At 40.5% G+C, this 110,879-nt stretch overlaps 4 protein-coding genes across 7 annotated transcripts; 2 read left to right on the plus strand and 2 right to left on the minus strand.

Moving 5' to 3' along the window:
- The first annotated feature begins 8,011 nt into the window (after positions 1 to 8,011).
- Positions 8,012 to 33,598, plus strand: ANXA11 (annexin A11). The gene is made up of 16 exons (XM_065670735.1): positions 8,012 to 8,343; positions 12,358 to 12,417; positions 19,357 to 19,417; positions 20,615 to 20,727; positions 22,091 to 22,423; positions 22,972 to 23,059; positions 23,449 to 23,543; positions 23,989 to 24,102; positions 25,590 to 25,680; positions 25,802 to 25,881; positions 26,014 to 26,070; positions 26,983 to 27,076; positions 27,831 to 27,926; positions 30,507 to 30,565; positions 30,753 to 30,875; positions 32,852 to 33,598. Exons 3-16 carry the CDS (start codon positions 19,366 to 19,368, stop codon positions 32,909 to 32,911), a joined length of 1,455 nt encoding a protein of 484 aa, XP_065526807.1. The 5' UTR covers positions 8,012 to 8,343; positions 12,358 to 12,417; positions 19,357 to 19,365; the 3' UTR covers positions 32,912 to 33,598.
- A 760-nt stretch (positions 33,599 to 34,358) lies between these two features.
- PLAC9 (placenta associated 9) lies at positions 34,359 to 48,945 on the minus strand. Its single transcript, XM_065670736.1, has 4 exons — positions 48,784 to 48,945; positions 37,275 to 37,375; positions 36,734 to 36,851; positions 34,359 to 34,523 (listed from the first exon to the last, which is right to left on the minus strand). The coding sequence occupies exons 1-4, from the start codon at positions 48,839 to 48,841 to the stop codon at positions 34,513 to 34,515; spliced, it is 288 nt and encodes a 95-aa protein (XP_065526808.1). The 5' UTR covers positions 48,842 to 48,945; the 3' UTR covers positions 34,359 to 34,512.
- Positions 48,946 to 59,917: 10,972 nt separating this feature from the next.
- On the plus strand, positions 59,918 to 89,512 carry LOC136011139 (L-threonine ammonia-lyase-like). Of its 4 annotated transcripts, none has more exons than XM_065672805.1 (12): positions 59,918 to 60,128; positions 64,519 to 64,545; positions 67,776 to 68,118; positions 73,130 to 73,246; positions 74,499 to 74,740; positions 78,359 to 78,524; positions 79,003 to 79,099; positions 79,979 to 80,054; positions 80,771 to 80,896; positions 81,900 to 82,067; positions 82,377 to 82,434; positions 88,803 to 89,512. In XM_065672805.1, exons 1-12 carry the CDS (start codon positions 60,028 to 60,030, stop codon positions 88,899 to 88,901), a joined length of 1,620 nt encoding a protein of 539 aa, XP_065528877.1. In that variant the 5' UTR covers positions 59,918 to 60,027; the 3' UTR covers positions 88,902 to 89,512. The 4 variants fall into 4 exon arrangements, with proteins under 4 accessions (XP_065528877.1, XP_065528879.1, XP_065528875.1 ...); XM_065672803.1 differs by having other exon boundaries at positions 60,057 to 60,322; XM_065672807.1 differs by lacking the exon at positions 64,519 to 64,545.
- A 6,868-nt stretch (positions 89,513 to 96,380) lies between these two features.
- Positions 96,381 to 103,629, minus strand: TMEM254 (transmembrane protein 254). Its single transcript, XM_065670737.1, has 4 exons — positions 103,448 to 103,629; positions 101,355 to 101,458; positions 100,101 to 100,160; positions 96,381 to 97,936 (listed from the first exon to the last, which is right to left on the minus strand). The coding sequence occupies exons 1-4, from the start codon at positions 103,553 to 103,555 to the stop codon at positions 97,816 to 97,818; spliced, it is 393 nt and encodes a 130-aa protein (XP_065526809.1). The 5' UTR covers positions 103,556 to 103,629; the 3' UTR covers positions 96,381 to 97,815.
- Positions 103,630 to 110,879: the final 7,250 nt, after the last annotated feature.

Consider the following 110,879-nt stretch of genomic DNA (forward strand, 5'->3'; position numbering starts at 1 on the left):
TTTTAATAGACAGTAAAAGGACTCCATCTGTTGGCAAATCTATGTGTAACTACAGGATAAAATAAGAATTATTGTGTGCAGATATGTTTCTGGGATACTGAAAGTTTGTGAAATCTTAGCAATTTGATCAACACAGTTGAGATTAAATGAACAAACAAGCAAGAACAACTAGCCACAATCTGCAGCTGAACTGTAAACTCGGACACCTCTGTAATTCAGGTCTATTTAGATCTGAGCATCACATATAATATTTTCTCTTAACACATTTTTCATTCACTACTGCAGAATTAAATCAAAACTGAAGGATGCGGGAATGTCAGTGGCTTGTATTTGTGGGTGTTAAGTATTTGTGGAGGTGAAACAGCAAAATTATTAAAAAAAAAAGACAAAACGTCTTTCCCTGTTCCCAGAAGAGGGCTCTGATTCACCATGTAATGTATTTTAATACACCCAAGGCCTGAATCTTACATGTTTGCATTGAGCTGTTATTCTCTGTGCTTTGAGCCACATCAGACAATAGGTTTTGCTGATGGCAACTGCTTTGTAAACATAAATTATTTTTTTTTTCATATTGCTCCAAAATATGAAAGTGCAAGTCTAGTTCTGGATGCACCGAGGCTGTATCCGTTACAACTTCAACCAGAGGTTTGCAGGGCTTAAAGTAAGGGTGAGGGGTGCAAAACAAAACAACAATGTAAGTGTCTGAAACAAACTGTAACCGTCTAGAACAGGTTGAGCTGGAGAGAAAAGGGAGAATTCCTTGGCGAGGGTGAATTTCCATCACACTTGACCCTGTGTTCCCCTGTTCCACATGTTCCCCTGGCTCCATGTGCAGAGCTGTGGTGAAAGGACACTGTTGGGATCCTGTGCGAAACCATAGAACAGACCCGTGCGGTGCGATACAACCATCCAATGTTTTACGGCTGGGCTGCTCGCTCGCCACCAGGAGACTCTCACTCCCTGCAATTTAAAGGGAAAGAAAGAAGTATGTACTGGCTCAAAATATCAGCTAAGTAGGAAATGTTTGTTGAGAAAACTCTCTAACTTTAGATCTGAATTTGCCTTCTTCCTTCTCTCACTCACTGCAATTTAAATGCAAAGAAGGAAGTATGTACTGACTCAAAATATCAGCTAAGTAGGAAATGTTTGTTGGGAAAACTCTCTAACTTTAGATCTGAATTTGCCTTCTTCCTTTTATAGAAATAGTGCCTCATTGTTGTCAGTATGAAGAACATAAAACTGATTTTATTCAGTTTGACTTAAATGTTTCATCATCCAGCTCTCTCAAGATCTGATCCCTCGTCTGTGGTTAGGAGGCTTAACTAGGAGTCTGGGACAGCTATGAAAGGCAGTCTTTCAGTGCTTGCTTTACTTAACACTTGCAGAATATTTTGAGAAATCTTGGGTAAAAGATCATCTGTGCTAAAGATGGCTTGAATGATATGGTTTTCCCTGATTGTAGGAAAGGCTCCTGAGTGAGTCAGGGCTGAGTCACAGGAAGAATATGCTACTTCCATGTATGAGACTTAGTTTATTGTTTTCCAAGAGTTATGCCCCAAAAAGTGTTTTGCTGCATCAGGATGCTGCTGCAGCTGAAGGGATTCATTACTGAGGTGGAGGAGCCCCTCAGAGCTTGCTGTGCACAGATGACCCCCGCACGCATTAGAGTCAACGATCAGAAGGTCTGGCAAGTTACACTTCTAACTATAGTTCGAACTGTGTTTGGTTAATTTTTTTATTAAGCTTTACAATTTGGACTAATAATTAGAAATAAGAGTTGTAGATGTAGGATACTTATGTAGTCCTCTACATACTAGCAGACATACTAAGCCTATAGTGAGATAAAATTACCCAAATCTTGATGTTCAGTGAGTAGCCATATCTTCAGCTCCACGACTGTTTTGACATACTTAATACATGAAAAAGCTATAGACACTCCTTTCCCCATTACCACACAAATAAGAAAGAGGGACATATAGTAGATGAGGGAGTAGAAGGATAGTTCAATATGGTGTACCCTAACATAAGATTTAAAGGTGAGTAGAGCAGAAGATATGAGAGGAGGTTCAGGTCTAATAAATAGCACAGTAAAGGTGAAAAGCTGTGGATGCATGGCCAGACAGGAGGAGCTGTAAGGTATCAGAGCCAGAATCAAGGCTAAACAGAGCTTTGTGAGTGGGTGACTCCAAATCCCATCTTATTTTTCTATTAGAAGTGCTGTCATGAGAAAGTAAGGAGGTAATTATTCTGTAAACATTGCTGTAAGACAAGAGTATGAAATAGCTGCATAGGAGTCAAAAGGATATATGAATTAAGATATCTGCTTTCCAAAATTGCTTCCCAAACTGTATTGTGTGATGGGTTCACCTGAGGTAACGATATTTTGGTGTGGGCAGCACTGACAAATAAGCCAGCCCTGCTGAGCAAACCTTGAGAAATTGTGCTAAGCCGTATCTTCTCAGGAATCTGAAGAATCTATCTGGAGTTAACAGGACCAGCCCAAGCTGAGACCAAACTAAAGCTGGTACATCTGCAAACCCGCACACATGCCAAAGGAGAGTTTGACAAGTTGATCTCTGTTCTACAAGTACCTGTAGCCCTCACAGCCCTATGAGCTCTCCTGCACAGCAGCAGGCTTCATGGCAGTGATCTCCCTTTGAGTACGGACACCTTTCAGGGTTAGTCCTTGAAGTTAAGAGATCCCCTACCTGGCATCTAATATCTACAGCAAGATAAGCAACATTTGATATTAGATCTAAAACATACAAGCCAGTTTAATCATTAGAAGTGTACTAAGTAGTAGAGTGTTTGCCATTTAATTATCATTTAATAATTGTTTAATCATCATTCAGTCATCATTTAATCATTGTTTACTAAAACCTTTTGGTTAGCTCCACAATGATGACTTCTCTTAATAATCCACCTATGACATATGGAAATCAATCCTCAGTTAAGAGGACAAAATGTCACTTGTGTGACTTCACAAAACATTGATGCTTTTCCTTTTGTTAATAATTTCTTAATATTTGTGGGATAATAAACTTTTTTCTTCTAAACCTCTAGAAATATGGAGTATGGTGTCTAAACACAGGGATTGTTAGGTCTCTGATATCGTAGGTGTAGGTACTCATAATAGCTCACACTTTTTCAGTTTACATACAAGTTATAATGAAAGCCTTTCTTTAATATTTTAATCTGCAATTGCAGTATGGAAAATCCCAAAGAAACTGGGAGTGCTTGAGTAATAGGAAAAGCAGTGCAATATTTTGCTATAGAAAATATCTGGAAGACATGAACCTAATACCACTTATAGGGAATCATAGCTGTTACAATCATTGGAACTACCTGCTGCCAGCTTAGTACAAACCCCCTTGCCCTGTGCAGACTATAATGGAGTACAGGAAGTGTTAGAAAAATTGGTTTCACTTTTATTTGGTTTATATTTTCTCAGAAATTCTGTGGCAGGCCAACTATCCTTCAACTGAAAAAGCGAAGGTAATATTTTGAAACATGCTGTTGAAATACAGTATATGGTTGGGTAAGCCTCTTCATCTTCCTGTGAATTTCTCAGGGAACCTTGCATTTCTTTGTTCCAAGAGGAAGAAATCCTGTGCTCAACTATTGACTATTGTTTGAAAATGCTCTGTGATACTGCTGAGTGTTGGGTTGCCTGAATTGCTTCATTCTCTATTTCCTGGAGATGGGATTAAAAACAAAATAAAAAGGTAGGCATCTGTGTTTATGTCATATTAAGCTGTACCCAGAAACTTTGTGGGGCTGGGAAGTCATTTATTATGATGAAACAAACAGTTTAAAATGGCATTGCAAACTGCCACAGTTCACACACAGGGATAAATAGGCATTCTAGAACCCATTCAGATGGGTTTTCCAGTCACCCAATTGAATTGCATTCAGAAGTAGTTAAAATACTAGCAAATATTTATCTGTTTTTCCATACTGGGAGCTTAAACTGTGCAGGTGTAGGTGGAGTGTGTCTGCAAGAGCCAGCTCTGTCTCTTCCCGTTATCTAACTCTATTACTTGGAAGGAAATGTTCATTGGCGTTCAGAGTTTGATTTTACACAACGTACAATCCAAAGCAGGAGATCTAAACAAACTGTAGAAAATCTGACCTGCAAAGGGCTGAACTAGCGACTTCTGTGAGTGTGTGTTGCAAGGTGTCAGCCCACCGAAACAAGCTGCCAAGCAGTAAAACACTGAGCTATCCAGTTGTAACACTTTAAGAGTTTAATGACAAGTTTATGTTAATACAAAATGGAAACTAAAGCACTTCCATCTGTTACTTCTTGATGAAAGTGTTTATTTCAAGACTATACTCTGCTGCATGTGAAGGGCAATGACTTACATACAAATGCATGCTCAACACTCCATAGCTTGTATGGCCTGGAGCATAAAATTAGCTCTTATTTTAATTTTAATGTATTTAGTAACACTGGAAGCTGTTCCGGTTGACAGCCCCACAGATCAAAGCTCATAGTACGACTCTTCTGGGAAAAATGTAAAATGTCCACAAAAATTGTTTCAGTAAAAATCCTGTGTACTAAAGACCTATACAGGTCTAAGGCCCTTTGATAACACAGTCTGTACAGTCCATCACAAATTCTAGTTTGGTTCATGAAATGGCAGTATTGTTGCATTCCTTAGGATACATCAAGTCAAGCCATAGGCTGTATCACCTATATGACAGACTAGAGGCAATGCAGAGTCGTTAAACATTGCTGTCTTCCTGCCTCCCAATTGCAACATGAATGTACTAGGAAAATGAAGCTGGGCTGCAGAAAGTTCAGTTAAGCTTGCTTCCAGGCAATGGATTTTTGGCAGTAAAATTTTCTCAGGAGTGTAACAGAGATTGAGGGTATGCTATCTCTTAAGTATCATCATGATATGCTAGGATCCTGCAGAGGAACAAGCAGGGAGACGAATACAAGTACATTATATTGTCTTGCAGGAATCTGGTTTTACTGAAGGCTCAGTTATGAAGGAAAACGGGTGCATAAAAGGGTTGCAAACTGCATGATTTGGAAACCACGTGCAAAAAATGTAAACAAAAACCCAAACAAACGTTCAGGAGTAGTAATAAAATTGAGGAAGGAAGATTAATGCCTTTTGTTGGCTAAAACAGTGAAAGCATTTGGGAGGCTGTCTTTCTAAAACCTGCCATCAACCAACAGGACAACTGCGAGAGAACTCCACTTCTCATAAGCACTAGTTGAAAAATTATGCGTACCAGCTCCTCAGCAGTCAAAATCAATATAGGCGGTATGTACATGTACCTTCAGAGGATCTGAACCTGATCAATTTCATACAAGAAGCCTGTGGGGTAACCTGGACTTTCCAGGTGCCAGGCTAGCACTCCTAAAAATGTACCACAGGCTGGCTGGTACGTTAGGTTCCTAGGCTGCCTGAAAGACAGTGTTTTAATATTTTCAGAAATCTTTTACTGTAGTTTTTGCTTGCCTTTAGTGTATAAATTCTCAGGCATTTTATCTAGGTTCTCTGCTCTACGCTAAAAAGAAAAAAAAGGGCCTTGCTTGTCACCTGTTTTCTTCTTCCAAGAATGGAGACATGTGCCTTCTTCCACAAGTGGAAACATGGGTGTCCCTCTCTCCAACAGCATCAGGAACCCTGTTACCCTGTAGAGGTGTGCAAGAAACAGAGCAGGAACCCCAACTGCCAGAGAATGTGGCGCTGAATGAACAGCGAAGCTTTATAATCACAACATTCCTACTGCTAACAAAACTTCCCCCAGTGCCTATTTTTTACCTCAGAGGCAGTTTGGGAATTCAGACTCCATCAAGATGTGTATGGAAGTTAAAGCTGTGGTTTTGGGCTGCCTATGCTTCCAAGTAGGCTGCACTATATTGCTTACACTTGGATCACTTTTCACAGATTTTCATAATTTTGATGAATTTTTCCTGATAAAACACACTGCCAAAGCTCCTGCACTGTGATATCTTTTTCTTTTGCTGACAAGAGCATTTGCTGCCCATAACAGCTTTTGCAGGAAGAGGGATTTGCTCCAGCCAAAGCTTCTAAGGAGTGTGGGGTGTGGGCTCGAAGGTTATCATTCCTGCGGAAAAATTTCCAGAAACAAAGTATGTTATGCAAATTCCTTACTCCTTAACTGTCTGAAAATGGCAGCTAGTTTGGTTTTCATACAATGATTTCCTTGTCAGAAAAGTATTCCATATGCTGCTGTAGCTAGCAAAGTTTTCTGTCTATTAATGCAGTGTTAGAGGTGTGGGACTTCCAGTCACTCAGGCTGGGTAAATAGAGGGATTCATACAAGTGAGCCAAACAGGGACCTCAGTTAAATATGTGGAATACTGCAATTGACTCCAAACCAAGCACAACCAGGTCTGGAATAAATAATGGGCTGATTGCAGCAGTACAAGCTTCCTCATGCACCCCTTTCCAGCCCAGGCATGATACTCAAAAGGGCTTTTCTACATCAGAAAATAACATCACTTAAATTGCAGAAATATGTTGGTTTTTCTTTTTTCCAAATCCTGCTGGAAGAAGTAGTAACCCTTTGTAGAGGTCATAGTGTCCTCATGGGACGGGAGCAGCAGTTCCTCTGAACGGCTCCAAATCTGTTTTAGCCAAAATTACTCTGGTTAGAAAACCTCTCCCGTTACAGCTAACATGGCCCTTTTTGCCTGGCACAAGTGAGATATGTTTACTCCCAAGAGGAGCTCTACCAGCATACTGAGAACACAATGATCCCCACCCTCCTTTCCATGTGAGCTACTCTGTAGGCACATCTTAATTTTTCCATCTGCCTGCATAGTAAACATCAGACTATACCCTGCATCTAAACCCATGTTAATGTTCAGCTTTGCCTACTAATCATAAACACCTTTCTCAGGGAGACAGGATCAGCTGGGGATAAATTAATAATTTATGCTAAACCACAATAAGCCATTCTTCAATTGAAAAATACATGTTCACCTGCTTTGGACTACTTCAAGTTTAGCTTTCTACAGTCAGTGCAGCCTTGGCCTCCGTGCTGCCAGTTAAAATTTTGACTGGAGGTAGGGGGTGAAGGGATTTCTTTTCTTTAGTATTTCAGTGACTGGCCATGATATCTGGAAGCTGTATGGAAGAGAAAACAGCCCTTCCACTGAGAGGAGCTGGTGGGCAAACAGGACGTATGAACGCAGCCATCAAAACCAGTTCAGTTCTAAATGAAATCACCTGATACAGAACACACATGAGGGAAGCAACCACCGGAAAGGTTCTGAGACCCTGTCTGCAAAAATCCCAACTGCAAAGGCGAGTTTATTCCCTGCCCAAGTTGTATAATGCTATGATTCAGTCAGCAGTGTTATTGTGATGAGTGTCTGGCAAAAGAAATTTAACTGGAAAATGGTAGCCCTTTTTATTTTTCGTTTTTATTATTTTGTTTTGTATCTCTAAATGCTTCCATGTGAGCAACTTCACTCATCTTTAAAGAATGCATGTAGGAAAAAAAGATGTTTACTGGAGCATTTAGCTAGTACGGATTGTATTAGAAAAGGTCAATGTGAAAAATCTTCCTCTAAAACTTTTCTGGGATTCTACTGAAGGAAATGTATCTTACACAAAACAAAATGGGGTTTTCTGTCCCACCTTGCCTTGAAATCATGTCTTATGAATCTCTCATGAACTCCTGGTGAAAGCAGTCAGGACTGGGGGTTTAAACCTCGCGATACGCTGAGTGCTTATACCTGTGACTTCGGCCGTAGCTTCCTTGGCCTGGTTTTGGGGGGTCTGCATCACCCACCCCTCAGGGGAGGACGTACCCACAGAGACAGCCCAGGCTGCCCGTGGGATGGGTGGAGTTACTTTATTTTCCTGCTTGTTCTGCTTTTTATGAAACGAACCTCTCGCTGGAATTCGCCCTTTTGACAGACCTGTTTTGTGCAACTCGCCCCTTGTTTCCAGGCTGCCGAGGGCCTCCCCAGCGGAGGCCGGGCCAAGGCGGGTGGCCGAAGAACTCCACCTCCCTCAAGGACACAGCGCCGGGCCTCGGGCAGAGCAGCGCTTCCCCGCCGCACGGTACAGCTGCCGCAGCGGGCGTGCTGGCGGCCGCCCGAGGCCAGCCGCATCCGTCACCTTTTCCGTTCTCTGTCACCCTTTCCACTACCCGCCCTTGCCCGCTGCTCTCCCGGCCGTCCCTCGCAACGAGGCCAGCGCTGGGAAAGGCGGAAGAAGCTGCGGCCGCAGCGGCTCCTCCTCCTGCCGCGCCGGCCGCCCCCCGCCACGCCTCGCAACGCTACCGGGGTCTGAGGGCGGCGGCGACGGCGGAGGAGGAGGCCACAGCTGCGCCCAGGGACCCGCGGTAGGAGCCACCCCCGGGACGGGACGGGACGGGACGGGACGGGACGGGGAGAGGGGCGAGCGGCACCCTATGCCTGGGCCGGTGTCCCCGGGGTGCCGGGGAACTTGTGTCCGCCTGGACGAGGCGGCGGGACCCGTGGCGCCCTCGGGGTGACGGATACCGGCCCTAGGCGACAGCGGCCCGGGGGCTGGTATAGGGGCAGGGCAGGCGCTGGGCTCCTCCGTTCGTAGAAAGCTGTTCTTGTTTCTTAGGCAGGTGAGGTGGTTTCAGAAGAGAGTACGTGTTTTGCTCCTGTAGTGGCAGTTCCGTACTTTGCCTCTGTCCTTAGTTTGTCTTGGACTTTAATTTTGATGTTTACGGTAATGAGGAGTAAGCCGAAGACGGTAGTCTTGTCATAGCCATTACACAATGTTTGGGTTTTTTTACCAAATATCCCTTTCGACAAACTGCGTGTAATGTACATTTTACTTATGCTATGTCTATTTAAAGTGTCTTAAAACCAAAACTTGAAGCTCTTGTTATGCCTTAGCCATTCATATGACAGAAAATAGCATAAACATCTCAGTATTCAGAAAAGCAGATTTTCTCCCTGTCCACATCCTGTTTCTGGAGAGACTCGGCAGTGGGGAGAATTTTGTATGGCTATTTTTCTCTCGCGTATCAGATTAACGGTAGTTCCTGGTAGCCTTTTCCTGGTAAGGAGGAGCAGCTGAGGGAGTGGCAGAGGCGTGCAGAGCAGCTCAACTGAAAATGGGGACAGATGCATTGAGGCAGAAAGACCTGAGGTGGAGGAGTGGAAAGAAAACAAGACTGATGGGTAAAAAGTGCTGGCGCAGTGTGTTTTGGTGAAGGAGCCGAGTAGTAGGTTTTGATGTGTCTGACAGCCTTGCTGCTGTAGGAGCTGGGGGGGTTCGTTCCCTCACAGTCCCCCAGCAGACACTGTGTTCTGCAGTCAGTTCTTTTCTGGAGCACACTTGGTAATATCAGAAATGGTACAAAACCGATGTGAGTGGATGGCTGACGTAAAGCCTGAGCGCGTGAATGCTTTCCCCACAGCTTGGCTGTTTCTATAATTTCCTGGGTTTTGAGCTGCTGTAAGAGTCATGCGGAGTGCTCTCCACCCACTGATGCAGCAGATAACATGCACTGGGCATTGCTTCCAGACCTCTGGCCTGGTCACCGCTGTATTGCTGCTAAAGTTTTTCTTCCTGAAAGGGCCTCTGTGGCTAGTCTTGTGAATTCTTCCCGTCCGCCCCCGAAGTACCATATGTAGTATAGTGTAACATAGCTAATAAAGATTCAGCAAGATTTTAAAGGGCCTAGTGAATTTATATCAGCAAGAACATTTGTCTATCTTTCTTTTGCCTGAGCTCAGTATGAGGTTAGGAGCCAAAACATACTTGTGAATCTGGATGTCGGTTTCTGGAGTAATCATGGCACTCATTCATATGCTATGTCACTTCTTTAGCTTGTTCTCTATAGTCACAAGAAGTGTTGAATCATTAGACTGAAAATTCTGTGAAATCATAGAATCATAGAATAGTTAGGGTTGGAAAGGACCTCAAGGTCATCTAGTTCCAACCCCCCTGCTGTGGGCAGGGACACCTCACACTAAACCATCCCACACAAGGCTTCATCCAACCTGGCCTTGAACACTGCCGGGGATGGAGCATTCACAATCTCCCTGGGCAACCAATTCAGTGCCTCACCACCCTAACAGGAAAGAATTTCCTCCTTACATCCAATCTAAACTTCCCCTGTTTAAGTTTTAACCCGTTACCCCTTGTCCTGTCACTACAGTCCCTGACAAAGAGTCCCACCTCACCATCCCTATAGACCCCCTTCAAAAGTCACTTAGAGATATAATGATGCACAGTGGAATGGAGATACTTCATGGAGATACTTATGTAGTCAATACAGTATACTAAGGAAATAACATTGCAGTTAGTTAACAACTTAAAATCCATCATCTGATCTGCTACAAAAAAATCCAGCCAAAAAGTCTGTCTGGTTTGAAGGTTACAGGAGATGCTATTTCCTTGACCTCTAGCAAATTTCACAAGATGGACCATCTAGAGGGTCTGGTAAATAACATTGCATTATTCATAGCTGAGATAGAGCTGATCTTAGATCTTTGATAATGTTCTAAGGGTAAAGGAAGGATGCTATAGTTAAAATAGTGTTGTAATCAAAAAGAGCAGGTGGTTTAATGGTGGCTACAGAATTTGTAGCCACCAGGGTGGAACCATTGTTGTATTTGAACAAATCAAAAGTTTCATTTGTTTTTAGCAAGGCGCTGTGTAATCATCCACAGACTTTTCTGTCAGCTTCAAACGGCAGTTAGAGGCTTCCCTTGAATTAAGCGTACAACCTAGTGACAGCACTAATGTAATTTCTCTTGTTGGCTGTATGTAGTGACTTTTGGTTTAGGTTGTTTTTGAAGAAGGTAGCAAAAGCCTTAAAAAAATAAATAAAAGGCTGCATGTTTGTGCCTCTGTGGGCAACTTTAAGCCATCTGAAACTTGTCATGCACTGAAGTGAGGTGATCCCTTTGCTTCTGCCTTTGGCAGTTGATCTGAAAGCAAGTGTTTGATGTAAATGCTGAACATCCTTCAGGCAGCTTCCCAAAATTCGTAGGCAAGTAAGCCAGAGAGCAGCAGGAAGTATATAGAGTGTATACTTTCCTTGTTGTTCCATGTTCCAGATTTTATCAGAGCTTACTACAAAATCTTGGTAAGAGGTTAGATCCTGTCTGCAGCAAGCCTGGAGTCAGTTACAGGTCAGACCAGGGACTTGCACAACCTCACACAGTCCTGCTACCTGACTGTCCTTCTCAGATATTACTTCCTCTTTTTTTTCCTTTTATGTTGCCTGTTTGAGAGAGAACATACTGTTTGGTAATAGGGAAGGTTAAAAGCACCTCTTTTTTATATATATACTTTTAACTACAAAGCATGGTGCGATTTTGTTTGGGGTTTTTTTGGCGGGGGGGTTGAGGGCATTGGGAAAGCATCACCAATAAGTTGCTCTGTTCTAGCTTTAGCTCAGCTGTTGTCTTGGGGAAGCACTGGACTTCACAGTTTCCTTCCTTCTTTGGAGCTTTTAGTTGGCATTCATTTAATCATTAGGAGAGGTGGGCCTCTGATTCAGGCTTTTGAATCCCAGTTTCTGTCAGGGTTTAGACCTGTCAACTGAGTTAATTCCATATTAAATATCCGCATGAGTTTTAAATCTTCACAATGCCTCTGTGCTAAACTTTACTATAGCCGTTCAGTCAACATGCATGTGAAATGATACTCACTGTAAATTTATGCATCTCATTCACGTTCCCAAAGACATCTGGCTTGGGTAAAAAAGCATGTTAGACTTCTAACTTTGGTCTAGCAAGTTACTCTAAATTAAGTTCTTAAGTTGCCTAAAGCAGACAATGTGAATAACCGTTTTATTGTTGCTAGAGAGAGCAATGCCAAGTTTGGAAAATTGCCCTCGTTATGTAAACACTGCACCTATCTATAGTCCAAATAACTGGTTACTGGCTGCACTTGACAATGTTTTGAAAATACTCAGTTTTCCATTAGTTAGGAGAATAAATGTATCTCACAAATGTTAGGATTTAAGGGGGAAAATCCACTTATTTTTCAGTAATCAGCTTTACCAGCTAAAGCTTGCTGGTTCCTTGCATGAACTGGATTTGTACACCATAGTCTTGGTTTCTCTTAACTTTGCTTGTTTATGATTGTTGTGAAATATCCAGCTTTCTAGTTTACTACACTAAATTGGTCCGTCCTTGAATAAGTCAGTTCCTGGAAAGAACTAATCCATCAGCTGCGAATCAGTATTTCTATATAGACAGGGGTGAATGAAATGTGTCCACTTGCTCACTGATGAGTAATAATCTTCTAGCATTGCTGGACAGCTGCATGTGTAAGCCCTTCATTGTGTAGAAAGCATGAAATCTGTCAACTTTAAGAAAAAGTTAATGTATTTACACACCTGTATTTACCTTTTTTTCAGCTGGGAGGTCCAAGGCTGTCAGCCTGGTGCAGAGCATAGAGGTTTTGTGAGGAACATAAGGTAAGTCCAAAGAGTTTTTTAACCTAGGGTCCTGTGCAGGTCCTGTAAGAGTGCCTTTCTTTGTGCAGTTGTCACTTGAACAGCTTGGTGTTATTCACCTTTTTCTGCAGCCCGAGCAATGTAAATGTAGGAAGTACTGGCACAGAGCCTAATGGAAAACTTTCATTGTCCTTTTGCTCTTCCATAGGTCTGGGGAATGCTGGAGCTCTCCACTTTTGCAGCGGAGCCACTGCCTGGCTCCATACTTCAGGCTTGGGCATAGCAGCTAGTTAAAAATTGATGGCATGAAATGAACAATTGGGTATTTTTCTAGTAACTGTTTTAGAGTACTGAACGTTACACTATTGCTTTAGTTCTGTAGGATTTCCCAGACAGAGTGTACTTTGTGAAATGGGGTAATTGGTGTTTACCTATTCTGACTTGCACTGATGATGTAGAAGTTTGTTCTTGCGTGGTAGAACTTAAAATAGATGAGTATAAATACCTGAGCCATTAGTCAGTTGAGAGCATGATTCAGACTATTTATAGGACGACTGGTTTTTGCAGCAAATTATTTTCTGTGTCAAGTTATGAGTAGAAAAACATCATTCTATTATTTTCTTCTAATATAAACCTATTTCAGTATTATTTCTTGCTTCTTGTGTTGCTAGGAAACTGTCCTTATCTGTGTTTTCATTTATGTTTTGACTGTCTGTATTGTAAATATTCCAAAGAGAACATTGCAAGAGTGTGCTACAACAGGAAACATTTGAGTCGAAGCAGAGCAGGAATCCAAAGTTAAGTTAACCTTCTGGAATTAACTCATGTTTTTGCTGCATGTGGATCTTCAGAGTCCATGTAACTCAATAAAGTTCCCTGGGATTTGTTCTATGCGGGGTATAGATATATATAGGACCTATTACATAAACCCAAAAAGGTCTGTGATATTCCTAGAAAAGTTACAGATGCTGAATGAAACTGTATGCCTGGGGAATAAATGTTTAGCTACGCAAGCAGGATCTTAACAATGATGAAGTGCTGCCACTGAGTGGTAACACTGTACTACCTTTTTCCATCTCCCCTGCTGTCTGCTTGGTTTGGACCACTAATACAAAGGTCAAAACCAAGCCCAGAAATATGCTTCCTTCTGTTCAGCTGTTTGCCATCTCTGTGGTTCAGTGCTGATGAATGGTGTTACATTGCCATCTCCAGCAGACCAAGGTCTAGCAACTAGAATATGAGGTTGGCCTACTTTCCCTTTCAAATTTTGACCCTCTGTGAAGGATGTGGGTCTTGAGTTGTTGAGGAGAGTACACTCGAGCTGGCATGAGTGTGTCTCATGAGGGAGACAAGAAGGCTGGTTATTGGAGCTTTTGGTGCCTATTTGCTCCTCTGGCATGGCAGATGCTGGTTATTGTTACTAGGTATTTAAAGAATTTGGTCATGAAGTGGCTTAGTTGCCTGTTACATCAGAATTATCCTTTGTAGGCTTCTGAGGTCTTAGTTGAATGAGGTGTAATTTTTGTTTTGTTTTCTTACTAGCCAATGAAAGGTATTAGTTGTAGGTCAGAGTGAGTCATCTGGTAAATTCCATGTGGACTAGATGATCTCAGAGGAGGAAGGGAAACCCAGTCTACTAAATTAGTTTTTTCGTAGTCAGAGGAAGGCAAGGCAGGGGGTCACATACGTAAAAAACTCAATGGAAAACCAAATTGCAGGACTTTTTGTCTGTCACGATGGAAAATATTACATCTGGTGCAGGAGAGAACAACTTCTATGCTGCAGTGCGTAAGTCAAAGGTGTATATTGCTCAGGCTGGTACAATATTGGTTAGCTAGCATGATGCTGACTGTGGCTTGTCCTTGTCTTGTAAAAGCACAGTGGTGGATGACTCAGTTCACCTCTGATAAAAATCCACAGCATATTGTAACGTGACAAATTCTCTTCTGCTGGTTTCACAATCAGGGATCAGTCTTGGAGCAGGTTCTGTAATTTATAGCTTTAGGCAACCTTTTGTAGTACATCCTGGTAATTAACCTGGAGGGAGGAGTAAAGGCCAAAGGTTAACTTTACTCAGTGTTCCCTGGGAAACAGGCATAATTAAACAGATTATTTTGAACAAATGTAGGTCATTGTCTTTTCATCTTTTTTTTACCCTCAAATTATTGGACCTTGACATAGCCGGACATAGCTGGAGCCTGAACAGCAGCCACTAAAATAATTTCAGGGATGGGTGTGAATATAGCTGCTGAGCTTATTTCTATTGCACCTTGAAGCAGAATTTTTCTGTCAGTCTTAGGATTTTATTCTTTACTTTTGCCATGTTAGTGTAATGTGTATTTTTATTATAAGTATCTCCAGTTGTCATTTTCTGCTGTGCTGTGACTAAGAGGAGCTTATTTTAAGATTCCCATTAAAAGTATATTGCATATTTAATCTCTTATGAACAGGTCTGTTCTCTCTTAGCTGCCAAAGCAACAGGAAAATGCTGCCTGAGCAGTTCACGGCTTGCAATGTAAATTGAGATAGCAATGTCCATTACAGGAGTAAAAACCTCGGATCTGTATTTAGGGTTTTGAAGTGGACCTCCAGGGTGGGAATGAGGAGAGGACTTTAGCAGTCTTTGTTTTGTGTTTCCTTCAGGGCACTCCCTCTTTCTGTGTGTGGTTTGGTGATTTGGATTTTTTTTCTTCTCTTATGCGCAACTTTCTTTCATGGCTGGGCAAACACAGATCTTGCTGTTCCTGTATCCTTCCACACAGTATTTATATAGCAGGGTGGACTTGCGCATGTTCTGTTCCTGGTCTGTGTTACCACTTTGTTGTCAGCAGGCAAGTGCTGCTCATCACCAACAATTTTAATAAAATGCTGTGGATGTAGCAGAAGAAATTTGGGAAGATAGGCTTAGAAGATGAAATAGAGACAAGGTTATAGGAATGATTGGGAAAGTTAACTTAGAGGAGTAAATATTTGCGAAGTTAGAGAAATGGCCAACAGAGCCTGGATGAGGTAGAGAAGAGGTAGTGATAAGAGAAGTTTTTGAATATAAGAAGTCAGTGTGGTTTTGGATCACACCAGTGTGGGAAAATTTCCCCTTGGAAAAGTCCTGGGTAAATACTGCATTTGAAAGAAGCAAGTGGAATATTTCTGTGTATATATAGTAACATTTTTTTCAGGTTGCCAATGAAGTTAGCCATTATATCTCAACTTCAGCTTTAATTGCCAAAATGCTCTTTCACTTTTTTCCTTTCCCAATTTGAAAGGAACGTTCTACATAGGATTAAAAGCAAACATACCAACCCTGCTCAGAAAAATGCCTATTCCATTGCTCCCCACTCTCTACCAAAGGAAAAACCAACCAAACAAAACCAAAACCCCACACCTTTCTGCCTTAAATTTGTACATAGCTTACTGAAAAGGCATTTTATCATTTTTGGGGCAGTATCCTGTCATCATTGTATTTACACAAGCTAAAAAGAAACAACTATGGTTGCATATGATAAAAAAATAATAATTTAAATGCTGTAATAATTTGTTGACTTTATCGATGTTAAGAATGTAGGTTTTCTTGTTTGTTTTTGAACATCTAGAGTAATAATCTTTTTTATTCTTTATTTTAGTACCATGCCTGGATTTATTACATAAATCAAATTACCAATGTAGTGAGGCTCTGAAGCACCTGGCTGCCTTCTCTGGCTTTTTTTTTTTTTGACTTTTTGTTTTGGTGATGATGGGGTTGTTTAGTGTTTGGTGGTGGTTTTTTGTTGGTTTTTTTCCTGGGCTCTCCCACTTCCATGCACACGTACATTTCCAGGGGCAGTGGGGGAGCGGAGCTGGCAGCATGGGCGTTGCAGGCATCAGGCTGAGCCACTTCTCTGCTGTGTGCCTATGACATCCCAACATGTGGCTGGGGCCTGGTGGCTCCCTCCTGCAGTCAAGCACACAAACTGTTAAGAGCATGAAGCACCAGGAGGGTGGAAGCTGATTTCTCTTTTTCTATCAGAGGGGGAGAATATGTGTTTTGCTTTCAGCTCTAACCAGAAATGTTGGGTTTGATTTCTGGCCTCAAAAGCTTGGAAGCTTAACAGTCCTTGCGTGGGTAACAGCGGGCACTGCCTCCAGCAATTAGGATTCCCTTGGGACAGCAGTATCTTGCAAGTGCTGTTTGTATGGGTTTTACAACCTGAGTTTGTATCTATTTTAATAAAATGTTTAGCTTTACCATGTTCATGTTTGAGTTGCAGTTCCTTTTTGAAGATGTTCAGGCTGGGACATTGTCTCTCTTAGAGGGTTGAAGAAGATCCAAGGTAGCTACTACTATACCTTCATGCTATTGATGTTAGTGAATATTCAAAAGTAAAAATTCATTGTTTCGCTCAACAGTGGATGGCAGGGATGAACCAGCAGAGACTGTTCCCCAATATTTAGCTTTAGCATTATTAAGTGGACACAGATAGGAACAATATCTTACTGTAGGATATGCACTGGGGAATAACGCACCTGGAAAAATAAGTTTGCTCTCCCTGGTGACTGCTGTGTACGCAGTTTGCCCTCCCTTATGTATATTGCACAAGTAATTGTATGCTGGGTTTGGTGCTACAGGTTTTAGCACTGTGTTTGAATTGAAAAATTAAAAAAATTCCACAGAGCTTAGTCTTGTAGAGAAGTGCTTGTATAATCAAAAGCTTGTCTCTTCCTCTATAGCAGCTGATCTGATGCTGCTTCTTACAGCAGACTCTTCTCTCTCAAGTGGAAGAATGACAGTTTTGTGGGTAGTGGTGTTATTTTGAACTTTCAAGAATCCACTCTGGAACATTTAGGTTTTTCTTAATGTGGCCCTGTGTGGAGGTGGTAGAATAAGTGCTAGCAACAGCCTTGATATTTAAGTTATTCTAAAACTCCTAGGTAGACTGCAGCGAAAGATCTCATTGAAAACCAAAGCTGAAGAGAATGTGGGAAAAACATTTACTGTGTTGTGGAGAACATCTTTTAACCATCTGTTACAATATAAAAATTTCTGTGAGCTAGATATAACCTGGTTATGAATGGTGTCATGTGAGCTAAGCTGTAGTCTGTTCTTTCACTTGAATGTGCAGAGTTGGGCCAAGATGGTTTTGAGTGGCTTTGAATTCCCAGGACCTTTTTTGAGGTTTAAATGTGGCTCTTTGTGATTGACAGTTTACTGATTTAATGCCCAATTCTGTAAAATGTAAGCAAGTTTCCCAGCTGTGTGTCCTGCTTGGTGGCCTCACATGTGGAGCTGGGTGAATTGTTAACTCTGTTAACACCCATCAGAAGAGGGGGGTAATGGTTATACCTGTGCCTGACTCCACCCTGCTCTTCACTTTGTAGGATGAATGAGTATGAACAAATGGCATAAATGGAAGGGCAATGTGTAAATTTGCATGCACAGAAATAATTATTTTCCTGTTAAGGGCATCCTTTATTTATTGATAAAGCAGTTTTTATGCTGAGAAACTGCTCATTTACATTAGACGCTTTAAATACTGGAGTAGAGGTAAGGTGGGATTTTTACTTATTAGTCTGCTCTGTTCATTGCAGTTTTTGTTCATTCATTTCTTTCTCTTTAAATCTAAATGAGTACATGCAGCATGTACTCCAAAGAGTTTTTAAATAAATGGAAGATTTCCTTTAAGAAAATTGAAAGATTTGCCTTTAAGAAAAAGAAAAAAAAAATATTTTCCAATTCATCTGTTGCTATGCAAAAGAGCCGTGCTAACCAGAAAGGCAAGTTAGCATGATATTGCAAAATTATAACAGTCCCACAAAAACAGCATCCCTCACAACCCAAACCAAACCCAAACCAAAACTTCACAGCTGAAATCCAAAACACAGCAAAATGAGCCAAGTGCATAAGGTAGTGCTTTAGGGGAAAGAAAGGAAAGGGATTCTCTTTGCACGGCATTTTAAAAATAGACTGAGGACTGTCACTAAAGATAGCTTTGAAAAAATTAAGACTGATTATCCTTCATCTGGAACAATCTCCCTTTAGTTACTTTTACCATTCTTCCTGATAATTATTAGGTTTAAAAATGAGGCTTAATGCGTTCTGGAAATTAAGTTTTGTTTTGTCCTTCTTCTTGCTTTCCTTTTTGACATTCTCTTCTGTTTTGGAACTAATGACTTTGTGCACTTCAGTGCTGACAAAGGCACTATCCACCAATTTATTCTGGTCCTTTCAGTAAACCTTTCAGTAAACCTTTTGTACTTTATGGCAGTGCTGTAAGCATGAGGTGTAGCCCTTCTCCTTACTCTGACCTTGCACTTTTGCAGACGTTTGCGTTTAAATGCCTTCTAACAGTTCTCATAAAATTACTCAATTGAAGATGTGGCTTGTTTGTCAGATGATTTTCTTCTCTTGATCAAGAAGACTGTTCTGTATAGGTTATAAACTTCTGGAGACTATAATAGCATTTTAGATTGGATATAAAGAGGAAATTCTTTCCTGTTAGGGTGGTGAGACACTGGAATCGGCTGCCCAGGGAGGTTGTGAGTGCTCCATCCCTGGCGGTGTTCAAGGCCAGGTTGGATGAAGCCTTGTGTGGGATGGTTTAGTGTGAGGTGTCCCTGCCCACGGCAGGGGGGTTGGAACTAGATGATCTTGAGGTCCTTTCCAGCCCTAACTATTCTATGATTCTATGACGAAGTAAGCATTTTCAAGTAATACATTTTTAAGAATGTAATAGATGGAGTAGTAAGTGAAACAAATAAAAGAAATAGTCTGAAGAGTGACTCTACAACTACTGAGATATCTGAATGTGTTTATTGATCCGGCAGAAGGTAATAGGAGGAGATTTCCCAGGGAAAAGCCTGTGCCACTTGGGCAAAATATGTATAAATTTTGGGAAGTGGCTACTGCAAACATGTTGCCTGTTAATTTTGTGTGGTGTTATTAGGGAGACATTACAGAAGGTAACTGTATCACACATAACTTTTCAGATCTTTGCGATGAGTTACCCTGGCTATCCCCCAGCGAGTGGATATCCATCAGCAGCCCCAGGTAAGTTGTTTAGATAAAGTAAATGTTAAACAGCTGTGGTGGTCCTATCTGTAGTGGAAAGATGGCATGGATGAAGAAGGAGACTGTGGAGGCTTTTCATGGGTTACCACAACTTTCTGTGCTCTCATGTTAAATCCTATTTTATCTTGGGTGGGGATTCTGGTTTATATAGTATGGGTGCTCTACCATGTGCTCATATGAAGTCCATTTTCATTCATCTCAAATGAAGCACACAGCACTAGGACATGGTCATAATTTGGCCAAAATCAATAAATGTCAGTCTTGTCAGTACTGATTCTTGAAAACAGCTGTTCAGAAAAATGAGTTCGGAAAGAAAGCGGTCACACAATTTAAGAACATATTCAACAAAAAAGTAGGGCTTTAATTATGATGTTATTCCTAATTCACTGTTCTTAGGCAGATGGTTGTATATGGAAGGGAGAGGGCTAGTGAAATGTGTATCAATTATAGTAATATAAAGCTGATGAATTATGCCTGGTATCAGGGTGAACTTCACAACTGTCAGTAATGAACTTCACAGTTGTTGGTATTATTGGCAGAAAGAAAGGACTGGAGTCATGTGGGTGTAGTGAAATGCGGAGTTAGGCAAGTGAACTCAGGAAGAGGAAGCAGTGTACTGTGAGAAGCCAGACTAGCCTGGGAGGATAAATCCAGTTTCTCTGCAGGATTTATCCTCCCAGAACATCCCTCTGAATGTTCTGGCTTAGACTGCTGTGCAGAGAAGACTGTATTGCTGTGTGCAGCCAAGTTTTGTAGTGTAGGTGTCTGTGAATGTATTGTATCATGCTCTGTAGGCATCTCATACTAGTAGCCTAAAGATAATTAATATAATCTTCCTATTGGAATACCCAGACAAATTTGTAGATTAAGAGAAACTACTCTCTAATCAAAACATGGTGTTTACAGTATTAACTCTTGAGTGTTAACCTTGAAATATGCTTAAAGTTGTTTTAAATGAGAACTTTATAGATTCAGCAGTAACTAATGTGGTTAGAAATATCAAGTGAGGTTTCTTTTTTATATCATTATTGCACTGCTGCCCTTCACCTCTTCAGTTGAGTTTCCTTCTCCCAAATTGCTAGTGTTGAACAGACTTTATATTAGAAATGTAAGTAGTGAAGAATGAGTTTAAAAAGGTTTAGTTTCTTGTTTCATCACAGCTGTGTTTGATTTCAGGTGGCAGTCCTTGGGGTGGTGCTGCCTGTCCACCTTTAAATCCGCCTCCAATTGGTCTAGAAAATGTGGCTGGCTATGCCACTCAGTTCAATCCCAACTACATGGCTGGAATGGTGAGTTTGCTTTCATTTAGCGTACTTTACTGTGACTTCCTCAAGTGCAAGATGTGCTTCTGGCATTGTCACTGAGAGGTTTATCACTTGAGTTCTGTGCTTTTATGTCTAGTCTGTTTAGGTGTTGACCATTCAATATCATCTATTGAAGAAAATTATTACCGCAAGCTATTCCTTTACTTTAGGAAATGAGACCGCAAGTTAAATGTTGATTTAAGAGCCTAACTTCAAAAGTCATGGGTATAAAAGTAATATAACTTGGCTTTTGCTGTGTACAGGAATAGGAGAACAGACTATTTACACTGAGTGTCCATTGTCAATATATTCACGTTGACAAACACAGTCCGGATTTTGCCTATTACCTGGGTTTTGGCCAGTCTTTGTAAGGAGCAAGGCTGTGCAATTTGAGGTATCAGTGACTCATCCCTGAAAAGAATGTGGGATCAGCTGTCTCCTACAAGCACTGATGTGTAACAGATGGCAGCAAAAAACTTCTGCATTGATTGAAGAAAATGCAGACATTTCCAGCGTGACTTTTTTCATAGAGTAGAAGCGAGTGACACTTCTGACAACTTAGTCTTCAGAAAGCTGTTATGCTGCATAACAAATGCACAGTTTGTAGGAGTACGTTTGCGTTACAGATGCCTTTCTGATGCAGATTACATTAAGTGGTTTGGCAGCCAGCAGTCAAACTGAGCAACAAATTACCTAGGGTGCGCAGTGCAATATCTGCAGCAACTAGCTTCTGTGGTCACTGTGATCATCAAATGTCAATCTGTCTGGTTCCCCGATAGAAGAGGGTCTGCGTGTGTCGTGGAAGATGGTATTGCATGTGGAGTGGAGTATCTTTGTGGCAGTTTCTGCAGATGTCTTTCCAAATGTAGTCCAGGAACTTGCTCGTTGTAAACTAACTACTAATGCATCTAGTGCAGCCAGAGACTGCTCGTAGTAAATCCCTGCACTCAGATGATGCTGTGGTCATATAAGGCAGCCATGGACAGAGAAGGGATAAGCAGTTTTGTGTTGCTGGGATTAATCGGTGTAAGTTCCTAGAATAAGAGGTGGTGGCTATTGGTGCTGTTCCATGTGAGTGGTATGTCATGCTGGATGCAGTGGCAGGTATGTGACTGTTGGTTCTTCTTCTTCATGTATGGAAGGCGATGATTACAGTAAAGTGAGAGTCAGTGGAACGTGGGGTTTTTTCACATCTTGTATGCTAGTAAGACATAAATGCAAAGTTTTCTGTGGATTTAGAGCTACCTATCTGCGTTGGAGGGGGTAGGTTGTATTGTATTAAGCCCATTAGTGAATCTCTACTGTTTGTATACCTTCCTACCTCTTGCTTTATTGGCTGTCATTGCAGGCATCCAATCTGGCAGGGACCTTTGGTGGAACATATGTACCACAAGGCGGATATCCTTCAACACCTGGAGGTTATCCCCCAGTCCCTCCAGGTGGCTTTGGGCAACCTCCATCAGAACAACAGCCCGCTTATGGAGGGTATCCTCCACCTGGAGGAAATCCACCATCAGGAATGCCATCTTATCCAGGATACCCAGGTGGCCCTGTGCCAGGCCAGCCCACACCACCACCTATGAACTATCCAGGACAATCACCAGCAACTTACCCAGGGCAGCAGCCCATGCCAAGTTATCCACCAGGCCCAGCTGTGAATCCATCTATTCCCTCTTATGAAGTAAGTACAGTGCCTACAATCTCTCCTGTAACATCAGTGCTGCTGTTTTGAGATGTGATCATGTATGTGTTTCTCCACGTTTTCTTTGTGTATATGAATATAAACTGGCTCTAAAATTGAAAGAAAAAAAAAACACCAAAAATCCCATGAAAAGCAGTTTGACTAAAGAGATAGGTACTTTCCAAATGCAAGCAATATAGGCTCAGGATTTGAAATAAATGCTGGTTTACCATATTGTCCAGGAAGAAAGGTTTGATGTGAATTCAAATGTAATGAAATTTGCCTTCCCTAACTTAAGAAAGTATTGCCAGTCGTATTTACAGTTTTATCAAAACTTAAATTCATTGGAGAGCGTTTTTGTATCAGTGAATGTTCATCATCTTGCATTTTCTCATTATTTGGAAATAGGAATTCCAAGTTGTTTCAGGTAGGGTTTTTTGAGTTTTCTCTGTTACTTCTCTAACATGAAGAAAATTGGTTCTACTATGTAGTAAAACAGTCTTTAATTGATTAGCATTAATATGCAACTCAACTTGGTCTTATTTTAGCATGGAAATCGAGGCACAATCACTGAGGCACCGGGATTTGACCCTCTGAAGGATGCAGAAGTCTTAAGGAAGGCCATGAAAGGATTAGGTGAGCAGTCTAGTCTTTTTTTCAAATAAAAGAAGGGTTGCAGCTTTGATTCAGCACTGAGCTTTCTCCATTGTTATGTATGTACTGAGTGGGTTAGTTTACATATGGTTGTCCTTGGTAATCAGCAGAATTATTCATTTAGGCATAAACAACATCATGAGTGTGGTATTTGGCCTTGGGCTTGGTTTCTTTTTGTATTTGTACTGTGTTTGTGAGTGGGAGTAGAGCTTGGTGTTCTGTTGTCATACACAAGAATAGATACTGTGGATGAATTAAAAGCACACATGTCCTTCAGATGGGTTTAGACAAGATAGGATCAAATGAAAACAGAAAGTTGAGTCCTGACATGACATGCATGCTCATTCTGTGGTGTCTCTGTGTGTGCATAGGAACTGATGAGCAGGCGATTATAGATTGTCTTGGAAGTCGTTCAAACAAGCAACGGCAACAGATCATCCTGTCCTTCAAAACAGCTTATGGAAAGGTAAATACATCATGAGAACAGAAGGAAGAAGAAATAAGAGCCTTCATTTCTTCACTGGAAGTTAGAAGACTTAGTGTTTGGAAAAAAAGATTGAAGGTTGCTTAAGGGAAAGAAGGTTCACAAATCATAGCCTGTTTAGGGTTCTGCTTTTACTTACTCTTGACTTTTTCATGCAGTGTTTCAAATGAAATACATAAAGCAATTTCTTTGCTAAATGGTTCCTTTGACTCTTTGGTCTGTTCAGTCAATTTAATTGGACCTTAGTTACCTAGATGTACATGTTACCTTATGCTGGGTTTTATGTTGTTAAGTGGAATAGCTTTATTTGGAGATACATTATTGATGCTTATGCATAAAGAATTCTAATTAAAAAGCACAGTTTCGGTCCTTACTATGTCAGCTTTGGTCTTTATGCAATTTTTTCCTTGTTTTCACTTCTTACTAGGACTTGATCAAGGATCTCAAGTCTGAGCTATCAGGTAACTTTGAGAAGACAATCTTAGCAATGATGAAGACACCTGTCATGTTTGATGCTTATGAAATCAAGGAAGCTATAAAGGTTTGTGTAGGAGATATAAGTTTAGAAGATAGAGGAAATAGTTGAGCTGATAAAATTTATGGTAGTCATTTAAAAGCTTGGATTTACATCCCCTCCTCTCTATCCAGATATTGAACCTGCTGTTTGTCTGACCTGTACTCCATTTCTTGGAGTTACATGATGGTAAAATTGAGAAATATTATTCCCATAGGTTAAAGATAAAAGACTATTTGATAGGTTTGTGTTGTAATGAAAATATATTAGTAGATACACACAAAAAAAAGAGGCAGAAATTGAGTTCTAACTGCCTTTGCAGTTCATTTATTACATAGTCTTGAGTAAGCCCCTGAGGCAGCCATCTTCTAAGCCAGCCACTGCATCTTTATTTCTGGGGTTTTCTTTGAACTGTGATGGAACTGATTATGACAATGCTTAACTTACAGTTGACAGCAACTTTACACTCAGTGCTCAAGAATAGTTCAGTAAACTAAGCTTATAAAGATTTCGGGAAGGGTGTATATTTTTGTACTTCCTTTTATCTTTTCCCTCAGCTCAAAAGCATATTTTCCTAGCCCATGCTGAACCTCTTCTAAAATACTATGGAAGTATCTGAAGGGGGCTTATAAGGATGCTGGGGAGGGACTATTCTTTAGGGATTGTAGTGATAGGACAAGGGGTAATGGGTTAAAACTTAAACAGGGGAAGTTTAGATTGGATATAAGGAAGAAGTTCTTTACTGTGAGGGTGGTGAGACACTGGAATGGGTTGCCCAGGGAAGTTGTGAATGCTCCATCCCTGGCAGTGTTCAAGGCCAGTTTGGACAGAGCCTTGAGTAGCATGGTTTAGTGTGAAGTGTCCCTGCCCATGGCAGGGAGGTTGGAACTAGGTGATTTTATGGTCCTTTCCAACCCTAACTATTCTATGATTCTGTGATTGTATACTTCCTCTTTAAAACAGTGAAACTATTCTATATACATTTAGGGGTTTATAAACATTTAGGATTTTAAAATAAAGATAATGAAATATTTGTATTTCAAGGCGATGTTTAAATGAAGGTGAAATAAATATTTAAATTTCTGAGTCAATACATATATTTACATGTTCTTTGGCCACAATTTTCAAGTAGCTAAGAGGATGAAATATTAACTTTGTTGTAATTGCAACTGCTATTTATTAGTGAATGAAATTTACTTACTAAAACTAAAATCACTGATAATGGGAGAAAAAAATGATTCTTAAAATGCCTGAAATCTGGGGTGAAGGATGACATTTTAGAATGAAGTTTTGTTTTCATAATGATTTTAATTATTCAATTTGTGTCTTTAATACATCTCTGTCTTGGAAATATGTTATAAGTAGCATTTAAACTACTTGCTTTGACTTCCCCTGTAAAAGGATTATATTTTGAGTTGTATTTTGTTGTTTAATTTTATTCCATTTCTTTCATACTAGATTGCGTAATTAAGACGAGAATCTGAAGTGTGTTTTTTCCTTATGCTTTCTTTCAGGGCATTGGCACAGATGAAAATTGTCTCATTGAAATCTTAGCTTCTCGCAGTAATGAGCACATTCAGGAACTCAACAGGGTCTACAAAGCAGGTTAGGTTTGTTATAGTTCCATTACAGATTTCTTCCTTTTCTTCTCAATCACTGACTGAAAACATAAAGTTAGAAAATGAGCAGGGTTGTATGATTATTCGTGACTCTGTGTCTTTTTCAGAATTTAAGAAAACTCTGGAGGAAGCAATAAAAAGTGATACTTCTGGACACTTTCAGAGGCTTTTGATTTCGCTTTCTCAGGTATTTGCATGCTGGTATTTTGGAGTTTGGGTTTTGTGTGTGTGTTTGCAGATGGCTGTTCTTTTAATAAAAGAAAACTGAAAATAAAAAAGCACCCACCAGTAACACTTTCGTATCTTCAAATTCTTTCAGGGAAACAGAGATGAAAGTACAAGTGTTGACATGGCTCTTGTCCAAAAAGATGTGCAGGTCAGTAGAAGTTTCTCATCATTTTTAAGTATAGCCAACTCAATACACTGAAATTTGACTGTGCGGTTTCTGCTTATTCCTAATTTTGGTCACCTTGTGGCTTCTGTTGTAGTGCTTATGTTTCAGTGGGTGGATGTGATACGAAAGGCCCTGACACAGCAGTAGGGCCATGTAGCTCCGTTACAGAGATATGAAGTTCTTGGAAATAGAGTCCATAGGGTTTTTTTAAATCTCTCATTCTGTCAGCTATCTGACTTTTCTGTGTATTGGGTGGCTCCATTGTACTGCTTTTTAAGGGAATGGATCAAAGAGTTTTGAGGATTAAAAGAGTTTTGATCAAATTTTAATGTATTCAACACCTGCATTAGCCTTTGCCTGCTATTTAAGGAACTCTGGATTTCTGCAGCAAAAAAAGCAATTGGACTCAGTAACCCAGTTAATTTTTTTGCATGCTCCATTTCACTGCATAGCAAAGAGGAAAACCCTGGATTGTTTCAGCACAGTACTGCAACATAAACAGTAATGTGATGAGCTTTCTACATATTATGCCTTAGCAAGAGATGAGAATGTCCCAGAACATACCTAGAGGAGTAGGGATAAAGGTAGATATAAGCCCTCTTAGAAAGAACAATTTTCAGATACCTTTTAAACAATTTTCCCTTCTTCAGTAGTCTGGAGCTCTTGTGTTTGAACACTTACATATCAGTAAGCTAGAAAGACTGCAAGCATAGCATATATTAGGAAGGTTAGAACTAGCTGCTACTTACTACTTGCTTCTGTTTTCCAGCAGTACATAGACTAAGAACTAAATATAAAAGAAGGAGAAGCTGTAAGGAAGCAGATCTGTAACTCAGCTTTTCAAGCGTTACTGCTTTTCTGAGTAATGAAGTGTGAATTCCCTTCTGTATTTAGGAGCTATATGCAGCTGGAGAGAACCGTCTAGGAACTGATGAATCCAAATTCAATGCCATTTTGTGTGCAAGAAGCAGGGCCCACCTCAGAGCAGGTAATGGTGTCCCCTACATAAATAGTAACTTGATTCTGGTATATGTGACAATACAAATGTACAACAGTGCCTGTGCTTGAATTTTCCCTCATCTGTAAAATGAATGTAATGATACCTCAATGAAAAGCAGGGTAAATTCTGCTGAGGGAAAAAAATACACAAGAGCTGGATGTTATAATAGTCTTTCTTAAATATCAGAGCAGGTAGAGGTCATGCTTGTTCAAACGTTTCTCTGATAAAAGAATTGGAAAAACTAAGATTGTTTCAGTTTTGCATGCTTGTGTGTGCACAAGACACTTGAAATCATTCCCTTCCCCTCTACTGACTAGGTGTTATATCGGTCTATATAGTAATGTTGGAGATGTTTTAGTAACTATGTAAAAATGTGCTACATACTGAAGCAGTTATGTAGAGAGGAAAGGGATGGGGTGTGTGTGAGAACCTGGATGTTTTCTTCTTAATTTTATTGACACCCAGAGCTTTCCTAGAACAGTTTTCACTATTTGCCTTACAGTGATTTATTGGTGTAGCCCTTTAAAAATGAGGACAGCACCAGACAAGCTAGGAGCACAGCAACATGTAAATGGAACAGTATGGGTGATAAAATAGTATTAGTCTTTGACATGTTAAAACTTGAGTGAGTATGCTGTAGTATCTAGTTGAGAAGTGTGATTGAAATGAAGCCATCCAGCGTACACCAGTGCCACCTCTTTTTGAGAGGCTGACTCCTGAAATTTTTCTGTGCCATTAACAGTCTTCAGTGAGTACCAGAGGATGTGTAACCGGGACATTGAGAAAAGCATATGCCGTGAAATGTCTGGAGACCTGGAAAAGGGCATGCTGGCAGTAGGTATGTGTTGTCTTAACAAGTTCATTCCTGGTATTCCGCTACAACTGGCTTAGATGGTGGCATCTGTGACTCCAGCTAAGGATGTTCTTCTTAGTAATAATTCCAGTTTTCTGCATTTTATTTTGAGCTTTCTGTGAAGTCACCTGGGGGTAGTAAAGCAGGGCACTTAATTCACCTCATAATGACAGATGAAACTTTTTCTTCAGGCAGCTGCAGAATTTAAATTTCATATGTTAAAATAGGGAAAGGATTATTAACTGTACTTGGCATTGTTTTCAGAAGTGATGAGAGCTTGTACCAACTGCTGAGTCAGTGAGAATGGAATATTTGGGACAGCTTTGGAAATCAAGCAGAATACAGACATCAACCCTCTAATTAGTTACCTCTACCTCTTTTTACTAGAAAGAAAACCTAAATTTGATTGTAAAGGGGTAATTTTTTCCACATTTCTTTTTTGTGGTTAGGGCTTTGTTAAGTGCTTCCAGTACTTTTGAAAAGTAAAGACTCTTACCTCAAGTTTACTATTGTCCTTGGGAAGATAGTCATTAGTGTCCATGAGGTTGGGACAAGGTCTCATATTGTGCAGTACTTCTATTTGGAGTGTTTTATTCTACGTATAATTGTGGACCTCTTTCTCTCTTGTGTCTCATGTTTCTTAGACAAGACTGCTTCTTTACATCTCCATTTATTTTTCTGTTTATTACTGTGAATTTACTGTGGTATCTATTGCTGCTGTTTTAAAAGTGGTGTTCTTTGTTTTTGAATATCGTAGTGACTAGAAAAGTGATGTAACAAGAACATCAACAAAACAAAACAAAAAAAGAATCAAAAACTCCCCCCAAAAATCCCAAAACATACTTGTGTCATGTGGAGACCAGATGGGAGAGGACATTTGGCTCAACCACAACAGATATTTTTCATGGAGTTTTGTAACAAAATCTTGCAAAATGGGAATGAATTCTTAAAGTCACATTTTTTTCAGTCCTGTCTTGTGCATATGTGAACTATGTAACTATTTTTCTTACTCTGCTTAGCCAGGCTGTCACTATAGTAGCCCTTTAATTAACTAAACTGAGTCCAGCTCTGTTGGTGTGATACATTCGCAGATCTTTTCCAGCCTTCAGAACTTGTCACCTCAGAAAGTATTGTTAGAAAACAAATCTTAGGAAGAGTGAATATTTCCCAGTGTTTGTAGGAAAAGGTCACCCCAGCAAAGAGAATGTGTTGTCACTTTGACTTCATGGAGCTCTGCAGTCATTTTTCAGGTCCCATGTAGATACAGATTCGGAATTGGGAATGTAGCATACAAAAGTAATCTTTTGAGTTATTCCCTGAACAACTCTTTTATTGGGTAGATTTTGGTTTTGTGGTTTTATTTATATATGTATATATATATGTGTATGTATATATGTATACACACACATATTTATGTATCAGTTGATGGTAGCATCATTTGTTCTATGAACCTTATTTTCAGAAAAGAAAAAAAGGTTTTCTAATTGAAAATATTTAATTCTGCTTTCTTTAAAGCTTTCTGGATTGTGCAACTGGTAACTTAAAATAACATCTTCAAACATCTTAAAGTGCAAGTGTATTGTTTTAGCTAAATGCAGTGATAGAGAAACATGCATTTCATTTGTCATTCGTTTTTGAATTGTATTATACATACCATTGAGAATTGTGTGTGGTGAACTGCTACCTCTCATCTACATTTTCCTACTCAGAGAAGTACTTTTTCCTATATAAAATGTGTGTTGCTGTGAAATATATATTTAGGTTTACCTGTTTTGTTTTGTACTGATTTTATGTAATAGCTTTTTGTGCTGTAAAATATAGGAAAGGTGTGGTTTGTTTTCTGTGTAGTTTGCCACATATTGCATGATTGTGTGCTTGTAACCAGCATAGGATCAATTTATCGATTTTAAATCTGATGAGTGATTGAGGATTCTTTCGTTATCCTGATTAACATGACAGTAATTTGATTTAGATTTTGCTCTTTCAGATTTCTAATGAACTGTTCTAAGTAAGTATAAAATCCAGTCATCACTAAATAAACAGGTTAAGAATTTTTCAGGAGTTCTGGTGAACTTGGTGGCTAAAAAAAATAATTGTGATTAGCTTTAAAACAAGGTCAGGTTTCTGTTGTAGGTGGCTTCCCAACTTGTATTAGGGCAGGACTTAATTTTGTCATACGTTGCAGATGCATGGGCTAAAAATTCTTAAATTAGGAAAAAGCCTGGGACACTACTGTTTGTTCCTTCAAGCCGTCTGCCCCCTCCCATCCCGTCTTTTCCCTTGATAAGCAAGAATCTGGTCATTATGGCTGGTTCACACTAGATGGTTTCTAGTGATGGGAAAGTTTCCTTTGGGCTATGTCGTAGGTTCTTTAACTTTATTGCAGCTACTCTTTGAATTAAAAATTATTTTGGTGACTAACTGAAGGATTGGAGGCTGCATTGTATGAAGTGTGTGTTTATTTAAAATTAAAGCATGTAACTATCTAAGATAACGACTGAGTTCTGATTGAGGGGGAATACCTGACTTCTATAATGTTGTGGTTATTTTTTTTTTTTTTTGTAGTTAAGTGCCTCAAGAACACACCAGCTTTTTTTGCAGAGAGATTGCAGAAGGCTATGAAGGTAGGTCCCTGTGACAGAGTACATAAACTTATAGTGTGGTGAGGTTTTGGTTTGGGGTTTTTTGGGGATTTTATTTGTTAGTTTGTTTGGGTTTTTTACTACTTGTACGGCTTATTGGAATTAATTGTTCAGCTGAAGCATTTCCACACATTATTAATACATTATATTGTTGTTCTGTTTGTTTCAGGGAGCAGGAACAAAAGACAGAACTCTGATTCGAATCATGGTATCACGCAGCGAGGTTGACCTGCTAGACATACGTGCAGAATACAAGCGGATGTATGGCAGATCCCTCTATGCAGACATCACTGTAAGTCTTGGAGATTTTATTTTCTCTCAAGTGACATCCTTTCTGCTAGCAGAACATGCATACTTATGCTGAATAGCTATTAACAGCACTGAGTGTAGCTGGCTATGTTTGGTTTGCTGCATTTGTCAGGGGAATGGAAGATGAAGTGCCAGAGAACAGACAGCACTTGCTTTTGTGTGGGGGCTAGATGAGCTAGAGATGGGAAGGAAGCCAACTGACAAGGAAGGAAACAAAAATTGGTCCAGAGGGGTTTCAGAGACCTGGTTTTAAGCTTGGTTTCTGTCCCAGTCTCTCTATATGATCTTGTAGAAACCACTAAGTCCTCCTGATAACAGTGGTGCTCTACCTCATGTATGTGTTGAAAGACTGTAAGGCTCCTAATATGCTTTTAAAAGATTGCAAGATTTTGGAAATAGCCTAAACTTCACATTCTTTAGCAATTAGCCAATCAACCCTATTACTGCTATTGACAGCTGTAGTAAGAGTCAAGAGGATGCCTGGCCAATGGGGAGGGTAATAAAAGCTGCAGGAGAGTAAGTAGTGTACCTTCATTGACCTTGTAACGAAGGTGACAAATCTGTTAAGTCTCTATTTATTCCTTCTGCTGATGGCACTGGGGCTGCACCAAAAAGTCTTGGTGTGAGTTTTCTGCCAGCAGCTATATGGTCTTTCTGACAATGTGCCACAGCGGGTTGTCTAGCAGAAGCTTTTTCTAAGTGTATACATCTGGAGTGAAGATGTGCTTCTACTACAGTAGTTGTGCTCTGGAACCACCAGTGTGAGAGTAAAACACAGGCATTAGTGGAAAAGCTGTAGTCTTTCCCCTCTCCCCGTTTTTTCCTTTATTCCTTTATCCTCTTGCCCCCTTTTTTATTATCTTTTGAGCTGGCATTAAAATAATTCTACCATTCAGGAGCAGGCCATACCCATTTAACGGGCTGATCATCCTCAAAACTTGGTTTCAGTAAATATGGGCATGCATGTTCAGTTATGTCAATGTATGTAAATTATAGTTCTTATTTTTGTTTTGTTTTATTTTTCCAACATCCTTGGAAAGAAAGTTTGTTCTTTCATGTGTGTGTGTGTAGGTGGACTGCAGTTCTTTCCTTACAGTCCATATATAAACAGGAATGTTTCACATTTTGCAGGTTGTGCTTTACACACGCGCAGGATTTATCCTGATCTTTGAAGTGTCTCGTAGTTCCTATTGTAATAATTTTGCGTTGGACAGTTTTCAGTTATACCTGAGAATGAAGGATGAGATAAATGCAAGAGCAGAAACTGTTCTGTGAAAAGGATTGGCAAGCCTCATCGGCTGAAACTAGTAAATGAGTAGCTCCCAGGAACACTTTTTACTTTTTACAAGAGCATCAGGCAAAAAATTACCTTTCGCGGTAATTGCATGTTTGTGTGTGCATCCATGTTGATTTTCACTGCCCACAGCATGAAAGAGTTGTTCTCTAATTGTGGAAAAACACCAACTCTTACATCTTTTGATATCAGGGCATTGTTTTTGAATATAGTACAGAGGAAACTTTCAGTTGCTGCCAGTGGAAAAATATCCACATTAATGGCAAGGAAAAGAACTTGTGTATTAACTTTTCTGTATTTTCATACTTTTTTTTTTTTTTCCTGGAACACAGCTTTTCAGTGAGGTGTTTTTTTGTTTTGTTTTTTTAAACTGAACTATTCCCAAGTAGTTGAACCTGTATACTGAATTCAGCTTGCTGAAGAAATGTATTTCTATGTACACATTCAGTTCCAGTTGTGAAAGGAGCAGATTTTACTGTGTACTTATATTAGAGTGGTTTCCAATTAGTAGGCTTTTTAATTACTTTTTTTAGGAGGATAATAATTGCTTTCTTTCAGGCCTGGCTTCATCTCTCTTGATTGTTGATGTTATGTTTAGGATGCTAATTTTTCCTCTACTTCAAAAAACAAGCCTTCAACTTTTCTTCTTCTGGGTTCCTTTTCAGGGTGATACTTCAGGAGACTACCGGAAAATCCTACTCAAGTTGTGTGGTGGAAATGACTAAATGGAGCTTTGAGCTTTTCTTTGAAAAAAGCTGCTATTTTCATGGCTGTACTTTAAAACATCTTTTTTTCTCCAGAAGTAAATATGTCATGACCTGTTTCTCCTACAGCAATTACATCATTAAAGATAATATTGCCTATATTTTCAGTTCAAAAATAGTAGGTAATAAATGCCAAGCAAAAATACATATCAAGCTTATGTGCCATCTGCCTAGGATTCTGTATAGTACTCTCAGCAGTCCTTGAATGACAGGTTGTCATTTTTTTCCTGCTTATATTATGCTGAAATAGTATATTTGTTTTATGAAAAAAAAAAAGTCACAGTTTTATGATTTAAGCTTTATTTTGTATGAACAGTCATGTCATTTTAATGCACATTTTATATATATATTGTATGGAGAGTTGAATTCATGCTAGCCAACTCCCTGATATATGGAGAGAACAGCCTTAGGTTTTGTGTCTAGTTAAGACTGTTTTAAAGAAGTTTTGTCAACTCCTTTTTTCTTTTCTGGATTGTTTTTAAGGAAGGTGTGTTTCACATTTCATTCTCACAAGGGCAACTCTCACAAAGCAGTAGTAATGTTCACAGTAGCAGAGATTCTATGATTAATGTTTTCAGGTTTTGGATTGTGCCTTAAATATATGTATGTAAGAAGACATTATGAAATTAAAGCTATCTTCTAACTTTTTGCAGACTATGCTTTTTAGTGTTGATGCTGATTTATCTGTGAATGATGACTGAGTGTGACACAAAAGTTTTCTGCTTGAATCCACGGAATTACTCAGATAGTTGTGTTGACAAGAGCCTGGGACTTGTGTACTGTGGATGAGCAATTGTCTGTACGTGATATAGGTAATCGGTAGTTTTTTGCTCAGTATTTTCATTTTGCATGTTGTAATTTCTCTGACTCTTGTAACTCTGAATTTTTATTCTCTGCTAGTATGGATGACGTCTCTTCAACTTCTTGTTCCTGAAATAGAAACATGTAAAGAAAAAAAAGGACAAGGAGGGGGAAGAGGTTTGGAGCTAGGTCAGTGAAAATGTATATGAGGGTGTCATGGGAACAAATGTTGGAATTAATTCTGAGTGGCATTGTCACTGGAACAAAAATGTGTAAAAATTACAGAATAAGGTGGCTGTGTGGCCAGATGACACGTTCTGACTAGACCCCATTCTGACTAGGACATGCAGATAGGACTCCTGTTTTGGTCAGTGGCAGCAACGTGACTTATGTCCAAAGCCAGACAACTCCATACACTCATTTTTGTCAGACAATCTAAGCATATCTTGAGAGGAAATTGCAGCTGAAAGAGTATCTTCATTGGGAAGTTAGCTGCGCTTTAGTCCCAAACCCCACCTGATCTCGTTTTCTTACTGAGGATGCTGTATTTGAAATGCAGTTTTGATAAAGCGGGCTGCTGGAAGATTTAAAATATAAAGCTTTGAAATAGTGTCTAAAAGCAAATACTTGTTTATTATAAAGCACAGGATCACAGAAGGCAAACTACAGTTGGGGATTGTTCATCCATGTTCAAGCTTATCAAAGTGCAACTCTTCATGACAAATATGCTGCTACATTCAGCCGTCTCGTTTTTGCAGTGCTCAGCTGGTATCTGTATGGAGAAGAGTTGATGTAATTATTTTTTGTTACAAGATCAGGATCAATCTTTGTGGATAAACATTGTTTAAAACATGAATCAGCTACTTTGAAGTGAGGAATTGTCGCTTTGATTTACCATATCACAGAAGGAAGGTCCTATTTGCAATTCTTAAGGCATAGATGTGCTGTAAATATGCCTTGGTTAATTTTAGGAATGTCATTTTAAATTTACTGTAACATTTTACTGGAATACATTTTTAAGTAAACTACAATTGCAGGGGTGTAACTTAATTGTTACCTATTAACTGCCCTTCGCAGAAGACTAGAAATCTTAATGAATAACAAAATTAGTGCGGACATTTCAGTCATAGTGACCAGATCCATACAGCCAACTGAAAGAAGTAAAGATAAACTCTCCTGCTGTCTACTTTATGCCAGCCTTATATCATGTAAATGCACTAATGTGAGTATGCATATGTGTAGGTACCCATGTACAGCTATCTTAAACAAACGAAAAACCCAGCACTGATGAAACTGACTTCATAAACATGGTTGTGGGTGGCTGCTTATACTTTTCCACAAGAGGCTGTTTTTCCACCAGGAGTGTCTCTCATGGTGTAAAATAAGCTATAGATAATTGGGCAGAGAATGAAAAGGTCAGAGCAGTATAAGAAGCTGTGTAGAATAGGTGACCTTAACAAAATGATTTCTATTGGGGTTTAATTTATTCAAAAAATATTTATCCAGGAACATATTTTATGTGGTTTTAAGCTATCAAACCAGTAATACTTTTGTTATCTTCTTTCATGTTTTGTTGCCTTCTCTTATTTCATTTGCCATAAATGAAACTAGAGAATCACCTTAAAGAATCATCTTAAAACGAAAAGAGATTTTGAGATTGCTTAGTCTGTCCTGCTGTTCTAAGGTATGATGCTTGTTTGACATTTCCATTACTGGGAAAACCACTGTCACAGAATCACAGAATGGTTTGGGCTGGAAGTGACCTTAAAGATCATCTCGTTCCAACCCTCTGCCATGGGCAGGGGCACCTTCTACTAGACCAGGTTGCTCAAAGCCCCATCCAACCTGGCCTTGAACACTCCCAGCAATTGGGCAGCCACAGCTTCTCTGGGCAAACTGTTCCAGTGCCTCACCACCCTCACAGAGAAGAATTGCTGGGTTGGTATGCTGTCATCCCATTGTAGAAGGCCACCAAATTTGTTAGCACGATTTGCTCTTAGTGAAGCCATGTTGGCTGTCACCGATAACCTTACTGTCCATAGCATTAGCATAGTATCCAGGAGGATCTGCTCTGTGATCTTGCCAGGCACTGAGGTAAAATTGACTCTTCTGTAGTTCCCTGGGTCTTCCTTTTTTCGCTGTTTAAAAATGGGGGTTATATTTCCCTTTTTCCAGTGAGCAGGAACTTCTTTAGACTGCCACAACTTCTCACATATGATGGATGGTGTCTTAGCCACTTCATCTGCCAGTTCTCTCAGGACCAATGGGTCTATCTCTTCAGGTCCCACAGTCTCGTGCACCTCCAGGTTCCTTAGATGTTCTCATACCTGATCATCTCCTACAGTGGGCAGCTCTTCATTCTCCCAGTCCCTGCCTTTGCTTTCTGTGACTTGGGCAATCTGGCTGGAGCTCTTGCTGGTAAAGATGGAGGCAAAAAAAGTTGTTGAATACCTCGACCTTTTCCATGTTCCAGGTGACAGAGTCTCCCATAACCTTCCAGAGAGGAGCCACATTTACTATAGTCGTATAAGTGGTTCACTTTCTTTGTAAGAAAGCTTTGCAGTGTGTTTTGCTTGAGTCTTTCTTGCTGCATAATTTCTTGTTTTACTCCCTTTCGCATCGGGGAAGAAAACACACCATTCATCTTTGTGGCAGCCTTACTTGTTTGGTGGGTTACTTCAGTACTTTTTAATCTAAACATTCCCAATTTAACAACCTTTCTGAGTAGCTTATGTATCCAGCTCCTTGGCTGGGTGTTTTGTTTGGTGGGATTTTTTTTTCACCTTCCGCTTTCCCCCCTACCTTTAGCAGTTGTTGAAACCTGGTGTTCAAAACTAGACCCAGTATTTCAGCTGGGGCCTTAGCTGCACTGAGTTCAATGAGGGAAGTACTTCACATCTTGGAAGAATAAAAGGTGATGTATTCCACAGTAACATATGCAACACTGTTTTCAACTTAGGTTAAATCCTACTAGATACTTACCATCCAAAATGTCTATAAGTGGGGTTCCTGGAGCAATGGGGATGTTTGATGTCTCATTGATGATGTTGAGGAGTGATTTGACTTCTGATTCTAGATGTTCCACTGTTTTTATTACTTTCTGATGAAAACAAGGGAGACATGGGGGAAGGAGACAGTCAAAAGGTCAAGTGAAAGGAGATGAACCACATTTGTTAGCAAAAGTGCAAATCTAATGCTAACAGCTAATTTTATTTATAGTGTGCAATGCAGATATAAATATTTCTTGTCTTATGCTGCCCTCTAGTGGCATAAAGTATTAAAACTTTGTTTCACAAGAGTTAAATTGCAACGCCTCTGTGTAAAGAATCACCCATAATTTGACTTCCTGGGGGGAGCTTTGCATTAATTGGCTTTTTGGAGAATTGTGAACTGACATCTGAAAACCAGTCAGAATAGAATAAAATTAAGAAGAGACAGTGCCTAGTAAGCAGCATTCTTTCTTTGGTCGAAAGGATGGGGCAGAGCTCTGGTAAGGTTAAGGAGCTAGTACAGTAGCTCGTACCTCTTCAATAATATCTAAGCGTTCGTGGATTGCATCATGTTCATTACACCAGCTTCCTCCTCCCAGACTTCCAGGTAACACACTGACAGGGTCTGCAGCAGCTGGAAAAATAGCCACATTTAATTAGCAGGAGGTTTTTAATAGCAGTCCTTACCTTTCTGACTTCTGAAGTGGTATTTTGCTTGCTAAACAGCATTCTTTATGAAACCAAATGTAAGAGTCCCAGGTAGTAACTGAATCCCCCAATAATTACGCCTGTACCCTTGTGCTGTGAGTATTTCCTTGCCCATCCACATTGTCAGGATTTGTTGGAACAAGGTGTTTTCTCTTGCCAGGGGTATTTTTTTGTTTTGTTTGTGTATGTGTTTGTTTCACATGATCTGGTTTTTCCTACCTGTGTAGGGTAAGTTTATAGACTGTAACTCAGTCTCTTACAAGTATACAATCTAAGTGCTGGGAAGATCTGCCTTACTCATCAGCTTCTTTGAGACTTTCTTCACAAGCAGCTGGTACTATAAAGCTTTGAAGAGTAAATAAGTTCTTCCACTTACACCCCAAATGGGTAATAGCTGGTTATTCCACAGTGTCAGAAACTTGTTCATAACAGTCTGATTTTTGTGATGATAATGGAAACAATAAAAATGCGTACAGCTCATGCTAGTTACTGACCAAGTCACCAACACACGCTGCTAGACATGAAGTCACTTACCTCTGTCATTTACCTTTTTACCTGTCAGTACTCATGAACTGTTGTTCTTTGAATGCTTCATTCTGCAGGTTCTACTCCATGAAAGGTCAGTACCGACTGGTGTCAGTGCTTTAATGTAGCCAATTTCCTTTCATAGCTTTTGTGTATCAGTAACATTTAGTTTTTAATATGTGTACACAGAACTGTAACGGAGTATTTTAAAACCCACTAAAGTGATAGCGCATCTTGCTTCATATAAAGTTGGGTCTTGTTCTTGTTTGAGGCCTGAGGAACCCATAATAATGGGAAAGCAGCAGTAACTCATTCAGTTGTTTGGTTGTAACGAAGACAGAGGAACCTGTGAGCTTGTGTTACAAAGAACACTAAGAAACATAAAATCAACTAGTTCTGTCTTCAGTACTGTTGTGTGAGAGCAGTGACTGGGAACTGCTGCGGTGTTTCATCACAGGTCTCTTCTAAAATTTCTGGAGTGCAGGTACCACATGATGGTGAACACGTCAGTAAGGATTGTAGCCATTGCAGTTTGATGGGCTGAGAGATGTACCCGGAACAGTATCCTTGAATATCCAGTATCCTTGAAATTGGAGGCCAGAGGAAGGGGAAGAGGAGGGGATTAAAATATGATCCGATGTACTAGGCGAAATTGTTTTGGCAGAGCTTTAGAGAGAATGTTTGGTTGTTCATTTGTTGGATTTTGATCCGGAGCTTTTTGATACCTTCACCAGGAGGTGGTGCTGTTAGGACAGGATCCCAAAGGCTTACATCTGGCTGTTGGCGGCGAACTGATAAAATACAGTGGGTACTTAAACTGCTTTGCAGTTGGCCCTCTCCTGCCTCCTCCCTGTCGGTGTTTCAGGAGTGTTCTTACCTTGTAACTTAGTGCTTAAGTGAACCATGCTACTTTGCAAAATTATTTCTTGTTTACATAGTTTTTTTCCATGATGTCTGGAACAACATGGAGATACTGAAATTCTGTGTTAGAAATGGAGGTTTACAAAGCAGTGGCCACTTTTTGTCTACAAACTTTGGCTTTCCTAAGAATGGGAAAGTAAGCTCCATTTTACTGTCAGAGATTAATAAATAACCACCTTTCCAATATTTCCAGCTCTAGCTCTCTGCATCAAGGTTGATGGCCTGACTCAGCTGTATGCTGAACTGCCATCAACAGTGTTGGAGAGAGAACAAGGGCAAGCAGAAGGCATAGTGATGATGTAACTGTGGATTGGTTGTTGACTGATAGGAATATTCCCAGATCTAACTACAAGTGAACTGTGAAAAGAGGCAGCAGAAATCATTATGTGGACTAAGAGCAAATCAGAAAATTGAAGAATCCCCCAGGAGGCTATTTTTGACTATATTAACCTCTCTGTAGATGCCTGGATCACAAGGTTGCATAGACACTTTGGGTGAAGGCCAGCATCAGTGGTATGTGGTTGTTAAAGGAGGTTTAGGCCAACGTAAGTTACGTGTTTAGTTTGTCCCCTAGAAATGGGAGTGCAAGAGGGTTAATGCTGGCTAGTGACAGGACAAGGGGTAAGGGGTTAAAACTTAAACAGGGGAAGTTTAGATTGGCTGTAAGGAGGAAATTCTTTCCTGTTAGGGTGGTGAGACACTGGAATGGGTTGCCCAGGGAGGTTGTGAGTGCTCCATCCCTGGTGGTGTTCAAGGCCAGGTTGGATGAAGCCTTGGGTGAGATGGTTTAGTGTGGGGTGTCCCTGCCTATATCAGGGGGGTTGGAACTGGATGATCTTGAGGTCCTTTCCAACCCTAACTGTTCTAGGATTCTAAGTTAGTGTTGGCCGCTTCTCTGGTCATTCACCTTCTCTTATACTGATCCATTAAAGAAAGGCCAGAGCTCTGGTGCTGCAGGAGAAGAAGAATCAGCTGTCTGTCCTGCCCTAATCAGACTCTGACCCACGCTGGCCTTTCCAAGGTGCCTAAATGGCATGGTGGGCATGTGTGTTGGCACTGTGCAGGGGCTCCTTTCACCTCTCCTGGTACAGGACCTTAACTCTGCAGAGTGACTTTTTGAAGCAGAATTTACGTAAGGTCTTAACCCAAATTGCCACTTTAATCAGTCCTTTAGCTTAGCCCTTCTGTGTGAAAGGGCTTTTGTTTGTGCTTCATTCAGCACAAATTTCTGCATTGGCCTGACTGCTACTTTAGGCAGGTGTATGTAGATGGGGAGGTTAGAGATGATGGATGACTGTCATTTTTTCAAAGCAGGGTGTGCCATGATAGGTATGTACAGCCAAGGTAAGGTTGTTGCATCTCACTGTGAGGGTGGCAAAACACTAACAAAGTGTGCACGTGCACATCTAGAGAACTAGGTGTGAAGGTGGTGTTGTGAAACGCAGGACTCAGTAGTACTTGGTTCTTTGGGGTGGTTTGTTCCTTGGCTGGGGTTGTCTCTTCTAACATGGAGACAGACAGCTTTCTGACACTCGGGGTGCACTGCTGTGTTATAAACTAGAATGGGCTTACCAGAGGAGGAGGATATGTCTCACCCAAGTTTGATAGGACTATAAGATGTTACTCAGAACCACAGGACTCGCACAGTGCGTAAAGAATTTGAGAAGTAGTCTGAGCCTAAGTGTCTCAGGAAGTGCCTGATCGCTGTTGTTAACGAGTGGTAAGAGTTAGTAGAAACCAAAGAATGTCTCATGCCCAGACCTCACAGTGTGGAGGTGGCTGGGGGATGACGCAGCAGAAACCCTCTCAGCTACAGCCTGTGTGTCTGTGTCTTTAGTTAGTGATTTTCACACCAAAGCAGAGGTGGTCTTGCATTTGCGATTGCCCCTTCACCACCATGCCAGAAGAGCAGAGTACCAGGCGCGGGTGGTTGCTGCTGCTGTCTGGCAGCCAGTGCTTGTTCAGTGTAGTTTTCTTCTGTTTTCTGAGACCTGGCTTGGGGCTTTGGCTGTTAAAATCTCTGATTGTTATTTTGTTGTCTGGCTTTAGCTCTTAACCCACAGCCTTTATCTCTAGGATGGGCTGCTCACAGTACACATCCGGTCCCTTGTAAATAAGGCATGTATCTGGGTCACTATGGTCAAACAATTCAGCTGAAGCAATAATTTCCATGTGCTCAAAGAGAATCACATGTTGCTTACGAGTGCTGCCCTTATTTATATTGTAGTTGGTGAAAGAAAATTACACGGTCTGCCTTTGGCACTGACCTTCTCCAGCAGCATCTCTACCTCACATGATAATAGCAGTCACCTTGTAAAGGAAGTGAAGAATGGAAGGCTGCAGTGGAAGCCATGTAAGCAAAACGCCTTTTAGGATACTTCAATGTACTTGCTCTCTTGCTGCCGAGGAAACATTTTAAAAATGTAAATTACTTGCCTATGTGTCAAAGCATATGCATAAATGCACAAAACTTTCACAGTAAATTCTAAAGCTAAAAGCTTTTAACAGTAACCTGTTCTTTGTATGTTGTATAAATTACATATTTATAATGTGTGGGTACTCGTGATTTCTGATAGCTTAAGAAAATGTGTAGGAGGCATATTTCAATGTATTAAATGTTTCATTTCAAACAAAGGATTACTTCAGGCAGGTATTTATTGTAACATTTCAGTATGGCAGAGACACGTTACCTTTCAAGAAAGAACATTATCTTTCAGTTAATTTCCCATTTGCAAATTCCCACCTCATGTTTCCTGCAAGTAAGGCATTCAATTATTGAAGTCCATTCTATTTGATATATCGGTAGTTATTTTCCATCAGGAATGAGAACTCTCTTGTTCAAGATAAGAAAACAACCTGCACCTTTTTTCCTCTGATTAAGTCTCTTATGCTATGTTGCTGGTGCCTATGAGGGTGGGTGGTTCTAACTGACCAATGCTGTCATACAGTCAGACACCAGTAGATGGAGCAGGAAAATGGAGAATCTCTGAGTTGGTTGCTAATAAGGGTATGTTTAATAAAAGAATATGCTTAATGTTTGAAAGAAGGAGCATAATAAAGAGTAAAGATATATGGAACATGGTCAGCCTGACTGTACAGAACTTGATCTTATAGCAGGGGATAGAAAGAGCAATGAAGTAATAACTGAAACAATCTTAGCAAACAGGTTAAGAGCAAAGGCCTAAAACTGACAGAGCTGAAGTACACAATCACACACATATAAAAGGTCTTTGCAAGTATCCTTCCTAAAGATGCATTGCTGGTCAAACCGAAGTTACAGGCTTGAAATAGAAATTACTGGGTTGGGTTCTTTGGTCTGTGTTATGGAGAAGGTCAAGCTGAGTCCTGAAAGTCCATAAAATTCCTTTTGCACCATTCTGTGAACAGTGTGGTTTTGAAAGTTAACTGAAAGTTCATGTTTGCTCAGTAGGGAGAGGAGGGGTAAAACTAAGCAGGCCACAAACCTAATGAAAGAGAGTGACATTGAAACAAGAACCAGATGGCAAATAAGGAAGGCTGAAATCGTGTAAGAGACTAAAGGGAATAAAGGAGACCATGTAAAGCTCTTCAAGAAAATGTGCTATGCTGTGTGTTCTTATTTGCACTGCCTTATGTTTAGCAGTATCTTTTTATTCCTGGAGTGTATGGCATAAGGTGGTCAGATAACTTTTAATGAGAAAATGGAGTAGTAATGGATTTATGTTCCAGTAGGAAAAAGGTCATGAACTTGAGTATCAAGTTCAAATGGTGAACCCATTAACCAGTTTGGGAGGAATGCAACAGACATCTGAAGGGATGTGTTGATCTTTACTTAAATTATTCCTGTCTAAACGTAAGTGTTGGACTCCACTTTAACAGTTATGTATAACTTTGAAGTGCTAGTTCAAGGAATTACATGATTTACAAAAGTAGTTGGTGAAGTTAACTTGCAGCTGAATACAGGAGAGGCTCAATTGCTTTGAACCTGAACTGATACTAATGCTATCAGTTATTGTCAGACCTAAGACCAAGTTAAGCCAAGACTGTTAGTCACATTTAATTCTTGGGGATGTACTCAAAGGCATCAAATTTAGTTTCCGGCTATGTCAGCCCTTAATTATGTTGGTATACTTAGATATGGAATATTGGATTAACTCTCTGTACCACTCTGCATCACCAGTGTGCCCAAATCAATTTTAAGCTGTATTATATATATAATTTAACTTGTATCAAATTTTATTGTTAGGACACAAAAGATAATTGATTTGGATGGAACATGTTGTATTGGAAATGCTTTTTAATGTGTCGATTGTCTTCAAATTCTTACATGCTCAAGAGCGTAGCTTTAACTGGACATAGACCACCTTCCAGGCTGTAACCCATAAACCACTGCCTAATGCTTAGGGGTGATTTATGCACTTCTGAACCTCTTTCTAGAGTTTTGAGTTTCTAGTTGCTTAAAGATAAGAGAATACTTGCCTTCAGTGACTGCAGTAAAGACTGCAGTAATTGTAATACATATGTAAGATTGATTTGCTGTTTATATACTGTCACAACTTACTTTGCTTTACACTGGAGGCAACAGCAAGAGTTTGCTTATATATTTACATGTGTAAACATATAAGCAGAGATCACACCTTTATTAGGCTGCAGCTTTTATGGCAGGACAATATTACAAATTCCATACAGGGCAAATGTGGAATATCCAAAGTGGGAGATGGAAAGTAAGCATTGTATATTAGACAAAGAATTGTCAGCAGAAAAGCTCTTCTGGAATTTGGGGGTTGGGGGATTGGTTTGTTTTGTTTTTGTTTGTAGTTTGTTGGGGTTATTTTAATGATTTCAAGAAGGTATGTTTAAAGTTTTTAATGGCTGTTTAGAGAACAATCTGTTATGTGTACATTCACAGTATACTTCAACTGCTACCTGAATGCCGAGTTTTGGAAAGATTTCAAACACGGAACAAAATCCAAGGGATTCCTCTGGTATCCGAGATTCATGAGCCTTTGATAATAATGAAAGCATCCTGAAATGTTTCTTCCTTGAAATCAGTTGCTTTTAATATTCATTTTAGAAGCTAAATAACCGTATCAGAAAGTAAAGTTCTGAACTTGCAAACTCAGTTCATACTCTATCAAGACGTAGAATATGCTGCTATGCATATTATTTCAGATCCTAGATCAGTTAAGATTGAAAATATTATAGTTCTTTTTTTCCCTGAAGGAGAAGGACCAAAGAGGAAATCTCATGCATTGCAGGATGTATTGCATTCAAGAAGGTGGATGATGATATCAACCTACCAGTTCTCACTTCTTTACCTTGTCTGTCCTATCAACCTACAGGTGAGGTGTAACGTAGTGATGTGTTCTGTTCGTACCCTGCCTCACCTGTGCCTGTGAAATATGCAAAATCAAAAATGGGACTTGATAAAAGTTCTTCCTGATTAGGAGATAATTGCCATGTATTTCTGTGTAAAACTACTTGGTTTGGACAAAGTTTTTGCTATCATGATCTGTCTCATTCTGATTTCACAAAGGAGCTTCAGCTCTCACTAACCCAGCACTGGAGACTGAGAGGGAGTGTACAAGGCCAGAGGCAGCTCATGCTGCCAGTGGGTACTCTTTTTTCAGACCCAGAAAAATCTGAGGCCCCTACCATCACTATCTGCCAAAAGCAAAATTACAACTTGAAAAAGCACTTTCTTCTTCTGATGCGTTACCATATTTGTGATTGTAAGAATCACTGAAGCTTTGTGTATTTTCATTCAAAGGAAGGAGGATGACAGTAAAATGTTCTTGTAAGAGAGCTGTTGGCTTGGATTATGTTTCCAACAGCCAGGGAATATCCTCTCCTGTTTGCTGCTGCAATGGAGAATGACTACAGGGAACTAAACTGAGATGTGAGCTATGCAGTATGCAGGTAGGTTATGCTAATTTGTGCCACGACTTACAGAAAGATACCCTGATGCTTTGGGATGCAGAAAAAGTCTCCATTTAGAATGTATTTATTTCTGTGTGAATATATATTTGTTTTGGAAACTAAGGCAAAATGTTAGGATGATTTTAGCCAGTAGCTGTACAGGCCATGCCTGTGTGTGAAAGGGATGAGCCATTTTAGAAAGGAGCCATGTCATAGCATGTGTAAAGAATGTAAGTTACGTAAAATGAGTGACCTCAAGTCTAGTTTGAGAATGGAGGATGTGAGATACATGAGTATTTGATGCCACCATCAATTTGAGGATGACCATGGGTATCAGGGGATAAAGAGTTTCTCAATTTTATGAGGACACGGGGTTTGGTCTGTGTTTAGTAATAGGAGATGGAGTCATGGGGAGCTGGTGAGGTGAGGCTGTGACCTATTAGTCGGCACTGTGGTTATGTAGTTTGCATATGAGTCAGTTATGGTAGTAGAAAGAAATGATAGTTCAATGAAAGAATATCCTTGTAGTTTTTTTCTAATAAGTAAGTCTAAGAACTTGCTTGAAGACATGTTTTCCTGTGGCAGCTAGTGCATGTATTCAGCAACCGCTCAGGAAGTAAAATAGTGAGATAGATATAGATATACACACACACAGATATACATACATGCATATTAGATCCTGGCATTCATGGCCAAGACTCACAACTGCTTCAACCAAAGCCGATTGTCTGTGTTTATAAATATAGCTGCATCCTGCAGATGAACAGAAGGAGTCCTATATTTCCAAACTTCTTTCGAGTTTGATATTAACCTTTGCTTTGCACATGGAGGTATTTGGTTTGTGTAGCAGGGTTTTGGAGGGGGGTGATGGTGCTACAGGGACCCACGCTGGAGCAGTTTGTGAAGAACTGCAGCCTGTGGGAAGGACTCATGTTGGAGAAGTCCATGGAGGACTGTCTTTCATGAGAAGGACCCCACCCTGAAGCAGGGGAAGAGCGTGAGGAGTCCCCCCCTGGGGAGGAAGCAGCAGCAGAGACAATGTGTAATGAACTGACCACAACCCCCATTCCCCATCCCCGTATGCTGATGTGGGCAGAGGGAGGAGGTAGAAAAAATCAGGAGTAAAATTAAGCCCAGGAAGAAGGGATGGGTGGGGGAAGGTGTTTTTAAGATTTGGGTTTATCCATTATCCTACTGTGATTTGATTGGTCATAAATTAAACTGATTTCCTCCAGTTGAGTCTGGTTTACCGAGGATGCTAATTGGTGAATGAACTCTCCCTGTCCTTGTCTCCACCCATGAGCCTTTCATTGTATTTTATCTTCACTGTCCTGTTGAGGAGGGTGGCTTTGGGTGGCACCTGATGTCTAGCCAGGGTCAACCCATCACAGCTACAGAACTTAATAAATTCATTTTAACTAAAAAGAACAAAACATAGATATATAAATCCATTAAAAGACTCATTTCCACACAGAGCCACTATCTTCAGATGCCTCATGGTCTTAAAAAACACACCTACATCTGGGAACACTTTGTTCTCACAAACTTCCTTGCTTCTTCCTTGGTGGAGCTCAGAGACAAGCGTTTGCAAGGACTGTAATCCTTGCATTAGCGACAATAATAGTGGCAGGTTTCTATAAGGACAGAAAATACCTGTAACATGGGGTATAGGTTAAAGCACTACTAGTTTATTAGCAGAGAAATATGAGTTCACATCCGGTTTAAGATAGGACAACTCTCATGAGCTTTTATTGTGGATTTAGTTCTATATGCAGTAGTTTAATCTTCTGGAGGCAAAATGCTGTTCCGTGAGAATGCAAGTTCTCAGTTTTGGGCAAAAATAAGATGTTCTGAAGGGATTATTTCTCTCCAGTTTCTAGGCAGTGGTCTAGCTTATAGATCTCAGCTTTGATATTGCATGTTGATATCAGAGCATCCAAAAATAGTTTGAGAAATCATAATAGCTTAGCTGAATAAAAAAAGACATTCTCATACTTGGTTTGCTTTACCTTGTAGTTAAAACTGAAGGAAACATCTACTGTTTAAAAACAAATCACGCCACAGTGCTGAGTATTGAGTAGCCATGTCTCCACTGCAGTTCCTCTGCCGTTTCCCTAGTAGCATGCTCAGTCTTTGGTTTGCTCAGCTAAATGGAGCACGTCAGTGGGACCAGCCTGTTGGCCTGCTTGCCAGGTACTTGTTTACCTGAGAACTCTGTGTCACCTCTCTGCCATGCATAATCATACAGCAAAGACTTTGCTGTTGGGGACAGAACAATTTGCCCAGATGTATTTGTAAGAATGAAAACATATTTAAATGGAGCAGGCATTGAATGCTTCAGTGCTACAGGCTATGTTGTATGCTACATTACAGCAGCACACCACAAACGAACCCAGCAACAACAGTGAAGAACAGCCATTAAGCAGAAGCATGTGGTTGTATCCAGAAGGGCTCTCACACCAGCCTCTTCTCCTGAGCTGTTTGGAGACTGAGCTCTATGACTATGAGACTGTTCATACTAATGGCTGAATTAAAACATGGATTCTGCTTTGGCCAACTGTGAACCATTTTAAGAGGAACCCATGGGGGCTGGGAGGGAGGACCTGTAAGGAGATTAAAAGTTAGGTTCCCCAACTCATAAGTAGCAAAGGGAAAGTGGGCATGACTGTTTTTTTTAAGCCTGTCAGCTAGATAGGGCACGACCCTGGCTGTGACAGACACAATTTCCCCTCTTTCCTGTACACCACTGAGACACTAAAAATGATTCCTTGACTGAATAGCTACCACCTGGCATGTTAATGGTTACTAGTCTCCAGTGCAGTTACTATTCAGGTACTATTCCATTTAGCTGGATTTTATCTGATTTTGCTAATGATTTCAGCTTAAAGCCACACTTTTGGGAATAAACAAAAAATGCTCTTCCAGCATTTTTTATTCTTCTTCTTTAATTTCACAGTTTTTTATTTTATTTTTTTCCTTTTTGTGATGCTGACAAAACTCACAAAAGGATACCAAGTACTTGTGGGGTGAAAACAAGTGAGAGTGTCCTTGCTAGGGTATTGATATTTCAGTCCATCACTGATAAACATTACAAAGCCAGTTGGATGGGAGGGAGTTGAGGCAAGGAAGAGTGACTAGGACTTGGGGGCAGTTTTTCAGGAAATGTTTTGATTGTAATGGAAACTTACTACCCTGCCACAAAATACAAACACTGTGTGTTGTCAAGAGGCAAGAGCCGAGGGAAAATAAAGCTGGGCCTCAGCTAGCAGAAAACACGTAATGCAAACAGGCTGGGAAGGCAGGTTTGTGGTTACACGGGGACTATAAACCCTTCAACTAGCCAAAGTGAATAACTTCCAGCCGCACTCTCAGCTACAACACGATTACAAGTTATTCCATCGCTAATCTGTTGTTAATGAAAGTAAAATTCAGATACAAGTTTATCAGATGTTCTGTGTTTCTACTCCCAAGGCATTTGAAGAAGGCGTTACGCGCCTCAGTCTCAGGAATAAGTAATCCAAAGCAAAAGAGAGAAAACGTGGTGCTGTTACCAATAAACCTCAAAAGAAGGGTTTGAATCAAGGAAAATGTATCTCTGTTCATTTATTAACGTAATATTCACTTATTAACATACACAAGAGTGTATGTTAATAAGGCTGCCAGAAGAGTAATTATGGAAATGCAGGGTGCTGGCTGCAGCACCTGAATGGGCTCCTAAATTTCTGACAATACAGTGATGGTATCTCCCATGAGAAGTGAAAAATCTCGACCAAAGCAGTATGCCTCCAGGACACACTCTTAATAGCACAAAAACTGAGTTTTTCCCGCTAAAACAATATTCCCACAGAATTGCAACACATACCTGTGTCACCTTCTTATAAAACCTATACAGTAAGCAATTCTTTACCTCCCCCTCCCACCCTATGCAAAGGCTTTGACCATGCTACAGCTAAGCTACAGTTTCTGCTTTGCAAGGTTGGACTCACTTACCTAAAAGATCTTGCTCCTGCAGGACTAAAATGAATGCCAGCACCCAAAGGAAAAGCATAGTTTCAGCCTGTCCAAGCTCTGCTGTAGTCCTGGTGGAGAGCTCTGCAGCCTCCCTCCCGGCTTCGTATCGACTCCTCCGTCCAGACGTTTGTGCTGAGGTTTAGCCAGAGTTAGGAGGAAATATGCCCAGTCTGAGCCAAGATTCTTGAGCTGTTCTCTTCTGCTTCCCTCCTTTTAAAAACACACCCTTTCCAGCTCCATGCAAAGTCCAGTTACCCAGGCAAGCTGGCAGTTATCCAGGCTCCCCAAAGCTACGTTTTTTACCCTTCTATTTATTTACGCAGACTACAATTGAAACATACTGAAGAGCTTTGGGTCCTGTAAACACAGAAGTTGGGCAAGAAAAGGAAGGGAGAAAGGAGGAGTAAGGGGTGCTGTATGTTTCTTTCCAGGATTTCATCTAGGGTGAGGAAAGCAGGAATGCTGCAGAACACAGGATCTTTAGATCTTGTGAGCTTACAGGGCTTTTCCCATTATTTGTTCACTTCAAAGACTGCAGAAACATCTCTTTTGGGCAGTACAAAGTGTAGCGGTGCTGTGGCAAGTGGTGACTGTCTGTGGTGCTTTGTGTTTGCATGGTATCATAGGAGGTCCTGAGGAGCCATCTGAGCTCTTCTCAGTTTGGAAGGTTTCTGAAATAGGTTTGACTCGGTAACATCATGTGCAAAAATAGCTCTGCTAATGGTATTCTGACAATGCTGTGATTTTTAGCAGGATCTTAATTAAATGTTAATTGTCTTGGGTGTTCATGGGTGTTGACTGGATAAGTGTCAGTCCTTGACCCAACTAGACTGGTGTTCAAAGACTTAACGTATCTCCTTCCTAGTATTGTTCCTCATATTCACTTTAGTTGAGTTACCTTTTTCCAGACTATTGCAGGTAAAAGCTGAAAAGCCGTTAAGTGTCCTAAAGGCCATTGTGAAGGATAAAGAGTGTTCTCACTGTTGAAAATGTTAACCTGCAAACGAGAGTAGATTTCCTTGGTCTTTAGCATCGCCTTAGCAATCAGAAAATCAAGTTATTTGCATAAGATATCTGAAAGTGAGACTACAGAGGTGTTATCGTGGAGTTCAAGGTATAGTAATCCTCAGTGACTTCCAAATCAAGTTAGATTTTAAGCTCAATTACAAGGCAAAATAGCCTTAATAATTAAGATTCTGTGACTGGAATTTAGCTAGAAGCTTTGTTGAGGTACTAAACCTAAACAGGGCACAGGATAACTTTGGTGTGTGTTGAGCCCTCAGGGCTGGTGCTAGTAACCCAACATTTTTATAAAATAAAAATGAAATAAGTTGTGGGAATTCTGGTTGTTTTGGCTTAAATTGCTACATAGCAATACTGCAATTGTATAGAACTCTTGTTTTAGGTATAAATCCGATCATTCCTGCTGAAAAATTACATAAATTTTAATTTTGTCACAAACAGGTCACTAGAGAGGAACTGTGACAGGTGACAGTGAGTCCACTCTCTGTTTTATTCTGTTTGAGTGTAAGACACTGATGCGGTAAGCTATGATTTTTGATGTGAGAGATTATCTACATGTTGTCTGTGCTTTGGAGAGAGGAGACTGAGGGGTGGAAGAAGAACATTTATGAAGAGTTGCCTGCTGTTTTCTGAATATGTTTTTACTTTATCTTTGTCCTTTCTTAAGCAGAATCACCCCATTCTTCAGCATTCTCTATGCTGCAAAGGGAGCCTGTTTGTGGAAGCTTTTCTGCGTGCTCTCTGCCACCCTCTATGCCATACTATTAAAAAGCAGTGAACATTCACTGAATTGGTTTTCCTTTCAACACACTATTAAAAACAAACAAAACAACCAATTTCCGTTCCAGGCCACCTCTGCTGAGGTTACTCACCCCCTTTACAACACATTTCCTAGAGGTTCCTCTTGATTTGCTCTCAGGCCCCTGGGACAGTTCACTCCCTCCAAGGCACTTGCTTTTTATTTTTACATATTGTGTTATGTTTTACCATAGTGAGGTGCTGGTAATATAGCCATGGAGAACTAAACAAAATAGTGAGGGGTTTCTTTAGTATTGTACTCCAGGGGTTGTTTTTGGTAATGAGAGAGGAGTTTTTTCCACTGCAGGGAAATGCAGCCAGAAAAGAACACCTCTGCCAAGTAGGATTCTGATTTTCAGTAGAACTACCTGTCCTGAGAATTTTTATTTTCTTAGCTAATTTCCTAGAGATGACTTTTGTTATTTATAAATACTCAGAATGAAGCTACAGATGAAGACAACTTAACTGAGAACATAAGGAGTGTGACAGAAATTGTTACATTGCAAAGCAGACTTTTTCAGCACATAACAAGATTTGAGAGCAGCAGAAAGAACATGATATAAACCTATTTGTCTGTGAGAAGTTAGTCAGTAACTGATTACTATCAGAGAAAGCATTCTTCAGCACATTCATCGTGGAAATGTCCATATATGAGAATATAATGAGATCATATGAATGTAGGTTTGCATAAAATCCAGCTGTTGAGATGTTCCCAAGATACCAGCAGCCAAAAAAAGCATACCAGTGAACAAGGATATGAATGTTTGCCAGCAGTCAGTCTGCTGAAGGGGAGAGTGAGCATAAGGATTAAGTCTATTTTGGGAGTGGGTTTGGGATTTTTTTGCACAGCTTCTCTGTATCTCTTTCTTGGACTAGCCAAATGCTTGGCAAAAGCAGTAAGTAAGTGCGCAGTGATCTCACAGTGTATAGGATGAAGGAACAGAATAAACAAAGGCATGTGTCAACAGAGGAAATTTGCCACGTGAAAAAGCTCATACTGTTATTGGGCATGAAATTTTTCAGCATGGGCGGACAGACGATGTAGCTGAGCATACACTGGGCAAAAACTAGAGTGCACTGTACTGCAGTCCTGTGGGGCTATAAGTGAGACACAGGGAAGTTAAGATTAAGTGGAGATAACTTCAGGGAACAAAAATATAGTGGAAACCCCATCCTTGTAGGAAGAAGGAAGTGCCTTACACTGAAGAGAAAGAAATGAAAGAGAATAATCTCTCTTCTGAGTTTAACACTGGTGGATGATGAAATCAGTGCAAGGTTTGTCTCCTGCCTACCTGCCCCTGGGAGAAGATTTGTGTCGATTGAAGATGAGGTTCCTTGGGCTGTTGTCACAAGCTTAATGTCTCCTAGCTGCTCATGAACAGAAGTTTTTGCAACTTAGAGGCTGTTGAACACCTTGCATAAAACGAGGCTTGGTTCATGATCCTTTTAGAAGAGGTACGTTATTTTCAGTCAGTTTACTTAGTTTCTGGCTGCTGGGTTGAAGTGGTAGTTAGATAGATGTGGAAGCAGAATTTTTTACCTGGAGGGGTTGATTTCCACAGAGCAGGTATGCAGCTTGTGTACTGCTCCTAAGGGAAGCAGAAGCTTGCTCTGCAACTGGTACATCTGTTTGGTGAACACATTAATGGCTTCTTGCGGTTGTGATTTCACCAGAATGAGGTAGATGTTGCCATTTAAAGTGTTTGATAGTAGTGATTCTTAGCACCACGTCCCTGATGGCTCCACTGAGCTTTTTCATGGGACAGCCTCAGCTGGTGTTACAGGTCTTGTGTGCTGCAGCCTTCAGTGCGAATACCTTCAGGTTCTGTGCCAGTGCAATCCCCTCTCCAGTCTGTTACATATCAACTTGTACCAGTGTTTATTATACTGATTTGCAAGGGACATATACAAGTGTGAAGTTCTCCTGCTATTGTCACAAAGGTGTAGTCTTTGACACTGTTAAAAAAAGTCTATCATATGGTTGATGGTATGAGGCACTGCAAAGATCAGCTCTGTTTCTAATTGTACCCTCCCTGGAGAAGTTAACTAACTTATGTGTCATGGAGCAGACAACTGATCCAGCCTTCTTCAAAACAATACATTTTGTACTACACCTAAAGCCAGCAGTGAGTCAGCTACAGGAATTAACTGTATTGTGTCATCTTGGTGCCAACATACTAGGCTGCATTCTGTTTGCCATCATTAGGTAAGCATCCGATGGCTTCAGGCTGTTTTGCATCTGTGGCTTCAGCTTCCTGAGCAATCATCTGCAAGGAAACTGAATCAGAAAGCTGAAGGAAAAGATGGGTCACATGGAATACTGGTGCATGATGTTGCTTGTTTTGTATTTTTAACCAGTTATTAGTTTGTTTCATTTGACAGATTTCATGCATTTTATGAAGACTGGCCATGCCTCGAAACCTCTAGGGAATATGGTATGTGATATGCCTGCCCAGTGCAGAGAAATGAAACCTTTGTCTTAACAAAGCTGGATTAACTATATTTCCAGCTAAATTAGTGACTCAGCAAGAGCCTCTTGACTCCCAGTCTTATATTGTACACATGGTGATCTGATAATATGTGCTATATTTTGTATTACAGAAGGCTGGGTCCCCTTGCTGTTGTAACTTTTCATCCACCCATTTGAGTCACATAAAAATGTGAAATACACCTGCGAGTCCATGACAGATAATATTCCAGAAAATAATACTCATGGAGGAAGTGCTTGATTATTCCCAAATTAGAATTACTCAGCTAGTGTCCTTAGTAAATCAGTATTGCAAAACACACCAATTAAATGAGATAGTTACTCAAAATTGGACCAACATTTTCCTTCTATGAAGGAGCAGCTAATATCTAAGAAGCTATTCATCTGCTGGATAGCACCTTACTGAGCACAAGTCATGATAAACAGCAGTAAATCAGAAGTCTTTGTTACTTAACATCTGTGTTAAGTAACATCTGTTAACATCTGTTAACATTTCTCCATCAGGCAGTATATCAGCCATGAATATGAAGCCTTTGAACACAGGTAATATTTACCATATAAGGGCCTAGTGAATCAGAGAAACAGCTGGATATAAATCCCATTTTTGATTACTAGTCAGCCTATTCTCCTTTCCTCTTAGTTACCACAAGGTCATGGACAGATGCAAGGGAAAGAATAACTTGCCAGAAAGAGAAGCCAAGCTAATCGCTCCTCTGCCATCCTTCTGAAAATTACAGTACATGTAATATATGAAGCCAATGTAGTGAAAATCCCAGGTTAAGGCTCCTTTTAAAATGTTTGTTAGAGGAAATAGAGTACTGTAGCAGGATGGTAGTAGTTCCTTTGTTATTACTGATCACTCATATCTTTAACTGCAATTTTCTTCAGGCATACTTCCAGCACATGAGTCTAGGCAGAGACTGAACAAGAATGTGTACGATTTTTTTCATCCTGCTGTCTGTGTAGTTAATCACACGGTGGATCCTGTCCAACAAGATTCCCCAACAGCACAGCTAGCTGTTACTCTTTGGTACTGGCTTCTTACCTCTTTAATTCCAGCTGCAAAACTGCATTAAAAGTCAACTTAAATACTTTCAGAATGCCACTATTTAATAGGAGAATTTGTGGTAGTTGCCAGAGGGAAATTGTGTAATCATGAATGGGAAGAGAAGTGCCCATGAAAAGATCTCTATTATAAGTTGATCCAAGGCATGAAAAACATTGTGAGTACATGAACAAATTAATAGATTAACAAGATTAGCCTGTGCCACAAGCTCTGAAAGTAGGGCATTAATTCCGATTGTTGGATTCTTGTCCTCCACCCTTATTTTGACATTTTTTCTAACAAGATCATTAAAGTGTGATCAGTTCCGTATCTGTTTAGGGGGGAAGCTGATGGTGGTTGCACCTGCTGTTAGTTTGCTCCATCTGCATGGATATTTTAGTTAGTGTTAAGGATGAAACAAATAAGAGCAAAAATTATCACCTGAAAGAAAGTTCTTGCAGGAAATCAGGATAGCGTGGATGCTGTTTCCAAAGCCAGATTTTAGGACATCCTCCCTTGATTTAAGAGACCGGTTGGCTCTAAGTGTATTAAAATTTCTGGTAAAATACTCTTTTCAGATGTAGTAAAATGCTTTAAATTATCTGTCCCAACTGTTCTTTAATTCAGATCCACCGCTGGAACCCATTGTAAGAATAACAGAAATATTATTTCTTAATTCAGATATTCATCTATGTAATTTTGTATTTTTATTTCTTCAAGTGCATCCTGTGCTGTTCCTTCTTGGATACTACTTTTCACCATCTCCACAATAACAAAAGGACAGTTTTCTGTTTCAAAATGGTGACTATCTAAGGTTTGTTCTAATTAACACTGAGAAAAGAGGAAATAGAAAATTAGAGAATAAAAGAAGTGGAAGGAGAACAGAGAGCTTATTGCATGTGTTCAAGGAGTAAGAAGCATCAGAAGTGCTGATATAGGAGTCATGTGAATCATCAGGATGCTATAAATAATTCTAAGGTAATGTCTTTCCTTTAAACTGTCATTAGGAAAGTGAATCAGGAGAACCCAACAGGACAAGAGTCTGTGGTTTGAATTTAGAAGAAACATAATTACACAAGTCCAGGGTGCAGAAAGTGTTCTGATACTGTTAGATACTAAGACCAGGAAACAGCCACTGGGAGGAACTTTGTTGTGCAACCTCGCTGGAGTCGGTGGAAAGAGCAAGGTGGATAGGGCAGACATGAGGCAAGGTGTTCAGGAGTAGCTCAGCAGAGTGGCAGGGAAAGGAAGGCAAGGACCAGGCTGGCCAACACAGGTAAACATCACCTGGCAGCCAGGGAGCTGCCTCATGGGTGCCCAGTGAGGTGATCTATTTCTGTCTGCACAGCCACCATGTTACCCTGGAGCTGCTCTGTCTCCCACCCCATCTTTGGTTCAGGTGCCTCCTTTGTTTTGCTCTTCCCACAGTGGCATTTGTCAAAGCTGAGGCCTGGGCTGAGTGCAGCCCAGGTGAGCTGATCTCCTGCACAGCGTGAACTGCAACCGAGAGTTCCGTGTGTTAATTAGATGCAGTGGGAGGGGAAGAAAGAGGATTTGGATCAATGAGAGTCTAGTCCAAAGTAACAGACCCGAACTGTTACGTACTTGACCTTGAGTGTGCTTAGGCTGGTGGGGAAGCAGAGGAGTTCACATAAGTGCTGATGCTAATAGGGCTGGTACACTGAAGCATTTAATCACATTCAGCAGAAACCACCATCCGTTCTTTACTGCTGTTGGATGTCTAAGCAGCAACATGTCAAACATCTTCGAAGGCTTTTTAAGCCTTGGAAACCATCATGTTATAGTTAGCTACAGACTGTGGCGAATCAGAATCTATGTGAGAGTAAGTCTTTCAAAAGAAGGGAAAAAAAAAAAAACTATCGCTGTTCCAGCTCACACTCACTTGCCATTTGAATGCTTGGTGATCTTTGTTAGAGAAAATAAATGTAATGAATATAATAGTACTTTGAAATTCTGCAGTGCCGCTGTGATGTTCTCATGTCTTCTGAAATAGCAGAAGGTGAAGCTGCTGATCACAGCTGCTGTGCTCTGTGCAAACTACTACATATTTTCAGGGATTTACTGTATGGGCTTCAGCTGGTGCACCTTTCCTCTGCTGTGAACACAACCACATAACCGATGCTTTAGACCCATGAGGACAAAAAGCCTGGAGTCGGTAGTAACATAAGGTATCTCATGTTACCCTAAGATATCTAAATACAGTCTTTGCTAATTAATATAATAGTGAGGTATATTTGAATAGATTACTGGATACTTTCATGCATCTGCAATGCTGATTTACTGTCTCTGCATGAAATTGAGAGCAGGATATCATAGAGTTAAATATCCCAAATAGCAGTGCAAAATATTTTGCTGCTTCTTATCAGTTATTTAGTCTCAATAGCAGAGAGCGTGCATTTTTTTGTAACAGGAAAGCCGCTGTTATGCTGAAGTTCCCATTTGTTGCTCAGCTGCTGAAATGTATTGGTTCAGCATCTTAGAATTAGACCATGTACGGATATGAATATTGTTTTGGGGAGATAATTTTTGGACTTCTAATGTAAGATTTGCCATTTGTCTTGAGAAATATCCATTCTGCAAAATGTTTACCTGATAAGCAGATCCAGTCTGTCCCGTGTAGTAACTTCACACAAAGCACACCCAGACTTCCCGCTAGACTCTTGTACCAGCAAAAAAGTTCTTTGAATTGATGCCTGTACTTTTTCTCAGATGCAAGAAAATATAGCTTGAGGAAGCTAAATCTGGTTAAAACTGATTTCGGTCTACCTTATCAATCTTTTCTCAGCTCCCTAGAGATAACAAGTGGGAATGCGACATTTCACTACCCGGGTCAGCTGCTGTCTGACAAATAGAAATACTGGGGGCTGAAATTCCAGTCTGCTCTATAAAAGTTAAGATGGAAGTTAAAGTAGTATGCTAAATTAGAAGGAAATGTGAAACTTTTTGGTGTCTACTCCTTCTTTATCTTTTTTTAAATTGGTGATTCGTTTTGAATTGTCTATATTCATCCATACTGATTATTACAGTGGTTTACCACCACATTTGCATTGATATATTGCATAATCCTAAATTATCATTTTGGTTTTCTGTGTTGCTACTCTCCAAACAACTGAACAACTTCTGTTGTTTTTCTTGGCTTAACTGCAGATTGTCTCCACCCTCTTTCCTTCTGCAACTGATCAAATTCTGCAAAGAATTCTCTGCTTTGGATAGACTATCGGTTCCCACCCATGTTGTTCCCACTGAGGTTGGAAATGTTATTAATTTTATTTAGTGTGGGGAAAAACTTGGCTAACCCTTCAAAACCATCTTTTAAGTTCTGTAATTCAATGAAGTCTTTATTTACAGTGGTAATAGCTATTTTTCCCAGTGCTGTCCAAACTGAGTTCTCTCTGGTTGCAAAAGAATGAAGCACTGTTTTCCATTTTCATGGCAAAATAGTGCTATTTTATTTTTCAGTTTGGGGGAAAAAACAGCATAACCTAGTTTAGAAGGGTTTATAGAAAAAAGAAACAGCTGTTACTTTCCACATTATGCTATCTTAATGGCTTTTGTGTCAGGGACTGAGGGAGGAAGGCAGGCAGTCATATACAACCTGGTGATTGTAGAACGGTTACTCTGAGATTTGAATTTTCCTCTTCTTTCCAGTCCTGATCTTTGATCCCATGCACTAGCACATGAGCACTGAATTTCATTTCTGTCCCTTGATTAAAGCAGTGTTTCTCTTCTTTGGACTCAAAATTATCTAAGTACAATATTGTAGTGTGATGTGTATACAACCACTCCTCAAGCATTGTTGTTTCAGATATTTACAGTGCCCTTGATAGAAGCTGGTTTTACTGAGGTCTTCATTAGGTGTGCCTAAAGCTGTGCTGATACGAACTATGATTTCCTTGCACAAACACAAGAAATGTGAGTGGTGACGGTATGGAAGGCGTAAATGAAATCTTTGGAAAGCTATACAAAACTGAGGCATTGGTTTTCTTTCCTGAGGACCCACCAAAGAGCAGCTGGGAGGAGGTAAGAAACTTGAAAAGAAATGTGATCTGGGGAAGACCTGAAACTTAGTGTCATCCTTGACAGTTTCATGGCCACTGTGTTGGGTTTCATTTGACCATACCAACAATGTAATTACATTTTACCTGTCCAACCCCCACCCCCTGCCTCATATAAAAGGAATTGCCTTCTGCTGGAGAGTTCTGGTTCTCAGGAAGCAGCAGAAGATATGCCAACTCCTGATAATAATTATATAAGTAAAGACAGAAGAAATAAATAGGAATTTCCTGGAGAATGATATTAGGAGGAAGTAGGGTACCAGATTAACTTCTTACATGAAAGTGGCTAAGTTATATAAAGGATTCAAGTAACAACGGAGAGATGTCATAGAGAATACAGACAGATACTAAAAGAACAGTGCCTGTGAAAGGTGAAAAAATCCAATGCTTTAGAAGGAGAAAGCAGTATTGCTGAACAGCCATCATCTCTGTGTGCACAGACAGGGAAGGTGGATACGTGAGTTGGCAAAGTGAAAGAAGCTTATAAGGACACTGAAATTTGACAGGCAAAAATGAAAGGAAGGTACATCTAATATTAATATGTGTTTAACTACTTCTCCCTCATTAAGGAAACAGCCAGTTCAGAAAATGGCCGTAGCTAACTAACAGCAATAACAGTGGCACAGTACCTTCTAAGATAGATACTGCACAGTCAGTGTTTCCAGCACACACTTAGTTAATGGCTTTGCCTAAATGTTTGACTGGGGCCTAAACCTACAGCAGAAATTTCCAAATATCCCTTTACCCTGGAGGTCTGCTTCTTTGGAAGTGTTTTAGAAGGACAGCAGTTCAGTGGTTCCTGTACTTCTGTCCTGAGAGGTCTCAGTGGATTTGCTTCTAACTGCTTGGTCAAATGGTCCCAGAAATCTTTTCAACGGTTTTGCATGGTCTACAAGTGCTGATCACAGATGGGGGCCTCATTCTGTGAGGAACTGCCGTCATGTCAAGACTCAAGAACATCAGTCTGGACTCCTAGACACCTGAAAGTGAGGCATTGTGATTTTATTTTAAGTTCCTCTTCCTGCCCACCATTGCACTTCGAACACATTAGGAGCAAAATAATAACTCCACATGCATTCTCTCTATGCTTCAAGGCACCAGCAAAGTTGGCTTGAACTTCACTCTGCAGGTGTTCACAGCAACCTCATCTGTAAATGTGGCACTGCCTTTGCTAGCACTCTTTCAGGGCAAAGAATTTAGATGTTTGGGGGTTTTTTATATCTCCTCCCCCAGTCTTTTCCCTAGATGAACTTTTCTCTTCTATCTGTATGTTCTGGATCTCTCTGTCTTTCTGCTACAGGGACGTATGCCAAAAGAAGACCCAAATGAAGTAATCAATCTTCTCTGTGTCTCAGTCACAAAGCCCCATATCCCTTAGTACTGCCTTAAAGGATCCCTGCAGGTGACTCAACCACCACAAAAAAGGCATCCCTTTCTTGCTGCCTCTGCCTACCCAAGTGCATGCCATTCAGTTGTGGGCCCTACAGCAGGTCTAGATCATGCTCCACAGCTAAGCAGTAACTAAAGCTTCAAGTGTCCGGTTAACAGTGTCACCCAAGTATAATCCAGGCCTTGACTCAAATTGACAAGGACAGGTTGGCCTCTGGAATAATCTCTTTAAATAGCAACAGCCACCTCTCTCGAAGGCACTTCCCTCCCCCAGCCAGGCTGGAGACCTGCTTACAGCACTGCCGCCCACTATTTCCCACCGGGCATTGCAGGGCTGACACTGCTCCAGGCAAGTGTGTCCCCTGCCCGCAGCCTCCCAGCTTTGCTTCGCACCGGGAATTACAATGAATTTTGCAGCACAGTTTCTCTACTCCAGGGTGCTAAAGAACAGAACTCCCAGGGACCGCTCCAGGGAAGATGAAGAGTATGACCCTTTCTGGCAAAGGTTGGAGAATATTGCTGTCTGACTTAGAGCTAGAGTGCTCCTTTCTCCCCCTCAGGGGTCATGGTCAGCCCTCGGGGTCCACCCAGGGCGAGGCCCATGGACACGACAATCCCAGGACCCCTCCTGCCTCCCTATGGTGTCGTAGTTGGAGTTTTGCTTCGCCTCGTTGTTTATTTAGTCGCTGTGCTGTATAGGTAATGCTTTCTTTTTCCTTTCCTTATTTTATTTGAAAAAAGAAAACTAATTTTCCAGTATCTGCCAGGGTTCTGTGGGTCTGAGTTGCTTTTGGAGTCATCCACTAGAAGCTGTGGAGATTTGAATACTTTAAGCCCATGGAATTCAGCTTTTTTATTTCTACATTAGTATGATATTAGAAATAACACTAGACAAGCCAATGGACTGCTCAAAATTTATGTTGGGATAGCCTGTATCATATCCTGCTACTAAGGTGTTCTGCAGTTGTCTCTGTTATGGTGCTTATGGTCTTCCTGAATTCCTCTTTTCAGGCTTGGATGGTGCAGATGGAATTTAGCAGATATCTAGTGCCCTTGCATAGCATCAGACTGGGGGTGTGTGGGGTGTGCTATGCGGTATAGTTGTGTTTGCACAACCTTGCTTTTAACCTTTTCTATGGTTGTTTTCTCCCCTAATTTTATTATCTGGACACTGCTTGCAAGATCACAGCCTGCTGTTGCCAGGTGTGGCATAAACACGGGGCAATTCTCATTTTGTGCATCCTGCCAATAGCTGCAGGTGTTGGTAGTAAGTGCGCTCAATGCTGTTAATAAACCCTCAGGAACACCAAAGGGGAAGACAAAATCCCAGTTCTGCATTGAGAAAATGACTTGCCCAAAGTCACACATGATGTAATGTGCTCTGCAGCAAACTGAGAATGTTAAACCATTCTTTTCATCTCAGGACCACTCTTTCCTCTGGGTAATGCTATTTGTTCTTTATTACAAATGAATTACAGAAATGTGTTAAACACCAGAGAATCTCTAAACTCAGAATACATTCAACTTAAAGAGGAAAAAATGTTTAATTACTTTAAACTGCCAGACTGTGTGCAATGTTTGGTAGTGAACAGTTAACATACACAGCTGTGAATGTCCTGTAAGGACTGCTCAGTGGTGGGTGTCTGAGGGGCACTGGATGGTGTTGAAGCAGAGGTAGCCAAGAGGGGTGACCTTCTGAGTTCCTGCATTCAGTTTACTTTTTCGTGTTATCTGTTTAGCAGCTGACACAGTTGCCATTGCCAGCAGTAAGCAATGACATTTCCACTGTGTGTGAAGAAGACTGGCAGTGGATTATGACCACAGAGGAAGGCAAATATAGTACTAGGCTCAGGCCCTCGTAAATCTGACTTACTGAAAATAAGGAGATATTTTATCAGAAGCGATAATGCAGCTTGATTGTTCCCTGCATGAGTCTGAGCTTTCTTTACATTTGTGGCTGGTGTAGCATCACCTGGTTTTGTCAGACCTGTATTTGGTGAGTAGAGTTATAAACACATGATCTATTTCAAGGCTTGGTTATTATGTACCTGTCTAGGCTGAATGGACACAGTGTGTACATCTCCAAATTTTTGGTCATAAAGGCTAGTAACTAAGCCTGACCTCTTTTGTCTTAAAGACACTCTGACAAGTAGCCCTTCCACGAACTTGCTGCAGAAGTCTTGGGCAAGTCACTCTATCTGTCTGTGCCCCAGTTTTTCTCAACAAAGTTGAGCTAATATTTCCTGAATTTGTCTTTGTGTTTAGGGTAAGATGTTGGAGATTCCTGTGATTTAGGAACACAATGACTTATTTGCATATGCATATGCATTTGTGTATGATTTGCATATCTAAATGTCAGAGATTCATTTTAAATTTCCACCTGTAATTGCCACCAGTTGAAGTGATGCAGTCTCAAATGGGTGTTTCTAAGTGCTAGTGTTATACAAAATCATAGTAATTCGAGGAAATAATGTTTGACTGCAGTATTGTCTTTATCTGTTTTAACTGTATTGTGAGGGTGATCCAAGGTGTTCTTTCCTCATGCCTGGGGGACTTAACTTGTCACCTTGTAGTGCAGCAGAGGACACTCAGACACTATCTAGTGCAATAACCTAGAATTACTAGCAGTGAAGGTGATATCTATTATGTTTCTTGCAATTTGTAAGTCAGCAAGCCTCAATTTTTATATCATCTATCTTTCATATAGCTGCTGAGATACTTTTAAGAATTGCTGTTATTGCAGCGTTTGGATGTATTTGGGTAGGAGGGCAGAAAAAGTACAAGAGGAGTTGGGATGGAACAGGAATAATTAGGTGCTACTGGGAAAGGGGATTGCAACAAATAGGGAAAGTATTAGAGGGGTGTGGAAGGCTCAGGCATCCAGAAAGGTCAGAGGAGACAGGGCTGGAGACATGGAATAAGAAGGATTAATGGAGCTGGGGAGGTTCGGGGGAAAAGAGGGATTTAGATGAGGGAAAGGGCCCTCTGTCGTATCCTGGGATTACCGCTTTCTCACTCACTTGAGAGGAGATCTCAGCCTTGGTCGCATCTCAGTCATAAGACAGGCAGACTGCTACCTCCATCAGACTGCTCCTCCGGCATTGCTCTTCCCAACCCCTGCTCAATATATGACCCATCTCTGCTCAACACTTTGAGGAATGGAGCAGAAGTGACTTTAAAGGGGTCACTTTTTGCTGTAACAAATATTCCAAACTTACAGGCGTAAGATCTGATCAATCCCATTTAACCAGAAAGCAGATGACAAATATGTATAAAACAGTATCTTATCAGTATCTGTTGCCCAGTGTGCTCCATAAAGATGTTCAGGGAGCCTGAAGATGATGGCAGCATATAGGGTCTGAGCTTAAGAAACCCAGAGCATTAAAAAAGAACGAAAGAAAAAATTTACATGTAGAGAACACGTATGTATGTGTGCTGATAAGTTAATTACAGGCTAGCCCCAATTTATTGGGATGGTTCGAAGCAGTGTTCAAGCTTAACACTTTGCCAGTTTTCACCATGTTAGTGATCAGTCCAAGCTGAACACTGGAGTTTGAAAATCTTGTCACAGTGTAGGTCTAGAAGGATGCTAAAATACTCTACAGAACTTGTACCATACTGTCAGTCCCTCTTCCTGGTGAGTGTGTACCTTTGTGAATGCCGATGACAAAAACTGCTCTAGAAATGACACAGAAATGCTGAGTTTTCAGTCTTACACTACAATTTCTTTGTTTGCTTTTGTGGCACTTGAATTTCTGTCTTGAAGCAGCACAGTAGCATTGGATTGTATGTCCATAATTCCAACTTCATTTCTGCCTCAAAATGTGTTGTTGTGACTCATTTTGTAAGAGGTGTAAAAGCTACCAAATGGGCCAAATGCTGATACTCAGTATGTCTGCAAATCAAAATGGCAGACCAAAGAACAGTCTACTCCCATGTCTTCTCTGTAGTGTGGTGGCCAGTAACAACAACTTGGAGAAACATGAGATCCACCTGAGAGGCTTTCTTTCATATGTTTTCATGGTTTCTGTCAAATAGGTGCTTAGGGGCTTTCGGAATCACAGGTTGCATCTTGAATGTGTTTATTGATTGTTATTAGATCTACTTGCATATAGTTGCCCAGGTTTTTTAGGGAGCCATCTGTGCTATTGTCCTTCATAGCATCCTGTGGCAGTGAGTTCTGTGAGCTAGTTATTTTCTGTAAGAAGGGAACTTTTAAATTTTCTGTCTGATGCTTTCATATGACCTCCCCCTAACAATTATACTGGGAGAGACAGCAACTGATCCTTCCCAGTCTGCTATTTACTGGACACCCATGACTTTGTGGGTTTTTTTGCTCCTTTGGTTTTAGAAGCTGAAGAGATCCAGTATCTCAGTTTAATCTGTTTAGTCTGTTTCATGGATCCTGAGGAAGGCAGTCTGTGTGTGCTTCATCTGATGGGGACGTGTAATTGTCCCATCATTGCAGTAAAACTGTGTTCCCATTTCTTTCTCCTTGTAGTGAAGGCAACAGTTGTCATCTTTAGGCATAGTATGCACTACTACTGCATTTTATCTTCCCAAAATTATTTTTGTTGAGTTTATTACTTCATTAGTTTATTGATATTACCATTCTTCCAAATGCATTTTTCCCAGTGTTATTTAACCCTTGTGAAAATTATCAGTATATTAAAAGAAGAATAAAAAATAAATAAAAAAATAGAAAATGGAAAAATTATTCAAGAAGTCATTACTTTTTCTCGGTCTAAGAGTACATTTCAGCACACACTTTCTTTGCATTGGCTTTGAGACTTCAAGCTATGTAAAGCTATCTGCTTAAACAAATGGTACTTTTTCCAGTTCCTTGATTATTCATGGAATGTCTGCATATGAATATCCTCTTTTATTTTTTGCAGTTATGCTGAGGAGCTGCTCTTGAAAAAGTAGGTTTATAAATTGTATTTTCATATTTGCTTTTACTAATCACATTAAAGGTAAATTGTCGTAATTTATAAGCATGTAACAAAGCTTGCCAGTTGGATATTTGGTTTATGGCTGGAAATGAACAGACTTCATGAAAACTTGCCTAGACAAACTCTAAAAAAGGAAAAGCAATCCATTTGAAAGGAGCAATATTTTATAATGCATGGTTTTGTATTTACATTGGCTCAGAGTGGTGGGCATGATTGCTAGAATAGGAGCCATGTTTTGTCACTGTGCATGAGAAGTCATGTGCTGTCTTTCTGTGAGCACTTGCATGCTTTGCTGCCTTCTTTGGCTGTTCCTGCAAAAGAAATTCATACTGAGGTGATCTACACCAAACATATGAGCAGTGTTTGAGGAAGGAAATGCATCTCATCCAATAGGCTTATTAGCTGCCTGTTTCTGATGGATTATCAGACCTCAACCCGCTGATTACCTTGGGAGTTTGATAGCTCGCAGTGCATCTGTGGCACACCTGGGCAGGTTCAATAGGGAAAAATGCCCTTTGCTAATGTTAATGAAAAATATGTACATAGAAGGGGAATTAAAAAGCCATCTGAAATAAATACATGCAATGCATACGTATGCAGTAACATGATGATACTCCTTTGGTAATGAAGCTGCTGAGCTTCCAGCCGCAAATGGATGATAGTTTCCATATTAAATGTTGAGATGGTAATATTTCAGATGTCTTTAAACCTATCTCAAGCTTGAAAAGCCAATGAATATTTTTCAGCTGGCTTGAGTTTTGTTATTTTATTCTAATGGTCATAAGGTGATTTCCCCATCAGGGTACTCACTGTTAGGTACTCACTGTTAGTACATCAGGTACTCACTGTTCATGAAAGCAGTGGTGCAGATTAAGGACTGAGAATCTGATTTATTTCCCTCTTTTTTTTCTGACAAAAAATAATAAAAAAAAGAAGAAATCTAAGAATAAGGCCAAAAATCAGTATCCCATTTTGGTCTTTCTGTTTGCAGATAAAAGTAGTCGATAGCAGTAGTGTTGTGAGGGGTTGCACTGCAGTTTGTACTGTCTAGGAGAATCCTGGTTCACCAGTGGACTTCTTGTGGTCATCTTTGGCTGGGTTTTTTTGTTTTTTGTTTGGGGTTTTGTTGGTGTTTTTTAAATTAGTTTTGTAGTTAATTGTAACATGCAAGGGAAAAGCATGAATTTATAAAAATCACAACTTTTTGATCTAGCTATATATTTTACCCTACATATACGCTTTCAACCCAGTTTAAAGTAATGTCATTCAGTGTAGGAAATGTCATTGATTGCTAGCGCTTGCTAAGCATTTTTAGGTAATATATTCAGAGATAAGATGTATATGTTGTTCTTTTTGGAGTGATTATGAGCTACTGTGATATGAAAGATCATTTTTGGGGGGAAGTAGAGAATGAATTCTTAACAGCAGTGTAACTTCTTAGACGATGATAGCTGTTGTTTATGCTGGGGGCTATGCTGTAATAAGTTGAAAGGGAAACAGTCTGATCTGATTCTCATCTTTGCATTAAGCAAACACTGGAAGATCAACATATTTACGAAGTGTTCCAACCCTGTAACCCCAAAGGAAAAGAAATGCAGAAAAGTGTGGAATAGAACACATTGATAAGCTATTTAATTTCAAGACAGAATGCCTGATGTTTTGGGTGTATAAGCTTAAAGCCATGGTATTGGGAAAAGATTTTAAACCACAAGTTTCAGCATAAACAAATTATAAATGAGTGAATACCTTAGAAAATTAACACTGATCTCATAAATTTTGAAGAGAGAAGACCTTACTATAAAAATTTTCCTTTTTTGTCTTCTATGAGGTGATAGAGACTGATTGATGCTACTGGTGTATTACTTGATTCAAGTAACAACCTTTCATATTGTCCATATTGTCACATGGTAGCCTCAGTGGAACAATTGGAAGTGTAATAGGAAGCAGAGGTACTAGCACAGATTATTAGGACCACAAAGAAAAAAGATGACACTGCCGAAAGTGAGGCAAATTGCTCAAAAAGCAGAGGCTTCTAGGTTATTTTTTTAAGGACTACTATGCACGTTACAGTGCTGGTGCTGCTGTAAAATCAGCTTTAGCCAGCCCTGCTGATGGATAACTGCATAATTTAAATCCAGATTATTTTTTTTCATGGTAAATATCTTTTGTTGGAGGTGATGGTATGATCTCTGATATGATGCGACATGTATGTTTTTCAGAAAGCCCGGTCTTCCAGATAGATTGAGTCCTCCATGTAGTAGAGGTTGTGCCCTCTGTGAAATCATAACCACAGATTGGGGGTGGTATCAGCTCTTTTCCAAATCTGGATTTATGCTTAATACTCCTTCCCCATGTTACTCTGCAAATTCACAGAATTCCCAAAAGTTTTGCATTTATTTGGTAGTACAGCTGCAAACTGCTACACTACAGCATGTTATCCCTCATGAACTCGTGAACGCTGTGGACCACAGAGTAGGGCAACTGAAGGCCAGAAAACTGGCAAATCCTTGTAGCAGTGTTGACTCTACAAAGTTTCTTGTGAAAAAAGGTGTGTGTGGAATCATGGTGTCATCTTACCTACAGGTATTTTTATCCAGCTCACAGATCAGGAGACCCAGTTCTTTAGCTCTGTAGTAGGATATAATTGTTATCCCTTATCAAAGTAACTTCCTTCCCCTCATGAGGCAGCTGTTGGCTGTCGAGAATATGCTCTGCAAGTATGCAAGAGCAGAAAAGCAGACTTTTTGTGTTCAATGTAATGACATTTGTTACTGCTATTAATAGCATACGGAAATGGTCTACAGCAGTTATTTGCCTTTTCTGAAAAACATGGAGCTGCATACAGCAAATACAATTCCAGTTATTCCAAAATTTCTGGAAGCACTGAATTAGGATCATTGCCTACTGAGTACTGAGGAAGGTCTGGCTGTCCTGACTGCACAGATTAGATCTTCCTTATTTTCTTGGGTATGAGAGTTTCATAGTTTGTTCACATGCCAGGTTGCCTTAGGGTCTTCTAAAAGCTAGCTAGTTACAGTAGCCTTCAATCCACCCACAAGATAGGTAATATAACAGTAATAATTAAGTCTGCCCATTTGAGGCTTGCAACAGCAACCGAGATGTGCATCCTTCTTAAATGCCAAGTGTCAAGCCTTTAATCATACAAGCTTTCCTAACAAGTTTCTTTTATTTGTTTGTAGGGATGACAATAAAATAAAGAAACAAGATGCCCCAGCACTTTGTGATCTTCACTGTTGTAAGGATGGGCCGATAAGAAATGGCCTTATTGGGCAGAAGCCACCCTCTATCAACCCTGAGAGACTGAAGGATTTTGGTGAGGAGGATTACCTGAACGGGGATGTGAAGACCTGGGAAATGAAGATCGTGAGCCGTAACGAGGAGTTACTTAGGGATGGTCTTTCCCACATCCCTCAGTCAAGCAGTAGGACCAGCCTGTCAAGCTGTAACAAGCTGATTCGATTTGAAGATATTAGTGCAGCAGCTTTCAAAATCCAGTGCAGTGTTCAGAAAACCCCCTGCATGGTAGGGAGTGTTTATGGCTTTGCATGTTTCTTTTATTTTCATTATAAAAGCTAACCAGAAATGAAGGAAGGGTATGTGTGAGTTGCAGGAGATCTGTGCACAATGACTCATGTTCTTATTAGTTACTGTTAACTGTCAATAATCATTTTCTTCTTACCTGCTAACATTAACCTAAATACTCAAAGATTGCAGTGACCTGCAAACAAAGGATAGACCTCATTAGACACAGACTTACTGCACTGTGGTATTATGCTCCTGGTGAAAATCTCTTGCTACAAGGAACCTGAGTTGGAGGTGCAGACTCTCAGTGTTTGGGTAAGCAGTCTGGCGGGAGGGTCTGATTTGGAACTAGCCCTCACGTTTGGAGAGGTTGAAGGTACAGATTTTCCTTCCCAGCCTGGCCAGCCTGGGAAGGCTGACTGTGTTCTGTACCCGGATGGGTCTGCCATGTGTGTCTTCGAAATGACACACATGCACATAGAATTCCCATAGCCATATAAGCATTTGCTAAGCTGTAAGAGAAGTACATTGGCAGGCTATTTAATTTGTAGTGTATTTCCACCAAGGGAATCTCTTCATGAAAGCTGCTGTAGGCACCCTGCGGCTAACCTCTTTTTCCTGTGTTGGGTGAAAAGTGTCTTTGCGAAATGGCAATTCACAGCAGCAGCCCAAAATTGATCTCCTGATGCCGACCTGGAGCACCCTCCAGCCTCACTGCCTGTGGATTGTCTTTCTATCCTGCACAGGGAAAGGATGTTGGTGTCTGAACCACTGCTCAGGGTTAACAGCCCCTGGAGCAAAGTGGTTGGGTCTGCAAGGAGCAGCAGTTCTCCTGGTTCCCAGATAGCACCTGCTGCTTCAGGGGCAACATAATTGCTTTTGGGGGTTCTTTTTTAGCTTAGAGTTCCCTGACTAAGGGTAGCTGTTTTTTGTAGCATACTGCCAAAGAAGTGTGTCTTGTGACAAAGGGCATGGTACAAGACCATTTGGGGCTGTAAGGTGGCACAAAAATCTTGCAGGGTAGTGTTGGCCAGAGTGCAGGGAGTGGAACTGGATGCATTTTGCATTTGTATATTTCAGAGTGACGCAGGAGTAAACCATTCTGCTGGCTGTACCTGGATTTCCTTTCAGAGTGGAGAAGTTGGCTTGCTCGGGAAGGCAGCAGTGGGAGTGAGCAAACACACATGCAGCATGGGTGGCCAGAGGGGCAAACAGAGGGAGTGTACCAAACTCTGCACATCGCATCATTTGTCACCAAAACTCTCATACTCAAGGACACAGACAGTGCTCTAGACTGAAGTGTCAATCTTCTGTTTTTGTTGAGATACTGTCCCAGAAAAAGGTTGCATTTATATTGCAGGTAGTGAACTCTTCATCTCTCTGCATTTGACAGCTCTGGTCATATTTGTTAGATGGATTTAATCTTGCTGTAGGTTTATGGGTGGGAGAGTGAGAGTGTCACAGCTTAATTCAAAAAGCAGAACTATCTAGCTCTGTACCCTTCGATAGACTGGATCATCCCTTCCCTGCAGTTCATCATGCACTTCTGACAAACAGTTAAAAGATACTACCTCTGTACATCTGCCAGTGTGAGAGTGCGGGAGCCTTGGCCATGTGGGTCATTGAAGGACCTCATTCACACCTTCATCTCAGATGGATCAGACCAACAGCTCAAAACTAGTAGTGTGCCCCTTGGCCCCATCCCCTGAGCTATCTACATGCTCCCAAGGTATGGCTTCCACTTTGAAAATTAATCAATCAACACATCCTAATGCAGGAAAGGTGAGACTGCACCACTGAGTCCATTTTTGCTCCTACAGGCTTCCATGTAATATGGAATTTTCTACAGACTGATCACACTCCTGCTCACAAGTAGTTAAGATCTCTTTGGTCAATTCACACCATTTGTTCCCAGACAGCTTTGCCCCTTATGCTGTTTTTGGCTGGGATAAAGTTAGTTTTCTCTATACTAACTGTATAGGCTATGTTTTGGATTTGTGCTGGAAACAGTGTTGATAACACAGGGATGTTTTTGTTATCACTGACCAGTACTGACACAAAGTCGAGACCTTTCCTCTTCCCACCCTCTCACCAGCAGTAGGCTGGGGGTGCACAAGAAGGTGAGAGGGAACACAGCTGACTTGAGGGATATGCCAGACCATATGGCACCAAGCCCAGCAGCAGAACTAGGGGGAAGGCTGGCCATGGGTCCACTGCTCAGGAACTGGCTGGGCATCAGCAGGTTGATAAAGAGCAATTGTTTTCATTTGCAACTCTTGCCTTTCTTGGGTTTTATTTCTCTGTCTTTGTTATTTTCCTTTTAATTTCTTTTTCTTTCTTTAGGTTCTTTTTTTACTGGTTTTTGGTTGTTTTTTTTTTTTTTTGAGTTTTTTAACATTATTATACTGTTCTTATCCCACTTTTCTCACTTTTACCCTTCCAATTCTCTTTCCACCATCCCGCTTGGCTGGGGTATGGAGTAAGTGAATGGCTGTGTAGTGCTTAGCTGCCAGCTGCGGTTAAACCACGACACCCCTCAACTTGAATAGTTCTTTTCTCTTGGGTGTCCCTGGCGGGTTTGTGAAAGATGGCTGTATCCCCTGTCTGCATTTACTGTGCCAAGCTAAACAGGCTGACTTTCTTCAGTCTCTTTTTATAAACTATGCTTTTGGGATGATCAGTGGAAAACCTATATCCCCACTTGATTTAGCGTGAAAATAGCCCATGACTGTTGCTGTTCAAAGTAATATTCCCACAGAAGTCATTAGTATATGTTTCATGCACATGTATTGAAAGCACAGAGTGGTGTCAGGAAAAACATAGATAATCATTCTTTTAACTCATTGCTGAGAGGAAAGAGCCCCTTTCAGGGACGTTTGTGTAGTTTAAAAAAGCAACTACAACTGTAACCCATTCAGTTAATTGAATGGAGCAACATTGCAGGGTGATTCCTATCTGTAGGTAGGACCATGAGTAGATTGCCCTGGATCCTTATGCAGGAGTTTCCCTGGAGCTGAGATATGGCATGTGACAGATGTTATAGAGGCCCTCATTATAGGGAAACAAGGAATTAGCACTAACTTGGGTTAAGTTCCTGATGTAGGAACTTTAAGGGTTGTTCTGTGTTAGCTTTGTGGATGCCCAGTGTAGGCTGTGCTGTGTGTTGTATGTTAGACATAGTATCTGTAGTCCTTAGATAAGATCACGGTGGCAAAAGGGAAAACTTCTAAGGTTGGTTCTGGGAGTCTTACAAGGTCACGCATCAGGACAGTACAGCTGAAAATAGCACTGACACCTCCTTTGTTAGAACTAATGCTATATTTAGGTTACATGAAAGGAAGCCTCTGTTAAAGGGTGCAGAAAAGGAAAACGTAAAGAGTTAAAATATTGAGTATCAAAATTAAAGAAAATAATAATCTGAAGTACACCACCTCAGTGATAAAGAGTAACTTAATGACAAATTTTTAAATGTAGGAAACTCAATAACTTTATAGTCACAAGATTAATTTCCTTTAAATCTTTTTTTCTCACTGTTCACTCTAGAATCCAAGATTTTCTACAAAACTAAAAATGATAGAACTAGTACAGTGTGTGAGGAACCAGTGAAGTACCGTTTCTTATCTAGTGTTCTTGTTCTGTTTGGCATAGGATGTTTAGGATAGAAATTGTTATCTTATTAGTGTACTAAGCACTTTCCATTCTTTCAGTTCTGCAGCCAGGTTTACAGAGGAGCAGCAAGGGGTAGCTCGTATTGCAGGATTTTCTGAGAGAAAATAGAGAATCTGGCCCCACCTATGGGTGAGGAAGTTAACATATGCTTGTGAATCCACTAAAAAGCCTTGAAACAGTCATCTGAAATATTTAGTTTTATTCTATACCTTAAAGCAAGTTTCTGTTTCAGATATATTTAGTTTATATAAATTCACTTTGAAAGTGCCACAGTGTAGAAAATATGTCAGTACTTATTCCTCTGTACACTATACACTGTATGCATGACACTGCCAGATACTTCTTGAGACAAATATTTAAAATATACTGTCATGCTGTCTTTTAATCTGTCTCTCTGTGAATTATCATTAAAAAGGACTTGATCCCCTAAACCCCTAGGTCCTCATTTACTTTGGCAGCCAGTGGAAGAAATAGAGCCAATTACTAAACAGAGACACAATAAGCCTGGGGAACTGGAACCCACAGGCTTACTGAAGCTCTATTTCACAAGTTATCTTGTTTAAACCTCTTGTTTTAGATTATGTGGTAATAGAAGATTATTATGGTGGTGCATGCTGTGAATGTCTTACTATAAAAATTTACAAAAGTTTTGCCATTAAAAAAATAGTTAAAAAGTCATGCATTTTGGACACTGCACCACATGTACTCTGTTTGCTAATTCCTCTCAGCTCAGGGGTCCTTTCTGTCCCGAGCACTGAACAGATTCAAAGAGCTGCTGCTTGCACTTACACTCCTGGGCAATGCTTTTTATTATTTCCACCATTCTTCAAACAAGAGATGTCTTTACTAATGTTGTACTGGCCTTAGGGTGCAAAATGGACAATAGTCAGTAGTGATTCAGTGTCAGAAACCATACCAAAGATGCAATAGAAGGAATTTTCTGACTGCTTTTGTATTTAGGAAATGATTTTATGTTTGAGGTATTCAACATCCAGTTCTGAGAAGTGCTAAAATATCAGACCATAGGCTGTTTCTTTAAATAATTGAAGATACTTATTTTAATATATGTATTTGAACACTAAGACTAAAAAAGTACTGTTTTCAGAATTCATAATGGCATGGGGTACATATTTCACTGCTGCAGGTTTGAAAATTACTTCCATAAGCCAGAAGAATCTGGTAGGTAACACTGTTATGTATGTCGAAAGAAGCACATTATGAAATTTACATTTCAGAGCTCTTACATAAAAGCTGGATGCATGCCTCACCAGGGAGCTGATTGAGTGTGGAAGGTTTTTCTTAATTTTACATGTATGGCCATAGTAACATTTCTATACTCCAGTATTCTAGGCTATCCAAGCAGTATGGAATGGACATCTACTTAAAGAAGGAGTTCCTCCAGTACACTGGATCTGTGAAGGAAAGAGGTGTAATTTACCTTCTGACATCACTGCCTCAGGTATAACAACATGTCAGCATTAAAAAAGAAATAGATCATAGAAACATAGAATCACAGAATGGTTTGGGTTGGAAGGGACCTTAAAGATCATCTCGTTCCAATGCCCCTGCCGTGGGCAGGGACACCTTCCACTAGACCAGGTTGCTCAGAGCCCCGTCCAACCTGGCCTTGAACACTGCCAGGGATGGGGCAGCCACTTCTCTGGGCAACATGTTTCCTCACAGTAAAGAATTTTTTCCTAATATCTAATCTAAATCAACCCTCTTTTCAGTTTAAAGCCCTTTGTCCTTTCACTACAGGTCCTTGTAAGCGTCCCTCTCCAGATTTCTTTTAGGCCCTCTTTAGGCACTGGAAGGCTGCCCTATGTTCTCCCTGGAGCCTTCTCTTTTGCAACTCTATTGGCCTGTCTGCTTCACAGAGATGGATGGAGCATAGTTAAAGATATTTTTTACCTGAACTGGACATTCTTTTCTTGCCTTTTGAACCATTGTGTGGAACAACATAGATAGGTCTGCAAGTATCTGAAAATGCTACTTAATTTATCCTTGGCCAATTGCTCATAAAATGCTTAAAAATATTTGAAAGAAAAGCTTGCAAAATGTAGACATCATCATTTTTTAATGGAATTTAGGTGAAAGGGTTTGCATGCTTACTATGGTTCTGACATGTTGAAACCACCAAATTTTGAGTGGTGACGAAATTGATCTACAATGAGTGATGAGAATAATCTGGATCACCAGTTGATTTCGTAATTAATTTCAGTTATGAATAGCTTGTTTATCATTTGCTGTTGGAGGTTATTGAGTCTCTGCAGCAATAATAATCATAATTGGCATGATACAGCAGCCCAGAAACAGTGGTTGTTCCTGCACTTTTGTAATAAGATGAATAAATCCTTCTATTAAAGGGAAACCTGAAATGAAATAATTTCACACAGGCAGGGAAGAGGAACCAAATATAGGCTCTGAGGGGCCAGATACTGGCTCTTCTGAGATCAACTGGAGTTTTACAGCTAATTCCAGTGAAACAAGAATTGAGACCAGAGGAGTGTAGGAACAGGGATAGATTTTGTGCTGTCTTAGCTGTGGATGTCCTGAGATCATACCAGATATGCATATATTGTATCATAATACCATAATGTGACCAGCTAGTAGGGGGAAAGAAGAAAGTCAGACCATTAGAATGATCCAGGATCATATGGGATAACTTTGTGACACTACATAATGTGCAATAAGCAACCCTGTTTTTTCAGGATCAGCAAAGAAAGGGGGTGATCGTGGCTTCGGACAGTAACTTTTCCATGGCTGTTGCTTACCATGCCTCAGAGCTCCGTATTCCAGTGTTTGTCATCATGTCAACCAGCACATCCCCAGCCAGAGTGAAAATGTGCCGTGAGTACAGTGCCATGGTTATATCCTATGGCACTACAGCTAAGGATTCCCAGACGCACGCAAGAAGGTTGGCACAGGAGAATGGTTATCTCTACCTCGAAGAGTAAGTGCAGAGTCAGACTGATTAGCAAGATTACATTAGATACTTTTGCAGCTCTGCAGAAACAATTACTTTAATTAAAAATTGATCACAGGTCATCAAAATGTTCCCATAACCTAGAGTATGGACAGTTACATATTCCTAGGCACAAATCATGAATCTTTCTATAACAGCTGGGGATGGAAAATATAGTCTTCCCCCAAATTAGGCAAACTTCCTGAATAGGAATTATATGGGCTAGCATGATAATGGATATATGCTAACTTTTTATGAACCCTGTAAGAAACCATTACAGCTAGCATTCATTTTTGGTCTCTGTTTGGTGTAAGGTGGCTGAAAGCTACTTCAGTGCAAAGGGTTCAGTGGCATAGTGTAGAGCAAAGAAAGGTTAATGCTGTGAAATTTCCACATATCCCATGTGAGTGACAAAACTGTGATTATGCCTTGAAAAAAGATTATTAAGAGGTTACTTCACACGTATATTTAAAGTAGCTAAGGATGAGTATAAATTTAACTTTGAAGTATTTAAGGTTATTGAACAAGAGGAATATAATAAAAACATTATTAGAATAAGACAACGGACAAAAATATTTAGAACTGATCCATTTTCCCTTTTTTTCCTTTTTTTTTCTCTGTAGTCTCTTCTGCCTTTCCATTCCCTTTTCTTTCATTTTCCTACCTTTCTTTCAAGTGAGATTTTCAAAAGCATGGAGGGATGAATCATTAGCATGAGGTCGCTGGCAGTCCCTCTGATGCACTGAGCTGGAATGTTATTCTCCATCCCTGTCAATGCCTCAATCTCCATCCCTTTCAATGCAGGCTTCATCCACCACTTTGTGTTTGTAAGGCACCTACTACAGCAAGTGTGCGTTCCCTTTCAGCTGCTAGGCACTACTAAATTAAACATAGTAATAATGAGTAATGTTGCTTGGAAATAGAATGTCAGGATGAGCAGAATGGAGAAAGTCCTCATTTGTTTCCCAGCTGGTTTGTTGGGAAGGCAATATTAAAAACTGTACTCTTCAGCTACCCTGTTAGCTCTGCCAACAGCAGGTGGCTCACAGGGCTGGTTGGTCTGCCTTGTCCATTACCAAGGGCACAACCTTGTCCCAGACTGGGACTTTCAAAGAAACCTAAGGGAATGAGGTGCCCTAGATCCCACTGAATTTTAAACCCATTTAATCTGTCTTTGAAAACCACTTTGCTTTCCATAACTTGGTGATTTCCAAATTCCTGTCAGCGATTTTTCAATCGATGCGTTAACTCCCAGCCAGCTTGCACCACCTATCATGTTTGCACATAAGAAAAGTGTCATTGTAATTTCATATTTAATCATCCCCTTCTCCCCAGGTAATTATTTATATTGCACAATGTAGATATTCTCCAGGTTCACGAAGCTCCAGGGACAACACATGTGGAGAACTTCAGTATGTAGTATTGAGGAACTTGAAATGTACATGTTACCATTAATAATATCAAAGCATTTTGATTTACTTCAGGTTACAAGTAAGTAACAGGTATTTCAGGTTACCAGAAACAGAGTTATTTAGTCTGTTACTCTGTTTATTTAAGACTTCATAGATGTAATTTTTCACACTCTAGAGAAGAAAAAAAGAATAGAAAATCCCTTACTACTCTTGTAAGCCTCTTCATAATGGGATGCCTGAAAACATACTTTGTTAGGTGTAGACTGGGAGAGCTTTCCCAGAGAGATGTATGCATATATGGATAGCCAGTCACCTTCAAGGCGTGCTGACACACATTCATTGTCACTAACCAAAGCTGTCTGTAAAACGTCAGCTGATCTCCTGTGCTTTAGAATGGAACTTCTGAAACGTCATTTTCTTTCAGTTTGATTCTAGGTTGCATGAAATCCCTAGCAATTTGGTCTCTGGATTTCCTTAACCAAAAATTCGTTCTTTTCTTCCTGAAATAGACATTGTGTGCCTGTGTTTGGTTTTACCTGCATAGGTGATGTCCTGTGTAGGGTGTGTCAATGCCAGTTCTTCCCATTTCTTGAGCACAATTAAAATACTATGTTGTGAAAATGATCGTGCCAGAATTCAATTAGAGGAAGGAAACTTTTTATCCAACTGCAACTTCCTGTGAAATTCCAGGAATTAAGTGTGATTTTTCAAATTGGAATTCAATCATTAAGTCTACCTAATTGCTGCCTAGGTGACATGGGATTTTTAGTAACTATAGGTGTTCAGAACCTCATTATAAATGCAATGTGAATATTGCTAGTGAGTAACACAATACCTCTGGGATGATGTGAGAAATGTTGATTTGTGATTCAGAAGCACAGTTTTCAGTTACTAGTGAAGTTTTACTCGTAAATTCAATATTCCAGGTCCTCATTCATTTTTGCAGGTTCCCGTTGTTTCCCACATGACCGTGGCAGAGGTAACTCTGCAAACTCAATTCTGAATGTTATTTGTGAATAAGAATTTTTCACGAGACCAGAACTGTTCACGGGACCAGTAATATATTTTGCCACAAATAAGAAAAGGGAGAGAGCTCCTTCAGTATCTTGATAAAGACAATAAATTCAAGGGTTCAGTTACTCATCCCACAATGACAGTCTTTAGCTGTGCTATGGGAACTTGCCGTGTTTTGCTACGTATGTGAGGTAACTTCTCCAGAGGGCCTTGCTTTCCACTTTGCAGGCATCCTGTGCTAAGCCTCTCTGTGCATGTCTAGCAGTAATAAAGGCTTAGCTTCGTAGTACCCAAATGCTCCGTGTCAAGTAAATCAGGTGAAGTAATTTGATCTATAATTCTGCTTGCTTATCCATTTGGCAGAAAAAGCAGAACTTACAAGCATACAAAGATCTCCTAATTTGGGGGATTTTTTTGTTCATATACCATTCTACATTTACATCATTGCTAACTTTTAAATAAAATGCAAACCAGCTTTTAGAAATAGATCCAAGTCAATTGTGACTGTGCAGTGGACTTCTCTGCAGACTTTTGACTCTGCCCATCCCTGTTTCTGCTCATTATAATACCTTTGCCTGAAAGTGTTTTACCAGTGAGTATTTTGGCATGACTAAATGCTTCTTTTACCCTTCCAGAGTCTTCCAGAATAATGTGAAGGTATCAGATGTTGGCCCTGGATTGTGGAAAGGCTTAAATCTGTTGGAATCTGTTTAGTATTTGTGAGGTTGAATGCAGTGTTTATATTTCATGAAAATTCCCATTCATCACAAGTACTAAATTCCACTTATAAAAAAAAAAAAAAGATTTCCGTTTGAGACTCTGTTTTTAGTTTGGACTGCAACATTAAGAATTTAGGAAGCTGAAGGAAGTGATGGCAGTGGAAACATGACTTTTGTCTCACCAGTTCTGTAGACACCCGATGCTGGTAACAACAGAGATGAGTGCTCTTCAGCCTGAAGGCTATTTGTGGGGTTTGTCAATGGCCCAAGTTTTCCCCCAGTAGGTAACAGCACGCAATGGTCTATCTGATGCAGTGTCCTGTTGTACTGCCTCCTTCCTGCATTGTGCTTGTGATTTACTGTCACGTCTTTCCCTGCTGAATAATGTCCTCAAAGTAGTAGATTGAACTATTGTTGTGTTGACTACTGTGAACCCTGAGCTGTGCCCTTCCTTCCTACAGGGAGGATAGTGCTGTGTACCTGTCAGGCCTGGGAACTGTGGGACTGGAGGTGTACGAGCAGGTGCCAAAGCTGGACGCGGTGATTTTCCCTGCAGGAGGCCACTGTGGCTTGCTGGCAGGGTCGGCTGCTGCGCTCAAACACCTCAACCCACATATTTCTGTAATTGTAAGTTTCCTTTAACCTACAAAGCATTGCATTTTAACAGCTTTGCCACAGCTATTTTCAAAGGACACTGGTATCTAGTGGTAACAATACACTGGTATCTACTGCTACACCGGCAGAGGCTGCATGTGCTGGTGACAGGGACTATCTGATCCTATGGGCTTCACCTAGGAGAAGAGACTCTGAGAGCCTGGGAAGCCTCTTGTACTTTGGCTGCTTGGCTGGATTTAAAAAACAATGGGGGAAAGACTCTTCCAAAGGAAATGAAATCCAGTTCTGTGTCTTGAAATAATTTCTTACTGGAGAAGTTTGGCCCTAAATAAAACACAGGATAAGTTTAATGATAGTACAGTTATTATTCAATTTGAAATTTATTATTAATTTGAAAAGGAAGATTTGTGCAGCTTTTTTGGTATCCACTTTGGTGGTGATTTCTGTTATAACTGGATCAATAAAATGTTAAAACACTTGTCTTCCCCAGGGGGTTGAGTCTGAAAGTTTCCCTGTATTGCAACAGTCCTTAAAAGCTGGCCATCCGATTGAAGACCAGGCTTGCAGCAATCATCACTTTTATGGAGGTAAGAAAATGCATTATTCTTTTGGAAGTAAAACAAAGTTTGTAATTGATTTCTTCAACCATATGATTTTCTCAATAATTCAGTTCAAACATATTTTAAAGGAAATCTTTGAAGAGTCAGAATTTAATTCAAGCTGTAGAGGCAACTTCTACCACATTTCTCCCACCACCTCCCTGGGGTACAATACTGTTCACAGTGCACGTGAAATGTTCAGGTGAATGCTTAGAAATATTAAGAGTATTTATCTGACCATTGTGCTCACAAACAGCACCTTAACCAGTGAAGTCAATGGGAAAGCTCTTATGTAAAAGACTGATGTGTAAGAAGGCAGAAAAATGCTGTGCTTAAATATTTAGACTTAGAAAACTGTTTTCTGAACAACAGTGTTTATAAACAATAGAGTTGTTTCCATATTGTTTGCTCGAAAACCCTCAACTGTTAAGCAATGTAAAAACATTCTGTTTACCTGATGTCCAAATCTCTGGAAGCTCTGGGTTAAATAGGAGTTTCATAAACAACTCTCTTGGTAAGCTCTACCTGGCTCTGCACTCCTTTGCTAACTGTCCTGCTATAGGTAACAAACCTGGTGCCATGCTTCAAGCGGTGAAAAGTGCTGGCTGCAAGGTCACTCTTGCAGTGCAACGACGCTAGTGGAGAATCAAAACTTTCTTAAAGGGGTCCAAAATGCCAAAATCTTCCTGCGAGATTTGGTCTTTCTTTATCAAAAGTATTTCTGTCACACAAAAAAGTCAAGCAACTTAATATCGTATGACAGCTGTGTGCTGCACTTGTTAAGGAGACAAAAAAGCCAGAGATCTGAAAAATGTTGAACTTGTCTAAAGCAGCCAGCTTCATATTTTTGCCTTTTGAAATCTGCAGATGTGAGTGGACTTTGCTTTGGCAGCAATTCTTTGCAGCTGACTGGGAAACTTGTGGATAAAGTTGTTGCTGTGAGGTGGGTAAACAAAAACAGTGAAATTAATAATACTGGGTGAGCATTGCTGTGCGTGAAAAACGTGCTGTATTACCAGGGTATGGTGGTTCTTCACATACAGTGGAGAGCAGGTTGGCAGGAGTTGCCATCATGCGCATGCTGTGACAGCATGGTGGTGGTAGGGTGCCTTTCCTTCCAAGAGGGGCACAGAAGACACTGAACCCAATTCCACATATAGAATCGTAGATTATCTCAAGCTGGGAGAGACCCATAAAGGACCATTGAGTCCAACTCCCTGCTCCTCACAGGAGTACCTAATACTAAGCCTTGTGACTAAAAGCATCATTCAAACTGACCCCTTCGGGCCAAAACTTCCCCTGCTGCTAGTATCTGGTCGTGCATCTGGGTGTAAAATTTGTCCTGGCTGTATTCTACAACACTTGAAGGCAGCCTTTGACAAAACGCTTCTAAATCTTCACAGAAAGGCCAAGTTGGCAGAAGATACTTACCACTAGGATTTAGCTAGCACAATGTTTCTGGTTAAAATGCTACCCTCTCTTTCAGTTAATATCAAGACTGAGATATACATTAACCCTGGCAGCACAGCTTTTGGTAACACTACTTTGGGGTCATATGTACCTGGGAGAGTGAAAGGAATCCAGTTATACATAAATGTATTGTCTTCTGCTATTGGTATCTCGTTTTGTTTTGTTTTGACACAAGTCTTTTGCTTTCAGGGAGGAGGACATCCTCATTTCTATGCTGAGACTGCTGGAGTATGAGCGAGCCACAGTTGATGCAGAAGGGGCCATTGGCCTTGCAGCAGTTGTTGCAGGGAAGCTACCAGAGTTGAAGGGTAAAAGGTATGGCAGCTATTGCAAACAAGGAACTGTGGCAAAAGCATATGAACATGTGGCAAAACAGAGAACATGTAGCAAAGCAGGGAACTGTGGCACTCAAGGGGCTGAGTGCCTTGGTCCCAGGAAACGGAGAGAAGCTGCTTGTCTTATGAGTGATGAGGCAGTTTGTGCCCATGAACTGGCAATGGGCTTAGTATCTGTGGCACCTACTTAAGGCTGAAGAGATCACTCACAGGTCAGAAGACCATGTTGAACAAGACTAATGTCAGCATGGAGACCTGACAAATCTTGTAATTTTCCTGTATTCTCTAATGGCTGGGGAAAGGTAGTTACACACAGCTCCACGAGGCATGGTCACATCTGCCAGGAGAGCATCCTGATCTTGTCAGACTGTTGGCCTCTTTCATTCCACGTGTGGAAATTAGCCCTGTCTGTGGTGGGACAAGAGGTAAGCTGTCTTCTGCAGTTGCTCAGTGGCAGCTGCCTCATGACCCCGAGAACTGCCCAGATAGTCAATGGGATTACATTTGTGCTTAGTGTTTAAAGTGTGGGTAAGTGCCTTCTTGTATCTGGGATTGAGTAATCGGTGCTTAAGCAGATTGAGTCTTGGCTCAGGACATAGTCCAGAATGTATGCCTTGAACATACATGTTGTCTAACCATCGATAGGGTGAGACTTGGAACCTCCAGGGAAAATGATGTCACGTTTTTAAAATTTGACACAGGGCTAGAATTTTCCAGCTGATTATCTCTAATCAAACCAACACCCCCAGGAAATGCAAAATGAAAACAAAATTTCAGGCCAACTAATGCAGCCCGCTTCTAGGCTCCTGCTGCCTGCACACAGTGGCTACTGAGAGCCAGGAGCCCCACTGACACTTAATACATACTTACTGAAGGGTGGTCTAGCCGATCCTAAGCTGATATTGAATACAGTGTCTGTGATTTGTGGTTCCTTTGCACAGACAAGTGCTAATCAAAAATCCTGTTTTTCTTTCTGTTTCCAGAGTGGCAGTTGTCATATGCAGTGGAAACTTGGAATTACATTTGCTGCAGCAGTGCATAGCTCGTGCCCTGACCCTTGATAACAGAGTGTGCAGATTTTCCCTTGTGCTTTCTGACTGCCCAGGAGACATTTCAAAGCTACTAGAGGTTTTGGCTCGGGAAGAAGTAAGGTAAATCAGACTTGGAGTAGGGAAATATAATCACAGAGTAGCACAAAGATTATTAAAGATTTGGACGTGTTTCCAAATGTTCTCTGAAGTCAAGTCTGTAAGTAACTAAATAATCAAAGGGGTTTTTTTCTTGTTATATTTTTAAAAAACCCTTTTATTTCCCTCATTTTTCTTGGAATGTGAAAGCACCTTTGCAGCATAAAGTGTCAAATATAAAAGGCAGCAAAGATAGTTACTGTCAAGAGACAGAAACTGTTTTACAATGACAAGGGCTTGTTGTGATCTCTAATTTATCCCTGTTTGATCTAGAGTTTTGGATATCAAACAAGAACGCGCATTTGTGACATCTGAGCTCTTCACTGTTGAGGTAAGATGAGACGCGATTTCAGTTTCTCCAGGAGCATTGGCCCTCCGTAGTTTATTCTGTTTTCCAATATCTCTATATGACTATGTTGAAGAAGTCCAGTACAGTGTGTACAATGATTTGGGGAGCCATGTGATAATTTCTTCTGTGTTATACAGCATCTTGCCTCACCAAATGCTCGGCAGGCATATAAATAATAGAGGGTCTGTTTTACCTGATATTGCAACACTGTGAATGAAATACTCTGGTTGTTGCTATTGCAAACCTTCCTTACCTGCGTGGTGGTGTGTTGGAGGTGGTGAACAAGCTGCATCATCCGTCCTGAACTTGAAGAGCCAGCTTTGTAGGTTCGCTGTAATTATCTGGGATCAATTTGCCTTAAAGCAATATGGAGAACACCCTTACTCTTAAGGATCCCGTATTTTTAAGTAGGGCCTCAGTTTTGTTCCTTGTCCACAAAGAGCACAGAGCAAAACTATTATTCCTTTGTTGAGTATTTGATACCGTAACAGTGAGGAGGTGCTATCAGTTAATGGCATCTCTTAAAAGGATCATTTGTCTCATGGCATATTCCTTAATCAACAGGTTGGGCAAAGGTGTGGTTCCACTGGCTTGATGCTAGTACTGTCAGAGTCCAACCTGACTTTGTGAAATCACAGGTGGAGGTCAAATTAGGGATCTTTGCTAAACAGGCTTATAGCTGGAATTCAGGAGTGTTGTTGAGTAAGCAAGTTCTTCGATTTTGGCATTTAAATCTAATTCCCCACTTGAATTCAAAACCCTGCTCAGTATTTTCACTTGCAGATATAAGGAGTAGGTTAGATTAGAGGTGACAGTAGCAAAGGACTACGATGTAGTTCATGAACATTTTTCAGAACATGATATTATAATTTTTCTCAAGTGTGTAGTGCTAAAACTACATTGTTCTGCAGTGTCGTAACAATAGGCCAGTTTACTGGTTTGGGTAACTTGAAGATAATGTGACAAATCCCTTTGATTCAGTGACTTACCACTGAAAAACCCTTCTACCAAGGCTAGATTCAACAAACCCTGTAACTCTTCTAAAGTTTTCAATATGATTTTTAAAAAGTAGGGCTTGTACTTTTTATTAATTCTACTAAATAAATTAAACAAAATCCACTTTCTTAGTTTTTGATTGAGAATGTTAGACCAATTTTCCACTGTTTGTGGGACTTCTCCTATCGCTAGTCCTTGAACCGGAAAGTGCCATGTGCTATTGTCTGCCCTTTAAACAATGTATTTTCACTGACTGTCCACTTCAACGATCTGGCACTGTTGTACTAGAAGAGGATTGAAGGGAGGAATTTGAGTCCCTGAATAATTTAATTGGATGTTGGATTTGCATGATGGCTTTTAATCAATCTGGGAGAGGCTATCGGATAATTAGATGTGAAGTAGTGATTCAACTTTATAGACTTCAGTGACTTTGGAGGCACCTCTATCTGGTGACACCTAATGAATCATAAAGCTTTCCTTTGGAAACTAAACCAAAGGTAATAAAAAAGTAAAATATTGGATTTATCTTTAAGCATGAAAATAAATTCACTCTAACCAGATATAGAAAAATGTACAAATTTTCATAGTAAAGCTAACACAAATGGGGAAGGTTTTGACTTTTTTTTTTGTTGTTGTTTATAAGAACCAAAGCCCTTTCTTAGCAAAGCATTTTAAGCATTTGTTACTAAAGCAGACCTGCAAAGAAATTTGTATCATTTCCATCAGTGTAAATCACAGCACATTAAATTTAGCATATATTTAAATCTGGATCGAGAACCAAAATTATCATGTGTTGAACTGGTGGCAATAATAAGAAAGGCATTACAGCTATACACACTCCACTGTAATACATAGTTTTGACAGTGGATATAGATGATGTGTTTGACAGAACAGAGCAGTAAGTGCAGTGGCTTATTTTAAACACTAAATGAGTCCTGTCAAGATTGTCTTCTCAGTATTTAATCATCCTTTCGGATTTACCCCTTCCTTTCCAAAGGAGAGAAACTTGGCTTCTAGTCACTGCTTATCAGAAAGATAGAGCACACGGTTTTTCTTCACCTCCAGTGAAATGTCTCTCTGGTTTAGTGTTTATTCATCTGACACACACTTCATGGGAAGATCCTTGCTGATAGTCTGATTTCATGGAGTAGTAAGGACTTACTAAATTGAAGCTCTATGTTCAAACTACACTTTAGGAAAAATAACTTTTGGAACATTTTACTGACAAAAAAATAAGAGTTTTTTTACATAAAAAAGATGTTATGGTGACATTAGGTTCAGCTGATTCTTAATGGAGCGCCTTGTGCAGTGGGATTGGCTGTCAAGTACTTTTGGAACAATATGGGAATTTCTTTTGGATACTGTCAGCTCTCACCTACAGTTTAGATTCTCTTTCCTTGTGGCTCACACTGGATTTCTGTCTTGCAGAGGACTACACCTTAATTCACTCTTACCTGAGCAGTGAGGAAATGGATTCCGAAGTCCCAGTATCAAAATAGATAAGTCTTAGCAAATTGCACAAATAACCAGTCTGGTAGGCTTCACCTTTTACAACTATCAAAGCAGGATAGGTGATCAGGAATACAGGTAGAAATAAGGATAAGAGCTAAGGGAAAAAATATCTAATATTACTGGCTAACTGGATGTAGAAATCTGGTAATATTACCCAGTTAGTGGGAGGAAACTACAACTTGTTTTTGTGAGCTTTCCCTATTCTTTATCAGTATCAGGGTGTCTCATAGTTGGACTTAGGCAAAAAAAAAGGAATAACTTTGAGCTCATCAAGTATCCAGAAAAGTCTTCTCCCCACCACTGCAACTGCAGCATAGTCAGACTGGCAGGTACAGGAGGGTCCTGGAGCAGAGCAGTGAGGGCCTGCAAGGTCTTGAGGTGCTCCAGCAGCTTTGCAGAGAAGCAGCTGCAGTGGCTGTGTTCCCTCTGACCTCAGTCCTGTTTGACATTATGGGGTTGTCTGGTTTGTTCACATCAAACCTCTTGGGAGCTTTAATCTGCCGTGGCTTTAAATAACACAGAAGAGACCAGTTGTAAAAAGAACATCCATCACATTACTTCTCCCTCTGACTGTTCAACAAAATACTAATTCATAAATCAAATACTGCTTTTTCTTTATGATAACATTACACATTGTCCCAGTGGTGCTGCATTTCCTGGCTTACTTTGTGTGGTGTAATGCCTTTTTTTTCCGCATACAGTTTATTCACCTCAAGCCAGAACCCATTAAATTATTTTAGTCTGCTCTGGTCAATTTGAGTAAATTGCTTTGGGTCAATGTGCATTTTGTAAAAGGCTGGAGGAGAATATTTTGGATTAGAGTCTCCAGTTGCCAACATATTCTGCATTATTGACCTGTAAAGAGAACACAGAGGAGCATGCAGCTGTCCAGCTACAGAAAGGATAGTGTCATTCCTAAAGCATTTCCTGCATGACCCTGGGCAAGGCATTGTTACTGTGCTTCAGCTCCCCATCTGCAAAATGAAGACACTTGGAGTGGGAAGTCCAACAATAACATTCCTTCTCAGTCATTTTTCCTCATTGGCATTCCACAGCAGACTAAGGTGGTACAGAACAGTTTGCTCCAGTTGCAGAAGTAAGAACCTGACTCCAGGAAGGCTGAAAGTAGACCTGTTGGATTATTATCTGATTTACATAATGCAACAATAACTTGCTTGTGCTCACCAAACTGAATACAAGAATATGCCAAAAGATAAGGGCTCAGGGTGCATGAACAAGCGACAGCTATGGCAGTTGTTAAGCTCTTTCTCAAGCGTTGCATTGCACCAATCTTCGGGACTATGTGGCTTTTACCTTGAAGTAAAATTACATGGCTGGTTATTTTGATGGTCTTACAGGCCCAGATTATTTTATCCATCCAGGATACTATATGCAGGAGAGAAATGCATAAAATGTACTCATTATTTGTTGGTGGTGGTTTTTGTGGGTTTTTTGGTACACCCAAATGCAAGGCCTACTACGCAAACATGGTCCTGCAGTGAATGAGAGCTCTGCTGGGTCAAAAAGCCTGTGTCTAGTCCTGATGGCTTATGGGTTTGAAACAAATTTAGTGTTTTCTCTAGTGGTCACGGGTTATCTTGCATGGGGCGTAAAACACATCAGGCAATAGGTCTTGTTATTTATTCTTAGATAAGACCAATTTAGAGCATTTACTCTTAACTAATCAGCAGGTATGCAACATCCTGTAGCAATTAGTACCTAGGTGACTATTCATCCTAGATAGATAAAATCTTCATCTATCTCCCCATGAATATGAGGATTGCCCTGTTGGACACTCATGTAAATTATACTTCCCTGGTGAAGTGAGTAAGAGAGAGTTCTGTGAAAGTAAAACTAAAGTGTGAATTGGCTTAATCTGAGCAAGAAACCAAATTCTTGCCTGCCTTGCTGTTTAAATCTGTAGCTGCTCTCAAGTGTAGTGTGATTCTCTGTTCTCTCCTGCTGTGAGGAAATGTTCTCTCTTCCTCTGCTTGACAGGTGTGAACCATCAGGTGAATTTCAGGTGAATTTCTGGAATTGTTTCTTATTGCTGCTGTGATGCTGTTATTACTTTTGTAACACGCTACAGCCTATTAATGGCCATATCAGGTGTTGCATGCTGTGCATGCACAGAACAAAAAGACAGTATTTATCCAAAAAATTTACAAGATCTTTGGCTTCAATTATTACCACAAAGAAAAGGGCAGCGAGGAGGATAGTTAGCTCTATAATCAAAACCATGCTTGCTCCCAGGGCAGAATAGCTGCTTGCTGCCAGATGTTCAAAGGTGGACCTGGCAAGTCCAGACTGGTTCCAAGTGCAGCAATCGATTTGCTCAGGACAAAACAGGCATGATTGCTGTGGAAGGGGAGAAAGGCAGCTTTTTGTAATTGCAGACTAAATCCCACTTCAGAGGAGAAAAAGTGGGATGTAATCTCAAGAGAAGTTGTGTTGCAAAGAGCCAACAAGAATGGAATGATGTTCAAGATATGAGGTGTAGAATTACAGAAACAGATCAGAAATGTGTCTCATTTAATGAAGCATATTTAAGAAGCTATAGCCAAATTTCTAATCAAGTAAGCTCATGGCTGTTTAGAATAACATGGAGTTAGTCTTTCACCTTCTCATTCAACAGTTTTGCTAAAGGTTTATTGTTATTTTAAGCTCATTCAGAAACATGAATTCACAAAGTTCCTGTTTAGAAATATCCTCATAAGCATATTTGAATAGAGACAATTTTATTTTTTGCCTTTTTGCTCTCTGTAAAGAATGCACCTCTGATAAGAACATTATACAGGGCATCTGTCTGCAGCAGTCCACCTTAACGTTACCATGGCCAGGTTTTTTTCTTTATTCCCTGTGGATTTGCCTGTTAAAATAAACTCTGTTGTTGCACCGTGACTCATCTTGGATCCTTTCCTCACTAGATTCCCATGTTTCTGTGAGCTATTTTTTCCACGTGGCACTTTGAGCATCAGTGATAATTCCAGCAGGGTCAGCTGTGACAGAAGTTAATAGTCTAAAACTGTGAGGTGTATTTTTCGTTCTGCACCTTCACATTGGTGCCTCACCTTTGGTAGTGCCCAGATTTTCAAATGGTGCAATAGCGATGTGAGTGTGTAGAAAAGAGGGAATAAAGAAGAACTGAAAATAATTACCTTGCCATTATTGTCTTTAGTGTCTGCCTGGCAGGATTGTCAGTAATGCTTGCAGAGGTGAGTGAAGAGTAAAAAGAAAACTATCAGGGTTAGGTTTGTCTGGGTTTGCTTTAGCAGCAGAACAACCATAACAGAAAAACAGAAGCGATGCAATGGGCAAAGAAAAAATCAGAATGAAAAAGAAGGTGTGTGAGTAGGTGAAACCAGCCAGAACACTGCAGAGACAATGAAGGACTGGGGGGGGATCGGTCCATGAGAGAGAAGAGGAGAATATAAAGACGTTGAAGGATGAAGGCACTGGAACAAACAGTGCCCAGAAATATGGAAATGTGGTGAGGTGGCAGCAGCACCATCTACATACCTCAGGGAACAGAAATAAGAAGCTGCTAACAGATGACTTCAGGGAAGCCAACAGCAGACAAGTATTTTGCCCAGGAGCCAGCAGAGGATCAGCCTATCTCATTTAAAACTATTGAAGGCAATAAAGCAGGGCTGTTGGATGCTTTTAGGACCATACAGGACAGCTGGAAAAGCCCCATATGTCTGTTTTCTTACCTGACCAGACAGAGGATGCAAAGTCCAGAGTTTTTTCGTTGCACTGATCATTTTGCTTTTATGAGCTGGAAATGCCTGTGTCCGAGGTTGCTGCCATGCCATCAGGAATGCTCTTAATTCTTTTCCCAGGTCACCTGCACTGTGGAGACCAGAGACAAGATCCACACAGTCCAGCTGAGGAACGCACTCTTGGAACGCTACCCCACAGCTGTCTGGACCGAGCGGTGATGGGCATGGCACAAGGGAAAGGGATGAGATCCTGCGACGAGTGTTTTATAGAGCCCTAATCTTGAGGTATTCAGAAGAGATATCAGCTTTCAAAGCTGAACAGTTAGCAAATAGTTTCAGGATATTTATTTTCTGCTCAAAACATAGTGAATGTCCTTGGGAAAAAAAGTCAAACTCCAAACTTTAGCTTAGCTAAGGGAAACTTCTAGTCTCTGCTGGTGTTGGAATTCAGTAATTCATTATCAGCTGGTTGGCTGAATTTTGGCTAGTATGTAGGATCCTATGGCATTCAATACATAAACTGGGAGAAGGCATTTTTCTTTACATCTAATATAGATCTCTCAAAGGTCTTTTGATTTTCATGCCTCTAGTTAAAGTAATGCAGCTCCTTCTTCTGGACTTTGCCATGCTGATAGTACAGTAATTTTCCATTTCCAAGCCAGAAGCAGTTCTGCATTTGCTGAATGTGCTTCAGGGAATATACTCCAGTGTGGGGTATGCGTTTGAACACACTTCTGATTCTTGTTCTGGTCTTTGCTTTCATGCAAGGAAAAATGATGCTAACCAAAAACAAAACCAAAAAAACCTTGGAAGACAAAAGCCAATGTTGTATTTTTTTTTCCCAAGGGAAAATGATCCTATTTATAAAGTAAAGTTCCAAAAGATGTTTCAGCAAGTAAAAAAAACCCAACAACATTACAAATATAACTAGACCTCATATGCAGAACACAAATATAATTCTTCCCTCTGCTTTTGGTTACTCGGTATAAGAAGTAGCATATAAAATGCCTTGTGTTTCTTTATGAAAAGGGGTTTCTCCACCCATGTGAATTTTGTAATTAGCATTCCACTGATCATCTTACTCTGCCTAAAACAGACTCTATCCATTTCACCTGACAGATTAAGTACACTGTTAAAAGTGAAATATATTTATAGGCCATATGTTAATAGCCCAAGGCAGTGCCGGGTGAAGAGGAAGCCTAAGTCTCAGGCACATGGCTAATGCAATTAACAAAGAACACATTGACCTAAATACACATCACTACAGGCAAATAATATGGTAACAAAGTGGGATGGCAAGAAACGTAAGAGAAATGCAGGCCCACTTCTGAGTGTGTGTACAAGTGACCTGTCCACTTGGGCAAAATTCAGTTTCAGGCCAGGTGCAACACAGCTGACGTATGCTATTCCTCTTGGTTAAATGTAACCATGATTGACCCAAATTAGAGGTGTAGGTATTTTAATAAGGGGTCTTAATCCTGTCTCTAGCATATCAAGTTGATAATTGAGTATATAAAGTAAATATGATGTATTTAGCAGTGCCCTAGCAGAGCCCAGATGAAAATCCAGCAAGAGGAGATGCCCTGGGGTGGGCAAAAGTTTTCTCTTCGCTCTTTTAACTCTAGTGCATCTGTAGGCTGGGAAGGGCATCATCCGGAGAGTTTGAGCAGCCTAAGCAGAGGGTCCCTGTGGACTAAAAAGAACAAACTGCGTACCCAATCTTGTGCAGATGTCATCTGCATTGTATCTACTACCTATGGACATGCAGCTGTATCTGTAACTTAACTTTTGCCTGCAAGATGGGACAAAGAGGGCAGCATTCTGACTATCTGTACAGTACTTTTTTCTTTCATTGGAAATAGTCTGTTCATTCCTTCTTGTAGCGGCTCATGAAGGAGCAGCAATAGAGAAAAGACTGTCACAAGTTGTGGACAAATAATAGAAGTTCACTGATTTGGTCTACTTTTGAAAGGACCATGTTGTTTTGCATATGGAACTAAAAATTGTTCATGACAGAATGGCTAGTTTCTTTCCCTTCTTGCCATCCAGAATGGGGGGTATAGGGCTTGGGCTCCAGAACATGTTCTGTAAATCATAGCCTGTCAGACACTACTCCTTTCTTCATGGTCAGAAGAGTTTAAGATATCTGTATATAAATATGTGATGTCAGAATACATATTGCCTATGTGCTACTTCAATTAAAACTTGCAATGAAACCCATCATCAAAGAGCAGATTTGGGGGTGTAAAAACCATTATATGTAAGGGTCTAATTATCCTCATTGGCAAAACTCTCATAAAGTTTTGAAGATGTCTCAGGTATCAACATAAGAAGAGAACGGGACTTTTAAACTAATGTTCTCAGTAGTGACCAACAGCTTCTGCTGTCTGAGTCCTTGGTTTATCACCCTGCATTATCCTGGGCTTTATTTTTTTTAGAAGCTCAGAGCATTAACGACTTCCTTTCTAATCAGTGGGAACTACATTTAGCAAGTCCTTGCCAGACTGGGGCAGGAGAGGCAGCAGCCGGAGCAACCAAAAAGCAGTGCATTCAAAATCATTTGAGGAGTTTGAAGATGTGTTTTGGGGAGGAAAAAAAAAAAAAAGGAAAAGGAAAAAAATAAAAGGAAAGTGATGTCTAGAAGATAGATACTTAAAATGTCAGTCATGATATATGGGGTTTGGTTTTATCTTCATTGCAGTAAGTATAAAGTGTAAATCACTCTTCAGTGGTAAACACTTCATGTGTGAATATAATGATACCAGAGCTGATTTCCATTCTGTATTGATTTTGTGCAAGCCTATTGGCCTAAAATCTAAGATAAAATACTTCCAAGGGGGGAAAAAAAAAAGAAAATGAAACATTTAAATGAATGTATGCAACTGCAAAGAATACTGAAATACCTGTGCTGCTGACCTTTTTGTATTATGAACTGTAATGGGACTACAGCATTTCAAAGGTCTAATAATATTTTAAAATGTTTCATTGAAAGAAGCACTTTTATAAAGAGTATTCTTATGTACCTTGAATAAAAAATAACTTTAATGATTACATAAGAATTTCATAAATTGTTAAATCAGCAAAATGCAAATGTAAGCATTGTATTTGTTTGAAAAATAATTAAAAGGATGCTATACCACCTCAGCAGTGAAATACTCGTCATTCTTTCGTACAGTACTAATAGAAGCTTTGCATTAAAACTGCAGAGTTAATTTCTTTTCCTTTGTCATTAACATTGACACAAAATCCACATCCTTAACGCAGGGGAGCTCTGGGCTGCCAGGGAGGTAACCCCAGCTGGGCAGGACTGCTGCTCTTGCCCTGTGGAGTGGGATGGGAGACTGCCAGCCTGGGTGCACATCTCTTCTTGAGAGATGCTTCTGTTTCACATGCTGGGCCAGGTGCAAACGCTGCCTTGCTTGTACCTGGTTGTGTTCCTGGGCGATGCGTTGAGTCTGGGTGCAGAAGTGTCCTGGCCTGGGCTTCTGCAGGTGAATGAAGTCCATGATGCCTGGTGAATCGGATCAGAGTGCAGCAGACCACCTGCTAAAATGTATGTGGATGTTTTGACCTGGGTATTTCCACTAGAACTAAGCTACTGAGCTTTGGGAGCAGCCCTAGGAATACAAGGTTGTCAGGGACACAGAACATCTTCTTCCAAGAACTGACACAAGCAAGGTGTATCTTTAATTGAAATTAAATCTCTTGCTGCATTGATTTCTTGATCTCTTCACACAGGTCCTGTTAGCTCTGGATTAACATCTAAAGCTCTGCCAGTACGTGTTTACATGGTATCAGGAGAAGTTCATCTCCCCATGCAGGTGGCATGTCCTCACAAGTAGCACCTTGCCATCTAGCCTAATACTTGTGGAAGACTTAGAAATGTGTGATCCCCCTTCCCATCCCCAGATCAGTGCTTTTCACACACTACATTGTACTTTTGGTAGATCTGGGCCTGGACATGTGGTTTAGTGGTTGGAAAAGGCAACTGCAAGACTCTGGGGTTGGGCTGTAATTCCTGCCAGTCATTTATTTGATGGCCTTGGTTCTCCTGTCAGCTTCTTGGTTCTCCTGTCACCTTCTTCCCTGTTTGTTTAACTGTAAGCAGTCTACCATGTATAGGACATTGAAGTTTGCAGAGTTTTTTTCTTAATAGAAAAACCTTTGCTTTCATGTGCCCCCAGCTTTTTCCCTTCATCTCAATGGAGGGAGAATTCTGAATGTTATACCCTGCAGAGCTGCTGAATTTCTCATTGTAAAAAAGTGCTTTATTTATATTAAATGAAATCGCAGCAAAAAAATGGTGGCTGTGGTTGGAAAGTATTCTAATGAAATATGAGCATTTTGAAGTACTTCAGTAGCAAACATGGGTCCTTAACAACAGGGTCCTTAAGCCTATGAAGCTCATCTCTCCGAAGAAAGGAAGAGTCCTTAATGGGCAGAGCCAGATCAACCACACCTGAGCGCATCCACACAAAGGATATGAGGGGCTTGTGCTGCCTTTAGAGGGGAAGGCTTTGCTGGTGAGGGGGTTTAGCTGTGCTGTTGATGTTGTCTGTAAAGCTCTTCTAAATGCAGGTATTCTTCTTTACTTTTAAACCTTTTACACTTCCGGAATTTGTGGAGGAGGATGGTGTTTGTGTCTAATTCTGTTTGCTTGGTGGCTTTGGTTTTCTTTAATAAGAAGTGAAGTGTCTTTAGAAGGACATTTTAACTTGTGTGGTTTCTGAACTTGGTAAATTGGAGTCCCTGTCTGTTCCCTCAAGGTGTCATTTGAGAAAACGGCCTGGAAAAAAGGGGCCAAAAAATATGATGGTGTTCCTTATACCTCTCTTTCTTTCTCTGTCCTAGTGATGCATGTGCTTTAGTTATATATGGAATTGCAGGGGCCTTGTAAGGTCTAGTGCAGTGTGTGGGTTGTGCCATATTGTTTATTGCTTCTCCTCCCAAAAGTGTTAGCAAAGGAAATGTTGAGGGGGGTTTTGTGTTTGTTTCTTTTGCTTTCAACAACCCATGGCAATCTCTTGAGCTGTTCATGCAGGCCTTGCGGACAGGCACCAGCCTGAATAAACACGGTGCTGGCAAGACAAACCGAATGGATAGGTTGTTGGCCACAAGCCAGAAGTTTTAAGTCCTCACTAGGCCAAGTCCAAAGGCAGGACCAGTTGACTCCTCTTGTGTTTAGGAAAATCTAGGTCAGCATAAAAGAGAGGCAAAGCAAGACATTGTGGTTCCAAGAGAGGTTTTTCACTGCTTCCCTGCAAAAAAAGAGCCACAGCCCTTAAGGCTTTAGAAATGGTGCTTGGAAACAGATGGGAGACATCTCATTGCCTCTGTTCAGACTCAGCAAAGCTTCTGAGCTTTTGCTTTGTTTCCTGACCCAGGTTCTCATCAGCAGAGCTTGATTTGAGCAGTGATTTGTCAAACATGCTCATCTGGATTCCTCACCGTACTTAAGAAGCACATTGCACTCATTTCTACGTATTCCCATTTATTATGATTTAAAGGTGAAAATGGATCTGTGAAGGGTGTTTTTGCATTTTCTCCTGCAACAAAGTTACGGAGCAATCGGCATAAAAGCGCTGTTGTAAGAGATGTGGTTATTTGTGACTTGTACGAAATTCTCTCTTTTCATCACCAATGCAGGTCAAATAACGACTTATCTTTGCCTAGAAAGAACAGGCACTGTTGTTTTAAATTTTCTTGGCATCTACTTTACTTTATTAGCATAAAGCATATTCAGTTTTGCACTCTGGCTTTCATAGCAAGTTGTTTTTTTTCTTGTTTTCAGTTAGGAATGGATGGCTAACCAGGATTTCTCTTCACTACTGTCCACACCCTAGTTAGCAGAAATATCCACCCTGAATGTCAGCTTAGCTTTGTGATTTGCCACCTTATTTAGTGTTCTATAATAGTAAAAGCCTTTCTGTAAGACTCACTTGGTTTTCCTTTTGGTGGGAAGCAGTATTTTGAAAGAGTATTTTACAGAGAAGTACTAACATTTGCAAGTGTTTTCTTTTTGGCAGGCTGGGAGGGTTGGGTGGGATGTGGAAGATGGTTTGACACTTAGCTTTGCTGCTGCTGAGAGAATGTAAGTGTATGCTTCTGTTGCTCTCCCCTTTTGTTGTGGAAAGAGGATTTTTACTGCAGTGGAAAGAGTTGCTCAATGTGATGAAGAGTAATCCCTTATTGCTGCTATTAGGGTGGGCTGGAGAAATGGTTGTCTGGTGTAACCAATGCTGTTTCTGAAGAGCCTGTTTTTAGCTGTAAATGAGTGTGTCTCTATGAGCTTAGTGAGCTGCAGACCTGGATTCAGGTTCCTTTTGCTTCTGCTGGTTCCTTTTTTAACTAGTAATTTTGTAAAGTATTATGGTATGTTTATTTTGCTGCGATGTCAGGGACACTAAACAAATACTCAGAAATGGTATCTCAATATTATTTCAAATCTTATTATTCTGTGGGTTTCTTTCTAACAAGTGTTGCTTATCCCATGCTTCTCAGATTTTGACTTGGGGATCTCATGGGCTTCAAAACATGTAGAAAATGGGCATCTGAGCTGCTTGCACTTCTGAGACAGGCTGAGAGTAAATACTTGTTTAAAGAAGTGGAGAAACTTAACTGCTGCAGAGAAGGGTAGGGAAGAGAAAAAATGTTACATGGTAGCTGAATATAATGTAGTTACATTTCTAAAACATGTCCTAAGCAAAGCTCAACCACCTCCAGAGAGCTGCTGAGATCTGTCAAGCCAAAAAACCCCCAACAAGCAAAACAAGAAACACCACAAAACAAGAACCCCCAACCCCCCCCCCAAAAAAAACCCACACACCCCCCAAAATAAAAAACAAAAAAACATCCCACCCAAAAACCCCAACCAAACAAAACGTCCATAAACATTTCAAAAAACTCTGCTGATGATTCTAGTCTGGTTATAACTTTTTGTAACTTGGATGTATTTTTTTACTAAGGCAGTTATAAATGGGCCACTTTTTTCTTTTGTAGCTTCCCTGGGCTACACTTGTGGAGGCTTTTACCATTGCCTCTCTAAAAGAAAGCTCTTCTAATTGAGTCTAAGAGTAAGCAGTTAATTTCTCAGAGCTGTGATTGTCTCTAGCCATCCCAGAGCTCAGTCTAGGAAGGGCTGTGAAAGCTGTGATGGTGAGTGTGACATGTGCTTGGAGTGCAGACTGGGGGTGGGAGGGGAAGCTAGTGTAGTTCTGACCTTACCTACAGCTTTATTGGTGGAAAGTGCATAGTGGGAAACAGAACCAGGCAAAAATACCTGTTAAGGAGAAAAGCATCCTGCTGCTTTTCCTAACTCTTTAACTAGCCTTGGTGTTACTGTTACATCTTTTCCTCTGTACAGGAATACTACCATGAGAATGCTGAACCAAAGCTATCCCTTCCCATTCTGAAGTTAATGCTCATTCAGTATTCCATTAGAATTCATCTTGAGCCTCAAAGTATTGTATCTACACGTTTTAATGCCATGGAGGTTTTTGTGGGTTTTTTTTTTTATTCATTAGAAAGAATCACATCAATACCTTGCCCTGTTAGAAATGCTAGACTTCTGCAGCACTTTGGAAAGCATAGTCAGCTTATCCTGTATGCTCCAAGTGTGAATACTGCAATGAGTATAAAGATGATGCCTAGAGATTTTGTACAGACATTTATTTCCAGAATAAATTAAACAACTTCACCTTTCTTTTTTTTTTAATCTTTATTCCAGAGTCATAGATTAAAAGATGAGACAGCAAAACAGTTTGGGCTCTTGACATTCCTATTGGATTTCTAGCCACTAAGCATGAGTTTCTACTTCTCTACAAAATGTAGACAAACCACCATTTTAAACCCTTCAGTTCTTCATACGTTTAGTTCTGACTGAAAAGCAAAAAGTTTGTGTACCTGTGCTTGCGTAAGACTTATCAGTCACAACTATTAAAGTCTGCAGGTACTGCACAAGGCAGAAGTTTATCTGTTACTGCCTTGTGGAGCTCTTTGTTAAAGAAAGAACAAACTTTTCTCTTCCCTTCTTCCAGAACACTAGCAGCACAGATGGCAAGCTAAAACTTCTCCCCACACCATAGTTAATATTTAAATAGTTATACTTTAAGAAGTGCTAAAACAAGACAGGCTAAATTCTTTTTCAGATATTCAAAGACCGTATGTTAACAGGCTCACTATGCATATAGAAGTACTCTGAGGGGGCCTTAAGATGGTCACTCAACCATAGATTTCAGGACATCAGCATCATGAAACAGTGGTGTATGTTTACTCACTACTTTCAATTTCATCTACAGATATAAAATATAAAATTTTCAGCTAGGTTTTGGGAATGCCAATTTATTTTCTCTCTTTCCTGCATAATAAATTATTTTTTGAACAAGCTGCCCTCAAAGCTACAAGATTATTATTTTATGTTGTACTAACTCAAAGATTAAAATCTTCATTCAAAAGATGAGGTCATGCTGCATGAAATTTAAGGCACATGTATTAAACCACATCGAAGTGCATTATGTGTCCAAGCTCATCACCTCACCTCAACCAGAACTGAGATTTGGTCTTTTTAGTGTGCCTGCAGCAATACAGTAGTCTGTCTTTTGTGGAAGAAAATAACTTGACAAAACAAAGTACATATACCAGGGTCTAACAGAAACAACAAAAGCCACTAAGAGGTCCTGTAGAGAAAACAAACGTAAATTTAAATCCTATCACAAAACAAATGCAAGTTCCCTTGTGGCTGTAGATACTCCCCCTGATGTAGAAGAAAACTCCTCCACATGAAAAGGTAATTTATCAACCATTATTACCAGTTGTCAGGAACTTTTCTATGATAATCAGATTATACAGTCTATGTCAAAAGCTGCAGAGGAGCAGCTTTTGGCTTCTTGCATGCTAAATGGGATTAAACTCTGGCATTGCCAAGACTGAAGGGCTGAATTTTTACTGAACTATCCACAGGGCCCTGTGAATTATAATTGTCTTCTTTAGTAAGAGGAGAGTTACTTGGGTAAAACGGCACTGCATCATGTAGCAGGAATGTATTTTAGTTAATTACAGCACCTAGATATGTAATCAAGGGTATTTTCCGAAAAATGAGGTTCATCCTGCAAAGAAGTGACTTCTTTCACTGCTTCTAGTACTGCTTCTTGGCTGTAGGCTTGTAAGACACCAGAAGACCGAAGGAAGCATACCCGAATAAAAGCGTCTGAAGAAACCAATGAAACTGAACTGCTGGGTCAGTGATTCCTTTAGACCTGTCAGATTAATACAAGCACAAAATGTGTCAAAAAACTTACGGTCTTGCAGATTATACTGTGATACTTACAAAGTAAGGTTAGATATTTCTACCCATCCTTTATACAGCAGACTTGATTAGAACACTTGAACCTAGCACCACTAATTTCTATCTGCTGACACTTCCTGCAGTAACTAAACATACCAGTTCCTGTGATTTTAGTGAATTTTAAGTTATCTTTCAGAGATTTCATGCATACAATTTCCTCACTAATATATAAATTGCAGTTCCAGTCTATGCTATTTGAAATTACTTATAGGATAAGTTTATGTACAAAGAAACAAGAAATTAATATTAATCTTAATACACAAATCTGTATATAGCCATTTGTTGAATACAGTCACTGAAGGTAGACTGCATGCTAGTAGGGCAATAAGGCCTGCCAATTACTTTGTGATACAGGACAGGGAAGCACTCTTAGCTGAATCTGTGGCTAGAAAAATACAGGGATAAGAGGCTGAAGGCACCTGACTTGATTTATTAAACAGAGACCTTCCTATACTGGGTAATTTTAACTAAGCATTTGTGAATTTTGCTGTGTATTACAGAGGATGTCACTTTTCCCTCCACTTCACTGCTGAGAAATACTACTGAATTTTAGAGAAAAGCATGGGTATAAGCATGATAGCAAAACCAACATACTATTGTGAAGCAAAACTCTGCTCCAACTCCTTAGTTTACAAAGGAGCTCCCTCTACTGACCTTTGCTAGAAGAGCTAAGCTGTCAGTTACTCCCTAGCCTGTACAAGTACAGCGATTGTGTAGCAAGTGTTGACAAACACTTTTCTTATTTTTTTTATTAATAATCATAGCTGCAGTGTTTCTAAATGGGTGCAAAAACTGGGAAACAGTTTGCTTCATATACCTGCTTATATGAAGCAAGCTTATCTGAATAGACCATATGCAGAAATACAGGCCAACAGCCAATGACAGTATTACTATGGATTAATGAATTTCTTCTTCCTCCCTAGTTCTTCCTCATGCCTCTTTTGTGATGTTCATATGTAGACATCACTTTCATATCAGTAAAAAGCATATAGTATTTGGCACTCATGGTCAAGTACAACAGTTCAGTAATCTACAGAAATATGCTTGAGGAGATTATGATGGGCAGGCAATCTATTTTACAGACTTTAACACTACTCTGTAAAACTTCATTATTGATTACAATTCACCTATTTGGTACATTCACTGGTAATCAAAGTTCCCTCATACTTTATCACCTTAAGCATATATACCTATCTGCAGAATCAGAATTAAAGTTTTAACTTTGAAGCTACATAATTTAAAACTGAAGCTTGGTAAAACATTTATTACTAACTCCCATTCTGAAGGCATAAAATGTTCATCCATATTCTATTGAGAACCACCTTAACCAGCTTTCCATGGAACAAAATCCCTTCTCCTCCAAGAGATGTTACCTGAGAAACCTGTGACAGACAGCTGTGAGCTTAACTAAATGAAGTGGAAAGCCACCATTTTTTACAATGGCAAACAGACTGGCCAACTACTCTGTAAAGTATGAAAACCAATACCTAGGCTCTTCTGAATTATTACAAACAAAACTCAACTGAACAGGACAGTGTGTTTGGACAGGCTACCTTTCCAAATAATTTGTTATCCTAAGGTAAGACTTAGTTTGCCTTACTTTTATAGTACTATTAGTCAAGATATTTTATCCCACAAAGCTGCGGATACAAGTAGATCTTAAGTAGTCCCAAACAAAAACGTCCAATTGTATTCTCACAATATAGATGCAATCATTTCAGCATGTAATTAGCCATCTTAAAATTCTGAGGAGATAAGATATGGTGAAGTTGTAACACCTTAAATTATCAGACTATTTCTACACTATCTACTGTTCCCTCTGATTCCTAAGGCACTATGTTATCCACTGAATAATTTGTTCAGAGGCAGACAGCCAAACTCTGGCAAACCCTGCTGCTGCCAGTTCTGCAAGTTGCCATCCCTGGCTTTTCTGCCACCATGTCAGAATTTTATCGGTATCCTCTGCACTAATAACACTGCAGAGAATCACCCAAATTAGTCTGTAGCTTATGTCACTTGTATCAGAAATCCTTTTCAGAGAATTTATGTTGGGGTTAGGAGAGGGAACAACTTACTGGCACATCTTAACACCGTAGAAGGCTTCTACTACATGAATCAACCAGGATACCCAGAACCTAATAAAAAGAAAACATGTTTTGATTTGTTGAAAATTAGGGAGAAGACTCTTGTATCTAAGATGCATTATGCAGACAGTGTAAAGCTGGAAGCATAGAAGTAACATCTCATTTTCAGCCAGAAAATGAGGTGTTTCTTATCTTGGGGAAAAAAAAAAAAAAAAGACAACAACATCTGTACTCTTACAAGAAACTGAAGTCCACTTAGAAAATGAGAAGAACTGTATGTATCTCATGCAATATTCCTTAGCCTACCATTTCAAGATTCCACTGCATGTTTCCAAAAGTTTCAGCACCTGCATTAAGCCAAAAAGCTGAATGCACAGTCAAAGCTGTACAAGTTTATCTTAGTTAAGCATGCAAATCTACCCTGCTACTTACACAAGTACTTTTAGTGGTCCTCATGAATTACTGAGCCTTTTAGAGATTTAGTTCTATGAGAACTACTGTGTATATAGATTCAGCATATATAATTTGATCTACAAATTTTCACATAGCAGCTTTTTTTGGGGATCAGTTAGGATCAACACAATACCTTGCTAAAGCAAAAATAAAGGCTTATTTTCTAAATGATGCATGGTAAAATAAACAAGACTGTTTTGCTGTCTTCCTGTCTTTACAGGAAGTCAGCGAGTGAGAAATATGGTTACAAGGAAATGTTTTCCAGCTCTTTTGTTAATTAAAATAACAAAAACTAAGTTATGTAACAGAGCAAAACTTAGCACTATGCAGTTTCTTCAGCAGATTATTTTTCATGTGGGTAGGATCAGGGTAAGTTAATAGCGGGGCAGAAAATGTGTTCTATAAGTGAAGCTGGAAAAAGAAGACTCCTAGAGAAAGAATTAGATTTCTTAGAGTTACAATTTGACAAAAGAATCACCTTTAGGTGGTGTTACAAGTTTACATATGGACTAATAACTCTCTCCAAAAGCAATACTTTTTTTCCCCCCTCTCTCATTATAACACAAATGTTAAAATGCTAAGTTGAATTTTTAAACTTTCATACTGGTCTTAGCCTGCCTAGTCTGCTGTGTCCTTATACCCCATACCCTTAGTTGTAATGAGCTTCAAAGAAGAGCTCTTTAAATCTAATTAACAAGTGGGTTATAGGAAAGCTTGTTAACACTAAGCAGAAGAGTCAGCAAGAGGCAACAGGAGAGATGCAAAGTAGTCATACAATCAAATATTACTTACCCATAGCATACCCATCTGTGGTGGTTTTCCACTAAATAATTAAGGAAGGTACCAAACACTCCCAAATAACTATAAGGTATAGTAGAAGGAAAAAGCGACACCCACTTAAAAAAAAAAAAAAAAAAGGAAAAAACAGGAAGTTAGGTTACTTCCAGGCAGAACTACTATCAACTTAACTTTCAAATTAGCTTTCTTCTTGTGAAACAAGAATGCGGCTCAGAACTCACCTATTAACAGTTTAACCTCTATTCCATTAACCTTGGCCATGACCCATATTCTTCAACAACAGGACCACTAGCCTTCTAAAGCACACTTACTTAAGAAGATTCAACCTATGAAATCTTTTTTTCCTGACACAGAAGATGCCAAGGTGAAAAGTTTAAGGTTGCTATCTGTGTACCAAGAGTGCATCTGCACATTAAGTGGCTTTTAAGCTAAGCTCATTACCTATTACACACAGAAGCAGCAAAAAATACAGTCTCTGTCCTGAGGAAGTTAATCCAAGGCAACTAACCTGAAGAATTCAAATAGTGGCTGGCCTGAGAAGAAGGAATAACTATCTATAGCTGGTGGATCAGTCTGTCTTCTTTTGACCATTAAAAAAAAAGCACAGTTTTGAAATGGGCACAGAAGACAATTAAGCACAAAGCCCAAGATGGAAGGTGCATGCAGTGTTGAGGTATCTTGCCTGCCACTTACTTGCCTGCAGTGCTCATCACTGTCTACCTTTATCTTAACAAGCTGTGGAGGAGAAGCAGGGAGCCGGAGATCTGTGCACTTCAGAGTCCATTGGGGATGTAAGGTAAATACTATGCTAGGCCATAGTTCACACTGGCTTATCTTTCCTCTGGTATCAATGCTGCAGTTTCTGACTATATGTAAATTTGGCTATGCCAAGGATGTGGCATGATGATGGATTTAAACAAGGAATCTGCTTAAAGCTCACCCTATTTCCTGGAATGGTACAAAAGCTGTTTTGTGAGCTGTGTGGCCTGACCTCACATTTTTTCAGTGGCAGTCCTTACGTTTAGAAAATCTATGCAAACAGAATAAAAACTACAGCATGTGGAAGTCATAATATAGACTTGTCTGATATATCAGAACTGCCATTAATCTCTGCACTCCAGTAATTTGACCTATTTTAGCTTAAGTCTGTTTTTACAAATTAAGCCAACAGGATGACTGAACTAGTCCGTTTTCCAACAACACTACCAGTTAATATAGCCCATAACTAAAGCCATCACTTGTGAATGCACCTTGTTTATTAGTATCATGGAATGGTTTGGGTTGGAAGGGACCTTAAGGACCATCCAGTTCCAACCTCCTTGCCCCACGGGCACAGACACCTTCCACTAGACAAGGCTGCTCAAAGACCCGTCCAACCTGGCCTTGAACACTGTCAGGTTGTGGGCAACCCGTGCCAGTGTCTCCCCACTCTCATAGTAAAGAGCTTCCTAATTTCTAATCTAAATCTCCATTGTCAGATGAAAGCCATTCCTCCTTGCCCTGTCACTACAGGTCACTGTAAAAAGTTCTTCTCCAGACTTCTTGTAGGCTCTTTTAGGTACCAGAAAGCTGCTCTAATCCATGGCTGCCCTAGAATTTTATTGCTCCACAATGTAGTTTCAATTTTGTGAATACTGAAGTCGCTTTCACAGGCTACCTGAATACCAAACCTCACAAGTTGTGGCACCCAGGATGCTGTACGCCACAGCCTTCCTTCACCTCGGAATTCAGGCAGTTTATTTTTCCTCTGAAATAACTTCACGGATTTGTTCAGCTAGCTCGGGAGCTGACCTGGCCAAAGCAGTATTTCTAGTTTCCTTTTAATCCCGGTTTACTTTAGCAAGCGGCGTTTCCAGGGCTGCCGGGACTACTAAGGAAACCTATTCCACAATCCCTGCAGCTTCGGAGCTGCCTGCGAGCCCCGCGGCGCTGCTATGGTAGCGGCAACCCCCCGGAGGTGCCATCCGGTCCCTGAGCTCCTCAGCTCCAGCTTCGAAGGCGCCGGGGAGCCGCTACAGGCCTGCGCGTCTGTGCCGGGGCCCGCAGGGGCCCGCCGCTCCGCCCCACGCCCACCCGCCGCTCCTTACGCCGAGGACGACCATGCCGAAGGCGATGGCGATCATCCAGATGAGCCGGGAGCGCTGGAAGTGGCAGCTGCCATCGCGGAGCCGCTCCGCGCCGCTGAGCCCCGCCATCCTGCTGCAACCACTGCCAACCGCCGTTCTGAGCGCCGAGCGCCGCCGCCGCCGCTAAGGCCGCAGCGAGGGGGGCGGAGCCGGAGGCGGGGACGCCCCGCAGGTGACAGGCCGGCGATGCCACTAAGCGGGGCGGGGGGGTTGGCGGCCTTGGCCATACCTGGGCGTGGGGGGAGCTTGGTGCTGCGGGGTTACGGCCCGTGAGAGGCAGGGGAGAGCCGGGTCCCTGCTGCGCTCGAGGAGCGCGGAGGGGCCTTCGTGGTGCAGGGGGAAGGGGCAACCTGTGCCAGGCCGCGGACTGGGCCGGCGGGGTGCCCCCAGGTCCGGAGGCCATTAGCAGGGGCCCCGTCACTTCCTAGTCAGCCTGCCCACAGCCGCCTCTCCCCGCAGTGGTATGCGGCAGGTCCCGGTGCCGGCAGCCGGCTCGCCGTGGTGCCCGTGTCCGGCCAGGAAGCCGGGCATGCCCCTCGGGCCGCACTGCCCCTGGAGCGGAAGAGGGAGAACCGCAGCTTACTAAACGCGGTTGCGAAACAGCGCCAGCTTCGGAGTGAGCTTTTTAGCTCCACTCTTCTCAAATCGACTCCAGCCATTTGTTCTAGGGGTGCAGGAAATGTGGGCAATCGGGCAGCTACAGCGGGTGTAGCTGGACACGCACCGTGTGCAGCAGGGACTGAGCCCTGCGGTAGCACCTCGGAACCCCCCGCACCCCCCAGGACCGGCCCGGCTCCTCCAGCTGGGAGATGAGCAGTGCCGTGCAAAGGCCGAGAGTGCTCTCTTGTGGCACAAGTGGGAACAGGCACAGAGAGAGGGACAATGAGGGGCAAAGGCCTTTCCCCAGGGGTGCCACCGGGAAAGCGCACAGGACTATCTCTGCTCTTCTGAATTGCACAGTGTCACCGGTGCAGCCCACCTGCTGATTAAAGATTAGCTGTAGTTCTCGCTACTGGGGTAAACTGGCAATGGCATTTCTATCACTGACCAGGTCAAGTCTTATTTAGAATGCTGCTCATTAGCCAGTGTTCAGCACCAGTTCAGGTTTGGGTTGACAGCATCTCTGGGGAGAGGGACTTGGGGGTGTTGACTGATAAGAAGCTCAACATAAGCTGGCAGTGTGTGCTTGCAGCCCAGAAAGCCAGTAATAAACTATTAATAAATTATTTATTCTTAAAGATAAGCTACTAGCAGTGCATTTAATCTTAAGTGTTTGACATTATGAATACTACATAATACCTTCCCATTTTAAAACTAATGATTTGGACCATCTTAAATCCAGCATTTTCTGTTCGGTGACCTTTTGGGACTTTGAACTCAGTCCTGAGCTTGTCCACAGAAGTCACTATGGCCTTGCGAAAGGTGCCCACAGATAGAAATGTTGGGCACCTCTTGCTTTCGTTTGACCTTTGCTACCAGTTTGCGTGACAGTGATTTTGACAGCACAAAGAAATGCAGTGAGAAATGTTGGATCTGCTGTTCTCTACCCGAAGCTAAATAGACTGCCCTTTTAACTATGTGTTAATGATGTGCCTGTAACGCTGGTTTGGGGGTTCTTATTAGCAACTCATGCAGCAAGTCCTGACATTTTTCCAGCATGAGCACTGTGTTGCACAAAAAGGTTGCTATAGGGGGGTTTGACTTTGGAAGTGTTCGGATTGATTTTGTGCTGTCTTTTTTCCCTGTCTCTGTATTTCATTTCCAGCCATTCCTGCCCAAAGCACTGTGCTTTTTTCTGGGCTCTTCTGTGGAGATTACAGGAGATTTTGATAAGAAATTTCATACAGCAGTAAAACTGTTGCTGGGAGGCCACCTATAAAAAGCTGCAAGGCTGGCTACATGGAATACCCTGGAATGGGTTGCCCAGGGAAGTTGTGAATGCTCTATCCCTGGTGGTGTTCAAGGCCAGGTTGGACGGAGCCTTGGATGGCATGGTTTAGTGTGAGGTGTCCCTGCCCATGGCAGGGGGGTTGGAACTAGATGATCTTAAGGTCCTTTCCAACCCTGACTATTCTATGATTCTAATACTCTCTGCGTGATACAGTTGCCTGGTTGCTCTGCTGATGCGGGGGGAAAGAGTGTGTGGCTCTATCTAAGATGTCTTGGTATATGGCTGAAATTTCTAAAATTCAACATATTATTTTCGTGGCCTATTACTTGATTTCTTGCTCTAGAAAATTCTATGTAAATTGCTTCTGCCTGCCTAGACATCCATGTGCAAAGGTATCGTGGTTTAAACAAAGTCAGCCATAAATCATGCAGTCGCTCTCTCACTCCCCACCTTCTTGCCCTCCCCCTCCTCCAAGAGGGATGGAGAGGAGAACAAAAAAGAATGCAACTCCCAGGGGTTGAGATAAGAACAATTTAGTAACTAAGGTATAACACAAATCACTACTGCTACCACCAATAATAATAATGATAAGGGAAATAACAAGGGGAAAGAATACAACACCTCACCACCAGCCGAGCGATAACTCACCCCACTCCACCCAACTGAGCACCAACGAATACCTAGTCCAACCCTGAAGTCCCTTAGCCCTTCCGGGTAACTCCCTGTTACATCCTGGGCATGATGTGCTGTGGTATGGAATACCTCTTTGGCTAGTTTAGGTCAGGTGTCCTGACTCTGCTTCCTCCCAGCTTTCCCTCCTCCCTGGCAGAGCATGAGGCTCAAAAAGTCCTTGGTCAGACTAAACATTTGTGTTCTCAGGCCGAAAGTCAAAACACAGCGCTGCACCAGCTACTAAGGAGAAAAATTACTGCTACTGCTAAACCCAGGACAAAAGGTTGTGCTGAGATGGCCAGAGCGTTGTTGTAGAGGTGCCTAGGACTGCCCCACACAGGGACCTCTGCCCGCATACGCACCGGGAAGAACTTCTAAGGTCACGTTAAGGCAGGCAGTTTTGTCAGAATGTAAACTGAAAGCAGCTAACTTGTTAAAGGATGGATGTGCTGCTGCGCGGAGGTGACTGGAGAGGGCAGTCAAGTACACAGGAAAGAAAGGTGCTGCCCGCAACCGGACGCTACAGCAGCAGGAAGGTGTCTGGGAGGGGGGGGAAAGGTGTTGCTGCCGCAGCCGTGCGGTGTGTGACCCACAGCTGGGGACGGGGCCTAACCCTTCCCCTTTCGACTTCCCCTTGGAAGCGGTCACTCACCTCAGCGGCTCGTCCATCTCTGTGGACATTTGTTTTCTCAGATTCTCTTGGGTGGCCAAAACAGGCAGGTGAGGTCAGAGGTGATGTCATGTTACCCTTTCTGCCAGACTCCAGTGAAGACTGCCCACACTGTGTCACCTTGGACAGAGGAGTGGTAGCTGGCTTGCTCCTTTTTTCTCTTTCACCAAATTCATAACTGATTTACCTTTTTATTAACATGAAGTGATATCTTTCCTGGCCCGGGTAGACCATGGTCACAAAAACAGCTAGCCAAGCATGTAGCCCAGCAGAAGGGACCAGCCTCTATGTGTGACAGCAGCCCCCACGCACTGCTGGCCAGGTTGACACAGGTGTCTATCAGCCCTGGGCATCTCCACAGCCTTGCACTTGAAAGTGAAATAGTTACTGACAACTCCCTGTTCAGATCTTTGGTGGGGATTTTAGCGGTTTGATTTCTAGCCCAGTGCAGTGTCTTTGACCTGACTATTTTAAAAAGACTGTTCCTTTTGACAAATAGAGGAGTCTTTTGAGTATTTAAGCTGAATACAATTCCATTTTTCGTAATTTAGTCAAAAGTCCTGTAGCATCATCAAGTCTGGCCAGCATATGACATTAAATATTGCCTTCTTTCTCTGAATTGAGGTCAGTAACTGGCACTTACTTAAAGCATACTGCTCAAGGTATATGTTATCTTACTTTGAAGACATAGAAAGACAAAGAATTCCCTGCTTTTAGTGGTTAGTCTTTCTTGTGTTTCTTAAGTGTTGCTGGTATGTACCTAATAACTAATTTTGAGGGAGTCATTTTTCAGAGTCTAGCTGAAAAACTTGCTCTATCATAATTTGCAAAATGCATGCATTTATGCTTTCATATTTTGGACCAATAGGTCAATTACCTTTGTGGCTTCAATACTGGAAATGTTATTTGTCAGTGAGTTTCATTTTTTGACAAGTACAACATAAATAAGAAACTGCAAATCCCAAAGAGAGTTATGTGAATTATTGAAAAAAATTAAGAACCAATTTGTTTGTCAAGTTTACAGGAAATAAAACTATTCCTGCATGCTTTAATTCACCATAACTTCTGAAGTTTCTACTTTTTTTCCCTTTTTTTTCCCTTATCTTTCCTATTCAGTGCCATAAAGTGATGGAATGAAGACCTGGCATGCTGTTACGAGTTGGTGGCTCTCAATAGCATACTACACACCCAAGTATCACCAAGGCTGAGTGCAGACACAGCTCAAGCAGCTCTGGCCACACATACCAGAAGCCAAATTTAGATTTATAGTTTGGAACATATATCTGTTATGGTGGGATTAACACAGCTCCACGTTTTTTCCAGACCTTTCCTAAGCTAGAGAACATGCACATATGGGTAGCTAGCAATCAGCACAGCTGCCATGACGATGACAGGGCTCTATAGGCATTTGAAGATGAGCTAATCTGTCTTTACTCTGCTTCAAGTTGCACGGATTGCTAAACTGAGTCTATTTTTATAGTAGCCAAGGCTATAGGAAAGATAGGGAAAGCATAATCTTAAAAACAAGTTGGAAAGAAAAAAAAAAGTGTTCCCTCATAATTGCAGACAAACATTTTTTCTGTCACTTGGTTTAGATTTAAAGTAGGTTGGTAATTAAAGCCGTACTTTATAAGAATCTAAGACTGAAAGAGATGTCGCAAGGTGAACAGGTAAGGCTGCTAACCATACAGTAGCATGAAAACGGGATATACAATCTTCTTTGAGATTTCAAAGACAATTACACTAGTTTTAAAAGAAGTTTTTTCACTGAAGTTGTGTCCATAGGGTCTTTTGGTCTCCATAGTGACTGGGTGTGGGGTTAGTTCTGCTGAAAACAATAAAATGGACTTGTGCATTCTTCCCGCCTAATCCCTGAGACATTTGCTGGCTCCTTTCATACACTGCTTATACCAGTATATTAGATTAGATTTTCAAATCTCTCTTAGATTTTCAAATACTGACGTTTCTGTTGTACCTAGTAGTGGAGAAAACTTGTTCCCACTCCAGTTTAGAAATATTTGCTATCTCTAACTTAGAGATATTGACTATCTCACTTTCATTGGGAAGTACAAAGGGTATTTGCCAGGTAGTCTGCCTCTTTTGTTTGGTGTTCTTGGTAGATGCCAGAGACTAGATAGAGACATGTTAGCTCTTCTGTGACTTTTTAAATTCTTAAAAAAAAGGGGGAGGGCGGGAGGATTAGTCTAATTCAGACCAACCTCTGTGGCATGAGTCATCCTACTGGAGTCAGTGATGTGACTTGTGTAAACAGCAACTAAGGAAGGATTAAGGGTTTTAGCTTCTTTTAGGAAGTTACTTGGAAATGAACTGTAGCCAATTTTAAACTGGATTTGAAGCTGGTATAAAACCGATGAGATGTGTTCAGTGAAAGTTACCTAAGAAGATGGAATTATCAATAAAACATTTTTTTATAATCAGGGTTAAATGACACAAGGCTGTAATGGCACTACTGCAAGCCATTTCTGATTTCTAATGTAACCAGTTAACATGTGACTGTTCTTTTGTAAATTTTAATGGGGAGTTAAAAATTGTTTCATTTAATCTTTTAGTTCTAAGACTAAGGAAGCTAAGGAAAAGTGTTGTCTTTAAAAATATTTCATGCTACAGTATGACAAGCTTTACAGTTTTGAGACTAATGGTCAAGATTTTCAGAAGATTCCTGAACTTACAAAAAAGTTTAAAGAGTAATGAGATGGGCATAAGAAGATCACTGGGGTACAGTAATTCTGCTCATTGTCATAATGAATATAATTTGTGACTTGGAAGTAACTAAACATTTGTACATATCTCTGCTGTATCATTCTCATAGACAAATGGATTCCTTGAATGTTGGATAAAACTAATTCTCTTCTATCACATTTTTAACACAACTGGGAGCATAATTCAGGTCTTGGAAATTATCAGCTATAAATGTCCCAGCCAAATACTTCATACATTGCAAGGATTAACAACTTAGTAATGCCTATAACATATAAAGGTATGAATTTCTTGTTGATTTTACTACAAATTCAAGTTGTGCATTTTAGACATAAGTTTATGTCAGAGTTCTATATGCTCATTCTAACACTATCACTGTGTGTGTGTGTGGGGGGGGGGGGTCTCTTATTAAAAAGGAACAAGGTGGAACAGACATTTTTATAATGATGTTTTGGTCAACATTGCTTTAATAAACCCTTCTAAACAGACAGCCAAAGCTCACCAGTTTGAAGTCCAGGTTGCATACAGCGCTTTAGTTTTAATCACAGTTGTGAATTTACAGTTCTATACTTGGTTTTACTGATGTCTTCTGGAAGTCAGTAGTCTTTAGTATTACTAAACAGTAGACAACTAAGTCCTACTAAAGACAACTTTAGCCCTACTAAAAATATTTTGTGAACATCACTGATGGCTTTCTTTTATTGTGTGAGATAGCTTCACAAAATGAAAGAGCAACAAGTAACAATTTGAAATGTCAGTTTATAAAGGCTGGATTTGTGCTGCAAGTATTTGGTGGAACTTTTTAAATTGAATACATGCTATAGGTATTTGACAGGATTTTTGTATTTGACAGGATTTTTGTGAACGTATGTGGGCAACAAATATTTCATGTTATTCGGGGAAGCTATTTAGTAATACTGAATATACTTTACAAGGATAAATTACATATGACCAGAAAGCCTTATTCATAATTGTCATGTTGAAAAAACAGAGTACTTCAGGCTATTCAAAACTGTATTACTTATTTACAGATAAGGAGCCATGATTCTGCATGCCAGCATCCTACAGCATTATAGACTGAGTAGTTAAAATAGGCTGAAGGACCAAGTCTCCAGCAAACCATCAGCATTTTGATGCCTTGTTCTGTCCTTTAACCACTTGATGACAGTGCATGTGTATCTTAATACACAGTATTTGGTATCTGGTATCACTTCTTATTTCTCTCTGAAGGAATTCCTAACTCTTTATTCCTGCTTCCTATTTTGAAAGACACTGCCTTAGTTTGCAAAGTTTTTCATATTCATGGTAGTAAATACAGGAGTGCAATGTGAGAAAAATAAAAGGTTTCCAGTTAGTTCACTGTTCTTGAGGGTCTATTGGGACCAGCTAATGCATCTTTATTGTGTTTCTCAGTTAATGAACAAGTCATGTCAATTGACACA

The sequence above is a fragment of the Lathamus discolor genome, chromosome 3, assembly GCF_037157495.1.
Source record: "Lathamus discolor isolate bLatDis1 chromosome 3, bLatDis1.hap1, whole genome shotgun sequence".
NCBI lineage: Eukaryota > Metazoa > Chordata > Aves > Psittaciformes > Psittacidae > Lathamus > Lathamus discolor.

Excerpts from the sequence above, each read along its gene's own strand:
- ANXA11 (XM_065670735.1), top strand. The coding sequence starts at position 19,366 with ATGAGTTACCCTGGCTATCCCCCAGCGAGTGGATATCCATCAGCAGCC. Across the intron at positions 25,882-26,013 it reads TTTTGATTTCGCTTTCTCAG|GGAAACAGAGATGAAAGTAC; the intron begins GTATTTGCATGC and ends AAATTCTTTCAG. Across the intron at positions 27,927-30,506 it reads AAAGGGCATGCTGGCAGTAG|TTAAGTGCCTCAAGAACACA; the intron begins GTATGTGTTGTC and ends TTTTTTTTGTAG.
- PLAC9 (XM_065670736.1), bottom strand. The coding sequence starts at position 48,841 with ATGCTTTTCCTTTGGGTGCTGGCATTCATTTTAGTCCTGCAGGAGCAA. Across the intron at positions 37,376-48,783 it reads GCAGGAGCAAGATCTTTTAG|CTGCTGCAGACCCTGTCAGT; the intron begins GTAAGTGAGTCC and ends CTATTTTTCCAG. Across the intron at positions 36,852-37,274 it reads GCTTAGATATTATTGAAGAG|AAAGTAATAAAAACAGTGGA; the intron begins GTACGAGCTACT and ends TGTTTTCATCAG.
- LOC136011139 (XM_065672803.1), top strand. The coding sequence starts at position 60,189 with ATGGTCAGCCCTCGGGGTCCACCCAGGGCGAGGCCCATGGACACGACA. Across the intron at positions 80,897-81,899 it reads CCAGAGTTGAAGGGTAAAAG|AGTGGCAGTTGTCATATGCA; the intron begins GTATGGCAGCTA and ends TTCTGTTTCCAG. Across the intron at positions 82,435-88,802 it reads CTGAGCTCTTCACTGTTGAG|GTCACCTGCACTGTGGAGAC; the intron begins GTAAGATGAGAC and ends TTCTTTTCCCAG.
- TMEM254 (XM_065670737.1), bottom strand. The coding sequence starts at position 103,555 with ATGGCGGGGCTCAGCGGCGCGGAGCGGCTCCGCGATGGCAGCTGCCAC. Across the intron at positions 100,161-101,354 it reads CACAGATGGGTATGCTATGG|GTTCTGGGTATCCTGGTTGA; the intron begins GTAAGTAATATT and ends TCTTTTTATTAG. Across the intron at positions 97,937-100,100 it reads TACGGTGTTAAGATGTGCCA|GTCTAAAGGAATCACTGACC; the intron begins GTAAGTTGTTCC and ends TTAATCTGACAG.